The 125,815-nt window shown below is 40.3% G+C and overlaps 2 protein-coding genes across 3 annotated transcripts; both read right to left on the bottom strand.

The window, feature by feature from the left end:
- Window positions 1-11,070: 11,070 nt before the first annotated feature.
- Window positions 11,071-56,313, bottom strand: Exoc1 (exocyst complex component 1). Of its 2 annotated transcripts, none has more exons than XM_027390927.2 (18): window positions 56,158-56,313; window positions 50,708-50,841; window positions 49,625-49,755; window positions 45,877-46,036; window positions 41,103-41,290; window positions 39,918-40,145; window positions 39,595-39,727; window positions 38,554-38,663; window positions 34,195-34,344; window positions 27,677-27,782; window positions 22,265-22,428; window positions 21,596-21,706; window positions 19,856-19,932; window positions 18,472-18,700; window positions 15,985-16,168; window positions 13,667-13,866; window positions 12,417-12,611; window positions 11,071-11,746 (listed from the first exon to the last, which is right to left on the bottom strand). In XM_027390927.2, the coding sequence occupies exons 2-18, from the start codon at window positions 50,829-50,831 to the stop codon at window positions 11,594-11,596; spliced, it is 2,643 nt and encodes an 880-aa protein (XP_027246728.1). In that variant the 5' UTR covers window positions 50,832-50,841; window positions 56,158-56,313; the 3' UTR covers window positions 11,071-11,593. The 2 variants fall into 2 exon arrangements, with proteins under 2 accessions (XP_027246728.1, XP_027246729.1); XM_027390928.2 differs by lacking the exon at window positions 56,158-56,313 and adding an exon at window positions 51,565-51,772.
- Window positions 56,314-63,528: 7,215 nt separating this feature from the next.
- Exoc1l (exocyst complex component 1 like) lies at window positions 63,529-91,542 on the bottom strand. The gene is made up of 3 exons (XM_027390698.2): window positions 91,422-91,542; window positions 77,497-77,627; window positions 63,529-63,795 (listed from the first exon to the last, which is right to left on the bottom strand). Exons 1-3 carry the CDS (start codon window positions 91,540-91,542, stop codon window positions 63,529-63,531), a joined length of 519 nt encoding a protein of 172 aa, XP_027246499.1.
- Window positions 91,543-125,815: the final 34,273 nt, after the last annotated feature.

The raw sequence follows: 125,815 nt of genomic DNA, 5'->3' as shown, positions 1-125,815 counted from the left end.
TTTCTAGTTCCTTCCACAAGAGGGACTTGACTGGTGCTGTGGTCACAAGAAAAACACCTGACAGGCTGGACATACAAGGCAAATTCCAAGAAACATTTCCCCTCTGATAGCTGCCAACTCCGGGTACCCCGAAACCATCCCTCCCCATCCTTCAAGAGGAAAAATCAGAATGAGAATACGAAGTAAAGCCCCTCCCAGGAAAAACAAATATATACGTTAGGTTTCCCCTATACTCCGGATGACAACTTTTTAACATCAAAACAACATAAAAGAGCAGGTTCAGCGTTTAGAACTAAACCCGGGGCCGCGGGTGTCTTAATGAGGTCACCTCTTACTTTTTACACAAACATCCACCAAGTGGATACAGAGGGTGGGCCGGGGCGGCGTCGCCGTCCTTCCGGGACTCAGCCTGGAAGGTGGAGCCACCATCCTCCCCGACAGGGCATTTTCCAGTCAACCCTGCTGCCGCACTGTCGGACGGTGGGGCGATCCCCGCGCCGCCCTCCCCCACTTCCTCCCGGCAGCGCTCGGGCCTCCCTCGGAGGACCGCCCCGGAGGCCCCGCGTCCCCGCTCGCACCCCTGTCTCCCACGGCCTCCCCGGGGCGAGCCTCACCGCCGTTCCCGCCGACGCTCCCCCGCGCATCGCATCGCATCGCATCGCATCGCATCGCATCGCATCGCCCTGGGGACCCGACGTCCTCGCTGGCTCCTCCCGCTGAGCCCAAGGGTTCCGGCACGAGAGTAGTTTGAAAATGGCGCGGAGAGACGGTCGCGGCCCACAAGGAGGAAGCGCCGCGGTTGCCCCGGTAACAGGAGCGGCCCACAGTGGCGGCGCGCGCTGGCCGGTGATGGCGGCTCCCGGCCTTGGTGCCCGGAAACGTAACGTCCTGGCCAAGGCGGGGGCCACGGCGCCCTCTGGCGGAAACCCCGAACCTCTGCGAAGCCGGAGGACTTGTCAACTGGCCGCTGGTGGCAACTATCTGCTGTGCCAGGACAAACCTGCCTCCCAGCTTCGGTCTCTCCTGTCTCAGTCCCGCGGAGAAGGCCCTTTCACGGGTGAATTCTTGCTGACCACCCAGTATTCCTCCTGGACATTACTGTCCTTGCAGCTTCTTCTGGCCACTAGCCGATACGGTCCTTGTCCACAACCATATAAACCCCCCAAGTAGAATCCGACCATCAAAACATAATGTGTCCACCTGCTGCCTCAAGTTGAGTCCAAGATTATTTTATGCAGCTATATTTCCCTAGCTTCTACCTCAGTATTTGTAAATGTTAAGTTCAAATAAATTGTTTATAATAGCCTGCTCACAAGATGGAAAGACCATGTGGTCAAATCCCCAAAGTCCATCCATCACTCTTCTAAAAACTTTCTAGATAGTTAAGAGCTGTTTTTCTTTCTTTTTTTTTTTTCTGCTTATATTCCTTACCAAGCCGGCTGTCCTCTGAACATGTACTTTGTTTTTGCATGGCATGTAAATATGTGGTGGGAAGTGGATTGCTTTGTACCCATTCATTATTTTCACATCTCCAGTTTATGTGCTTCGTCTGTTTTTGAATGGAATTCCTAAAGAACTAATGAATTGAATTCTGTAGAGAATTTTTTAGACCATCTTACAAATATACACATTAGTATTATTTTTATTTTTGTAAAAAGAAAAGGACAAATACCTTTTTTGAAAAGTAGCCATAAATATCAGAAAATGACTATACAATAGCCATCTAGTTAAGAATTGTTGGCTTCTCTTACCCCAAACAAACACCAATTGCAAAATGTAAGAACAAAACTCAATGAGAAATCCAAAAAGGTAAACGGTATTGAAAGCCTCAGTTAAGCTTTGTTGCAAGTGACTTTGATAACCCAGAATGAGGTTCACTGCAGATCTCCAAGGTCTGAGGTCAGGGATCCTGGCTCACAAAAAGTGAAGGAAAAGAAAAGCAAAGCAAAATGCTGCTGCTTCCCACCCAAATCCTAGAGCTTTAAGCAAACTGCATGGCTGTGGAGGGTGGAAGAAAAAGAAATACCCTCACAATAAAAAGGGAGCCTGCTGTCTGGGATTTGTAGACTTCTAATATCACCACAAACAGGAGTCTGGATATTCTCCAATGAGATTTACCCAGAGTTGGAGGATCATGATTGCTGGAGACAGAAAGCCAGATGTTAAGGTGAGAGTTATTTCACTGAAACCTGGTGCTGTATTTAGAGCTGGTCTGGAATGTTGTGTGATTTGAATGAGAATGGCCCCCATAGTCTTCATTTGAATAATGTGGTTCCCAGTTGGTGAAACTGTTTGGGAAAGATTAGAAGGTGTGACCTTGTTGGAGGAGCTTTGTCACTGGGGGTGTGATGGGTAACTGTGTTTAAAGGTTTAAGAGAACAATAAAGCAAAATTGAACTCCCAAATGTTATGTGCTGTTAATGGTTAATTTTTGTAATTGCATAACTGCTGTTTCTGATTCATAAACAAAAGCTTGATTGCAGGAAATCAAGACAAACCCTAGTTTCTGGGTCCAGATCCCCTTCCCACTTGGGAATTGTCTCTTTAAGTGGTTTTTTTTTTTTTTTTTTTTTTTTTTTTTGTGTGTGTGTGTGTGTGTGTGTGTGTGTGTGTGTGTAAAGGAATCCATTCCTACAACCCTGGATGACATTATCACTGCCAACAACTGTGAGCCACTAGGAGAGAGGCACAGAAAAGATTGTTCCTTGCAGTCCTAAGAAGGAAGCAACACTTCAGTGTAGCAAGCTTTCTTGTTAGACTATCTTTGGATCACCAGCCCCCAAATAATGACATGGAGACTTCTTATTATGAAAGCTTGGTCTTTAGCTTAGGTTTGTTTCCAACTAGCTCTTATAACTTAACCTGCTTCTATTAATCTACGTTCTGATGTTCGACTTGGTCTGGTCTCATTGGCATCTAGATTCATCTCTCTCCCTAGAAATCTCACCTATCTTCTCATACCTAACTATTGGTCATTCAGATTTTTATTAAACCAATCAGAAGGTGCCTTGGCAGAGACACATCTTTACTGTGTACAAAAAGATTATCCTGCAACACTTGGGGCTCTCAGAGTTTGAACTTTCAGACTGAGAGGGGATACCTTTCTGTTGGTTAAGCTAGGTAATTTGTGCTACTTTTCAATGCAGTCCTTCCAAATGTGATCAAGTATCAATTGATAGCACAGGATGAATGACATAGGAATTCAGAAACAGAAGAACATTCAGGACTAGAGTAACTTTTTCAAGGTTCCACAGCAGAAGGGATTTGCATTTGGACCTGGAAACAACGAGAACTTGGAGGCAATAATGAAGAGATTTGGGGAAAGGGGAAGAGAAGATGGCGTGATTGGGAAAAGATAGATGAAGAAACATTTCTCTCAGCAATAAACGTACAGTCTGGTAGCACTTGGGCAAGGTGAGGGGCATTCACTACAATTACTGAAGGACTTACCAATGTGAGATTTCAGAATTTGACTTTTATCCACTATATCATTGGATACCATGAAACCTTTAAATTGGATAATCACTTAATGAAATTAATTGGGGAAAATGATCTGGGTTGTGGAAAGATGAATGCTGAATAGTAAATACCGTGCACAAAATGATGTTGCCTAGGACAGGAGTTAAATAATCCTCTTAATGTGATAAAATGTCTGAGGGACACAGATTACAAAAAAAGAATGGAAAGCATGTAGCAAGGGGTCAGCCTCTCTGAGTGAAGGTATGGAAGGAATCTAGACCAATGTCAAGATTCAGAAATGGAAGTCCCCAAATAAAATAACCATGAAGTCACATTAGCATATGTTGGGACAGGAATGGGGTGGGAACAAAGGTACTGATGAAAAGTGGTTTTGCAGAGATGTCTGGGAGACAGCTGGGTATATACAAATGATGTGACTTTGGATGCTGCTGCAGCTAGCAGTCACCTATTTTCCTGTATCTCCCTCATCCCCTTAGACTTTGAGTTCCCTATGAGCTAAAGAGATTAATATGCCTTTCTCTGTAGGCATAACCAAGGGAAGCACTTAGCAGAAGATGGGTAATGTGAATTGAATTGAATGATCCAGGTCTTTTATCTGATATTCCTTCTAGCATCCCAGTTGCTTTTCTTTAGCAACTGGCCCAGAAATCCTGTGTGGTTGTTTGAATGAAAATGGCCCCCTTAGGCCCACAGGGTGTGACACTATTAGGAGGTGTGGTCTGTAGGCAGAGGTGTGGCCTTGCTGGAGTAACTATATCACTGGGGGTGGGCTTTGAGGTTTCAAATGCTCAAGCTAGGCCTGGTATCTCTCTCTCTTCCTGCACATCCACATGTAGAACTCTCAGCTGCTTCTCCAGTACCATGTCTGCCTGTGTGCTGCCATGCTTCCCTCCATGACAATAATGGACTAACCCTCTGAACCTATAACCCAAACCAGTCCCAATTAAGTGCTTTCCTTTATAAGACTTGCCAAGGTCATGTCGTCTCTCCATAGCAAAAGAAACCCTAACCAAGGCATCATGCTAAAACATCAATACTGCCAGCTACTCGAAGTCCTTTTATTTAAGCAGCAGAGACTCAATTTTCCTGTTGCCAAAGGTTTGTATTGTTTGGCTGGCATGAATATCACTATCAGATAAGGAACACAGTCCAGAATGGTAGTTCTGGTCCATCTAGAGAGCTTAGTGACAGAGGATTTGTGGTGACCTAGCCACAGAAAGATGTCTACGCTGTGTAAATGAACAGCTACTGTGAGAAGCTATTCTCTAGGGAAGACACTGGGAAATTGCTCTCAGGAAACGATCATACATACAGGGCTGGAGCATCTTGGTGACACAGCATTTCATTTTGTGTTCACAAAGGCACAGGGGGCATTTTCATTTCAAACTCTAGTGCAAAGAATCAGTCTTTCTACACCTTTTGGATTAAGAAGGAATAGAGGCAAGTGTGGAGGCTCTAAGGGAATTAAAAACATGATAAATATTACTGAAAAAGCCAACAAAACAGCAAGCCATCTACACGTCAAACATTTTATGGCAAATGACAAAGACCAAGCTAGAAAAATATTTACAACTAATACCATAGACCTAAAACACACATTTTTCTGCAAATTGATAATGACTGAAAGCAGAATATATTAGAAAACAATTTTAATATAGACAACAGTCTGAAAATATAATTTGCTAAGTGTCTATTTTATCAAGAGACTCAATCCCTGAAAATGATGGACATGCATTTGTCACTTTTCATCACTGTGACAGACACTTGAGGAAAACAACATCAAGGAGGAAGAATTGATTTTTAACATGAAATTTCCAAAGTGGTAGCCTGTGATGGCAATGTGCACATGTGGCAGAAGAGGCCGCTCACACATGGCAGCCAGAAAGCAAACAGAAACAAAAGAAGGCGCCCAGGATAAGCTGGAGCACTCAAGAACACAGCACAGTAGCCAACGTCCTCCAATAAAGCTGTCTGTTGGAAGGTTTCCACCACATCTCAGTGATGTTGTCATATTATGAATCCATCAAGTGATAAATTTCCAAGTCAGCACCCTCATGAGCTTATCACTTCCTAAAAGCCCATCACCTGGGAATTAAACCTTTAACAACTGAGTCTTTGAAGGGATTTCATATCTCAATCAGAACAGCACGCAAATGAAAACTTAGGTGTGGAAGATGGGTAACCACGTGGAAAAAAGGATGGATGAGACAATACTCTAAGAGGCTGACAAATCAACTGCAGCTATAGTGTTAGTGCTTGTGAGGTTGAGTGTTGGCTTACACAGCTGGATGCTTAACAAGCACTGTTTCATCCCATCACACAGCAAACACAGGCAGTCACTAATGTGGGCATCCACATTTTACACACGGGCTTCATTACTTACCAAAAGACATCAAACAAATGCTAGCACCTTGACTTGAATTCTGAGGATTAAAGTATCTGTGAATTGTGCCTACCATCATGAAAGTGAGCCCCAAAGTATGAGGATACACAGATACTATTCAGAGAAAGATCAATTTAACTTTCCAAGGCCATCATTTCTGTATTAGCCATCTGCAGTAGCCTCAAGTTGCAGTGCCTATCTGTAGTAACCCATTTTTGTGGGGCTTCAGATGATTTGCCTGGTTCATACCTGAGAGGGGGGGTGTGGATTGAGAAATGGCAGGAAAAGATGCTAAAGAAAAGACAGAGACACAGGATAGGATCAGGAGGGCAATCCACTGAATACTGAAAGTGCCAAGTTTATTCTTCAACATTCTCTCTCCTTATCTGGCATCGAGGGTTAAGAGCAACCACACCTCAGACCAAGTCTCTTATTATTTAGAGAAAACACCCATGCCTAAGATCAAACATCCTACAGTAGTCACACCTTAGAACTTTAGGTCTTATAACTAACCTTGGAAGAGTAAGGATAGTTTTGAACTCTCTGGCCTTAAGGCAAGATGAAGTAGAGCCATTTTTATGGATCCAGACACATTTCCAGGGTTCTCAAAGGTCAATTAGATCAACCTTCTCACTAGAGTGCAGATTTCCTCTCCCCTAACATGTCCAAGGTAGTTGCCATAGGGATGTATCCATGACAACCAAACTCCACTTTTCCAAGCAACTCATTGCACTGATGATCATCTTTGGTCAAGAGAGTTTCTTTGTGCAGCTGAAGTCAGCTTCCCCTTAAGTGTGCATAATTTGTTCTGAGCATGCACACAATGGCTCTTTCAGAATAACACTGTAATCTTCAGTTTTTCCTCATGGGCTCCAAAGCTATCATTTATCGGGCTATATCCTCTGGAGTAATGACACTCCAGTTTCTTCGTTTTCCTATTAAAATGTGTCCCTGAAAACGATTTGAGCTGAGGACCAGGATACATTTATGTACTTTGATACATCTGTATAATGTTCTCCATGCATATCAACACAGACTAGTATCAGATTACCCTTTAACAGACATGCTCTAGTCTCCAGTGAAGAGCTATGCATGGTCTTCTTTCTGTGGCACATAGGCTTTTAATATCTAACTACACTTGTTTCTGTGAGAGAGTATGGGAGCCATGTCAAGTCCCCCTGCACTCCTCCCTATAACCTGGTTTTTCCATTCTTTCTGACTTCTCTCCTCATGTTTCCTGACCCTTGGGGGCACAGAGGGAACTGATGCTCTATTTAGGGGTGAACAGTCAGTCTTTCTGTCTCCACATGTTGGCTAGTTATGTATCTCAGCACTGACTCCTACCCATTGCAAAAAGCAGCTTCTCCGACCAAGTCTGAGAGCAGCTCAGGCCTGTGGGTATAAGCCTCAACATTTCAGAAGGTAATTTGACAATATACTTAGTTATATCTTCTTTTCTTTACTTAGCTTTAAATCAGGGCTAATGACATAATGACTTTAAAACTAACCTTTAATGACGGTTCATTTAGTTCAAAACCAACTTGGCAAGGGAGATGGCTCAGTTGGTAAAGTTCTCACCATGCAAGCACAACAACCTGAATTCAGATCCCCAGCACCCATATAACAAGCTGGGAATATCAGTGGGCACCTATAATCCCAGCTTTGGGGACAGAGGCGCACGATCACTGGCTAGCCAGTCTAGATGAACCATTCATTGATCTCTAAGCTCATCCACAGATCCTGCCTCAAAAAATAGAGTGACTGAAAGAAGGCACCTGATGCCATTAACCTATGTTTTTGAATCATAAATGATGCAAAACACAGTTTTCTCACTGTCAGTGTTATCTGCTGCCACATTTCACCTTCTGATCTTCATTGAAAACAGCTGGGCTCAGACTGGTGATGGATGAATATTCTTTTTCATTCCATAAAGTGCTACAGGAAACAAATCATCATGCAGCTCGTATTTTGAATGTTATGTGGCCATTCTCAAGTATGGTATATAAACATTAAGAATTTTAATTAGGATTCCTATGCTTGGGAAAATTCTAAGATAGTATTTAATAACCAAATTTGCCACTGAATATTCAAAGCAGTCATCTTTTCTTGTAAAATCCAGTGTAGTAAGGAAGCTCTTGAGGCAGAGCACCCTCTAATAATAATGGCTAAGGACCACCAGACACTGTGCCAAGTCATTTCAGCTTATTATTTCATTTAGTTCCCACAACAGAATCATGAAGCAGGCATGACTATACAGAAGAAAAAAACAAAACTCAGAGTCATTCAGCTAGCAATAGGTAGGGCTAGCACCCAAGCTTCATATGTTTGATAGCAAAGTACACATTCCTAACCATTATGCAGCCTATTTTGATAAACGGAAGAATAAAGATCACATTGTAAAAAGGATTTACCGCACATTATGGAAAAACTGATGACTTTGGGGGTAAACAGTAAAGAACGTGGGTCATCTCACACTGATTGGCCAGTAGCCAGGTAGGAAGTATAGGCGGGGCTATCAGACCAGGAGAATTCTGGGGAGAGGTGCAGAGAGAAGTGGCAAGGGAGATGCCATGTAGCTGAGGAAGGAGTAACAGGTCTGGACCCTTCTCCGGTAAGATAAGACCACATGGAAATACTTAGATTAATAGAAATGGGTTAATACTTAAGAGAGAGCTAGCCAATAAGAAGCCTGAGCCATCAGCCAACAGTTTCTATTAATAGAAGCCTGTGTATTTATCCAGGACTAAGGGTGGCAGGACCAAGCAGAACAGAAACCCCGACTATGGGATTCTATTGCTGGCTCAGGCTGGCCTGCCCATTAGAACCACCAGGGAGATTTGTGAAACACCCAGTTCCATCTTCAGATGTTATTACATTGACTGGGCTGTCATGTACAAATTGGCATTTTTAAACATTCGACCATGATTTTAATATGTAGCAGGTTGAGAGCCAATGGTTTTGTGACAATTGTGATTGTTGCATTTGGTTCTTTGAGACAAGGTTTCTTTGTGTAGCACTGGCTGTCCTGGAACTCACTCTGTAGACCAGGCTGACCTCGGAACTCAGAGATCCACCTGTCTCTGGGATTAAAGGTGTGTGCCATCCCACTGCCCAGCATTTGTTGTGTTTGTTGGGCTTTTTTCTTCCCCAAGCAAGGTAGAGAGGTCTATTAGTGAGGACTGGGCAGCCCCATGTCCTGTCTCTAGAAAAATCTACAGAGGTATATGTAGACAGTCCTCCTTACAACAAGCACATATCTGAATTTTACAGGAGACATCATTCACTTGGGATCCTCCATGAATTTGATTCATTCCACAGGCTTTTATTATTAAACCTATACTGCATTGACTGCTGTATGGGATAAGCACAATGTGCAGAGCACATTTTCATTTACTTGAGGGCCAGTTTCCTTACAGGGATTTTCAGCATGATCGTGACACTGCCCACAGTGCTCTGTGTGCATACTTAAAACAAGGCAGCACATTAAAGCAGGGAAGCTGGGTCTCCAGCCACCTGGAACCTCAATGTTGACTGTGGGCTTTGTCCAACACTGTAGGCACTACTAAGCACATTCCTGCTTTTTCCCTTCCATGAACTAAGTCTATTTATATTTCACTTTTTAACTCAGTACTTAATAAGCAGTTAAGTGTTATAGACAATGATTCCATGGAGCAGCCTTCACCCTCGCTGCCAAGCTGGTGACAAACAAGAAAACAAGTAAACCAAGCAAAAATCCCAAGTCGGCATGTCTCAAATTGACAAGTATCATGAGGGATGAGAACAGGTGCTTATGAAGGGTGGCAGGGCAATGAAAATGAGAGGGGACCAGAAAAAGCTGCTGGAAATTAAATGGAGACTAGTACAAAATGCAGACTAGAGCACAGCCCTTCGATTCCCCAATTTCTTCCTAATGACTTTTTCCCCTAGTCAATTAGGAAAGAGACCTACCTTCTAGACTCCATGTTGCACAAAGTCCAGATGGGCAGGGATGCCAGCTGAGATGGTCTTGAGCTGCCTTCTCAAACAATTCTACCGCGCACAGATTGGTAGTGCTTCATCTTGCTTGGTAAGTCTGCTGCCTCTCCCTCCTAATTCCATGTATCCCTCCCTCCCTGTGCCACCCACCCTACCACCTTCTGTCTCCTCTCTTAAGAATGAGGATTGCCCCAAATAACCTTTAGAAGTATATCACTCAGAAATTCAGGTGAGCAGCACTCTTAGCACAACTATACTAAAAATAACCAGGGGACCTTGCTTAAACTGCAGGTTCAAAAGACCGCTGTCCCAAGGGAGAAACGGCACGTAAGTCCTGACTTGTTCAGAGGTGGGATGTGACTGCTCTGAGAAGCTCTGCACCTGACTGCTGGTATAACAGCAGTACTGAAGCGGCTTGGAGATGGTTAGAACTGCAGATCTGGACCACGCAAAGCCTATTTCCTAAGGCTCCCCAGTTCAGCATGGTGGCCAGGCATTCCACAAGTACATTCAATTCTGAGAGGCACTGCTACCCAGGACCTAAAGCAAATAACAGACAATCTCACTTCATTCACATCACTCTGATATTACTTTAGAATTCAATAAATAATAATTTCCCCAGTTAGCCATTTTGACTCACTACTTTTTCATCCACATACAAGAATTCGCTCATCATTGTTAGGTATGTGCTTAAAAGTTCTTTTTCCCACATTCTTTCTAGTAAATAATAGTATTGCTCTTTATGGTCTGGAAAAATAATGGACGGGAACTTTATTACTTAAAGAAGAGCCAAACCACCAGTTAAAATTAACCTTTGTCTATTAATATGGTTTGGATATACTGTTTGGTCTTTAGGTGTATTATATAGTGTGTGGCTTAGTTTGTTTTTCAGGTTTTATAGTAATAGAATCCCAGCACATGCAGATGTTCGTGGTGATGCCTTTTGTCATCTGAGAGTATTTCCTGGCATTTATTTACATTTTCATTCTGATCCCATTGTTTCATCTGTTCTACTGCTAATGGACATTTAGGTTTTTCAGTACATAGTACATGTTTCAATAGTTAGTCCTAAATATTAAATATCTCTGAAGCTATTATAAGTGGCTTTTTCTTATTCTATTGACTAAGATATTCTGAGTGTTCTTCGGTATAAGGTCTCACAATTAATTCTGATTTTGTAAGAGTTTGTTTTTATATGCAAGATATATAAAACCTAGGAATGTTACCAAATATCAACTTTAAAAAATGTTCTTTATTTCATATACAGAGCCACATAATCCTCAAAATCGAGGCTGGCAACTGACCACCTCCCCAGCTCCCTTCCCCATATGCACACTTGTTAGACAAGGGGCCAACAATACTGTATAATGCGTTCAGAGTTCCATGATTTGTTAGCAACCAGCGAGTAGTGAGTGCCAACAACCTCCTACTGTTTCACTCAGGACAGCCACTCAAAAACACAAGAAGCCAACAATTAAGGAAAATGTGCTGCCCAGTCACTGAGAAGAGCTGAAGGCATTTCATGATGAGCTAGATGCTTAAGGAAGTACATCACCTGGAGGCCAAATAAAACTGATCCACAGGCTATTGTTCTGTACTTCAGTGTCTGCAGCAGAGTACTACACATTATCTGACATTCCATAACACACAGTCGTTTAAGTCTGGCTTCTCGAAGCACTTGCTTCATTTTTTTATGTAGTGTCGGTATACTGAGAGTGCGTGTTCATTTCTTTTTTTCTCCTTTACAAGGCTTATTTAGTGGGATTGTGCAATGCTGGAGCAATAATCCAGAATGTCCTGAATAGTGAATTCCATTGTAACTCCAGACCCAGGATAGCAGCGAGCTATCAAACCCTCGAAGTGCTTGTACTGGCGTATAAATTCATCTTGCATGGAGTGCCATACCACCTATTGCAAAACAGAAAGTGAAAGCCAGAGAACTGTGAGGGGAAATGATTACATCACAAGAGAACAGATTACAAGAGAGAATCTAAGAATTTGGTATAGCATGGTAGTGAAGCACATGCATCCTGAAGCCAGCACCCTCAGTCCTACTTTTAAAAGATTTCTGACCTCAACTATATGCCACAGGTCCTGTGGGCCTCAAGTTCATATCTGTAACAAGATGTGGACAATAACACTCTTTCCTCCTACTTTAAACAAGGGAATAAAGCAGAGTACTTAAGATAGGCCTGGCATGAGCAAGCACCCACTATGCTTTCACTGTTATTTCATAGACTCTAATATCCACAACAGATGCAGCTGTGCGCAGCTGTGCAATTATATGTGGAATGAAGACCACCATCCAGGAAGTGCAATACTTAACATTTGTCTTTTACTTTTGTTTTACTTTTTTTGTGTGTGGCAGGGTGAACTCAGGTTGTCCTTACACTCACTACGTATCGTAGGATGACCTTGATCTCTTGATCCTTGTGCCTTACTCAACCTCCCAAGTTCTGGGACTTGCAGGCCTGCACCACCACACTTGGCTATGGAGCTTTTCTAGGCACTAAAAACAGAGCACATGTAGCATCCATGTCCAGAAGCCTGAGTCTGCAAAGCCAGCGGACGCACATACCTGCAATAAGTTCTCCTCTTCACATAAATGCTTGTCAACCTTCTTGTAGAGGTTATCCAGACCCTTCTTCACTTCCTTGCCAGGATACTCTTTAATAACTTTGCGAAGCTCTTGCTTGTTGAATGCAAGCTGGTAGCTCACTTCCTCCTCCCGTATGCCCTGAGCTACTCGGGCTTCAACGCCTTCAAAGAAATGCTTCAAGGAAATGAAAAGGAATAATGGCTAAGAACTTCTTATATTATCACCTGAACGTTTTAAAAAGCAGGTTTAAAAGTATGTAAGTGCATGGAAGCTAAAATAACAATCTGTTACTATGCTACTCAGTAGTAACTATTAACACTTTGGATTTCCTTCTATTTCTTTAATGTGAGCATATAAAACCATAATCTCATATGCTACATTTCCATTTAATATGTTTATAGACTCAGGGTTTTTCCTCTCTCTCTCTCTCTCTCTCTTTCAGCTTCCTGCAAGTTGGGATGGGATTACAAACACAAACCATTATACCTGGCAAAAAAACCATTTCTTAATTTTATTATTTATGATTTGCTCAGGAAAATGACTCAAGTCAGGAAAGAAAAGAATGGCAATGTATAAAATAATTGTTTTTGTTTTAATGTGTGTGGAGGCCAGAGGTTGACATCAGGATGTCTTCCTCAATTGCTTTTCTACCTTATTTTTTGAAGCAAGATCTCTCAGTGATTCTGGAACTCACTGTTTAGGCTAAATTTGTTGGCCAGTGAGGACTTGGGAATTGCCTGCCTCCATGTCCCCGAGCTGGGGTTATGGCATAATTTTATGAGGATGTGAGAAACTCAGCAAGCACTTTACCCCCGAACCTTTTCCCCAGTCTCTTCCTTCCTTCCTTTCTTTTTTCGAGGCAGGGTTTCTCTGTGTAGCCCTAATTGTCCTAGAACTTACTCTGTAGACCAGGCTGGCCTCAAATTCACAGAGATCCGCCTGTCTCTGCCTCCCAAGTGCTGGGATTAAAGGTGTGTGCTACCACATCTGACTTAGTCATGGCTCACCATCTCCTTACTTGTAAAATGTGATAACAGTATCTTAGCTCATATCATGTTCAATTTACATACTATTTATTTACTCTGAGATGAGTTCTGAGTTGCCCATGCAGGCACTGAGCATAAATAATTACAACCCTCTTGTTGTAGGAGTGAGTGTCTTCCACACCTTGGTGTGCCACCGTTTATATGGATTCAAAAGCAGAAAAGACCAAATGAAAATCCATTTACATTTAGTTTTTCAAGAGGCTGTCCTAAAGAGGAAATGACGTAAGACTGCAGGTGATCAGTGTACTTCTGCTTGGCTTCTTTTTTCTCAGCTTCTAGACACGAGATTTTCAAACGAGAAAGAGTTGCAAAAATGTGGTGAAAGTTTTCCATCATAACAACATCCCTGGGGGTCTTCTGGCTTTCATTTGCAACTTTCTCAACTAAAATCAAAGCAGAAAAAAGAAAGAAAACTTGTCTGATGTGAGTCAAACAGTTCAGTACTAAATACAATATTCTTCATTGCCAGGTTCTCACAGCCCCCAGAAACAATCAGTTTTTAAACAATACCATGAACTTGTGGAAATTCCAATCAGTGGAGGAATTATGAATTATAGCTAGTATGTTAGGGCAGCTAGATGATTAACATCATGGCTAGATTCTAAAATGCTCATATTACTTAAATATAAAAAGCAGTAACAGGATCAGAAGCATCAAGAAAAATATATCTAGTTAAAAATCTAGTTTTGTGATAGCATGATTTTCTAAAGAATGACTCAAGCACAAGAGATGAAAAAAAAAGTGACACAAAATTTGGAAAACCCCTACAAGTACACCATGAGCAAAATCACGAAGTGCAATGAAATGAGTGAGATCATTTAGAGTCTACTAGTAAGGCAAGGGATACAGACTAACAATAGGAATAATATCCAGCCCTTGTAGAGTATACAGAGCACTGTAGACTTTCACTAAATGCTCAGAGCAGCAAATTGGGATAAGCTCTCTGCACCATAATTTGGCAAAACCTTGATGTATACATAAACTTCACCAATTTTATTTCTAGCTGGAAACAAACTAAAACATACCAAAGGCATATTCAGTAAGTAAATAGTGTTATTTGGAAGATCAAGTGGTCATTAAAATAATTATAGTTACTATAATGATAAGTACAGTCAGCTTGACAGACTCTATATGATGTGAGAGATGGGCCTTGGGCATGGCTGTGGGTGATTATCTTGGTTACATTAACTGGAGTGGGAAGACCTGCCCACTGTCGGTGGTACCATTCCCTAGGCAGGTGATCTTAGACTGTATGCGCATAGAGAAATCAAACACTAACATGCATGCATCCACTGCTACTTTCATCCACTGCTACTTTCTACTGACTGTGGATGTTATGTGACCAGCTGCTTCCAGCTTTGCTGACCTAACTTCCCTGCCATGATGTGATGTGAATTAAATCTTCCTTAAGTTGGTTTTTTGTCAGGGTATTACTTTATCAAAGCAACAGAAAAAAAAGATGATACAAAAATCTATATTAATGGATAAGGAAAGACAACACGTTATGGAGTTAAGCAGCTTTCAGTGTATGGAAAAGTACACTAAAAATGTCGATTACAAAACCATACATAAAATATGCATATATATGAGAAAGGGAGAGGGGTATGGAAAAGCCTGTAAGCAGAAACATTAAATGTTACAAATAATCTGTCCCTTGATTTAAAAGTCTATGTTCTAGTTTTTCTGAGTGCATATGAGTGTATTTTATTTTAGAATCAGATAAAACAAAATTATGTATGTGTGTGTCTGTTGTGTAGCTTTCTACAGGTACCTGTGTGGGCCTGAAGAGGGCGTCAGATTCCAAGTTAGAGTTACAGGCAGTTGGAAGACACCTGATGTGGAATCTGGGAACTGAACTTGCAAGACAGCAAGCACATGCTCTGAACCACCAAGTCATCATGCCTGCCCCCCAACTAAACTTTAAAATTTAAATACTAAGCACTCAATCATGAGGTTCATCTATCCCTTCTCTAGGCTTCCTTTCACAAAACAAACAAAAAAAAAGTTACATGCTGTATGACATAATTCAACTTCCTGTTCAATTTTTCTTTTGAAATCATTGAGTGTAAGCAATCAAGACAATTTCAAATTAAATAACATGTCCAAAAATGTCTTCAACTTACTGGGCGCTTTCACACAGGCCAGCACACAGCTAATCTCCCTGTGTTACAGGGACTTGTAAGCACTACACAGACATCCTTGCCAAGCACCCAGAAGACCCTTATTAAAATGCAAATGAAACAAGGTCATTTTCTGCATTTAAAAAACAACCTTCAATTTTGGGTAGTAATAAGGCCCAGGAGCCTGGAACAAGAGTGGCTCTTGATGGGAATTAGCTTATATGCTGCTTAGTTTTCACATTTAATAGGTGCTCAATTTTAGAAAGCCTAAAGGACTAAAGACTACTAAAAAACAGTGAGCATGTCCCACCCAGCTTCAGAGTTACCCAGAAACAACAAAAGGAGCCATAACATTCTTTAGAACAAACCATAAAAATTCACCATTAACAAACACTCCTCTGATTAGTTTGGTGTATGCTTTGTCCAGATCTCCACGGCGTTCAGCATTTTTGAAGATTGATTCTGCGAGTCCAGCAAATTCTTCAAATTCAGCAACAAATGGAAGAATTCCTACTTTACTTTTTTTCGAGATCTTTACTTCTTCCATTTGCCTTATTTGGTTACTCTAAAGTTAGACAGAAAGCAAGGGGAGAAAACACCAAGCAACTTAGAAACCACAGATGACCAAATGCACAGTTGCCCAGAGCATTACAGATACTTCTTAGAACTGCACTAACAATAGTAATGAAGAAAACCAATTCTCTAGATAGAAACATTCTACACTGCATTGTATTCAGATAATAAAAGCACGAAGATGAATTAGACTTGTTTAAAAGATGAGTCAATCAAGGACTTTGAGCTTTAAGTCTGTATTTCAACTGGAATCAGTACATCATTCTACTATTCATGATGGACAGGGACAAGGCAGGTATCCACTATGGGCAGAGCAGAGCCAAGGTCAGGGCATGCAGGACATCCCTAGTTTATTTCTGGTTGGTGGCCAAATGGCTAAGTTTGAAAAGTATATCCATTTCCAAATGTTACTTACCTAAAACTTTTATTTAGACAAATTCTCTGGGGAGAGGGGTACAAGACCAGAGATCACAAATTTCTAGTATGGACTTGCATTTCATCTAGCCACCAGGGTCCAGAAAGATCTATAGATACAAGTATGATTCTAAGTACTTTTCAGGGGGTCTAGAGCCACTTACAGTCAAATCACTTCAATTTCTACCTAAAATCTCTGTCTTGAGATATGAGGAATATAAGCTAAAAACCTATATGACTATGGACCAGACAGTAATTTCTAGACTATGGGTATTGGGGTAAAAGCTCTGAGAACTCTGCCAACTACTTGGGTTTCCTGTTCCAAATGCTCCACTTCATCAGTATTAACAAGTATGTGGCATTTGGTCAGATAGACAAGGCAGTAGAGGACTACAGTGTTGCCACCAGGCTTGTGGGTCTGAGAAGCAGTTTGGTCACTTTTTAACTGCTGACTCAGGAAAGTAACTCTACCTCTTGAACACCTGCATCACCTCCTGAGGTAGTGGTGATGTGAGGGTCACATGACTCAGGAATGTAATGCTGGCATCCCCTCCCCAAGGTGGTGGTACTGTGAGGGTCAGAAGAGGCTATGTACACTGTGAATCATGCAGACTATTAGGTACGATGCACTTATTCTCCGCCAGACAATGTGCTAAGAAAAGCACCAGGACCACACATTCTGGAAGTGGACAATGCCTCTATAACTTTCCACAGTGTCACTCACTCCATTATCTCAACCTTTGTTAGCTCTTCCTTTTCCTCCAAAGTGTCTTCCTATAGTAAGAAGCTCCCAGTCACCAACACTCCTGGAGAGGGGTATGTTGTCTGTGTGATACTGGGGCTGAGCCTTTAGTCTTACACATGCCAGGCAAGCCATGTACCACTGAAATAACTCCCAATCCAGAGAGTGCTGTTTTCTTTTTCTTTTAAAATATATATACAACATTCTGACTCTGTATGCCAGAAGAGTGTACCAGATGTCATTACAGATGGTTATGAGCCACTATGTGGTTGCTGGGAATTGAACTCAGGACCTTTGGAGGAGCAGCCAGGGCTCTTAAACTCTGAGCCATCTCTCCAGGCCTGAGAGTGCTATTTTCTTAAGTATTAAAAAATGGCATAGGTTTTAACTGCCCTTAATATTTTCACCTGCATTATTCTAAGGGTATTTAAGAAATAGGTATAACTTACAGGCTATAGAATAGAAACATTCAAGTAAAAATCCAACAGTACATTAACAAAATGAAAGTGTCTTAAAGAACCAGGCTTATTCCAATTCATTCCTACAAACTGTGTAGTCTAACAGGTAACAATATTACTTTTTATGAGGAGTGACATGATGCTTGCTAGAATTTATTAGCAACTGGTTTGTCTGTATAGCCCTGGCTCTCCTGGAACTCACTCTGTAGACCAGGCTAGCCTCAAACTCAGAGATCCACCTGCTTCTGATCTTTGAGTGTCACCATGTCCAGCTGCAACTAATCTTAAAAAAAGAAATCAGCATGATTACTGGACTTTGTATACTATTAATTAAAATAAATTATAATGATTTAAACTATCAATTAAAATAAGTTAATTTTACTAGAATATATGAAAATAACAATAAATCCAATGACCTTTCAATTGTTTCATTAAGTCAAAGGTCACAGATCAGTAAACTCAGTCTCAGGAACCCAGGGGGTCACTCAGGCAGAAGTTGCCCCTATGCCATGTGCCACAGAATCTGTCTGTGTCACCAAACCCTCCAACTTACTCTGTCCAAATGGACTGGCACCAACTCCCTATTTCACAGTTTTGGGGGTCATGAACACTAGATCCTGGATTAAATAAATTAGCCAATTTACATAATGACTTATTCTTGAATTAATTCTTACAACTTACAATGCATTTGTCAAAGTTCCTCTTCACAGTCACCAAAACGTTTCCCAGTGTAGTACTTAGGAAAGAGGCTGGGTCCACATTCTGTGCAGTCCACACATGATGACTCATCTTGACTAACATGTAAAGGGAATTAAAGCTATCAATTTTGTCTCCTAATGCAATTAAGTTGTTCAGTTCTGGTTCAATGCAACGAAATATTTTGATCATCATTTGTCGAATCATATCTTTCCTATTCAGAAAACAAGAAAAATATATAATTAGTATAAACTTCAGGTGAATCCACCTTTACTGTAACTGAAACCGTAGTTTATCGTATAAAAATACAGCTAAAAATTGGTACTACAACTAAAAATGCCAAACTATAATGAACTATTCTATAGCAGTTTAGAATATAAAATCAGCCAATTGTTTGCTTCATTTGTAAAGCTGGGCACTAAACTGTACTTTTCTTCCTTCCTTCCTTCCTTCCTTCCTTCCTTCCTTCCTTCCTTCCTTTCTTTCTTTTTTTTGAGGGAGGAGGAATCACAACTTCTGTTCTTCTTTTTTTTTTTAGATGTGTTGCTTTTTAAAAACATCCAGCATATATGCCTACAGGCCAGAAGAGTGCACCAGATCTCCTTATAGATGGCTGTGAGCCACCATGTGGTTGCAGGGAAATGAACTCAGAACCTCTTGGAAGACCAGCCAGTGCTCTTAACCTCTGAGCCATCTCTCCAGCCCCCAAAACAGTGCTTTTCTATGTCTAAGAAATCCACTACTTTCCACCAGCAAACACTAGCTCTGACTATCCATCTGGGATTACTAGACAGAAGAGCTCATGAGGTCTACAATAGGACCAATAACATGCCCCTAACAAGACAGTGAGCACATGTGATGACTAGTGTTGACTGTCAACTGGACAGGATCCAGAGTCACCCAGGGATAAGCCTCCATGTGTATCTGTGAGAGATTATCTATGCTAGATTGCTTCTGGACATGTGAGTGGGGATGACCTTGATTAGATTAGCTGAGGTGGGAAGATCCACCTACTGTGGGTGGCACCATCCCCTGGTCTGGCTTCTGGATTGTATAAAAAGGAGAAAGTGAGCTAAACACAGGCACTCATTGTTCTCTTCCTGACAACTGATGGAATATGACCAGATGCTCCAAGTCCTTGCTGCCTTGACTTTCCCACCTTACCAGTGGGACAAAATAAAACCTTTGCTTTCATCAGGGCTTTTCATCCTCATAGCAACAGACACACAACTAGGATAACACACAGATCTGTGTGGGTCCCAGTAGGTTATTGAGAATCATGTGGATGTTTCCATGAGAAACACTTCATTTTGCCCCAATTCAAGTTAATTTTTCCTAGAACAAACAATAGATGGTGATAAATACATACTCAGATGAAACAGGCAGCAGTGTGCCGGAACTATGCTGTCGTGTTAATGAGCCACCATCCACGTCATCTGCTTCAGTCTGCAAAAATATTCATATACTTTATATAATGAAAAACCAGTGTAGTAACAAATTTATATACCAAAAACCTGCCATGTTTTAAAACACAAGAAAATACTTCATGGAAAATAGCAATATTTTTATTACTATTAAAGTAACAGATAATATTATACACTGTTTAAGAAAGTTTCATGAAATATGTTCTTAGATTTTAAAAAATTTATTTGGTGCTGTGTGTACCTGCACACAAAGCACCACAGCACATGCACGGAAGGCAGAGGACAGTGTGGTGGAAGCTGTACTTTCAGTTCACTCTTACACGGGCCCAGGAATTGAACTCATGTCATGAGTTTTGCTCAGCAAGCACCTTTACCTACGGACCCACCTCACCAGCCTGTGTTTAGACCCCCTTGGCCACCAAGAATTATTATAGGGTAAAATGTTAGTTATCTTTGTCTGTGTGTACATGTGGTATGGTTGTGAAGAGTAGAGAGAGTGTATAAGGCCAGGAATGTACTCAGATGTAAAGGGAGTTTGGCACAAGATAATAATAAAAAAAATTAAAAAAAAAAAAAAGGAAAAGGAAAACATCCAACAACAACGTTAAAATGAAAACTTGAGCATTGAAAAAATGCTGTGGGGCTCAAAGATAGCTGCGAAGTTAAGAGTATTGGCTGCTCTTCCAAAGGACCCAGGTTGGATTCCCAGCACCCCATGACAGCTCACAACCACCCATAACTTCAGTTGCAGAGCATCCTACACCCTCTTCTGGCTTCCCTGGGTAATGCACATGTGTGGGGCATAGACAGACACACAAACAAACTAATAAAAATGTAAATATATAAATGCTGTCATAAATTCTTTCTGAAGCTGAGTAAGCAAATTTTCCAACACTCCTACTATGACGAACAACAGACTCCCACCAGTAATGAATTTCTCACTCTTCAGTATATACTCAGCTTTGTATACGTTGGCTGCCTGCAGCATAACTTTTTGAGATGACTCTTATTTGAACTGTGGTTTTGAGTTCTTCAAAATATTCTAGAAATTCTCTCATTTTGTCCTCTTGTGCTCATGCCCTGAAGGCATGGTGAGGAGGAACTTCCCCATTCACATTACAGAAGAGGAGACTGGGTATCAGGGCACCAGCTACAGTGCCTAGCTGTTTAATTGCAAGGCCACGAGACAAAATCGGACTCAAAGCTGATGTCCCCATCTCCCGCCTGCATAGCATTATCTCTTAAGTTGTATGTTCATTTGGAAACACTAAAATATTAAAATTGGTAGGCTTTCTGGTTTTTTAGATCTTACACTCTGTATCCCAGGCTAGCCTGGAAGTCATGCAATCCTCCCATCTAAGCTTCCCAAGTGCTTAAATTATAGACACGAGCTACCATATCCTATTTAAAATCCCTTTTTGAATGATGTTGTCTACAGAACAAAGGCAGACATTTCCTCTCTTGTTAATTTAGAGGCTGTTGGTTGAAGACATTCTGGAATACTAGAAATCCAAACTCCCAACACTTTGCTGTTTGCAGTAGACTGTGAATAACAAGAATACTTAAAGATGGATTTATTGCAAATTTTTCCTTTGCTGTGTGGATACTAAAATTGTGAACACAATAATAGTAACTAGGTTGATGTTACAGACTATAAATACTGTCCAAATAAATGGAAGCCATACCATTGATGCAGATGACATGTTTTGATGTTGCTGTAGTTTGAAAAATTTACTTATGAAGTCCTGTTCTGCCAAACACAGCGGCTCCAGTTCACTCAGCACCTGCTCAAAGATCTGAAGGATGGACACCAAATGACCAGAGGGTTACAGAACTGCCTGGAAGGCTTGAACACACTCCAGTTTAGTTCACTCTTCAACAAGGACACAGATCAAGATATGAATAATTTTCTATGTCTAGAATCCCCCAATATGCCAAAGACAAACTCTCCCAAGATTGATAAGAGTAATTAATATAATACCAAGGTGAAACAGACAAAGAGAAAACTCAGTTACTCAATTCAAATATGGAAGGAGGAAGACAAAACTTTGAAACTTACTCAAGGCATCAAAGCCGACAGTGAAGCTGTTACTCCTTCTTGATTCTGTCATTCCTCAAACAACTTAGGTGTGATTTGCATGTCATATTTGTAACAAGTAAACGTTAATAAAGCTCTTATGTTACTTAATTGATCAATCATATTTTGGTTGCCCTTTTGAATGGGATTTTTTTTTTTCAAATTCAAATCAGAATTGGAAGGACATGGTAACAACTTCTAAGGTGTCCCAAGAGCCTGCATCTCTGAAAACACTTACGGCAATCACAATGCTAGTACCAAGAATCTGTTATTTTACCTTATCAAATTTGGTTCTGTCGGCAACATCGAGGTCAGAGGCAGACATGTTCCCCATATCCAGCAGGGAGGACGACTGGGACCTGCGATTGCCTGAGCTCTGAACGCTCAGTTTATTCAGACTAGAAGTCGATCCAGTGAGTTTCCCAGAGCTTCCATGAAGACCTAAGAAATAACAGAGCTTTGAAACCTGTGTCTCCAGGATAAAAGACCTATGATCTGCCTCAGGGCTATCTTAGAGTCTTGATCTTCTAGGACTCAGATTCTACTACATGGTTTGCAGAACCCTTGACATTCATTAATGCTGGGTCCCACTGCAGACAATGTTATGAATGGGAGGAGAACTACATCTATCTATGGACTAGGATGGAAGGGGCCTTACTGATCAGATAGTCTATGCCCTGCCCCACCCCATCCTAAAGGTAAAGCTGTCTGATGCTGTCTCTAAACTAAAGTAATGAGGCAGGAACAAAGTTGGGGGTCAATGAGTACTGTGCTAATGATACAGCTGACAGAACACTGTAATATTTCTGAAGAAAACCTATACCTGAGTATTAATCATCTCTAAACACCAATCTGGTAAGTTGAACCACATGAAATTATCAATTCTTGACAATTTTTCCTATAAAGATCAGTCATTTATGATTAAACTTAGTAGGTTCCTGACTCTAGATACCTCACTTTTCTGAGTAGGAGACTTGGCTAATAACAGATGCATGAACAAAAACACCCTATGAATCTGATATCCTTAAAATATAACTGAAATGTGATGTCACTAGCCATATAAATAAGACATTTGTGCTTCGGTAGAATTTAGGAATTCATCCTGGCCATGGAGAAAATGAGCAACAGCTCCCACACACTAAGGAATTAATGGTTCATTCTTAGAAGAACATATAAGGTTTAGATTCAGAATATGGACAATAAAACACTTAAACCACTCTTCTTGAACACTGCTCTGTTAACTTGCACTACTTACTAGTGGGCAGGAAAATGAAAGGGAAAATGAAGTTCTAAAAGGAACAATTCAAGCTTTTGCCTCATTATACAAACCATTACCAGATCTCTAAGACTTTTTTCAAGGATTTATTTTTATTCTTATTTTAAATTGTGTGTGTGTGTGTGTGTGTGTGTGTGTGTGTGTGTGTGCATGCATGCATGTGTGCACACTCGTGCATGTGGGTAAGTGCATGTGAGTGCGGGTGCCAGCAAAGCCAGAGGTATGGGATCCCATTGGAGCTGGAGTGGCTGTGAGCGACCTGAGGTGAGTGCTGGTAACTGCACTCAGACACTCTTGAGGGCATTGCATTATGTGCTCTAACTGCTGAGCCATCCCTCCAGGGCCCCTTTAGTAGTACTAGGTATAGCTCTTCTACACACAGCCTGTAATAGAAGTGCAATGTTAAGGTTTTCCATAAATTTCTGACAACAAAGCTTTCACCCCTTGCTGTGTAACTGTAACCACGTCACTTATTTCTTGGATGTACACACAACCACCATGCTGAGTTTCTTTTTCCAATACCTGGCGCTTTGGTGCAATCAACATCTCTGCTATTAATGTTTTTCAAGACAGGTAACTAACATCTAGACATTAACAAACATGCACTGAGGGTGCCTACTAGCACAGTAAGCATACTCACTCTCTGTTTCCTGTTTGACAGCACTTTCTTTTCGAGGCAGTGTAGCTGTGATGGATTAGGTTGCAAGCATCAAAGACAAAGACAAGTTAATAAACTGCAATTTGCACAAACCATGCACAAGAGGCAGTTAAAGCTCTAGTTTAAAAGACACATGCAAAGAACTGTGAGCACTGACTAACGAGAGGTGCAAACACACGTGTAGTTGCTCAGTGACTATTGAGAAAGTATGAGAGCAGTGTTACTAATCCTTTCATGGAGGGCTTCTACTTATGTATTCAGGAAACATGTCAGTGTTTAACCCTCTCCCCCAACCCTTTAAATGTGTGGGACACTTAGATTTAAAAGAATGAATTCACAAGGCTTTGTTTCCTGAGAAAATAAAGCCCAAGTAATTTAATAGAGTGAGGAATGAAGGGGCCACTTTAGACAGTAACAATCTTTTATCTCTTGCAAGACCCTGAAGGAATCTCCACCACACTAATCTTTTACTTTAACTGTTAAAGATTATATAAGTGGGACTTTTAACATAGCTTTAAACTTAAAATCAAATATTACACTGAATTCCTTGGTAACTAGCCTATGAATACAAGACTGGAAGGTTGGAGAACACCAATCAGGAGCTGTGTGTGGAAGAGTAATGCTGAGGGACAAACTGACTATGGAAGTCTGAACTCTTATCAGTCATTTGTCATTTCTTTTATTCTCAAACTCTGCTGTTACACAGTATCTACAGATCACTGTTAGAGCCAATGCTAGGAAACATTCTGAACTCAAACTCCCAGGTTCAGGTGAAATGCAAGAACCAAATCATACAATGGGACTAAAGAATAAACTATAACCTAAAAGCAACTTAGAAACAGAGAGCAATGTGTCACCTAGCATGGTACCAGGTCACACTTGAGGAAAAGGCCCAAGTAGAGCTCTGAACTGGTCATTTCTGTGCTACCCCTGGAATGATTGCTTCGACCACCTAAGCTCAAGGGGATGTAGAATAACAAGTGTAGATATTAAAGTGGTGAACATGGCAGTACAGCGAACAGTTCACTTTTGTGGACACTACTTGCCCGGGGTCCTAAGGTTATTCTGCAGGCTTACCTTCCCAGAACAAAGTATTTTTCAGAGTTCTTTTTCAGCAGACAATCATGACCAGTACTGGCTATTAAGCTATTAATTACAATTTGGAGCTCAAAACATTCTAATTCTTTCTCAGCAGCAGATCTTCATATAAAGTCATAAATATCTTTAAGTAATCTCCAGTAGATGATAAACATACTAAGAGCAGTGGATAGTTCACTACTGCCCTTCCAGTGCAGAACTGTGTTTACTTCTATAATGGACATCTATAAACATTTACGGAATTACTCTTCCACCAAGCCTTCAATCTAGCCTATATTCAACTATCTTTGGGATGAAAAATCTTACTTAGTTTAATTGAGAAACAATAAGATGATTTCAGACACCACTGTAAAGATTTTATAATATTAAACAGGGGCACTATAATCATGTACCTATATATACAAATGTACTAAAATGTCATGTATATTTTACAAACTTCATATATCTCATATATTATATGCCAGACCCACAGCTAAAGCCCAAGAGTAAGCACTACCTTGCCCCCCAGTGACACATCTGTCTTTAAAGTATGCATCTTATTTGAGGAAGGAAAAGCCAGTAAAAATGACTGCCTCATTAAGTACATTTAAAGAATGGATGAATCCATCAAAGTATCAATCCCAGGAGGAAAATCTTATGCTCCTGAGGATATCAAGGTAAATTATTCATCAAAAGAGGGAATAATTTATACAAAGATCTTATATTGGCATTTTTAGACTATTTTGAACTTCTTGAAATCAGGGGTGTTAAAGATAAAATGAACTTTTCAAGAAGGAAGAGGCAACCCCATTCTGATGATGCCAATTAGGTCATGTTCTTCCTTTTACTTGTAAGTAAACTCTTAGCCACATCTGTGACAAAGGACTGCCAGAGCATGTACAAAACAGAAGCTTGTATTTAAAATGATCAACTCGGTATCATTGAAAAGCTAACTTTCCAAACCCGAGGGTTTCAACTTTAATTATAATTGCTGCTAAATTCATTTAAACATAATCTGGATCATTGAAAAAAAATCTCTTGAGAAAAATTTCCATCCTCCTTGATTCAGAATTTGAGTTGTGTGTGTTTAACTTGAATTTTACTTTTAAAATATTAACAAGTCAAATGTTGAGAGATCAACAAACTGCTGTTATTCTCTGAATTTAGTTTGTCTTTTCTTGAAACTGATACTAATTTTCTGTAATGAATTATCACAAATTACTCCTATCCATCAATATTTAATAAATACAGATTTATCCTTTTGTTATGATATTGTTTTAAAATTATAAAAATGCATTCTACACCAATATTATGTAAATTAAAATATTTTAACAAGATAATTTAAGAATTAGGGTAGGAAAAGGCTTAAGCTTTAGGATAATATGATGATAATATAAAGATACTATTGTATTGTATTTAAGTTGTATTTTTATATCATTTATCTTAATGTATATTCAACTTGTTTTCATATACCAAAAAGATATTTCTCAGCATAAAATGGCACACTAACAAGTAATGACGAATATACTTAATGAAAACATTAAACATGAAACTGCATTAATAATATGCTCTTTGCCCAAAACAGGCATAACACATCCACAGTGAAACATCAACAAGGATATAAACACACTGCTGTTTAAGAACAATTAGCCTTTAGGTTGAGTTAGCATTTCTGTTTTCAAAAGCCTATTGTCCCAAGAGAGTGTTCTACAAAATGTAAGCATATTAACAGACAAATCCAAAGCACTTCAAATTCTAGACCATAGTAATTAATAGAACAACTCAAAATTAGTGACATCTAAGGGCAGTCTTCTCTGTCCCAAAGAACAGATGGCAGCAGGATGCAGCAATATTCAATGCTGCTGTCTGCTTCCTGCCATTGCTTAGGGCACAGGCTCTTTTCAACAGTCAATGCTAAGCTCAGTGTTCTAAAGGGACTCCACAGACACCGAGGAGTGCACCATGTAGCCCCTTAAGGCCAGGTTTGGACTTGAATAGGCACAGAACTCCATCCAAAGAGAACTCCAGAGATGGGTACATGCAAGAGCAGAACGTGGCCTCAGCACATCCTTTCTTAGCTTGATACTTTCATTGGCTATTCTTTCAAATAGTGTTTGTCCCTTTAAACGGTAGGGAATACAAGAGCAATATAAAGCCCCAAATATATTGCTCTAGAAAAATAAGGTACAATCACAAGGGAGATGCTGGTGACATAAACACTTTCGCTAAATTCAAAGCCAGTGAGAAGTAAGAAGCCAGGAATAACTTTCGGTTTTCTCTGTGGAAAGCAATGACTTGCCCCCACCTGTAAATATCTTTGGGGAATCAGAAACCACACTCAGCAGCAGCCTCCTGTCTAATCCCTTCTCTACCAGGGTGCACTTCACCTTTTCACCTGTGCTTTCCTTAGCAACAGTGACCCCTAATCACAGCACACATGTCCAGCTGCTGCTGGACTGATACATTTCATAATTTTAGCTTGTAAAAAACATACTGACAAGTAACATTTCTTTTCAAATACACTTTCTTTGAAACACCTGTAAATCAAATATATTAGCTAGCCCTCTACTTTCTTTAATTCTATTGTGTTTCTCCCACCTTGTTTAAAAGCCTTGGAGTTACTATTCAGTAAGTGAGATTACTTCAAAATGAGACACTGAGCCCACAGCTAGGCTTACCAAACTTCTTGCTTTCTTTAGTGGTACCAGTCATCTTGATCTTTGCAACTTCAAAGAAATCTTTGATTTCTCTTTCATATAGTCGGGATAAGTAATCCATGTAATTCTTAAAATAAATGGAATATGCAATTATTAGTAAACTAACAATTTTCTCCTTAATCTTTCCCTTAAATCCTTCATGCTTATAAAACCTTAGTGTGTTTCAGAGAATATAAAAATTAGGCTATTTTCTCTCTTGAAAATGTAACAAAGCAGAACAAATAGGCAGCGTATCATTATAATTTACGGAAACGTCAAGTCAAACAATCACACTTATATTTCCACTTTTACTATTACCTTGGTACATTTTCACTGTGACTGCAGCCACTCTGGCCAGGATATGTGAGCCAGAGCAGCTGAGCTTCTCCTGGTGCACTGTAATGGTGGCTCCATGTTCTAGTGTGGGCACACCACAATCTAGTAATTGAGTTCCCTAACAAAGGACACTGAGGCCATTTCATGTTATTATGACAGACAGTGTCACAGTGAGATTTCTGGTTCCTTGAAAATTTCCTAGGGGAGGGTTATGGAGTTGAAGAGTACAGGAATCTTCATGAGGCTGATGCCACTTCATTTTGAAGGCCTCTGGGGATCCTTACACCTCTCCCTCCACACTGCCATGTTGCCCAGCAGTGCCAATGCCAATGAAGGAGATCTTCTGATTCACTGACCCATGCCAGCCTTGGATGTAATCTCAAAGGTCAGAATTTGATAAGTATATATGGAACACAATTTTCAAAATAATTTTTCTGAAAACAGATTTGATTAATTGAGCCATAAGTGAAAACATCTATTATTTAGCATAAGGACTAATTTTTTAATCACACCTGTCTATCCTTACATGAAATACTCTATGTCCCTGTAAGCCCTCTTCAGTAGTAGACAGGTCCTAAATTAAATGGTATTAGAAAGTTTAGCTAAATTTAAAGAAACCCACAGTAGAATAATTACTCCCAGTTATTCTTCTAAACTTAGGGCAGAATTTTAGCTTCAAGATTCTTTACCTTAAATTAATCTAACATTTTATATAGAGCAGGCTCTATAACAATAGTTAGATCAAACATACTTTAGGTCTGCCCCCTTTCAATAGATAGACTGTATCTGTAAGAAGAGTCACTCAACTGAGCAGTTATTTCCTATGATCCTTGTATTAATTCAAAAGCACATACAAATTAAATTATACCACAAATTTAGTTCCTTTTAACACCTGACTGGAAATTTATCTTGTGTTTAAATACTGTTGTCCCAGGCAGTCTTTTTAGTTTTGCTTTGTGCTGACTGTAAGTTGTCTTCCAGTGATCTCTTATGTTAGCGTGTTTTTAACACAACCAGGCACATTCCTCAAATGTGAAAAAGATTGATAATACACTGATCATCACAGTGTGGACTCTGCCTATTCATAAGCATGGAAGGACTTTCCATCATAAAAATATGCAATGCTTCATGAATATACAACTATGCATGCATGGGGTCTTGCTAATCTGTGTTATTCCAATTTTAGTATATGTGCTGCTGAACTGGGCACTGGCACTTAGATGGAGATATGTCTGAGAAATCTACAAGACTGCCAGTCTCAGATTGTTATAGCAGAGCAAAGCTCAGATGTTCCTAATCACAAGGGAAGGACCTCCTACATGCTCAACCCAGAAACACAGACAAGATGGTGGAACCCCTGGGAGAGAGGGAGCCCGAGCAAATGATGACATGACCAATGCCCCTGTCTTTCATAGGCACTAACTTCATAAACAAAAACTAAGGTCTAGAGTCAGCCTGAGTACAGCTGGGAGTGATGCCGAAGAATAACTCCTCATCCCTCAAGAATCTGGAATAGGCTTTTCCTATTTATTCTGCCAAGTGTGCCCTGTGTACACCCAACCAAGTGCCAAAAGAAACATGGGCTTGCTTGTTCGTTTATTTGGGTTCTTTTTGCTGTTATTCTTATTTTTTTCTTCCTATTTAAACAAAATTCCTGATTTTTTTTTACAATATTTCAGCAACTCAATTGGCTATATAAGGCGCACCCATGCATGCATGTGTGTGTCTACATCGTTACAAAAGCTCAAACCTATGGACCAAGTAACATTCTTGGGAAATAAGTCAATTTCACTTAAAAACTTCATTAGTACTGTCATTCAAAATTACCATCTTGTAGGGGAAAAAACCCTCTGAGCAGAATAAGCCAAAGTCACCACTAGGTTGGCACTCACCTTATTTCTTCACTTTAAATTACATTCATGAATACTGCATAATATGTAAAGACAAGATAAGAATACTCTGAGAACACAATTAGACAAAAAGCTTATTGATTACTTATTTGAATAGTCACTAGGGAACAAAGTACTTGTTGGCATGGAACTCTTAAGAAGATGTATTCAATTATTTAAAGTATGAATCTCCTAAAACTTCAAAAGGGAAAAAAATTGAGTATTATAAATATTTTCACTTAACACACCTCCAAATCAGAATTCTGTGAGATGAAATCAAACGGAATAACACAACAGAAGAACTGCATAACACTAAAAAAGACTCATTCTGAGAAATAAAAATAAACATACCTATATTTGCAAGCCAGATCAGATGCACATAGACACTTCAGGGCTAAAAATTTGTTTTGGAAGCATTTTAAAATTGTTTTTGTGCACTCACAATGTTTGTGTGTTTATATAGGGGCAGGGTGGGTAGAGGCTGAGAGTGGGAAAGGCAGGTGGAAGTCAGAAGATAACTTGTTTTCTCCTTCCACCATGTGGGTCCTGGGAATTGAATTCAGGCTGTTAAGATGGGGCAGCAGGCAAACCTTACTAGCCGAACTGTCTCACCAGCCCTTGGAAGGCATTTTTAATTATGGTTTGAAAATACAGTTGAGTGGTGGTGGCACACGCCTTTTGTCCCAGCACTCAGGAAGCAGAGGCAGGCAGATATCTGTGAGATTGAGGCCTGCCTGGTCTACAAAATTACACAGAGAAACCTTGTCTCTGAAAAAAAGAAAAGAAAAAGAAAATACATTTTACCAGATTTATCTTCCTTTTTTAAAAATCTCAGTTTATGATGATAAGTCCCCGTTGGTGAAGACCACGCTTACATATCTCATTGAACATGGTTAAGTACAGCTGATACCTAAGTAGAGCCTTCACACCTACTGACTTGTATGCATGGTACTGGAAAATACTCTGCACACTACCAGCTACAAACCCTGCAATCTACTGCCTGCATGATATACTGGTGCAATGATGGCACAAATATTGTGGGAGTAACCAACAACCCCGCTTGGATTTAAGGCCCATTTCAAGAGATGGAACCCATGCTGCACACTGCTTGGGTGGCCAAGAATATGAGACTAGATAGGCCATGAGCTTATGGGAAAACCAAATACTATTGTTCTACTAAAGGAACACAGCAATAAAATGACTCCAATGACATTCTGCCTTGTTTGGCCCCTATCAGAGAAGCGTCCTCTAATAGTAGAGCAGAACTAACACAGAGACCCACAACTGAATAATGTACATAGAATGAGAGGCCATGGAACACTCGATTTTAAATGGGATGTCTTCATCAAACCCCTCCCCTCAGGGCTGAAGAGAGCTATGCAAGGAGAGGAAGACGAAGGAATTTAAGAGCCAGAGACGATGATGACTCCAAGAAAACAAGGCCTTCTATTCCCAACAGGACTAGCACAGAAATAAATTCACAAAGACTGTGGCAGTATGCACAGGGCCCACATAGGTCCAAGCCAGTTGGGGTCCCAGCTGAAAGGGGGAAGTGGACATGAGCCCCCAACCTAACCCAGAAGCTAACACCAAACTGACACATGGTTGCAAAGGAAAATTTAGTTGTCTCCAATTATGTCTCACTGGGTATATTAACCACACTAAGGGTAGGCCCCATGTCCAGGGATAGATAGCTAATATAAAATGAACTCAATGGACCTTTTTTTGTCTCATATTGCTTTGTTTGAGCATTTTTTTTTTTTTGTCCTACTGGTCTTTTGCTTATATACTATGCTTTCCAATTTTGTGTTTTCCTAAGTTGTGTGTGTGTGTGTGTGTGTGTGTGTGTGTGTGTGTATCTGTTCCTTTTTTTTCTTTTCTTAAAAATTCTGGGTTTTTGTTTTGTTTCTTCCTGTATTTTCTTTTCCCCAAAGAGAGAAAGGAAGGATGTGGAGGTAGTTGGGTGAGTGGGTGGGGAGAATTTGGGAAGAGTTGGGGAAGGGGAAATGGCAACCACAATATATTACATGAAAAACATTGTTTTTCATTAACAAAAAAGAAAGTGCTGAGGAACAGACCAAGTTTTAAAGGGTAACCACCAAGTGAAAATACATACATAGATACACACACACACACACACACACACACACACACACACACACACACACACACACACACACACGTCAAAATGGTACTTAGCTCAGATAAGCTGAAAACAAGCAAGTTAAGCAGACTAGATTTAACTATCTGCCCTTTCTCCAGCAAAGCCCAGTCAGCTATACAAACTGTAAAAACAAAACAAAACAAAAAAAACAAAAACAAACAAACAAAAAAAACGAGACAAAACAAAGCCAACCAACCAACCAAACAATAACAACAAACAAAAAACAAAAACCTAAAAACTGTAACAGAAAATCAGAGAAAGAGGAAGGGTCTGATGAGAGCACAATGGGGTGGGTGGGTGGGTGGGGCTCAACAACTCAGTGTTTTTTTTTTCAGTTCCTGAGGGAAGTAAAATAGGAAGAATCTGAACTAATTCAAAACCAGAAAGAAACCTACAAGGAAGAAGATGTGAGAAGTGAATTGGGAGGAGAAAAAAGTGAGCAAAAAAAACATCAAAACAACAACAAAAACCCCACCACCAACAACAAAAACAAAACAAAACGACTCAGTTTAGTTTAGAAACAGAGGGTGTTAGAATTCTAAAAAGTTGTGAGCTTGAGAGAAAGACATCAGCGACAGAGTTCAAGGGGAGGGAGTTTTATTAAGGGAAAAGGATTGTAAAAAGGGAAAGGGGGGGAGAGTGGTCTCTGGGGACAGGAACAGCAGGAGAGAGGAAAGAAAGGCAGAGATGGGGGGGCACGGACAGACAGAGGGAGAGAAAGAAGAGAGAAAGAGATGAGAGGTGGGCAGGGCTCTTTTAAAAGGGTATGTAGTGAATAGGCACAGGTGGTGCTCTTAGTGGCAGCAGCTGAGGGGGTGTATCCTGTCAGAACTCCAAAAGCAGGCCAGTATAAATGCCTGCATACTATCAAAGGGAGTCAGATTTTAATTCAAATGGGCAGAGGTACTTCAAAGAGAAAACATGTGGACTGATAGTAAAGAATGTGCTGCCATAAAGTATTAACCTCAGTGCATGGCTAGGAACATAACCCACCTCTTTCTTGGCTTCTCTACCTATCCCTCTATATCCCCTAAAGCACAAATTGATGGCAGCTGCCAGGAATTGCTTTATTTTTTTTTTAATGAAAGATTTCAATATTCTTATTCCACAAGGACAAAACCCCTCTCTTATTTCAATTCCAGGATATCTTTTAGTGCTCTACTATACACATAATTATTAAATTACTAAAACAACTTAATATATTATTTCAATATTTTATTTTTCAGCTCTCAATTCACAAAATCTTAAAGATAAAACAAATTTAAATGTTTCTCATAATTTAAACTGCTCTCTCAATTGGGCCTATCCAGAATACTATTCGCTATTAATATGTCTGAGGTGGTGACAATTCTGTCTCTTTTTAAATGGATAATGATGTCTAATTTCTAAAGGTGATGCATAAATGCCAGAGACCACTGGCTTTTGCTACACTAGCTTCCTGGTGGTGTTATTAAGCCCAAGGTAGATGGCATCATTCTATTTCATAACACCACTGCTCTTCCCTCTCCAATGATATATATCACACACAGTAAGACCAGCCTGGAGCAATGGTTTAAAATCTCCACACCTGTCAGCCTACAGTCTCCAGTACACAGTGCTGCACTCACTCCTGGCTCATTCTCAAGAACACTGGGCATGCTCTGCTTCATGCTCCTGCTGTGACAGGAGATGCTCACTGCTCACCCCTCACTTATCTCCAATATCACCTTCTCATGACTTGGTCTCTCCATTGTATTTGAAATTAGACCCCTCTGGAAACACTGGTGCCTCCTGAATTTTCTCCAGAGCACCCATGGTAATTTTTCCATATGCACAGCTAACTTGTTAGACTCCAGGTGCCCAGCATAGTAGAACATTTTCTTAATAAACAGATGCTTTGTTGTTTTATTAAAAATAGATGTATTTATTTAGGTGTATTTTTCCTATATTCATTTCTGTGCATCATGTGCATGCCTGGTTCCTTTTTATCTAAGTAAATAATTGAGCACATAGAAATTCAATTATCTTTTGCTTTGTCAAAAACATACTTCAGTGTTTCAAACTTAAGGAACTAAACATACAATCTAAGACTATACTGTAGACCCAGTGAGTGAGTGATATCAAATCCATACCTTTGTTAGTCCCTCATATTTTCCATAATCTGTACTCTTTAGCCACTCCATCAGCTTGGCATATCGGAGCAAGTCTCTATGAAATGGATGATGATTGGGTAGAGTCAGTTCAACAGAGTGCTGAGCAAGAGTTGAACTCTGATCATGACCCTGGATTGAGTAAATAAGTAAGTAAATATGATGGAAAATTCAAGAGAATGTGGTTACAAAAGAAAATTCTACGTAATAATCAAGTATAGCCATGTAATACCAAGCAAATACCAGAAAAATGGAAACCAAGTACTTACTTGTCTATTTTTATCATCCTGTGTACCCATAGAATACTACCACAATTAATATTCACAAGAATGCATAGGTGGCACTGTGACAAAGCGTCGCTCACTTCATCTTTCAAATGAGAGAGTTGTATAAAGCTTTCCTCTCTACATCACTTTACAACATACTAAGCAATTTAACTTCTTGATACAGACTGTCTTAAGAAACATGCCAATGGGAGCCATCCAAAGCAAACTGTCCACTTTAATAAGATTCCCAGGAGGAGCTATATTTTTTTCAACAGATAAAAATATATAAGATATGAAATTTTATAGCTAGTAAGGACAATAGATGGTTATATCTTGGATTTCTCATGATAATCCTTAATAACAATGTTAATTCCAATTTTTCCATTAAAGTGATGTGCTAGACAAACTTTAACACATATGACTATTTTAAACCTTGACAATTTTATGTAAATGCATTAATAATAAACAGTTACATCAAGTGTCTTGACTTTTGCTTTAGAAAAGATATAAACTGCTAGATTATTAGCTTATTAACCCTATTTTCTAGAAGAACCCAAAGCTCAGGGCATAAAGTAACTTGCCCAGGTCACACAGGAGGGAAACCATAACTGGAATCTTGGTAACCAAGTCTAATTCAAACAAAAGCATTTAACCAGAATCCAAACCTGCAACTGCTGTCTAGCTGTTAGTGTGTGGAGATGAGTGTAACACCTTGTTGGACAATTTAGCTCTTTCTCCCTATTTAGTCAACATCTGTGACAAAGCTTAAAGCCAGTGCCCAAGAGATGATGAAGTTGCAAGATCAGACTGCCCTTGAAACTTTCAACCAAGCAAGCAAAGGCCAACACAAGCCACATTTACTTGAAGTCACTTTAATTCATTTGAGAGTTGCCTAGTCAGAGACTGTTTCAGTATTTTATGGAAACCATTAAATTTACAAAAGCTGCTGAATCAGGGAGAAGAGTTGGATAATTCATCTCTTGGTAAAGTCACCTAAATGTATACAGTAATAGTTGAAATACAATAGTTCAATAAGCACCCTGAGTTTAAAGAATTAAAGTTATTTTAATTCGAAAGATTTATCACTTCTACATGCTTTATTATGTATATCACTGTTCTGTCTCGACTTCTATAGTTTTCAAGGTTTATATACCATTACATTACAGAACAGGTATACAGAATTGCACGTGGAAAACAAAGGAGTCAGGCCGGGCGTTGGTGGCACACACCTTTAATCCCAGTACTGGGGAGTCAGAGGCAGGCGGATCTCTGTGAGTTCGAGGCCAGCCTGGTCTCCAGAGCAAGTGCCAGGATAGGCTCCAAAGCTACACAGAGAAACCCTGTCTCAAAAAACCAAAACCAAACCAAACCAAACCAAAACAAAAACAAACAAACAAACAAACAAAAAACTGAAGGAGTCCATAGATGCTACACTTCCAGGTTCAACAATGCCTCCCGGTGCCTCTTATCCATTGTGCTGATAGAGAAGAGCGTCTCCTGCTTCACAAGACACAAAATCATGTTTTCTACAACTATTTACTCAGTCTATTATACAAGTGAAGTTACATTATTTCAGGTTGAGAAAGCTTTTAAATCATTAAAAATCTCTTCTGGAAAGTGGAAGAATTAATTATTAACAGTTGTGTGGAGGCCCTTGAAGTTTACAAACTGAGAAACCAGTATTTCACATATCGGCTATCATTCCTTTAATTATTATTGTCAAGATAGACTCAATGTTACTAAAAGATTTAATTTAGGTAAAATGGTTCCACAATAAGGATAGAAAATTGCAAAAAGTTCCTTAATTCAATCAGTATTATAAAAATTATCACATGCAAAACACTAAGTATAAAGAAATTTGTTGTTCATATGCTTAAAAGCGTTAAGCATTTTTAAAAATTTCTTTTATACATAATAATAGTTTACCAGCAACTACAGACAGTGCTCACTGCTGAGGTACTTCTAATACATAAATCTGAATCCTTACCCTAATCTTGTAATATACTTCTCATCTAAGAAAATGGCAACTCTATGATTAATGTAATTCACGGGGTATTCAAATTAAGGAACATTATAAAAACTTGGTGAGCTACAAAATTTCACCAACACATATATATTATATATTATAACTTTTATTTTGAAACAGGGTCTCCCTATGCAGTAAGGACCTGGACCTCTCTATGTAGATCAGGCTGGCCTCAAACTCATAGAAATCTGCTTGCCTCTGCTTCCCAAGTGCTGGGATTAAAGGTGTGTGCCACCACATCCAGCTAGATACTAGAACTTTCAATAAACAGTAGCAAGGTGTACCTTATGAGAGCCAAACACTAGTTTAAGTGAAGCAGATACTTTTATTATCTGCCATTAAATGAGGCAATAAAAATGGGAAGTGGCAGATGTGTACCATCACATGCTAGTCAAAGCCTCCCAGGCATTTTTTTCCCCCTGTCTGGACTAGAAATCTCCATGTTCTTTAGCCCCTTTGCCAGTGACCTGATGATCAAGTTCAACAAAGAGACAATCTCTTTCTTGCACTTGAGACATTCTTTTCCACCTTTGGCAACACATTACAGGCTGTTGCAACATTCTATTTTTAAACATGCATCACTCACATGTTAACAGTACATGTTAGATTTTCAGAAATGGGAAGCATTCATTTTAAACAAAGCCATTAGTTTACAAGGCAAAGAAGCAAACAAAATGAATAACTGCACATTATAGTCAATAGTTAAGGACTCAAAAAACCCACTGTTTGTTGACTGACATTTTTGATGCCATCCACACATGTGGATAACATCACTGCCAACATCATTAAACACAATAAGCTAAGAAAAATGGGAGTTTCCTATGTGACTTTTCAGTTGACCTCCTTCTTTATACTTTGCAGGTCGGTGAGGGAGTCTGCCCTGATTTCCCCTTCTCATGTTCAGTGAGGTGGTCTTCCTTTATATTTGCACAGCACCATCATCACAGCTGCCATTCCCAAGAGTGTCCATCTGTCTCCCTTCCCTAGTCTTTGAGCTTCTCACGGACAGAGAAGCGTTTATTTCAAAGCAATGTCTAATAGGTACCTCACCACCAACAAGCAATTACTAAAAAATCAAGGAAATGAGAAACAGAGAAAGGCAAGCAGAATGAGGTTAAGTGCCTTTGTGGCAAAATGGGACATTTCAAAACTATTACAAATAAAGTTAATTGGTAGCTTAATCAGTAAGTTAAGCTGTAAGCATAAAAATTCTGCTGCTAACTTTAGCAAATGTCATATAAATATGAAAAAAAAATCAGAGAAGCTTGAGCCAGTTTGATGTACTCACAGGAACCGAAAGAAAGTAGGACCTGCTATAGAGCTGAAGGAGGGCCTGAGTAAACTAGGTGGGAATAAAATACAATAAAGACAACTGTTTTAGAATACTGCAAAGAGAAACCAATGTTTTCATAGAGCACGTATTGATTAATAAGATTTCTCCTTATTTTTTCTGTTCAATATGTCTAAAAAAGTAAAAGACAAAAGAACCTAACAAGAACCTACGTATATTAACTATTAAAATACCTTCTGTTCAAATCCCTGTAAGGGGACCTTGGCATTTTAAAATATTGTTGCCTTGTTGTTAACTATAACATTTACTGCCATAAAAAGAACATAGGACTGAATCAACTGAAATTCACAGTTAAGCTAGTTGCTTCCTTACATGTACACAATGTATTCAACCACATAGAACCTATGAAACATTGAAAATAATGTGTTAAGTCTGATTGTCACCTCCACACACTGAAAATTACAAGTGAAACCACAGTAAACACAGACCTGTCAACTTTATATGTAATTAATGAATGTAGCTATCTATTTGATTCCTAGAATCAGTTTCAGCTAAAAGGAACTTGACATCTGTGTGAAGCGTTACCTGGAGTCCAAAGTATCTCTCTGAGGAACTATACACAGATTTCAAAATCTTAAAACCATAGAAATGTATGAAGGATTTATTCCCAAATGAATTCATTAAAATTTTTGTGGGAATTTAGGTTCAGGGCAACATACAAATGGCCTATGGAAACATGTCAGCTACTAGTAAATTACCTGTTGAACAAAAACATTGTTGAGATGACTGGCCAGTCTCCGGGCAAAGTGCTCCCTCAAGTCACTGAAGCGCTGCTGCTGCTGCTTGACGGCCAGGAGTATGTCGTGGCCTGCATCAGAACAACAGTCCTCACTGACACAGTAAGGGCAAGCAAAGATTCCCTCCATGTTTAACAAGAAATGCCACACCACAGTGTGCACGTGAGGGTCAGAGGACAGTTCTGTGGAGTCCATTCTCAGCTGTCACCTGTACGTGAGCTCCAGTAACCCATCTTGGGTTACCAAGTTGCACAGCAACTTGGGGATATGCCTGGTAATGTTTTAATAGGTCCTCTAGCTGATTTGAACTCACATTCAAGTTTTAGAACCACTGCCTAAAAAAAAAAAAAAAAAAAAAAACGTGTCTTCTCTGACACATCTTAATAGTACTTGTGCTTGTTTCTAATAAAAAAGATCCAAAGATCTTGTAGGGCAGTAAGATGGATCTGCAGGTAAAGGTACTTGCCACACAAACCAGGTGAGCTGAAGTCAAGCCCCAGAACCCCTGTAAAGGTGGAAGAAGAGAAGTGAATCTACAAAGATATCCTCTGACCTGAATGTGTTACACATAGTAGTGTAACACATCCATGTGTGCACATGCATAAACTAATAAATAACATATTTTTAAATAAGATTATGGTGAGAGCATGGCATGGTGGAGCCTGCCTGCATTCTCAGCACTTGGGAAACAGGGGGATTGTGGTTTTGAGGGCAGCCTAGGCTATGTAGTGAGATGTTAACCCTCAAACTAAACAAAATAAAAACTAGACAGATCATAACACTAAACACATGAAGGTAAAGATGCTAGAGTCAAAGAAGGTCAATTAGAAGGAACTGAAATGAAAAGGTTCTTAGTGTTAATAGAAACTTGTTGGGGAATCTGTGAAACTAATTTGTATAGCCAGTAAAGTAACCCTAAATTACTTAGCCCAAGTTATTTCTACTGAGTTGCAGTGTTAGCCTGAGCTCTTGGTCAGATTTCATCACGGCTACTGAACACACCTGGTCGAAGAGCGACATTCATGCACTGCAGAAGGGCGTCGGCAGCATTGGTGCAGGCCTCAATGCCTCTGGAAGAAGCAAGGTCTCCTTCCTGAAGGGCCTTTATGTGACCTTTGGCCAAGTCCATGTGGTTCTGGAATACATTCAAACACACCCCTTGCAAATGTAATTGTGGGAAAAATACAGGCAAGGCGCTATTCAACCCTACCACCCAGTCTGTAATTTCTTTAAATCCTGGTCCCACAAGTATTATAAGTGAGTCTCACACACATCATGACTAGCCTTCCTGTGTTTGCTCTGCTGGTAACTTATGAAATGCTCACCACGAGGAACTCTATCTCGGACAGCAGCTTCACATTATTCGTGTTGCTGAGGTGAATCAGGTGGTTGCTTTCAGAGATCTGATCCATTTGCTCTTTCACACTTTGGAGCATTTCCTCATAACTGCTCAGTTTCAGTTCAATCTGATCCACCTCCTTCAGGGCCTCATCCAGCAACTGCATCAGGATATTCACTTGTTTTTCAGAGGCCATGATTGACTGAATGTTAGCCTGAAATGTGAAAGGAAAATATAACGGTGTGTGCTGCTTAAATGTGGAGAGGTGCAAAGGTGAACTCCTGCCAGATCTCTGCATCCAGTCAATCAGCTTCCCCTTCCTTTTCTCCATAGGGCCTAGTGAAGGCTCAATTGCCTCTGGATTAAGGTTTGAGACCATGCCTCAGAAACTATGCAGGGATGTCAGAGGGCTCTATTCTAAAGCCCTTTCCCCTTCCCACCTTACTGACTCAGCTCCCTTTGGTAAATGATTCGCTTTGCTTATTTCACCTGCATTCCTCTTGTTGTAATTGGTACTTATCGGGTTTTGCTGTTGTTGTTTTATTTTTTACAAACAACGAAAATGCTACTCTTTGGTAATGAACTATTCAGAGGCTAGGGGAATTAACCCCTAAGATGGTTCTTCTACCATTGCATATTAAGAACATTCCAAAATCTAAAACCTTAGCCTTATGTCTTCACTAGAAATGGTTTTTATCATGTGCATGTGTGTGTATATGTGACGTATGGATACACGATTGCATGTGTGTGTACAAGTGATGTGTAATTGCTCTCTCCCTTATTATTGAGACAAGGTCTCTTACTTGAACCTAGAGCTCCCTGGTTTGCCTAGTCTAGTCAGCTTGTCCCAGAAACCCCCATATCTGACTCACAAGCATTGGGACTACAGAAGAATTACTATGCCAACCAAGTCTTTACTTGGGTTCTGGGGATCTGAACTCTGGTCCTTAACCTTTCGAGCCAAGTGTTTTAGCTACTGAGCCATCTCCTTAGCACCTGGTTCTCTCTTCTAAACAAGAAGAGTAGAGCATGGTGACAGGTGACAACAAGCTTACAAATACAGCAGTGATCACACTGTAAAAGCTGAAGCGCTAAGGCAGAAAACACAAACATCGCCAGGCTTTGCAATCTACCACACACCACTCATTCAGAGCTCATGAGGGATTCTTACCCCATCTAGCACCTGCAGCTCTCTGGACAACTTCTCTGCAAAGGCTTCAGCATTAGAGATCGCGCACTCACAGCCTTCCATCATTATTTCAATATCCTGCTCTTCTCTTGCATTTAACTCCTGGTACTCATCTACTGCTTCTTCATCCCCTCCTGTCACACTCTGATTTTCTCCACTTGGAACAGATTCTTAAAGAAGGTAAAAATGTAAGGAAGGAAAGTCATCAAAAAATGAGAAGAACTTTAACATGCTACTTAAAGTGATAGCTAGTTAAGATCGATTATAAAAGCACAGGACACATTTAGTGGTTGAAGGATAGAAAATAATCATTCAGAAAATATGAAAAAAGGTCATACAGTGTTACTGAAGTGAGGACCAACAGAAAGCATGCAGTCTAGTATGCTTACTGACTTACAAGGGTTAAAAGGAGCTTTAGTCAAAATCTCTCAAAACATTCCACTAAAATAGACAGCACGAAGAAGTGAACCTAATTTCTCTTTTCCCCACCAGAGATGGCTGTTGCTCTAACAAAACAGTGATGATGAACTATGAATATGGAAAACAGTTCCTTTCTTACTGGGTAGCATTTCCCCTTGTTTTTACTATGTGCATCTTTCTTCATCATACACATACATCCCTTTCAAATAACTTTTAATTGAAGTGAGAGGCATGTATATTATCCACAAGAAATTGTGAATATTCAAAATATTGACTGTATTTTCTATTTTTTGTTATTGTTTAGAAACTTCACATGCATAGCTAAAACAGCTAAAGATAGACTACAGCAATTTCCTTAGTAACGCTAATGAGAGAACAACAAAGTGATTTGAAATTATAAAACTGCTGGGGGCTGGAGAGATGGCTCAGAGGTTAAGAGCACTGACTGCTCTTCCAGAGGTCCTGAGTTCAATTCCCAGCAACCACATGGTGGCTCACAACCATCCATTATGAGATCTGGTGCCCTCTTCTGGTGTGCAGATATACATGGAAGCAGAATGTTGTATACATAATAAATAAATAAAATCTTAAAAAAAAAAAAAACTGCACATAGTTTCCATGCTTCCAGAAAAATGTCAAGAGGCCAAGTCTGAAGTGCTGTCTAGATCCACACCTCTCATTTTGGGGAAAGGAACACATATAGTGTGTGAGCATTTTATACAGTGTCTGAGTTTGAGAGAGGTAAAATGAAAAAACACTGTTAGCCCTAGCTACAGCTCTAAAGAAAGCTACTGATTTTCTAGCCTGACTGGACAGGAATTAAATCACAAGGTCTGGATGCTCTTAGTGTTTGTTCTTTTACATGAAAATGAAAACTCTCACTCAGCATTGAAATCTATTTATTTGTCTCAGAATAAAATGCTGCTAATTCCAAGTGAGACAGTATTGACTCTGAAAAAGATAGTAAGACAGATTTAGTTATATCCCGCGGATGGAGGAGTGTGTGTGTGTGTGTGGGGGGGTGTTAAAACTTTTGGTACATGCAATTTACAGATTACATTACAGAAATGTTTCTAGAGAGGCACTGCCATGTTCCTTGTCTTTTCGGGGAGGCCATTTCGTTCATTGTGCAAATGCAAAACTATCAGCTGTAACTCCTTGTTAACCACTAGAGGGCAGGGAACACCTAAATCATCCATGTACTGGAGTGCCTTACACTAACATTTCAAATAAACAAGCGTTTTAAGTCATCAAAACTACTTTGGTAGTATTTTCTTCTCCTCAAACATTCCTTTGGGAGCTAATAATGAATAGTACTATTACTTTTATTACTCTATGGATTTTGTAATAAATTTATCCTTGTATACAACTCCATAAAATATGCAACCAATAGTATACAACAGGGGCAAGTAACATATACACATGGAATAGAGTAAGAAGAACAGGGTTACGCACCTTCTGTAACTTTAGGCAGTTCTGGAGAGTAAAAGGTACGAGAAAAGCAGAGGAAAGTAAGCAGAGAATATTAGCTGGGTAGAAAATAGTGTACAGATTTAAAACTTTTAACTACTACCCATATCTCATTTGAACTTCATGCGGAACATGGGTTCTAAGGGCATTGCCAAAACCAGCCACAGTGGACAGATTCCTAAGAAGCTGAACTTCATGCTTGTTTTTCTTCTTCGCTGTGTAAAAGTGTCCTTCTGTATCTCCTCTCAGTCTGTCAGAAACAGTACTGACTAGTCCTTGAAGAAGAAAACTGGGAAACTAAATCATTTCCTGGGGAGTATTTTTAGGTCAGTTGTGACTCATGCATTTAGTGTAGTTATTTTCACTCCAAGTCCAAAGCTTTCCAGGACACTCCTTCACAAAGGATTAGTCACAAAACACTGTTTCAAAGAATACGACTGAGGTAAGAAACAAACAAAGGAGACAGCAATGCAAGCAGGCATTCAAAGGTTCGAGTGGAAGATTATTTAACAATCTAGCTGCAAGTCAAAAGAAAAAAATAGAAAACAGAACTTCCCTCTCCATCTCTAAAACTCCAATGTTCAATTGTCATTTATTAGAAACTATGAAAGTTGCTGCTGCCTCTGCTACATGAACGGTTACAATAGCATCAACTTACTTGGGTGACTATTTAGCTCTTCACATAAGGTGGTAATGAGGTTCCCTCCACCCCAAAATTATCCAAAACCTAGAGACATTTACTAATTATACATGTCAGCATATTAGGAATAAATAACATCTGGAAACACATAATATTTGAAAACAGAATGGCAAGCTTTTCAATGAGTGACTGACTTATGAGAGTATTCTTGCCTCAATTGGTAACACGCAAAACAAAAATCTCCAAAGTCATTCAAAGAAAATGAATCTGTAATTGAAGGTAAGAAAAATTCCTAGGGAGTCCACACACCCTGCAGTCAGACACTAGTGATATGGCAGCGCCTTGATGCTCCTAACCTAGGCCAGTGTCTCAGTGGGAAGAGGTTTAGGTGTGGGGGCTGCTCAGATCTGCCAGATATAAATATCTGCCAGTTCTAAGCATCAAGGCCAGAGAGTAGAACTGCTGGGAAAGAATCATCTACTTGAAAGGAGAAAAGTCTATAGCTAAATAAAACAAAAGAGGCAAGTGGCCAGATAAATGGTTTGCTTCAAACTATATCATAAATTATTGAACACTGGGCCAGAGAATAGCTTGGTGGTTATAGAACCTTGCCTGGTGACCCAAATGCAATCCCTGGAAACCATATAAAGATGAAAGGGAGAACTCCACAACTTTGTCCTCTGACCTCCACACAGGTGCCATGGGATGCACATGTTCTCCTCCCAATAAACACATAAATGAAGTTTTAAGGCGGACATGATGGCTCACTGGGAAAGTTAGGCAGGAGGCCTAGCCTCGAGAGTTCAAAGTCAGCCTGGAATTTACTACACAGTGAATTGTAAACTAGCCTGGGCTTCATAGCGAGATCCTGTCTCAAAACAATAAAAGACCAGTTTTCTTCTTTGGGATAGAGAGTACTATACTAACTGCATCCATGGGCAATTCAGAACCATTTCCATATACTGCTTACACCCTTAGGAAAGAAATCCTTTCAAAGAATGTAATCTTTCTGAACATTCTAATACTTCAGAGAAGAGGTTGTCCTGAGACACAGAACAACAGTCCATAGGAACATTTGCAAAGGCAGATAACTCACAAATACCCTCATTAACCTCTTGTCTAAGGATTCCATGCTGCTAAGAAGAAATGAGATTTACGGAGCATTTACTATAAACCTGGGATATTTATAATAACTGTAGGTAGATACTATCATCATCTCTACTTTAGAAACAATGGGAACTGCCAGAATTTAAACTCGGGCAGTATAAGGCCAGAACTGTACTAGTTATTACTATGTCCATGGTAGGCAAGAAAGTAGTGCTGTGGGGACATTTATCCCACAGCTGTTTAAAATAAGAAAGGGCAGGAACCATAATAAACACATAATGGCATAGCCAGACAATGGAATACTCTGATGCTAAAAAATGTTTGGAGTAAGTATTTAGTAACATAATAAATGTTTGGGCTGAATTCATATATGAAAAAAAAAGAACGCTAGGAAACAAAAGTGTAAATTTCTCTATAAGAAAATTATTTAAGTATTCATAGAAAAAAGCCTAGAAGAATAATACACCAAAATTTTAACAGCAGTTATCTCCTAGGAATATCTTTATAATTGGGCATTTTTTTAAGTATTGAGATTGAATCCAGTGTCTCTGCACATGCCAGGCAAGTGCTCTACCAATAAACTGCATTTCTAGCCATCAGTGTTTATTTTTAGACAGTCTCACTAAGTTGTCCAAAAGCCTCACTCTGGAGCTGAGGCAGGTCTTGAACTTGCAATCCTTCTGCCTTAACCTCCCAAGTAGCTGGGATTATTGGCTTGTGCCACCAAGTCCAGGCTTATGAGTGACTTTATTTTTTAATTTTTTTTTTCCCTTTGGTTTTTCGAGACAGGGTTTCTCTGTGTAGCTTTTGGGCTTATCCTGGCACTTGCTCTGGAGACTAGGCTGGCTTCGAACTCACAGAGAATCCACCTGCCTCTGCCTCCTGAGTGAGTACTGGGATTAAAGGTGTGCGCCACCAACACCCGGCTACTTTTTAAATTTAATATACCAAAATCCTATAATGTACACTCATAACGTCTTCACTAAGAAAAATTACTTTGAAATTTTTTATGACATATTGTGAAGTAAATTCAGTATCCTAATTACTTTAAATAACACCAAATTATATATTCATTAAGGATACACTTGACCACACATATAAACTTTCATTTTCTTTTACCTTCCAAAAGCTGTGAGCTAACATTGACAAAGTCAATCTTTTTGCGGAGATAGCGCTGATTCAGTTTCCAAATGCATGAGATGAATGCATTCTTTTCAGCAGTGCTGCTGGCAACCCACTTATAGATTTTTTCAAAATGTAAATCAAATTCAGGGTTTTCCTAGAACAAAAAAAAATGTAAAAGTTCATTTGATTTTGATCCTATCACTTTTCATTGTTAATATAAAATCTATTTAAAAATTAAAAATGGAAGCTGTTTTGGGGGGACAAAAAAAAAAAGACTATTAAAAAATACCATGTAAATGGTTAGGTATGTAGCTGCGTGGTAGCACTCTTGCCTCACATATCCAAGAGCCAGGCTTCCATTATTACACACAAACATCAACCAAATGAACTGAAATGCTCAGAGAATATAATTTATAGCAAAAACTAGACAAGCAACTACATCCCACAGTGGACACTTTTCTCTGTGTCCTTAAAGTCTATGAGTGGAAAGGAAGGGCAGGCTCTACTCTTGGGGCTGTGTTCAGCTTCCCGTAGTAACATGACAAATGGTGTACAGCTTTAATGTGGCTCTTGTTTTCTCTTTCTAAGTTCCTTATGAATCTTTTGGCTACATAATTTCTTTGGCAATGTATGATTATTCATAGCTGTGGTTTGCTATTAACTCCCTATCAAAGAATATAGCTAATTAAAACATGAGAAAAAATTAATCTAAGCCCTCATGTACTTTCTAAGAACAAGCAAGGTGAGAAACAAGAGCTGCACTGTTTTCTGTGTTTGAAAATGTAGAATTATTATAAGCATCTCAAAAGGCAAAAATGCTGGCGCATCTTACAGTTGTTTTAAGAAACTGAGGCAATCTGAATCCCATCTGGCCTTCTAAAGTCTGTTGCTGAGGGAGGACAATGACCAAGCCAACTCGGGGAGGAAAGGGTTTATGTCATCTTACACTCCAGGTAACTAACCATGGAGGACAGAGTCAGGGCAGGATCTCAAGCATAAGCAGAGGCAGGAACCGTGAAGGAAAGCTGCTTACAGGCCTGCTCCCAGGCTCACATTTAGCTATCTTTATTATGCCTCCAAGAAACCTGCCTAGGGTTGGCACCACTCAAAGGGGGCTAGGCCCTCCCACATCAATCAACAGTCAAGAAAATGCCACACAGATATGCCTACAGGCCAATCTGATGGAGGCATTTCCTCAGCTGAAGTTCCTTCTTTCCAGGTGACTCTAGTTTGTGTCGGGCTAAGAATAACTAGTACAACCATTTTATAGCAATATTTCTTTCTTGACTACAGGACTTCTTGATCTGTATATGGAAATGAAAGCATATGAATGTATACCACTGTTTACTTCCAAAGAATTAAAATGCAGGCTCAAGTGCACTACAGTACAGGACAGTAATATATTCCAACATATTAATAAATTTACTCATTCACAGCTTTATTTAGGGGTAACAAAATGTCAATAGATCTTCAAGGCAAGAAAAGGTAGATGTAACTAGTACTTTGAAGAGTAGGGGTATTTTAAGGAACAGGTCTTGAGTTTTGGCATGATAATCATAGAATAGTAGGATAAAATTAGTAATTAGTTCAACTTACATACAGAGCTTAAGCATAAAAAAAAATAAAATACAAAACTGAAAACCTGAGCTGGTGAGATGGCTCAGCAGGTAAAGGCTGTCAAGCCTAACAACCTGCAATTCATCTCTAGGCTCCACACACGGGAAGAGAGAACAGACTCTCACAAATTGTCCTTTAAGCTCCACATACATGCCATGTATGGCACATGTGCACACCCAACACATACACAAATACATGGAATACACTAATTTTAATTGGAAACTTGTATTTATGATTAAAAGTAACTACTACTTATAAACATATCTAAGGGTATTGGCAACAAACATGAATTTGATGGGAAATGATGACTTCCCTGGGAATACTTCCCATAACGCCAATAATGAGGCTGAGTGCTCCAGTGGCAAGATCTGCACAAATCAATGTATGATACTAAATGGCTACTGCCAGGCTAAGTATAAAAATTTCATGTTTATATCCATATATAGTAAATACACACCAAGGTGCCTACATAAAATGAAACAACGACAAAAACAAATTAAACAAGTCAGCACCGAGGAGTCTGTCTGAGAAAGCATGGGGCAGAGTGAGTGAACTCCACAAGCAACAGGGCCATGGAGGGAAAGCAGCTGAAGGAGGAAGGCTATGCAGGGGCTGTATTTCTGAAATGCTGCCAGTATTTCCTCTTGAAACTTTCCAAAAGGCTTCCACCTCTTGCCCCGCCCCCAATATCAGAAAGCAGTTACTGAAGCTAAAAAACAAAGCTTTTGGTTTTCTTTCTAAATACTCCTCCCTCTCCCCATCTCTTCTCAAACCACTTTCCACATTTTCCTAAAACCTGGTTGCTTCCTAGAAATAAAGAACAAGTCTAGTTTTCTAAAATACTTAAAGAAATGGTCTCTCTCTCCTCTCCCTTTTCCCCTGCTCCTACCTGCTCCTCCCCTCTGTGTGCATGTGTGTCATTAAGGAGAAATCTGACACAGACTGGCAAGGATCTCTTAAAATCACTTTTGCTTTGCTTTCTTTTAGCACATGATTCAATCATCTTTCATTTTATTTATCTTTCTAATGCCTAGGTACAGTAAGAGTAAAACCAGAGTTTCAGCTGGGGATGGTGGTGCATGTCTGTCACCCCAACATTCGGGAGAGGCAATAAAAGCAGGAGTTTAGATGTGGCCTCAGCTACCACAGTACGTGTGAGGCCACATGGGTTGCATGAGACCCTGTCTCAAAGTAACAAAACTCTGGAGTTTTATCAGGTCAATTTACAAATGTCTATGCCATTTTCTCCTTTGTAGCTTTTTAATAAACAGGCATGACTTTGGGAGGTTACAGCAGAGGGCTGACAGTTACACCAGTGCAAGCCTTGGTCTGAGTGGCATCAGCAGCACAGAGGTGTACTGCATACAGACAGGGTCAAAGCTAGCCAGGAGGGGAGATGGAGGAAGTACCCCATTAACTAAGAGGAAGGAGCCCTACTTAATTTCACAGTGCACTACTAACAGCAGTCCTGAACTGCCAAGAATACAGATGGCCTTTAATGTGACTACTGAACTATTACTTTATGTCCTTGAAGTCTGAACACAAACATGGTATCAAATTTATAACTTTAAAATTTTACTTAATCACCTCAAAATAAGGTGTGTAACCCGCCTTCCATCACTTCCTTTAATTGAACCACAAATGTCAACTGTCCAGATTGGCTGTCTTGGGTGGTGAACCTTCATTTCACTCAGGAGGAGTAAAGAAGGATGGCTCCTTTATGTAGATCATACATGCTTTGAACCAAACCTTACCAAAACAATGAGTATTTTTAAGAAAGTTAACTCATACAACATATTACTTTAAAATCCATACTAGTTTATAGAATTTTCTAAGCATATTTAAATAAACACATAGTATTAAGATTATTTTGCTCTAGTTTATGTATCTTGAACATAAATGTAATTGTAATTTTAGCAAAGTAAAAACTGAACCACACATGCGCATGTAGTTATTTTAAGCAGTTTAACATTGGGGGTAAAGAGGTGGAGATTCATGTATTTTAGTCCAACAGATAGCAGGCCTATAGTCACAGAACAAGTTCAGATCATCTCAGGGCACACCATACTACGGATACATGAAAGACATTTTCTGACCCCAAGTCCAAGGACTATGGAAAACATACTTTGATGGCATCTTTGGCATCTACCACAGCCAGGTCTCGAAGGGCCCAAGCAATCTGCCTTTTGTAGAAATCTCCCTTATCAGATTTCTTGACTTTGACCACCTTCACCTGCACGGGGCGTTCAGTTGTCACTGTTGAACAAGATACACATGACTGTTAGCAATTTTAGTCATCTACTCATCTTCATTCACTCACTGTAAATGTCACTTTCAGGTGCCTGGTAGGGTGACACTAAAATAAGTGCAATATTTTGTAATAAGTCAACTGAGGAATTCACAGAATCCTAAAGGAAGCATCTAAATCAGACTAGAAGGTCAAAGGCAGACAGATGCCTTGAGAGGTATAGCTTAGGACCTGTTTTAAAGGGCGTAGGAGGGAAATTTAATGATTGACATGTGTAAGTGCAGAGTCCTGAAAGAGCCTAATGTCATCACAAAGAGCAAGAGGAAATGATCCAATGCAGGCCTCACAGTGTAATAGAAGGTGGATGGAAATGAAATTACCACAAAAGACGGTGCTGAGTTCTTCAAGGGCTCCATCTAAGGCAGTACGAGCTGCTATTACAGAAACAGAATGCTCTAGTTTCTAGTTTCAAAACATGACTCTGGCAACAAATGGAGTTTAGATTTGGAATGGATGCTGATACATTTGAAAAGCAAATGGTTCTCCAAACAATAACAATTATGAACAAAATGCTCATGAAGGTACTGTTGAATGGGAGGGGTCACAAAGAATTATAATTCAATTAATTAAAAGTTTAAAGATAAGCAAAACAAAATAATATATAGTTGGAAATCATACATGGGGAACATGGTAAGATTCAGGAGACCAGACACCTGTTGCTGTAAAGTGGAATGGAGTAAGGAAGACGATGGCAATTCAAAGATACTGGAGCTCTCATCTTACACTATATAAAATTTTTTTTACACACACTAAATATTCAATAGAAACAATTAAAAATTAATTTGTCAGTTCAATAATTTTCTCCAGTTATAGAAACAATGAAAATACTTTTAAAAGAAAGAAATGACCCTAAGGAATGAAGGATTATCAAGTACATATTTTTGCTTAAAAAATGCCCACCTGTAGCACACAGAAAACAGTTCTTTTTCTTTTTGCCTGCTTTGCAGACATTCACAATGCTCAGCAGGCGCTCATCATTCGGAGTGAAGATATCTCTCTGTAACGCGTGCTTGATCGCTGTCATCTTTTCTCAGCTGAAAAAGAATTTAGGATAGAGGTATTGTGCTCATTATCAAAATCTCTGCCTTCCCTCATAAACTGTTCCATTTACAACTCAAATGATTAAGTCTTCATTAGTAAACACATAAATATATTAATATATGTACATCATAAAAGCATGAGGCTACAAGTTTGGAAATGAATCAGAAAAAAACTAGTATTGTCACAGTAAAAAAATCTTTCCAAGTGCTCAACAACACTTAAAGTGGAAACACAGACACAAATAATCATATATATACTCATATCCATACATACACATACATACATATATGCACACACAAACACATACAACACATACAAATAGTCAATAAATATACAAAAAAAGTGTTCAGTATTGGGCTGGGGCAATAGCTCTGTTGGTAAAGCGCTTCCTCACAAGAATGACACAAGCCCCATCTTGTTTGACCTCTAAAGCTCACACAACAAGCAGTGCATGGTGAGCCCTGCTTTTAACCTAGCACTGAGAAGACAGAGTCAAGCAGACCCCTGGGGTTCACTGACCATTGCCTCACTTATTTGTGGAGTGCCAGTCTGGTGAGAGACCATGTCTAAAAAAGGGGGAGGGGATGGATGATGCCTTAAGGAAAACTGTATGGAGCTGCTCTTTGGCTTTTGGCAGACTCATAAAAGAAACCAAAACCATTCCATATCATAGACCACTTGGGAAACACAAATGAAATCCACAGTGAGATACCTACTACTTTCACATGTTCGGAAGCTAAAAAGGATCAAAAGGATCGCAACAGAAGTACTGATGAAGGAGCCTCTTCCATACAGCTGGTGGGATTGCTTCAGAAAACAGTCTGGTGGGGTCTTCAAAGTCATGCATGCAACTACCATTGTTATCTAGCACACAGCTCCCAAAAGAAATTATGAAAAGATATTCACAGAAAAACTCACATGTGAGTGTTCACAGAAACATGACAACCAACCTCAGTATATGTGGGGAGGCACCATCTCCAGGGCCCCCTATAGATACCAAACCCACAGATGTCTAAGGTCCTTAACATAGAATGCTAGAATATAATCTACAGATTTGTATCATCTCTAGACTATTTACAATTCCAAATGCAATGCAAATGCTATATAAGGCTTGTTATTTGTATTGTTTAAAGATAAAAAACAACAACAACAAAAAACAACTCCATACTTGCTCAACACAAAAACCATTTTCCCCCAAATATCTTCATTTGGTGGCTGGTTCAATGAATGGATTTGGAACCTGCAGACACAGAAGGTGAACTACATTTTGCAGTAGCCAAAAAGTAGGAGCAAGTCAAATGTTCATCAATGGACAGATAATGAAATGGGGAAAAAAAAATTCATGAAGACAGAAAGATGAGCAGTTGCTAGGAGATGGCAATGAAAAGTAGAAACAGCTGCTAATGGGGAGAGAAAAACGTTCTTCACTTAGTTTGATGGTGTAAAAACTTGTGAATATACTAAATAATGATAGGACACCAAGTGGGGAAATCTTATAAGTGAATTACACATAAGATCACTGTAAAAGTAGCTTTCCATTTCTTTTCTTCTCATCTAATTCAGTCTTTCTTCAAACATTAAATTAATTTTAAAAAATCTTCCTGACTCCTGTCTGACAAATGGGGAACCTGCATAAGACTGAACTAGACTCCCTTAATACAGGTGACAATGGTGTGACTGGAACAATATATGAGGCCACTGGTAGTGGGTCCAAGATCTATCTCTAATGCACAAACTGAATTAGTGGAGCCTATTCTATATGAAGAGACACCTTGCTAAGGCTAGACACAGGGGTCTGGGGGTGGGGAGGTGCCCTGGTCCTGCCTCAATGAGATGATGGGACAGACTTAGTAGACTTCCTAGGGGAGGCCTTACCCTCTCTGAGGACAGGAGAACTGGGGGAGAGGGATGGGGGAGATCGAGAGGGGAGGAGGGAGAGGGAACTGGGATTGGAATGTAAAAAATAAATTAATAAAAAATGTTAAAAATGTTTAAAACCTAAATATTGAATAAAATACAGAATAGTTTTATATTATTTTTTAAAAAGCTATGGGAAGTGCCCCACAATACAGTGAATGAATGAAGGAAAAGGCAAATGGAGAATATAAGCATATTAGAACATTTTTACACTTACTCTTAATGTTCAGAATTTTTTCTCCTGAAATTTTGATATTGTATATTCCTGCCTAGATTTAAATAATAAAGTAGTTTTACTTAAAAAAACTTCAATTGTTAATGAGAATAATTTAAATGCTTTTCCTTTTATGTATCTACTATTTTCCAATGCAAATGTGCCTTTGAGATTAATTTCTTACAATACCATTTCTTTCGATGGGAAAAGGAAGAAAACATGAGCTTTAATTAAATTTTTATAGGACAATGACTTCTTTGTAGAAATCCTACAAACTGTGCCTCTTCTACACTTTACTCTGTGAAGCTTCTATCCATATTCCAAGTGCAAAACTTTTTCTCATCTAACCTACACCTTCCATCTCCATCCTTCATCCACCTCATCGCGAGCCTTAGGTGTCTAACTTCTTTCCCAAGCCAGCCTGGAGGTGGCACTCATTTCCCTATACCCACAGTAGCTATCCCCTTTGATCATTTTAACCATACTTGCAGGCCAATTTATTCTCCATCATCAATCTCCATAAACAGCGTTTGTTCTTTACTTCTCTAAGGCCACTAGCCAGCAGAAAAAGCTGTGTGTGTCGCATCACTGCCAATATCTAAACCCAGTCCAAGCTGGGGTTTCAAGCCGCCCAACAATTCTTTACCACTACCTCTGATGAATTCCTTTCCCAGTTTAATGACTCTAGTTGCAAATTCTTACTACTCTCCTATCCTCAACTCTAGTCTCCTCTCCTGCCCCACAGAGAACGCACCAGGAAGCATAATTCTTCCTAGTGCTCTCTCTCTTCTCCACATTCTCCTACCCTAACCTCCACTCTATTATGGAGTGTCCATGTTATTAAGTCCTTGTCCTAGTTAGGGTCACTATTGCTGTGATGAACACCATGACCAAAGCAACTTGGGAAGGAAATGGTTATTTGGCTTACACTTCCACATCACAGTTCATCATTAAAAGAAGTCAGTACAGGAACTCAAACAGGACAGGACCCTGGAGGCAGGAGCTGATAGAGAGGCTTTGGAGGGGTGTTGCTTAATGACTTGCTCAGCCTGTTTTCTTATAGTACCCAGGACCACCAGCCCTAGGATGGCACCACCCACAATGAGCTGCACCCTCCCCCATCAATCACTAATTAAGAAAATACCTTACAGTCCAATCTTAATGGAGGCCTTTTCTTAATTGAGGTTCCCTCCTTTCAGGTGACTCTAGTTTAGTTGACATAAACTAGCCAGCTCACCCCTTAATATGTCCTAGGCCCAGGATATGACATTACAGCTCTGTTCCATCTTATCCTCAGACTACCCTGGACACCGTCCAGTTTGCTATTCTGTCTGGGTTTTTGTTCACTTTTTTCCTTTTTCTTTTCACTGTATCAACCTCTAACTCACACCCCCTCCCCAGCTCCAAAGATTCTGATAGGACATTTTCTGTTCTTCAAAGTCTTTTCTCCTAGAAAACTTACTTTTCCTCAGTTTGGCGTTTCACCTCTACTCTGAAAACAGCCCTTCCAAACTGCGTTTTCTAGCTAATGTACTCGTACCCCTAATAAAAGTAGTTATCTGTTGGCAAGGACCTTATCTTATTCAGCTTTATACTCCTAGCAGTTGACAAGAGGTACACAGTAGGTGCTCAGTAGACACGTAAGTGAAGTCACTCTGTAGCACTCAATAACAGATCAGAGACCGTTTCCTCAAAGTTGCAACTTTCCAGCTTTCAAAAGCTAGAAAGCAAATACACAGGCTCAAAATCTGTCATAATTGATCGCTTCCCCAATGGTAACATGAAATCTGTTAGCACACTCTGTGGCCTCTCCTTCTACATATAATTATTCTTCTTCTGCTTTGTTGCCAAACACATTGACCAAGACTTTTTTGTATTACCTTTGTGTAATAGCACCTTTTACCTCTTTTTTGTTTTAGTTTTCTACAACCTTGAAAAACAAGCCAGTAACTTTAAAACAGTGTTCCTTACACCACGCTCCCATCCAACATTACCCTAATGTTCTCAAAGCAAGCCTTTCATTCCAAGCACTCTGTCCATTTCTGGCTTGCAATCTTTGCTTGAGCACTTCCCCTGCAGGACATATTATCTTCTCCCTATTCAATCCTACATTTCTGGGTTTGTTTGAACTTGATTCAATAAAGATCTTAATCCACACCGATCTTTCATCTAAATGGCTACAGCACATACTACATTTACTAGACAAGTGCTTGCTATCTAATTGGGACATGAATGTCATCACCTGGATCTCCACAGCCATCTCTGAAAGAAGAGTGCTCTATCACAGGTTTGTGTTAGGTACTTAACAAAAACCTCTTGATGCAACCAACCTGTTTTACTGCAACAGTAAAAACTGGTCAAAAGAACAATTAATAACGGCCAATGCTCACCAGACTTAAGACTTGGTGCATGATAAATGGTAAAACAGGAGAGGGTTGCTCATAACTCATAAAGGAATTAGACACAATTCAAAAAATACTGTTATTTGCTAAGTGCCAGGCAGAACTCTGGGGTATAGCGGAGAATCTGGCAGACATGAGTGGGATGGCGTAGCTACGTGACAGGGATAGTGATGAACTCTCCGGTGTTTACAGGACCTTTCAGTTTGCCAGCAAGTAAATAGGGGCCTTTACAGCTTTTTTCCCAAGCTTAAAACCCATGCCCACACTCTGGGTTCTCTTTAGACCTTCACTTCATAAAACCCCAAGCCTGAAGGGAACAGAAACAGCTAACCACCGTTCATCTTGGGACTTGTTTCCCTCAGTTCAGTCGGGCCATCATTACACTATGTGTCAGTGCAAATGCCTGAGACATCTCAACACGAGGGCTGTTGTCCAGAAGAGACAGCCGGGTCTCTCCCTCTACGGTTCCGCCCATCCGGGACAGATTTCTTTCTTTTTTCCAAACTGGCGTGGCTTGGGAGAGAAGGACGTGACATGGCTTCCACAGGTTCAAATCAACATATCCTTAGAAATATCTCAAGTGCATTGCCCAGTCTCTGGGCAGTTTTCTCTTCTGGATGACAGCAAGGGGTGAGAACGCAGCCCGAGATCCGCATCCCCGGAGGGGAGCTGGGTGGGCCGGGTCTCCTGGGAGCGGCGGCCCGGGAGCGGACTGAACAGCGCCTCCACTAAGGCCACCTCCAGGACCGCGCGCGGGTCCCCGAAGGGAAGCTTACCGCGAGGCCGGCCCGGAGGAGGCGGGTGCTCCGACGCCGACACTGGAAGGGCAGCGGCAGCGACGCCAACATAAACCACTTCTCATTGAGCAGAGATGAGGAGCGGCCAGAACCCGCCACTTCCCGTATCCTGTCACGTGAACGCTCCGAACAGGAAGATGACCCTGTGGAACCGGAAGTGGAGGTGGCGGGACCAGCCAATGGACGTGGAAGAGGCGGGACATCTCCGGGCAGGCCGTACTGTGGGCGTGCAAGGGCAAGGGCGGGGTCTGCATGCGCATTGGCCAGTAGTTATCAACCTGAGGGTCCCGACCCTTTCACAGGTTTGCATATCAGATACCCTGCACACCAGATATTTACATTATGATTCATAACAGTAGCAAAATTAGTTATGAGATAACAACAAAAATAATTATATGGTTGGAGGTCACCACAACATGAGGAACTGTATTAATGGGTCGCAGTGTTAGGAAGGTTGAGAACCACTGGAACAGGCCAACAGGAGGAGTTGACAGGTGGTATGTCCTTTTCCCTAGAAGTACCCATTCTGGGACTTGTGGCAATCCATTTGAGAGCTCATTAACTGTTTTCTCCTTGGTGTTTATAAAATCCTGTTAACTCTAGAATCTTGGGATCAGAGTTTGGGAGCAAACACTTATGATTTAAGTCAGAGTCTATGAAAATGAAACCTAAACATCATTAGTTCCTTGATTCTGTCTCACTTAATTCCCATAAACAGCTAAGGTCTAGAACCTTGGCACTTAGAAACTTCATATTCTAACTGGATTGCACAGACCTGCTGCATGGGTGCTTTTTAGAAACTATCGGAACCAGAATCTTCCCTTTAAGATGATGTTTGTTTCAATGAGAAACAGTAAGTTAGGAGTGATTCCACTAGGATATAGAGAGAGGAGTTAACTGAACTTGAAACTTTGTATTTCTTATAGAAAAGAACCAGCTTGCAAAGAAAGGAGTTAACTGGTGGGGGTAATCAGTCAACTGTGATTAGCAAAAGAATCTGGGCTCACTGTTACACAACAGCAGAATGGAGGAATCAGGAATGAAAACAACTAATGGGGGTGGGGGTAGCTTGGAGACTCTGAACCCAGGCAGAAGCTATTGAGGCAATTATAACAGCTGTAGCCCAACTAGGACAAGGAAAATAAAGTCTGAGGCTGTATGTTACCTTGCTATAGAAACAACTTAGGTCAGCTGATAAGCTAGTCAAGGAAGAGTAGTGTGGGAGGTAGTTGATGAATACCAGTATGGTCTTAACATAAGTGCACCAGTGAGTACTGAAACTTATTTCACTAACCCCCTTTTTACTAATTTATTGCAGATTTTGTGGCTGGTCATAATTTTGAAGAGACATGGACAAAGCCAGGATTTCGGGCTATAACACAAGTGCTTCATTAGGCCACATTCCTGGCAAGGTTTGAGTGTCTGGAACTTTGATACCGGGTTAAAAAAAAAAGCCATTCAGACATAAATCCTATCCTAAAAGGGGTTTACAGTGAGGTAGGACTAGACAAGGTGATTTCTAAAGAGGATAACATACTCTACCAGGATGAATTTGTTAAGAAAATGACAGATGAACTATGCACAGTGTCTTTCAACATTTGTCCAAAAGGGAATTTTGGAAAAATTAGGAGAAATAATAAACAGGCACCTCTTTGTTCTTGAGATTAACATCTTCTAGTCAAGGCTACTTAGGATGATTTTTACTGGATCTAGTTCTATATTTAAGGCAAATGGTCTGGTATTAGGGCAGCTTACATGACATCCCCTCTAGGCAACATAGGAAAGTGGTGAGGACTCTCTATATTTTTGTATTACGTTCATTCCAACACCCTTCCTTCTGGGAAACAGTCTAGTCACTCTTCTTCATTCTTTATGGAGTAAATTCATTCTAATATTCCTGCTTCCCTGAGCCTTCTAACTCTCAGCACCTATTCAGTACTGTCCTAGCATCTTTACCTCGTTTGTCATAGTTCATCATCAGGTCCAAGAAGCACAAAGGCTGTGTTAGAACCTACTCCACCTGTCCTTGCCAACATTGAGATGCAAATGGTCTGATGTCATCCTCTGCCCAGCCTTACAAAGCTCTCAGTATTTACATTCACATAAGCTCCTCTTGTCCCCATTGGTGCACTTACCCACCCCTCCCCTTTTGCAGTATCTTTTGATTTAGCATAGTTCAGTGGTTCTCAGCATCAGATTTTTTTTGAACTCCCTGGGGGACATTTGATGATATTTTGAGACATTTTTGGCTGTCATTACTGAAAGAGATCTGCTGACATCTAGTGGGTAGAAGGCAGAGGAGGTGTTAAATGACCTATAATACCAAGAATAGTCCTGCTCAACAAAGAGCTATCTATCCCCAAATGCCCCAATTGTCCAAAGTGCGAAACCATTGCTATAGTTTTTTCTAGAGCAAGAATTGCAAGTTCTTACAGAGGCTGTGCTGGGGTAGCTTGGTTTGAAGTCAAGACAATGGGGAGCAGACACAAAGGAAATAAAGTTATGTTATGAAGCAACTTTCTTTGCAACATGTCCAGACATGAGAAGTCTGTTCTTCATTCTCAGGAGAGAAGAGACTGTTGTCATTGAGAGTGAAAACAATCTGAGGGTTTAAGAGTGTGAAGTCTACCCAGGGTCCCCATTCTAGATTTCAAAGACCCATTCCTTTTCCATTAGGGCACATAGATGATATTCCCAGGCTATGCAATTAGGTTTTCTTAAACTTCTGTTTCTTTTATGATTAAATACTGGGGCTGGGTTTCAGCATAGTCTGTAGAGAGCTTCCACTGCCCCAGAGGCCCTCTGGCTTTCATATCCAAAATCATAGTGAACTATGATTTTGTGGTACTTTCTGAGAAGCTTAGAGATGTATCTTACAATTCTACACAAGTGAAAAAAGAGAAGTGTTTATCTTCCCCTGCCACTGGTCACTATTTCACCACATATCACCACATGTGACTGGAGGGCTGAATCATACAGATATTCCAAGCCATGGTGACATTGTCTGTAATATGGCATGTCAAGGAGTGAGAGAGGCAAGCTGTTGTCATATCATCCCCGAGGAGATGACATGACATCGTCTAGCTAGCTGATACCTCTAACTGGTCACTGCAGCAAATACCTAGAATAAAAAGATGGAACTAGAAAGGTGTTGAGTGTTATACAAGGAAACAGAAAATCCAGTCCCTCAGTTGTCTCTTTGAGGTAATGGTTTCTCCATGTTTTCAGCTGTCTGAATCAGGCCTCAACTCCTCCTTAGTGCTCATATTATACATGCGGTGATTCCAGCAATTTTGTTCTACCTCCAGGATGTTTGCCAAATCTAACCACACCTCAGCTTTTCACATCTGTTCCTTCCTGGAGTCCACTGTGACCTGTCCCTCTTGAATTACTACACATCCCTCTTCAGACACAGTTGGGTCAGACACAGGGTACAGCAGAACTAATCTGCACATGGGACAATCGGGAATGATGCCACTGGCAAACCCAGCCCCCACCTCTAGAGATGTAAACAGGCCAACATAAATATAACCGAATCCGTGAATTTGCCAATTAGTTTTTATTGGAAATCAGATTTCATGCTAAGTATGTTAAATGCTTTAAGCTTATATTCCTATGTTATCCCAAGAGGTATTAAATTATGATTTGTTTGTGTATTATTCAGCTGGAGAATGTGTTCTCACATAAACTCAGTGACCCACATTTTAAGAATAGAAAGGACTTTTCTACAGATAGAGTTCCAGGGCAGGCTCCAAAGCAATACAGAGAAACCCTGTCTAGAAACTCCCCCCCCCCCAAAAAAAAAGTACTTTTCTAGAAAGTGACATTTAAATTATACAAAGATAGACCATTCTTAGCTGGTGACAGGTAGTGGACATAAAGTAGCAGAAACCCCGTGGTTGGTGAAATCACACAGATGTGGGTTTAGTTTTGGTTTTAACCTTTACTGAGTCAGTGGCCACCAGGGAATTTACTTGACCCTTCTGATCCTCATTTTCCTGGTCTGGAAATTTAAAACAATAGGCATCATTTGTGTATCTATATCTGCTCAGATGGTGAGTTATGTTATGTTTTTACTGCCTTATTATTCTTTTTTGGTTTGTCGAGACAGGGTTTCTCTGTGTAGCTTTGAGCCTGTCCTGGCACTTGCTCTGTAGACCAGGCTGGTCTCAAACTCACACAGATCCACCTGCCTCTGTCTCCCGAGTGCTGAGATTAAAGACATAAATACAGTATCTAGTCCATAAGTTACCACATGTATAGTATGTAGTTCAGGCACCTAGCCAAAAACCCCTGGAGCAATGGGCCCCAAATGGCCAGGACTTATTAATTAATGGCTTTCCTATATATTGACTCTTCCTTAAAACTTAGGGCCAAACTGAAGAACCCAAATACATATTCTTAAGCAACCACATAAGATCCCCTGCTTTTAATTATCTACCCCAACCTCAGAGTGTCTACCCCCACCCCAATCAGGGTGTGCTGAAGTCTTCCCTATTTCCCCCTTGCACTGTTTCATTTTATACACTCACACACACACACACACACACACACACAATTTGAAAAAGAATCTCAACTTTCTCATGCAGTAATAAACAGAAGGACTTGTTTATTTTCCATGTCAATGAAATACTATCAATATTTTGGGCTTTTCCCTATAAGACAAGCAATGAGCTCATCTCACAGAAACAATGCCAGTTTCTCTTCCAGACAAGGTTCAGTGTTTCTTCAAGCTTTCCAGTGTCATTTGTATTTCCTTTCCTGTGAACTGTCTGCTCATGTATTTTTCAATTGGTTGTTGGCCTTCTCTTAACTTCTCAACTTTAGGAGTACATATATTCAAGCTTTTACACAATTTGCAACTTTTCCCAGCTTGCAATTTGTTTTTGGCTTTGTCTGTAGGATTTTATATGTATTTAATATAGTTAATATTATTTACCATGTTTCTGGATTTTGAGTGGCATCAAGGAATGTTACCCCCACTCTTAGTTTGTCACAAGTTCACATATTTTCCTTCTAGTAGACTCAAGGATATTCTTTTTTTCCCTTTTATATGTCAATTATTGTATAGTTCATTTATCATATAACCTATCCATTTAAAGTATGTAGTATATGCTGTTTATTTCTCACATTATTTTACTTATGTTCAATATATAACATTATATTGACTATTTTAACCATTTTAAATTTACAAGAAGGTAGTATTAGTCACATTCATCATTTTGTACAATGATTTCCACTTCTAAATGTTGTGCATCACAGAAACTGTGTAACTATTAAGAAATGCCTCTGTTCTCTTCTCCAGTCTCTTAGCTTTTCCTCTATTCTGTCTCTGAATTTATCTACTCCAAGTATTTCATAAAGTCAAACTATGCAATAACTGGCCTTTCATTTGTGCATTATTTAACTTAGCATAATGTTTTCAAAGTTTACTTACATTGCAGCATGCATCAAAAATTTTATTTCTTTAAAGGCTGAATAATATTCCATTACTTGGCTATACCATATTTTCTGGGTTTATTAATCTTTTGATGGGCACATGATGTTTTCTTCTTTTGGTATTATGAAGAATGCTGCAAACACAATTATAAGCCAACACAATAGATTATACATTGGTATACAACTATTTATTCAAGTCACTGTTTTGAATTCACTTGGGTCTGCATCTCTGAAGGAAATGCTGAGTCATTTGGTAGCTTTACTTCTTAGGAACTGCTGTACAGAACAAGCCGTGCTGAATCACACATTCTCTGGCTGCCTTTGAACAACACTACTCAGTTTCTCTCCTTGCTTCCCAGAAAGTTAAAATAAGCAAATTATTAGAGTAATGTGTGGTTTACAACTGACCCCAGAATTATGAGGTCATCAATATCAGTACTTTAAGGGACCCTTTAGTGCTAGTGTGACTAAACAAGGTACAGTCCAGCTTAATTGAATTTGCAACTTTGAATTCACTTTTGCCTCACCCAAATTGCAAGGATCCAAATGGTATCCTGTCCTACATTTCTGTTAGTAAATCTCCAGTAGGTTGTACTCTGTGCAATCCTGAATCTGTCAGCACTTTTTCCTTTGGTGCCATGACTCCCTGGGGCCAGTTTGTGTACACTGGGAGTATGTTGCTCCAGTGTATCACCAAACCCATTTCTTACATGGCCATGACATCTTCATCTCCACTAGCAATGGAAGAAGGCTCCAATTGCTCCATACCCTCAATAACTTTCACCATTTTTCATTTCATAAAGACATAATCTTCCTAACAGATGTGAAGGCAGATCTGACTTGATGCTTGGGCTTTGATTTGCATTTCCCCAAAGACAGTGAACATCTATCTTTCTCATGCTTGTTGATTATATGTGTATTTGCAGATATACCTGTCAATGTCCTTTGCTTATTTTTAAACCGGGTTGTTTTGTGTCACTGAGCTCTTTGTATATCTGGATTTTAAGTCTTTTTCAGACAGATGATTTGAAGATATGTTCTTTCCTCCAAGGCTTGTTTTCAATTTCTTGATAATGTCCTTTTGTGCAGAGATCCTTACATGAAGTCTGATCTAGTTAACTTTCTTTTGACATTATAAGAATCTAGTGTCAATCCCAAAGTCCTTAATATTTCCCTTTTATTTCATTTTAATAATTTATGAATTTAGTTACTATGTTTAGGCTAATTCATTTAAATTTTTATAGCTGGTGTGAGGTATGTGTCTAACTCAGTTCTTTTGTGTGGATATCCAGTTATCCCAGCCTCATCAGTTGAAGAGATTATTCCTTTTCCCTTGGATGAACTCGGTAGCTTTGTGTTCTGGGACTATCCTTATGCTAATACCATGCTGTTTTAATTATAATAGTTTTGTAGTGATATTCAAAAGCAGATATCATGAGTCCTCCATCATTGTTCTTATTTTTCAAGGTTTTGTTTGTTTGTTGTTGCTACCAGGAACCTTTTGAGGTTCTGTATGAATTTTGAGGATTGGCTTTTCCATTTCTACTATATAGGCCACTAGAATTTTAGAGGAATTATCTTGGATCTGAAGAATGTGTTGAACAATACTGATATCTTCAAAAGATAAAATCTTATTTGTGAACCTAGGCTCTCTTTTCAAGTTTTTTCTTGATTCTAACTTAGCTCAAACGATGCAACACCTTCCTAAGTTTCTGTGGAACACAATGGACCCAAAGAGTCCAACTATTGAACAATTGCACTAAAACACATTTCACTGCAATTTACAAAGCCTCTTTTATTTTAGTATAAATAATAGCCATCAAGGAAGAGGCATAACAAACTTTTGACTACCAGTATTCAGTTGGAGAGCCATTTTCTTCAGACACTGAAGAAGGACTTCAGGCTACATCTTCAAAGTGGCAGGGGACACAGGGACAAGCACACAAGATTGAAAGCATAAAAGCATATTCTCATGAGGACCAGGCAGTCCTTGTTGTTGGAGGACCAAATGGAGTCATCATTAATGTAAGTCGAATCAAAGTTCACGATGTGTAAGTCCTTCTTAAGATACACATGGTTCAGCCTGTTCACTGTTCGAGCAAAGGAGTACTTAGAGGCACAACTGTAGGCCTCCAAGCTGTACACTTTCTTGAAGTGCAGATCAAAAAACGGATTGTCCTAGAAGAGAAAGAGAGACCCAGTTACTTTTTATTCAAAGTCATTTCCTGGATTCCCATGGTCTGTTGGCTGTGTCTATCGATTGTAAAGTATCAGTACCAGACATATTTCTAAAATCTACAGATCAGCTTTCTAAAGCTAGAGCCAAATGGAAGCACTTCCTGAAAGTCAACAGTACACTCTTAGCTTTATCCCAGCCCCCAACTCAGCAGGCATTCCCTGGGAACTCACAGACCACTCTGGCCAGAGAAGCATGTAGACTAACTGCAGATCTTTCTCTCCAGTCCTCCAAATCTAATCTATCAGGCTCATCCCCAGCTCTTCAGCAGATGACCTACTACAGACTCCCTCTCCTCCCATCTCCAGTGGATCACACAGATCTTCCACTCTATCCACTCCCCTAAATCATTACTTTATCCCAGACCCCAACTCTAGCAGGCATTCCCTGGGAACCTTCAGGCCACTCTGGCCAGGAAAGCAGGTAGCCTAACTGCAGCTCTCCAGAACTCCCTCCTCTCCTCCAAATCCAATCTCCCAGTCTCACATTATCTCAGCAGAAGAACACCTGCTTTGCCCCCCCCACTTCTCTGCCCCCATCTCTAGTGGATCATATAGACCTTCTCCTCTAACCTTCTTCCTCATTCATCTGTTATCCTAGCCCACAAGTCCATCAGGATTTCTCTGGGAACCTGCCAGCCAAGCCTGCCAGAGAAGCAAGGCTAGCAAAGACAGTAGGCAAGCTTTAGATCTTCACTCTCCATCCTCTCCTCCATATCCAATTTCCTAGTTTCATCTCCAGCTGTGTAGCAAGCTAGCTGTTCTGACCTCTCCTTACTCTCTGCCACCATTCTCAGGGGACTAAGAAGACCCTAGTGGAACACTGTGGAGACAATCTCAGAGACATGAAGGTAGTTCAGTTTAACAAGACTCAGTAGCCAGTGTTGTTTCAAACATTGAGAGTCTGACATCAAATAGTTTATTTTAGGTATGTTTTAAACACAGGCATTTTGATAAAAAGTTTCCAGGTGATAATAACTCAATCCCATGTGTACAACAAAGCTGGAGACATGACTACAATTGAAACTATTTGTAAAGTACTGGTGATATCTTTCATAAATACAGGTTCTATAGATTGAGAAACCGAGCTCAAGCTAAGGGTCTGTAGGAAGACCTGTGTAGGGAGAGACCCTGAAACCTGTACCTGCATCCCACTTCTGACACCAGGTGATGGAGAACAAGATTGAACCTGAGATAGGTTATTAACTGGTAATTTATTAAGAAGATATACCCACACGAGGACTCAGTAACCAAATTTGGTACTACAAGAAGTCTGGTCCCAGATGCTTCCAAGACCTGGCCTGAGACGCAAGAGAGTGAGAGCCTCCTGTCCTTTCTCTTTATCCTACCCATCTCCGTACCTGTGACCACACCTGTTTGGTATCCAGGGTCTCTCCCTACAGACCTGGTATGGTCTTGGGCCACACAGACATTGAAAAAATCATCAGGCTATTAACCAGGTAGAAAACAGGTCATACACTTCTCTCTTTGAAGAGACAGCCCTGAATGTTTAGCATTCCTGGTTCCCCTAATGCTTATCTGTGAGTACAAGGACCTACATGCCTCCAATAGAACACCCTGCTTTCCTCCCTCCTGTGGACCCCTCTCAACCCTCCCTAGACCATCTTATTTCCTAAGTGTCAATTCCAAATACTTAGGAACACATTTTACCTGGAAACCTCAATGGTCACACCTATTAGGATCCTGGAAGGGATCACACAGGCAACACACAGCTACCACACTCTACTGAGAACCAGAGAGGACAACAGAAACCCAGGAACAAAACACCCACCTAACAAAGACAAGCCCAGATTTTAGCAACTAGAATTAGTATCTTCCCAAACTCAGATGCCTAGATGCCAGCATAAAAACACAATAGATATAGCCAGGACAATATGTCTCCACTAGAGCAGGCCCTGTGTATTGTCACATAGCTGAAGCGTAAGGAAAAATACCCTAAAATAGCTTTTATGGATATGATAGAAGTCCTTAAAGAGGAAATTAATAAATCCCTTAAAGAAATCTATGAAAACACAAAACAGTGGGAGAAAATGAATAAACAGTTCAAGACCTGAAAGTAGAAATAGAATCAAAAAGAAAACCCAAGCTGAGGAAAATATGGAAATGAAAAATTTAGGAACTTGAACAGGAACATCAGAGGCAAACCTCACTAACAGAATACAAGACATGGAAGAGAGAATCTCAGGCATTGAAGACACGATAGGAGAAGTAAATACCTCAGTCAAGGAAAACGTCAAGTCTAAAAATCTCCTGGCACAGAACCTGGGACCATCTAGGAAACAGCCAAGAAACACAGGTCAAAGGCACAAAAATATTTTTTACAAAATCATAGAGGAAATTTCCCTAACCTAAAGAAGGAGATGTCTATCAAGGTACAATAAGCATACAGAACACCAAATAGACTGGACCCGAAAAAAAATTCCCCTCAGCACAAAATAACCAAAACACTAAATGTATAAAACAAATGAAGACTATTAAAGACTGCAAGGGAGAAAAGACTAAGAAACAAATAAATGCACACCTATTAGAATTATATCTGACTCCTCAGTGGAGACTCTAAAAGCCAGAAGGGCCTAGACAGATGTACTACAGATGCTAAGAAACCACAGATGCCAGCCCAGACTACTATACCCAGTGAATTGGTCAATCAATATGTGGAGAAAATAAGATATTCCATAAGGAAAATTATGAACTAAAGTAGTTAACTATATCCAAGAAAACACAAAGAATGAATAATCCCAGACAAGTAAATCAAAAGAGGGGAAGTACACACACACACACACACACACACACACACACACACACACACACTCAAAACTTAAATAGCAGGAAACAACAAACACTGTTCCTTGATCTCGCTCAATATTAATGGTCTCAATTCCCCAATAAAAGACACAGATTAACAGAATGGATGTAAAAAAAATAAGATGTTATCCTTCTGCTGCATCCAAGAAACACATTTTAACAGCAAGGGTAGACATCATCTTAAGGTAAAAAGAAGGAAAAAAGATATCCCAACCAAATGAACCTAAGAAGCAAGCTGGTATCTGACAAAACAGACTTCAAACCAAAACTAATCAGAAGAAATAGGGAAGACACTACATGCTCATAAAAGGAAAAATCATTAAAAAGGCCCTGGAATTCTTAATGTCTATGCCCAAAATAGATAAAAGAAACACAATGACAGCTTAAATCACACACTGATGGTGCGGGACTTCAATACTCCACTCCTGACAATAAACAGATCATCTAGACAAAAACTAAACAGAGAAATGCTGGAGCTAACTGATATTATAAACCTAATGAACCTAATAGATATTTACAAAAACATTTCACACAAACACAAAAGAACATACCTTCCAGTACTGCTTGAAACTTTCTCCCAAGTTAACCACATATTTGGACACAAACCAAGTCTCAACGGATGCAAGGAAAATTGAAGTAACATCTTACATCCTATCTGACCACCAAAGAATAAAGCTGGATATTAACAACAACAGAAAACTTATAAATGCATGGATACTGAAAAACTCACTAGTGAATGACAAATGGGTCAAGAAAGTCTTTTTTAGATGTTGTCTTTCTAGAATTCAATAAAAATGGATACACAGCATACCTAAACTTATGGCACACAATGGTGGTGCTAAGAGTAAAGTTCATAGCCCTAAGTGCCTACATAAAAAACTGGAGAGATTTCATACTACCAACTTAACAGCACATTTGAAAATTCTAGAACAAAATGAAGAAATCACACCCAAGAGTAGACAGCAAGAAATAATCAAATTCAAGGCTGAAATCAATAAAATAGAAACAAAACAAACACAAAGAATCAGTGAAACAAAGAGCTGTCTTTTTGATAAAAATAAGATTGATGAGTCATTATCCGAATTAAGTAAAAGGTAGAGAGAAAATGTAAATTAACAAAATTAGAAATGAAAAGAACACGGTAATATATTCTTAGGAACACAAGAGAGTCATAAGAACATACTTTAAAAAATTTGCACTCCACCAAATTAGAAAATCTAAAAGAAATGGATAATTTTTCTTGATAAATAATACTTTCAAAAGTTTAATAAAGACCAGATAAACAATTTAGTACGACCAATAACCCCTAGTGTAATGGAAGTAGCCCTTAAAATTGCCACCCCACCCCCACCCCCACATACTCGGAAAAAAACAAAACAAAGCAGGTCTGGATGGTTTTAGTGCAGATTTAACCAGACTTTCAAAGAAGAGTTGATGTTAATATTCCTCAAAAATTTCTACAAAATAGAAAGAGAAGGAACATTACACAATTAGTTTAATAAGGCCATAGTTATCCAGATACCAAACCACATAAAAATCCAACAAAATTACAGACCAACTTCCCTTAATAATATAGATGCAAAACTTTTCAATAAAATACTTGTAAGCTAAATGCAAGCACAATAAAAAAGATTATCCACCACGATCAAGTAGGCTTCATCCCAGAGATGCAGGGATGGTTCACCATATGTAATTAGATCAATGTAATCCACCATATAAATAAACCAAAAGACAAAAAACACCTAATAGCTGACCAGAACATCGGGGAACTCTTGCTCCCCAGACTGATAGGTGGGATACCAGCATGGGACTGATTCAGACCCGAGGAACATGGGTTTCAGTGAGGAAACCTCGGAAATCTACAGGACCTCCTGTAGTGGTTCAGTCCTTATCCCTAGCATAGGTGTGGACTTTGGGAGTCCAGTCCACATAGAGGAATACTCCCTGAGCCAAGACACACAGGGGTGGGCCTAGGCCCTATCCCAAAGGATATGACAGACTCTGATGACACCCTATAGAAAGCCTCACCATCCAGGGAGAGCAGAAAGGATATGTGATAGGTAGGGTTTTAGTTGGGGGTTCTGGTAGGGGAGGATGGGAGAAGGGAACCAGGATTGTCATATAAAATAATCTTGTTTCCAATTCAAATAAAAAATAAAAGTCTGTTACCCATTTTCAGCCAAAAAAAATCTAGGAGACAGAGACAGAGAGACAGAGACAGAGAGATAGAGACAGACATGGATTACCAGGCTCTGATGACACCCTATGGAAGGCCTCACCATCCAGGGGGAGCAGAAAGGATATGTAATAGGTAGGGTTTTAGTTGCAGGGAGGGGTGGTAGGGGAGGATTGGAGGGAGAGGGAACTGGGATTATCATGTAAAACAATCTTGTTTCTAATTCAAATTAAAAAAACACATGATAATCTCATTAAATGCAGAAAAGGCCTTAGACAATATTCAACACTTCTTCATGATGTATGTCCCAGAGAGACTAAGGATTCAAGAAAGTTAACCTCAACATAGTAAAGGCAGTTTATAGGAGGCCCTCAGCTAACATAAACTTAAAGGGAGAGAAACTAAGTAATTGTACTAAATCAGGACCAAGACAAGGCTGTCTACTCTTTCCACAATATAGTAGTTTAAATCTTAGCTAGAACAATAAGACACTGAAGGATATCAGGGGGACATAAATTGGAAAAGAAAAAGTCAAAGTATCTTTATTTGCAGATGATTTGATAGTATACATAACTGATCCTAAAAATTTCACTAGGAAACTTCTATAGTTGATAAACATTTTCAGCAAAGTAGTTTAATATTCAGTTAACTCACAAAAACCAGTAAGCCTGCTATATACAAATGACAGACTGAGAATGAAATCAGGGAAAGAACAACTTTCACAATATCTTCAAAAAAATATAAAATCTTGAGGAAACTCTAACCAAGCAAGTGAAAGACTTGTATGATAAAAACTTCAAGACATTAAGGGAAGAAATTGAAGAAGATATCAGAAGACAGGAATACCTACCCAACTCATGGATAAGTAGGATTAATAAGTAGCAAAAATGGACATCCTACCAAGAGCAATCTACAATCTCAGTGGGATCCCTATCAAAATTCCAACACAATTCTTCATAGATCTTACAAAGACAATTTTCAGCTTCATATGGAAACACACACACACACACACACACACACACACACACACACACACACACACACACAAGCCAAGTATAGCTAAAACAATCCTGAGAAATAAAAGAAATGCTAGAGGTTTCACCATCCCTGACCTCAAGTTGTACTACAGAGCATATTAATAAAAACAGCATTGTATTGGCATAAAAACAGACACATTGATCAATGGATGTGAACTGAAGACTCAGAATATAAATTCACATACCTATGTACCTTATTTTTTAATAAAGAAGTCAGAAATGCATATCAGAAAAAAAGACAACACCTTCAGGAAATGGTGCTGGTCAAACTGGATGGCTACATATAGAAGAATCCAAATAGAGCCATATTTATCACCTTGCACAAAACTCAACACCAAATGGATCAAAGACCTCAACATAAAACCAGATACACTGAACTTGATAGAAAAGAAAGTGGGGAATATCCTTGAACTTAATTGGCATAGGAGACAACTTTCTGAACACAACACTGTTAGCACAGGCACTAAGATCAACAATTAATAAATAGGACCTCATGAAACTGAGAAGCTTCTACGTGGCAAAGGACATTGTCAGATGGACAAAGTGGCAGCCTACAGAATGGGAAAAGATTTTTTTAGCAACTCTTCTATTAGATAGTGGGCTAATATCTAAAATATATAAAGAATTAAAAATACTAGATATCAAGAAAACAAATAATCCAAACCTAAATAATTCAATTTAAAAAACAAGGTACAGATTCTCAAATGAGGAAACTCAGATGGCTGAGAAACACTTCAAGAAATTGTGGCATGAATAATAAAAACCCAGAGACAGATATTGGGGTTAAAGCTGAAGATCAGAGAAGCAAAGAGGCTAGTAAGTTCTCACCTCTACCAATGCTCAGACCTAAGGGGCTGTCTTATCCTCTGATTGCATCTCCAAAACTGCACTGCTCCTCAGACTGTCTAGACTGCAATGATCTTGTCTCCTCCTGCCTTATATTCACCTCTAGTGCTGGTATTAAAAGTATGTAATCCCAAGTACTGAGATCACCTTTGTGTGAGCTGTTTCTCTTTTAGACTGATTCACTCTCATGTAGTCCAGGGTGGTCTTGAAACTCACAGAGATCCATCTGCCTCTGTCTCTTGGGTGCTGAGATTAAAGGTGTGTACTATTACTGTCTGGCCTCTATGGCTGTGGCTAGCTTTGCATTCTGATCTTCAGGCAAGCTTTATTTGTTAGATCATAAACAAAATATCACCACAAGAAATGTTCAATATCCTTACTCATTTGGGAAATACAAATCAAAACTACTTTGGGATTTCATCTTACACCTGTCAGAATGGCTAAGATCAATAAAACAAATAACAGTTCATGCTGGCAATCAAGTGGAGCAATGGGACCACTTATCCATTGTTGGTAGGAGTGTAAACTTGTACAGACACTGTGGAAATCAGTGTCGTGGATCCTCAGAATGATGGGAATGGATCTATCTCAATATCCAGCTATACCACTCTTGGACATGTATCCAAATGATGCTTCTTCCTACCACAGAGACATATGCTCAACCATGTTCACTGCTGCTCTGTTCATAATATCCAGAAGCCAGAAACAAGCTAGGTATCCCACAACAGAAGAATGGATAAAGAAAACGTGGTACATTTGCATAATGGATTATTATTAAACCATTTAAAAATGAAATCGTGAAATTCGCAGGTTAATGAAGGGCATTAAGAAAAAAAATTCCAGGTAACCCAGATCTAGAGAGAGAAATATGCTATATATTCACTTATATGTGATGTTAGCTGTTAAGTCAATGATAACCAAGCTGCAATCTGTAGAACCACAGGGTTGGATGATGAGTAAGAGACTGGGGGTTGAATGGAGACTGATAGATCTCCCAAGGGAAAGGAAATAAAATAGATAGATATATATATATCTGAAGGTGACCTAAATGAAGTCACCAAATAATGGGGAGATGCAGCTGCAACAGGCCATCTCTTGTCACCAAATGAAGCTTCCAGTTCAGTGATTGGATTACATATAATTGAGTTCTTCACCAAAGGGGTTCCATAGAAATCTTCAAACAACCAAGGCTAATGACAAGACTACATAGAGGTTGCCCTCCACAAACTGTCAGCAAGACCCCAATTGCTGAAGACAACACTTACACAACTCATTGAACATGGGGAAGATGAGTGCCTACATAGAGCCTTTGCCCCTATGTTCTAGTGTCTGTTACAAGAAGGTACTCTGCATGCTTCCAAAGGAGAAATGTTAATACAACCAGCCACAAACCCTTTGATCTACAATGGTGTCTTGCCTTCAAGATATGCTAATGCAATGGTGGCACAAAGTCTGTAGGAATGACCATCCAATGTCTGACTTGACTTAAGTCTCTCTCCACAAGATGGAACCCACACCTGTCAGTGCTTTGTGACCAAGAACCTGAGACTAAATAGCCAAGGGTAAAACCAAATACTGCTGTCAATAAATAAAAACCAAAAAAACCCCACCCAAACCTAGCAATAAAATAACCCCTAGTGGCATTCTGCTATACTCTAAATCAGTGCCTTGTTCAGCTCTAAATGGGATATCTCCATTAAATCCTTTTCTATTAAATCCTCCGAGGCAGAGGAGGAGGAAAAAGTGTAAGAGCCAGAGAGGATGGAGGACACTAAGAAAATAGGGCCCTCTAAGTTGACATGATAGAAGCACATATGAACTCACGGAGAGTGAGGCAGCATGCACAGACCCTGTAAGGGTCAGGACCAGTTGGGGTCCTAGGAGATTCTTCAATTGATAACCATTTGCAAATGAAAACTGGCTTCCCCCAAGGGAGTCTCACTGGGGAATCAAACTACTCTTAAGGGTAGGCTGCATGCCCAGCAGTAGATGGACAGCAGAAAATTATCTCAATGGCATCTTTAGAGGTTCCTTGTCTCATACTGTGTCAGGGCTCTTCTTTTAAAAATTATCTTACTATTTTTGTTTTATTTTTATTCATATCTTATCTGTTTTTACCCTACAGGTCCTTTGAGTATGTATTATGGCTTCCAGTCTAGAGTTTTCATGTGATTCATGAGTATGCAAACAAGTGGATCTATTTTTTGTACCTTCTTTGGGGCTCTTTTCCTTCTGTTTGTTTGTTTTGTGAATTCTGATGTGTTAGTTTTTGTTTTGTCTTATTTTATTATCCTATAGAAACCTGTTTGTTTTCTAGTGAGATAAAGAAAGGGGTGAGTCCAGATGGGAGGGGAGGGGAAAGGAGCTGGGAGGAGTAGAGAGAAAGGAAACCATAATCAGGACTTAGTATATGAGAAAAAAATCCATTTTCAATAAAGGAAAAGAAAAAGCAAAAAGTAGCAAAGACTGTCTGGAACATCTATGTTTTTTCAGTTGTATAAACAAAATGTCATATAATGTATAGCTATCAAGTCTTTCCAGTGAATTTTAGAGGTTGGGTAAGGATGGAAGAAAAGAACAAACCCTCTTGTAGACTTCTGGAGGAAGCCATAGTATTCTCCCTATGAGTACTAAGAAATCAGTCCTTCATACTACTTTGGAGGCAAATAGGACACACTGGATGTCTAACTACCCTTTGACATTGTGCAGTTTACCAACTTGATAACTTTGAAGTGAACAATGTGGAATAAGCTTTGGACAGAATAGTGAGAGCCATGAAGTCTTTGTCCAATATGGACAAGTAACCCAATATGACATAGCTCTTGCTGTTTCTAGTAATATTTTTTTTTGGTTATGTGTTAAAATCATGACAATCCCTACTGCTATTAACAGGAAAGGCAATGCTTTGCAGTAGTGTTCAAAATGCATTTCCATTCACAAAACACATTATCTGCCCAGCCCCTAACTAGCCTGGAGGGCAAAGAGTTTAAATTATTTGTTTTTGCATTCTTAGCTTTTATCTATTGCAGCTAATAAGTTCTCACCAAATGTGTGCTGGACTGATGTGAAGTACATCTATGGAAGGAGGGATAGAGTTAACTATTGCCCTAATTAACAAACAGACTGGCAGGGTCCCAACCACACAAGAACACTAATGATCATTTAAGTTCCTGTTATAACCGTTCGAAAATTATTTATCTGATTTGACACACCCCCCCTTAAGACCAGTGGTTTGCAGTCTTCCTAATGCTACAACCCTTTAATACAGTTCCTCATGTTGCGATGACCCCTGGCCACAAAATTATTTTTGTTGCTACTTCAGAACTGTAATTTTGCTACTGTTTTGAATCATAATGTAAATAGCTACATTTTCTCATGGTCTTAGGTGCCTCTTGTTAAAGGGTCGTTTGGACACCTAAAGGATTCACAACACACATGTTGAGAACCACTGCTTTAGACCATCGTTTTAGATGGGGTTCCAATATTATATAACTGTGACTTGTTCCTGAGATAAGGTATATAAGCTGCTAATACATAACTTAATAAACGGAAGGTCTCTTTCTCAGATCTGCCCCACCTTTAATACTTAAAATACTTCCTTGGTTTATCAATCAAAATTAAAAACAAAACAAAAACCAAGATCTAGACTAGAGGCCAGAGAGATGGCTCACTGGGTAAGTGCTTGCAGTACAAGCATGAGTATCTGAGTTCAAATCCTCAACACTCATGTAAGAAGCTAGGCATGCACTCGAAACCCTAGTACTGGGGAAGAGAAAGCAAGCTAAAATAGGTGGATTCCAAAATCTCAATAGCCAGGGATTGTTGGTACTGTACTAGCTGGTCTAGCCAAAAATAGCAAGTCCCAGGTGTGTTGAGAGACTTTGCCTCAAAGAAAAGCAGGGAGTAGCCAGGCAGTGGTGGTGCACACCTTTAATCCCAGCACTTGGGAGGCAGATCTCTGAGTTCAAGGCCAGACTGGTCTACAGAATGAGTTCCAGGACACTGAGAAACCCTGTCTCACAAAAACAAAAATAAAAACAAAAGCACACACAAAAAAGCAAGGAGCAATTGCAGAAGATATCTGAAGGTAACCCCCAGCCTCACAAACACATGAGCAAGCACACTCACACACATTCCTGCATACATGCACCCTTCTACACACACACACACACACACACACACACACCAGTGCTTGAAAAAAGTAATATACAGGTTGACCACAATAGCACATGTCTATTCTCCTAGCACTTGGGAGGCTGATGCAGGGAGATGTACATGATTTTGAGGCTAGTATGAGATGCATAATGAGTTCCAGGATAGCCTGAGCTACATGGTAAGACTCTGCTTACAAAATAAAAACATACAGGGGTGCAATAATTTCAAAGGCAGCACTCTGCTACTCACACAACTATTTTCTAGCTGTCATTATGGCAGTTGAATGACAACTATAGAGGATCTCAAGCCCCCCCCCACAAAAAACCCATACTGATTATTCCTCCAGGTAGTTTTCTCTATGAGCACTTGCCCCTCATCATATGAGGAAAAATCTTTCATGTATTTGAAATACTTAGAAAAGATAGATATTTTCCTTTAGCCTAACAATTGAAGGCCAAGAAAGCATATACATAGAATACAGTCCCTTCATCCTTCTCTCCCTCTTTCCCATTCTCTCTTTCTCTGTAAAATTCTAGAGCTGAGAAGGGAATTCATGGATTTGTAGTAACCCTCTGTATATAATTGGGGTAATAGTTTTCAAAGAGATGACATTTATGCAACCTATGTAGTTACAAGAACCAAGACCCCAGTCAGCCCAGCCTACCTTTGATACAGCAGCCTGGCTCTTGTTATATACCAGTCAGTCTCCAAATCCAAAATTATTTTTGTTTCTGCTTTACAAATTGAATTCAATTTCAGTTCTTTCCACATTAAAGTTGACAACTGGCTTGAAAGTGTTCTATTTACCACTGGGTTGTTACCATTGACAAAAATCACTGTATTGTTGCTATTGATAAAAATAACAAGTACTTACTCCTGAGGATTCAACCCAAAAAGAAAGGTGGAAATTCCCAGAGAAGCCAGGAAGAGAAGTCTTTTAGAGAATGACTATTTTGGGCAATATAGTGTTTCTCCTAGCAGTTTACTATTTATTGCAGATCCTTAAGTAATAAGAGAAGCAGAAAGGTAAGATTTCCTTTTGTATCTAGTTCACTTTCAAATGCCACGATCTTCAATTTGAAAAGGGGAGAATCAAAAAAAATGTAGGGAAGAAATAGAACACTGCTTCAAATGGATCAAAGTTGACAGGCTTCATATATATGTCACCAGACACTGGACAAACTCAGTAGAAATAATTATGGCATAAGTAATATTTGAGAATGAGAAGGAAGACAAATGGGCTAAAAATGAATGAGGATGGCTAATTTCTAAACGATAGATTGGTAAACATGCTGTTTTCCATAGGAATCAATGCAGAAGAAAAATTTTGGCAAGCACCAAAAAGTAGAATAAAGAAAATAACTCAAAATTTGTAGCACTGCCACTCAGGGAATTATTATTAAAGTTTGTTTATGGTGATATACTGTTTATTGTCTAATAAAGCTTGCCTGAAGATCAGAGTTCGAAGCTAGCCATAGAGGCCAGGCAGTGGTGGTACACACCTTTAATCCCAGCAGCCATACTGGTGGTGGTGATACTAGCCTTTAATCCCAGGATTCAGGGGACAGAGGCAGACGGATCTCTGTGAGTTCAAGACCACCCAGGGCTACATCAGAGTGAATCAGTCTAGAAGAAAAACAGAGCTCACCGCCTTTAATCCCAGCACTAGAGAGGCATATAAGACAGCAGCAGGGTCTCAGATCTGGCAATTAGTCTCTAGACATGTTGAAGACTGGAGGGCAATTAGTTTCCAGCCACACTGAGGTCAGGATCACCTCAGCCTTGGTAGAGGTTAGGTGATCTCTAGTGGTTGACTGTTCTGCTTTTCTGATCTTCAGCTTGAGCCCTAATATCTGTCTCTGGGTTTTCATTTGGTTATTATTTGTGTTACACTTATTTTATATATAAATGTGCATACACATATGTATACTTATGTGTAAAATCTAAGGTTTATCATTTTGTATCAGGTGCAAACTAATGTAACTTGTAGACATGCCATAATATGCTTAATCAGTTTCAAAATCTTCAACTTTTAGGTAAAATATATTTTCAGAAAATTTGAGTACTTAGGACACAAAACAATGACATATTTCAATCCTTTGACCAAGAGTCTTGTTTTAAAAGGGGTATTTCTAGGTGACCAAAAAGGTAATCACCAAGTACATAATGATTCAGAAAATGACAAAGTTCAGAAATTTTGACTGGAACAGTCAGTGAGTCGAGGGCAACATAAAATGCTTATGGCCAAGAGAAGGAAGGAATCCCCAAAACTTAATCAAAAGAACTGGGTTTGAGAGGGTGCTCTTGGAAATGTCATCTGTTGGAAAAGTTGCGGGACTGACTGGTAGATTGTGTTTAACCTGTCAAGAAGAGTGTAGGGAAGATGCTTTTAGATTTCATAGACAAAATTCAGATTTCAACTCATAAAAGCAAATCATAAAAGCCAGTATAGATCATCCCAGGAAATTAATCCATACCACTTAAGAACAATCTAATGTCATTTTAACACTTTGTACATGCCAAGAGTCTATAAAGTAGGACATCGAACGTAGCAATCTCCAGTGTATCGATCACTCACTACCTTTATAGAACACTAACACTTACGGTATCGGCTTCTTTTCCGTCAATCATCTGCAGATCATCCAAAGACCACTTCTTTGTTACTTCGTACTTTTCATCTAGACCTACTCTGTAGTGTTTCACCATGATTATTTTTACTTCGTCAGTTTTGGTCACTGTAGGACAGAAAAAGTACTTAGTTTATATAAACTCTTGCTTTATATGTTCTCCAACTCCCATTTCAGTATTTATTTAGCCCCCTGTTATTTAATGACCTTATACCCAAATTATAAGTGCACTCCTAATGTAAGTCCTGCTTTGACTGGACTTTTATCACCATGTCCCCAGATTTGCTCAAGACATTAACTTTATTCTGTGACGGTTGTCCATTAGGACACTGAGCAATGCACTTTGAACTCTGGGCTTTGTGGTGAGGCAGAAAACAAATGGCTGAGCATTAAGCAGACAGTGGAGGACAAAGTGTTTGTCAGAGCAAGTGAGGACCTTACTGGATGACCATGTGACAAAGTAAGGTATGAATAGCAAACAGCCCAGCTTGCATAGTAACTCAGTACTGAAGGGTGACCACACAGAATGATAACACTTCCTTCTAAACTTGCTGTGAGACTTTGAATGCAGACATGCCTGTGACACAGTTTCCACTTACTTGTTTGGTAATGTTTGAGATTGTCACACATGGTCTCTTCAACTTGAGTGTTCAAACTGTGCCACCAGCCCAGATGGTTTTAATATTCTACTTTGAAAGGCCCAGGGGAAATCCTTCTGTATTTAATGTGGACAAAATGAGAATAATAATTTCCTGCTCCTAAAATCATTTGTCTCTGGTCTCACTGGAATATTGACTTGTTCTATTAAAATTATCAATGAGTCAATAATTACTCAGTATTTACTGAGTGTTTGCTATTTGCCGAATAGATTATAAATGCCACAGGCAGACAAGTAAGAAACTTGGTTTCTGCCTTAACCCTCAGGATTTCAGTAAGACACTACCACCAGGAGTCCTATCTATTCGGTTATGGTAAGGAGGTAGCAGGGGGGATAAGATGCCTAAAATTTTCTTTTCAGATGGCTAATGTCACCTGGTGAGTTGTAAACTGATTGCATCTGTTCAGAGTGAGACTAGAATTTGTTTTGAGAAAAGATTCTTTTGGTTCCAGAAGGTTTTGGCATGCTGATGTGATTTGAATGGGTCCTCTAAGTTCTTGTGCTGGAAACTTCATCTGCATTGCAATGATGTTGAGAGGCAAGACCTTTAAGAGATTAGGTCATGAGGGCAGAGCCCTGATGAATGGATCAATGGTGCTATTTCAGGGGCAAGGTAGCTTTTTGTGGGAGTATGTTACTAATGAAAGGATGCTCGACCTAATATCTGCATCTCCTTTTTCTCTCTTGTTCTCACTCTCACATTCTTTCTCTCTACCTTCCACTACAGGTGAAGGCTCTCTTGGTAACAAAGCTCTCACCAGACATGAGCCTCTCTAACTTGGAATTCTCATCCCACCTAGAAATAAATCTATTATTTATAAATTACTAGGTCATAAGTAGTTTGTTATAGTGGCACAAAACACACTAAGACATGTGACATTCTAACTATGTAGAAATAAAGCAATACATTACAATGCACTTGTAGTCACAGATGGGTGATGTGAGCAGCCTGTCCCATATGGAAATAGAGGATTACTATATGGGCACTTCTAGGAGAGGGACAGTATGAGGAATCTGACAATGGAAGCTAAATTTTACCAGTGAAAAGGAAGAGAGTGGACTGTATATATTGGTTGCTATTTAGATATGGTAGACAATAAGACTAGTTATGTTTGAAAGTTGTTAAAATGTTTTGGATGACTTTGAACTTCAAAAGAGGCAGAAACCACTCTGGAGTTGTGATGTTTAATGTTCATCCTCTAGAGAATCCAAAACTGGGGAATCTGGAAGTGACCAGTGATCTCAGACTTGACAGAGTGAGTCCAGGCTCCTAGAGAAGGGAGTCTGAGCCAGTTGACAAATCTAACATGAAGGCATTGTGTCAGGTGTTCTGTGCAAGCTCATAGAGCATCACCTAGTCAATAGTGCCCTTTCCCTTTTTTGAGGGTGGATTTAATAAAATGGTGTCTTGTACAAGAATTTCTCTGGCAGCACAATGCACAGGACTCGTTAGGAAAGAGTGTGGTGCTGGAGGAAGTTGGGGGAGCCAATGCTCTTTGTGGGCTCTGCTGTGCAATGTTCCGGAGTCAAATCCTACACCATTGCTGACACAAGAGATAAGTAATCTCTAGAGAATAATTGTCACTTACTGGTGTCAGAAAGGGGACATGGGAGTAAAACAAACTCATATGGAAAAATTGAAGCACATGAATGACTCAGAATGGTGCCCAGTAGATTTCCATGGTTGAAGACTATTATTTAGTTTGCTAAAGGCTGTTGGTAGCCTCAGAATTGGATATGGGTGATAAACAAATGGACAGTTCGAAGTAAAGTTTAGGTGAGGTTTGGAAGACACTGGATTAGGAGGCTAAACGGTGGAAACCAAAGAATGGTAGTGAATCCAAATGGAAAGAGATGGGATATAGGTCTGATGGTGGGATAAATTTGATGTACAAGTGAAGTGTCTGCAAGTTACCTCAGAAGGGATTGAAATGGAAATTTCAGAGTCTTGGAATGATTGGAGACTTGTGTCTGTGGAAAGGTTTTCAAGGCCAGACTCAAGGGGATATTTTCAGAGGAAAGAAGTGAGAGAGAGAATAGAAAAGATGATAGCTAAGAGGCTGGAGGAGAACGGAGGAGGTAGGGCCAATGGCATAATGCCATGGAAATCAGATAATGAGAATATCTCAGAGTTTTAGGACAATCCTGCGGATTCACAGAAGTGAGACAAAGAGGCATGGGTCTGAATCCCACTTGAGGAAGATCATTGGCTCCTGTCCTGAAGTCTGTTTCTCTGTAGTGACTGGAGAAGGTGGCTTGCAGAGGACCCCTTGCCTTAACACAGATTGTGTGTATACTGTGTGCTGGCCCCTGGGCCAGGTAAAATTTTAAAGGCATGTAGGAAGAGAGCCTAAGGGTATGATGTACACTAGGGATTTTGAAGAGAAGGGATGGCACATTTTGGGACAGAGCAAGTCATTGAGGAGCATGTCTGAGGAAGACATCAATTATAGGGCTTATATTGGAGTCAATGAAGGCTGAGACTCTGGGATCTTCCTGACATTGTGAAAAGCTGGCGTTTCTGCACTTCTACATTTCTCTAGCCCCAAAGGAGATCCATTCATCTACCCAGATGTTAGCCTTGGGAAGATGCAAAACCAAGAGTACAAGGAGTATGCTGGTGGGTGAAGTGGAGGCACTGAATGTTTTGTAGCTTCCCTAGGAAGCAGTTGTGTCTGTCTAGTTAGAAGATCCACCTCAGAATTTGGACTCTGTTATTGCCCCAGCTTGCTGTCTCACTATCAACAGAGGGACCGAGAGACAATAGGGGTAAAGAGATTTGGAGAGATAATTGGACATCGTATGAAAGTATGATTTTCAGGGAATAAATCCCATGGCATAGTCTACAAGTTATGAGAGCCTGCTGATCGACTGTGGAACCACTCATCCATTTCATTAAGTGGATAAATATTTAAATGTCCCTTATGAATCAAGTACAATGCTAGGAATTGAAAAAAAACAATGAATTCCCATAAGGCACCATTCCTACTCTCTGCAGAGAATGGAGGCTTCAGAGAAAATATGCTAAGGGTGCTGCGAACAGTGCTATGAATGAGGCACTGTTGGACAAGGCCATGGAAGAGTGGTGTACCCAGGACAATAGAAGAGGGGCATGGCCATCTACCTGACTATAGGAGGGACAGCTCAGAGAGGGAGGGACCTGAGTTGCCAAAGGCAACAGAACTTACTAGAATGAAGAAAGAGATAAAGGCATTTTTAGCAATGCTTGGGTGAGAAGGCACCAAACACCCGGCTTTTGAGTCGTGGCAAGTATTTGGTATTGTTGGCATGAAGCAAGAAGGTGGACAGGTGATAGGAAGGAGTTTAGGGAGGTGTTAGTTCCTGAGAGGACTGTAATAGGTTCAGACATTATTCTGAAAACTGTGGACACGTGGAGGGTGTCACTGAAAGTTTCTAAATAAATGGAGAGGCCATAATTTACATTTTAGAGCATTCTCTTCTTTTGAATCAAGTGAAGATATTTATTCTTTAGACTTTATCAGAAGATTCTATGTATACAACATTGGGTATCAATCCTGCTCAGCCTCCCTTTTTGAGATAAGGTTTCTAACTGGCCTGGTACTCAGTGGGTGGGTGAGGCTGGCTGACTAGGAGCCCCAGAGTATCTGCCTCTCTCTACCTTCCTAGTGCTGAGATAGCAAATGTAGCATATATATATATATATATATATATATATATGTATATATATACATATATATATATAATGCAGTTAGGTAATTTATTAGACATATTTGCATCACGATATTATCTTATATTCTGCATATTCACTTTATTTTTGTCAATTTCTATACATGTACAATGTATGTGATCATATTCATTCCCATCACTTATCCCCCTTCCACTTCTGCTGACTTCCTTCCTCTCCCTGACTAGCCCTACCTCCTACTTTCTTGAGAGAGAGAGAGAGAGAGAGAGAGAGAGAGAGAGAGAGAGAGAGAGAGAGAGAATGTGTGTGTGTGTGTGTGTGTGTGTGTGTGTGTGCGCGCGTGTGTGTGTCTGTGTGTGTGCTGTGCAGGTAGGCACAACTGTGGCATGCTCATGAATGTTATGTTAAAATTCTGAAGTGTTTCACAGCATGCCTCCCTATCCTCTGGCTCTTATAATCTTTCCTGCTGTCCTGCCTGCTGTTCCCTGGCCCTTGGAAGGGGTGTGCCCATGTCCTGTTTAGGACTGAGCATTCAGCAGTCACTTATTCTTAGCACTTTGATCAGCTATAAAAACATTAAAACATTCTTTTGGGAAGTTCCATAAAGGATAGGTTGGAGGTAGGGAGAGGAGAGAAGATGTTAAGAAGATAATTCCTATCAGTCATCAAACTTCCTTACAATAATGGTCCTTATGGCCTTCATGCTAGACTGGGAAAGCATGATGACGTGTCTGACAGTTAAGCTTGTTCAAAATGTTGTGCTGCAGAGGTAGAACAGCCTCCTTCATTTGACAAAACAGCCTACTTTAGAGCTAAGGACTTTCCAAGAGTTCTCTTTAGCCATGAGCCAAAGGAGTCTGCTGAGGCTGGAGTTGACCCAATCCCTAATTTCCACACTTGAGCTTTGCTGCCAGCTGGAATTAAGTGGCTGTCTCCACATTAATGCAGCTGGAAAATGGAAACTTGTCACATTGTCTTAAGAACCCAAATGTGTTTTATAAAGTGTAAATGTTAGAGAGTTGTTTTCTCTTACTTAGAGCATCGGATTTGAACTATGGTGTAGGGGTGATATCTATGGTTTGGAGTTACATCTATGGTTTAGGAGTAACATCTATGCTTTAGGTGTGATACCTATGGTTTAAGTGTGCCATCTATGGTTCAGGTGTGTTATCTATGGCTTAGGTATGACATCTATGGTCTATGGGTGATATCTATGGTTTAGGAGTGATATCTACAGTTTAGGGGTCATACAGTCCTGGGAACCTTCAGAAGCAGCCTGTGTTTAAGATTTTATTCTATTTTTTCCAGGTTTTATATTTCAGTAGATATTTTCAGAATTCCAATCTTCATAGTCATCACTATTTTAATAGTAAGCTTTGCCATTAAGAAATTCTCCTATCACCTTTTAAAGAGCTACCAGTATTTAGGAGGCTAATGGAAAGAGAACTGGCCAATTGATTTAAAATAATTAGTCAGGATTGAGGAAACTTGAAACTTACAATTAAGTCTCCCAGAAATGCATTATATAAATAGATGTTTCTTTTGTTCTATAATCTGGTGTTATGTAATGGTTTTTATCATTTAAATTAAATAACAGAAGAATTTATCATGAAATACTTTTAAAAGCCTCAGTGAAATGTCACACTATGTTGCTAATGCCTTGTGGTTGAGAAGACTAAGGCTGATTTCACCAAAATCATATTTTCAAATAATATTTTTCTAGAAATATCTTTATAAAATCCATTTTAGGCTACACTGTGAGTCTTTAAAATAGTAAAATGGTTGGCTTTAAGCAAGTTAGGGCTTGTGTTATTGGTGAACTTAGAGAAATACAAGACATGTGGAAAAGAAACTGGTTTTGTAGAAACAGAACTATCAAAGAAACAAAACTAGCCATCCAGTGGGGTTTATTCTAGGTTTGTTTAATCAGCTCCATTCTAGAACATTCTTAGTGTACCCACTGAAAGCAACAAAGCACAGACGGACCTGGCTTTCAAGCCTCCATTTGTCATCTACTTGTTGGTGGTCTTGTCATCTGTAACTTGACTTTATTGTCTATGAGAAATGACAAATGAGCCAACACATATGCAGTTCTTGAAGTGTCTGCACACAGGTGCTAAGAGGTGCAGTTATTCTTATCAGTTAGTAATGTGGTGAAATGAGCTGGCTGGTGGTGGCGCACGCCTTCATTCCCAGCACTCGGGAGGCAGAAGCAGGTGGATCTCTGTGATTTCGAGGCCAGGCTGGTCTACAAGAGCTAGTTCCAGGTCAGCCTCCAAAGCCACAGAGAATCCCTGTCTCAAAAAACCAAAAAAAAAAAAAAAAAAAAAAAAAAAGAAATGTGGTGAAATGAAAAGAAGTTTTGGGTTTGGAATTAGAATGAGTGTCTGTAACCTTAGGTTAATTACTTAACTTCTTGTGACCATCATTCCATCTGTCAAACATCTCATCTGCATGGAGATGAAAAGAAAGAATTCACGGAAATGGCAGTAAGTCAGGCATTAATTTGTGCCAGGCTCTGAGTAGGTATACCTCATAGCTCTCCTGTTTATCTCATCTACAATACTTCATCCTAATAATGAAAATGATTAAGTACTTTTCTTTCTTAAAAATTTTAAAGTTTCTATGCACTCTACACATGGTTTGGCTTGGACTGGTAGATGGTTTTCATTCCTACATTTATATCTTCAAAGTGCTAAATTAGCCATTTGGGAAATCTGACTCAGGTAACTAATTGATGAGAATATATTGTGTATTGTTGATTTTAATTGTTTAGTGGGTTTATGTGTACTTTTGGGTACTGTATGTACACAGTTATGTTTGTGTGTGTGTGTGACAGAGAGGGGGGGAGAATTTACTTTCTTGGTCAAAAGTTCACATATTACAATTTTGATTGTAACCAAGTTATGTGATAACTTTTGTGTTGTATGCAATTTTAGTAAGGTGTACATTTCTTTCATAGATCAACTCTGTATTAATTGCCTATTTTAAACAATAGATAATGAGAGCACATTCCAAGCATAATTTCTTCAAGTGTTCTCTTTGAGGCCACAGATTTCTATACTGTTGCAGAATCAAGTGTGCCCATAGTTATATTATAGAATGAAGACAGACAGACATGCTGGCTGTGTTCTATTCTGTGCTCAGGATGTTTACATGGCAGTTTAGATATATCATGGCCCAAGTCTTGTTACGTTGCCATAATGATAACAGTTCTTATGTATATGAAAACTTTTCAAAATAGTATCCCAGACTTTTATTCTCACAAATAAATCATCAATCAACAGGACTGTTTTCAGGTTGGTGTTGAAAAGTTTAAGCTATTCAGTGAAATTGAAACTTTTAAACATCTTTTAGATTTGTGCTCTCTGTGAATAAGATCCTGGGAAGACACAAACTTACCCAGGGGTTCTGAATGAAGCCAGGGAAAGGGCCTCCAAGCAGCTTCCTTTGCATATTATTTTGTGTAATAATCATAGTATAATTGATGGGAATAAATTGTTCTTTGCTTTGGATCATGGAGGAAAAAGTTCTGGGTGGCATCAAAACCTAATGAGTACAAAAATTAGGCTCACTGTCTTCATAACTCTGACAAGCATCATTTATTTTCAAATTAATACTTATGATTAGTCTATGCTGTAGGTTAGGATCCACATGAGGGAGGGCATGCAGGGTTTTTTTCCTCTTTGAGACTGGGTGACCTCACAATATTATACATTCTAAATCCATCTAAGTAAATGACTGTAAACATGGGCACAGGATGACATTCAGAAAAGGGACCAAGAAAGGATAATATTAGGTCACAATGAAGGACACAATGCAGGCAAAGACACCCGAGACATGAAAGAGGATATGAAGTTAAATGTTTTCCTAGTTTCAACTCAGTCATTTTTTTTCTTTTTTCTTTCTTTGTAGTGGATAAGCACATAAAACTCTAAGTGAAGCTCCATGGCTTCAGAATGGCCATTCCTATGGTACCGAAGTTCACGAATATACTTGGTTTCATAGAGACTGGGGCAGCAGGCACAGGATCTGCACAGGTTTAAGCCAGATGGGTCTCAGCAGTGAGAGGGGAAGTAGACAAGGGTCCCACCCCTAAGCAAGGAGCTATTTGCAATTGCTATCTGCTGGCAATGGAAAATCAGTTTTTCCAGTGGACTCTCATTGGCTATATCAACCACACTCCAGGGCAGGCCCACCAGTAGCTGGCCAACCCCAAATGAACTTAATGGTATTTTTTTATTTTTATTTTTTAGCTTATATATATATATGTATATATTTATATTTATATAAAAAGAGCAATAATGGCAATATATTATGCATCAATAGCAGCAGCAGCTTTTCCAGGTTCTGTAATCCTTTGAACAAAATTGTAGAGACATCCAGCACATTCCATTTTTAAAAAAACAAAAAACAAACAAAAACAAAAAAGCAAACAAACAACAACAACAAAAAAGTAAAAACAAAATCCCAGAAGACAGCACAGTTCTGTTACTCTTGTGATACTTGGCACCATTTTTTTAAAAAATTAGTTTCTCAGTCATCATCTGGGAGGAAACCATTCTGAGCAACATCATTAAAAACAGCTCTGATAAATCACGGTCACTACTGTGTATCATAAAGCAGGCCCACATATGAGTGAGTACATATCATGTTTGTCTTTTTGTGATTGGGTTACCTCACTCAGAATGGTTTCTTCGAGTTCCATCCATTTTCCTGAAAATTTCAAGATTCCATTGTTTTTTTTTTCTGCTGAGTAGTACTCCATTGTGTAAATGTACCACATTTTCTCTATCCATTCTTTGGTTGAGGGGCATCTAGGCTGCTTCCAGTTTCTGGCTATTACAAATAATGCTGCTATGAACATGGTTGAACATATGTCCTTGTGCATATATGAATGTGCTTCTTTTGGGTACATGCCTAGGAGTGGAATTGCTGGATCTTGTGGTAGACTCATTCCCATTTTCTTGAGGAGTCACCATACTGACTTAATGGTATTTCTTTGTGTGTGAACTTTTTGTTTTGTTTTGGCATTTTTGCTTATTGGTCTTTTGCTTATTTGTTTTGATTTCTCTTTTGTTTCTTTTTTTAAGGAGGAAAAGAGGGGAAGGAGAGAAAGGGAGGGAGGGAGGGAGGGAGGGAGGAGAGAGAGGGAGGGAGGGAGGGAGGGAGGGAGGGGGAGGGAGGGAGGGAGGGAGGGAGGGAGGGAGATTGTGTGTGTGAGGAGAGAGAATATAAAGCTGAGTGAGTAGGGGTGGAGAAGATCTGGGAGGAGTTGGGGTAGGGGAAAACATGATCAAAATATATTGCAAGGAAAACCAATTTTAATTAAAAACAACAAAATATAAAGAATGCATAGAGTGGGGACTAGCCAAGTATTTGTTTGAGTGGGTATCTTAATCTAGCTGTGTGCTGTTTTCTTTGTGAGTTTATTATAATAAAGTGATTTTTATTAAAAAATGCCCATTATTGAAAAACATTTTCCTAAAAGTATAAGAACACTTAAAATAATCTACATATGAGTATATGCATAATTTAAAAGGTAACAGAGTCTATCAAGTCTTTATCATATATTTTTACTATACATATGTATTTACAGCATATGCATATATACACAATCCAGTATATATATTGACATTAAATATTTTTCTATGTATTTTAAAACTTCAAGCTACCTCTTTTAAGGCTCTGTTTTTACTTGTTTAGAATATAAACTATCATTAATAAAAATTCAGAAGGGAGAATAGTAGGGGAGCACTTTAAATTTTTTATTAGTTCTTCAAGAATGTCATACAGTATATTTTGATCATATTTACCCCCTCCCAACCCTTCCCAGACTCATCACCCACCTTATCAACCCACTCAACTTTGTGCCCCTCCTTTTTTAAACTATCAAGTTTCAAGTTTAATTTGCTCTGCCTATATGCTCTGGGATATGTGGTCATCTACTGGAACATGGTCAACCAGCCAAGGGCCACACCCTTAAAGAAAACTGGCTCCCTCTCCCAGCAAGCATCAGTTGCCATAGCTCCTCAGCTAGGGAAGGGATTCCTAGCCACCTCCCTACTCCATGATGGACTTTTAGTATTTTGAGATCTTGCAGGTCTTAGATATGCTGTCAGAATCACTGTGAATTTTTATTTCTATGTCAGAGATGTCAACAATAAGGCCATTAAGGATAATCATCTTATCCCCGATTTCACAGCTGATAAGCAACAAATTGGGGCCAGATTTCACAATAAGATCTGATGTCAAGAATTTCCAGGTCCCACCATGTCCTTTTACTTCCCATTCAGTTTTGGCTAATGCTACAACACAGGTTTTCAAACTCTTCTCTTTACACAAGTGACTTATTTTTTCCTCACACCTGCAGGAAACAGAGCCCCTCCCTACACTGGAAGATACAGCTTTTAACTGCCAGGAATAGTGGAGGATTATGGTGGAATGAACTAGTCCCAGGGAGAAATCACCATGCAAAGCCTGAGATGCAAAGGATGTAAGTCTCAGGGGATGCCCAACGTACTTTGGAGCTACTGCCAAGAGGGGCATTGAGTTTATGGTTCCTTGTTTTGATGAGGCATAGACTCATCAAGATTTCATAGAAAACAATTCTTGTTTTGAGACCACTGCAAAAGATGGACCCTACTCAGATAAGAAGGGAGATAGACTACCTTTAAATATATTATGTTTAATTAGGAAAATACATGATGGAATATAACTACTCTGGACCAATGGGTCTCATAAGTAGGGACCACTGGATTAAGGTGGATGAAGAGGCAATCATGTGACTCTACGCCCTGAAGATAGACAGTGCTTGAAGTATGGAGTCACCTGCTTCAACAAGTTTCCAAGGACTTGCTTAATTCATGTCGATAGATGTTTTCCAGATAAGACATGATCACACTTTTAGGACCTTCAAGCATCATTTAAACTGCTGTTTGGTTGAAATATTTTTGTAATTGTCATTAAAAGAAAATGTTACAGGTGGTGGCACAGGCCTTTAATCCCAGCCCTCGGGAGACAGAAACAGGCGGATCTCTGTAAGTTTGAGGCCAGCCTGGTCTCCAGAGCGAGTGCCAGGATAGGCTCCAAAGCTACACAGAGAAACCCTGTCTCGAAAAACCAAACCAAACCAAACCAAAACAAAACAAAAAACAAAAAACAAAACCTTTTTATTTTAAAATGCTGCCAGTGCTACCTAATGAGAAGTTACTTTTTTAAAGCAGGAATTATAAGAGGTAAAAATTATTATATTTTATATTAGAATGGGCGTTCTCTTTAGCATGGTGGGTAAAAATACCCTGTGCTTCAGTGATTGGGTGATGAAGACACAATGTGGTCAATTAAGTAATTAATTTACTTTTTACGTAATTTAATTCATTTTATGAGCCAATTGAGTCACTTACATTTGTTGAAATGCCAAATCCCCATACTTTGGATGTGTACTAAAATAAGATTAGGCATTGGATAAGTACTACTATTCTTATTGTTGGATAAATACTTCTATATTTATAAGGAATTATAACCTTTTAAAGAATTCCTAGCACCTTCTCCAAAGATGCTTGGCTTCCTCTTGGCACATTTAGAATGCTCTAATAAACCATTTATCAGGAGGATAGAGATAATGAGCTGTATGAAATGTGTTTGTTGCCAGAGAAGCTAGTAAACAAGGAGGAACCTCAGAGAGACATACATGGTCCCCTGGAGAAGGGGAAAGGGTCAAGATCCCCTGAGCAAATTGGGAGCATGGGAAGAGGGGGGAGGGAGCTAGGAGAATGAGAAGGGGAGAAGAGGAGGGATGCAGAGGACATGAGGGAGCAGAAAAGTTGAGTCAGGTGAAGAATAGAAGATAACAAGAATGGAGATACCATAATAGAGGGAGACATTTTAGGTTTACAGAGAAATCAGGCCCTAGGAAAATGTCTGGAGATCTACAAAGATGACAACAGATAACAATCTAAGCAACAGAGGAGAGGCTACCTTAAATGCCCTTCCCTGATAATGAGATTGATGACTGACTTATATGCCACCTGATAGCCCTCATCCAGCAGCTGGTGGAAATAGAAGCAGACACCCACAACTAATCACCAAACTGAACTGGAATCCAGATGCAGAGAAGGACGAGTAAAGAGCAAAGGGGTCCAGACCAGGCTGGTGAAACCCACAGAAACAGCTGACCTGAACATTGGGGAACTCTTGTTCCCCAGACTGATAGCTGGGATACCAGCATTGGACTGATCCAGACCCCAGGAACATGGGTTTCAGTGAGGAAACCTTGGAAATCTACGGGACCTCCTGTAGTAGTTCAGTACTTATCCCTAGCATAGGTGTGGACTTTGGGAGCCCATTCCACATAGAGGATTACTCTCTGAGCCAAGACACATAGGGGTGGGCTTAGGCCCTATCCCAAAGGATATGATAAACTCTGATGACCCCTATGGAAGGCCTCACCATCCAGGGGGAGCAGAAAGGATATGTGATAGGTAGGGTTTTAGTTGGGGGTGAGGGTAGGAGAGGAGGAAAGGGAGAGGGAACTGGATTGACATGTAAAACAATCTTTTTTCTAATTCAAATAAAAAAATCTGAGGAAGAAAGGAGAAAAAAGGAAAAAAGAAGATAATTGAATAAAAACTAATTTGTATTATTTTCATAACATTTATCATTACAGTAAGCAATGAAAAAACAGAAATTACAATAAAGTGAAATATAATTTCAGTTATTAAAGAAAAAAAAGAAATGTTTGTTTGCGTTCAGCAGGAACATCTGCAACCTACCCTAGAGTTTCTGATTTCTTTTTCTCCTAAGCCCCTGAAGGTTACATAGAGCTTGGGCCAGGAAAAGGGAGGGCTGCATAGCAAATTCAATAACGACACAGAAGTTTCTATCTAAATTCATAAAAGGTCTGGAAGATCATAATTAATGCAAAAGCTGCAGCATGGACAATTTTCATGTATTTTAAAAGCAGAAAGGAAATATTTTACTAAATACTCTATATATCAGATCTCTACATTGTTCCCTGGTTCGTGAAGTCCTATCTTCATGAACTAATTTTACTCTTGATGTGTAGGTATTGTTTTTCTGTAAGAGAATGTTTTTAAAGAGGATTTCTTTCTCCAAAGTAACCAGCAGGAAGTCTCAGCAGGTCCTCGGAGGAAAAGTCTAAGGTTCTGTTTCTGTTGCAGCACAGAAAGGTGTTGGGAATGGCTGTCTGTATAACTCGATTCTCCCATGCACTGAATCATATTCAGAATGCTACCGACATGAGCCTTTATACAACAAAACTGTGTGCCGTGAAGCAAATTAGATAAAAGACTGGAGGGAAAAAAAAACGATCAAACCAAGAGAAGACAGAGCCAGCTTCACTTCTGAACCATTAATGTCTGACACATTTTTTTTGCTGTTGTTGTTCACCTTAGCACTTTAAAGTTCTGAAGAATACACATTCCTTGTCCTGGCCAGTTAACTCAAGAAGATCCATGCCTGCCTGAGCTGGGTAAGACAGACACGATTCCCCTATATGCCTTATTTACTTTTGATCACTTTGCTTTTTGAAATGATACCAGAAAGTGCGGCTTACCTGACACACAGAGGTAATACCTGTCCTGGACCGAGAACTCGATCTCAATAAACTCGCAGAGATTCTGCGCTAGAGGCTTAAACAGTTTTTTCTCTAAGTCCTCCTTCACCAGCGACGACATCTCGGGTTCCACCTGGCTCTTGTTTTGGTTCAAGCTTACACTTTCCCTTGAGCTGCCGCTGCTTGTTGCAGCTTAGATGTCTCTTTTGGGTGCGCAAGCCTCCGGGTTCCCACTCTCTTTACCTTCTTACTGGGAGCAAAAGGCCAGGCTCCCCACAGTGGGTGCCTGCTCAGTGGCAGCCCCACCTCAGCAGCCCAAACTTGGTATTAACCCCCTTGGCATTTTCAGCATCCGGCCGGCTGCAAGCTGCTCTCTGGGAGCTCTCCGCTGGCTCGCTGATGGAGGAACATATTGATGAATTCTGACAGATGGCCACAGATCTACTTGTGGAGTCCCCGGGTCGGCGGCCTTTCCCCTTTCACAGCAGCACTATGCAGAGAAAAGACCACTACTTCAGCTTGAGGCCATTATATAAATCAGCTGTCTTGTGCTATTGATTGGGATCATCTTCCATTAAGAACTTCGCTTTCACTGCCCAGAAAAAGGCATCCGTGTTTACTCCTGACACTTCCAACAGGTCTTCTTTCACCCTCCTGCAATGCACATAGGCCTTTGCTTCTAATAGTTTGCACCAATTCCTAGGTCTGATTAAAAAAAAAAAAGATGGGTATTTAAATGGGTCCACTTTAATTCTATTTGTGCTTCCACGCAAATGAAAATATATTAGGCACCTGCTAGAGTGAAGCATTCATTACATTTGTTTCTCAGAGGATGAATTTTCTCTTCTCAAGAGCTTATGGTCTGAAAGAGGAGAGTGACACCAAATATGTATTTGAACCATGAAAATGAGAACACTGCATAAAAGAGAAGGGAGAATGTGAGAGGAAGGTGTTTGTGTGAAGCATCTTAGTCGCTGTCATGTTGCTGTGGAGAGACGCCATGACCAAAGTAACTTATACAAGAAGGCATTTAATTGGGGGCTTGTTTACTGTTTCAGGGGATGAGCCCATGACCATCCTGGTAGAACTGTGGCAGCAGGCAAGCAGGTGGGTGGGTTGGCAGGTATGGTGCTGGACCAGTAGCTGAGAGCTTACATCCTGATCCATAGGCAGGAGGCAGACAGGCAGGAAGGGAGGGAGGGTGGGAGGGAGGGAGGGAGAGACAGAGACAGAGACACAGAGACAGAGACAGGTGTGGGCTTTTTGAAACCTCAAAGCCCACCCCCAGTGGCACACCTTCTCCATTAAGGGCACACTTCCTAATCCTTCCCACACAGTTCCATCAACTGGGGGCCAAACATTCAAACATATGAGCCTTTGGGGGCCATTCTCATTCAAACCATCTCAGCAAGAATCTGTGGAAGTGACATGAGAGAGGTCTGGAACAAGACTGGCAGAGAGCACAGAGACGGAGGAGGAGCTGAAGCCTCAGTAAAACCCAAGGGTGTACTGTGTGGAGAGCTCCCTCTTCCAAATTCACAGATAGTTAGGGCTGGGTTAGAGCATTGACTGCTCTTCCACATGACACAGATTCAATTCTCAGCATCTCCCCGGTGGGTTTCATTCTCAGCACCTGTATATTGGCTTGTGACATTTATAACCTTAGTTCCAAGGAGATCTTAAGCCCTCTGGTATCCACAGGCACCAGTCATTCATGTAGTACATATGTATGTGCAGGTGAAACATGGATTCACGTAAAATAAAAATAATCAATCTTTGAAAAACATGTACCAGAAGCCACTCAGACCGAGGAACTTTCTGTTCACCTAAGGCTTGCTGAAGTTCCCTGTCCCTATGTTGAAATTCCAGCCACTTCCCTCCCACTGTCACCACCTAACTCCACCATCCACTATCAACCACATCCTGATAGCCAAGGCAAGGCAGTTTCTAAAGATAAAGAAGTAGAGATTGCAGGCAGCCAAGTAGCACCCTGAAGTTCCATTTAACTTCTCCGTTGCCAAACCCCCAATAGAAACTTCAAGTATTCACTTTCCTCTCGGCAGACACCCTTTTCCACTGGGTCTGTCCTTTGCTGTTTGAAATAAACAGTCCCGTCTGCTGGCATAAGACCAGTCTCTTTCCACATTCCGTTTCTTGATGCTGCCCTGGAAATCTAGCAGATCAGACCTTTAAGAGATGCACTGAGAGCTTGCTTCTCCCATATGAATGATATCAAGGTCTTACAAAAGAGGCAGTGACAAAATCAAAAACACCAATGACAGTTCATGCTGGAGCGGGTGTGGAGAAAGGGGAACACTTCTCCACTGCTGGTGGAAATCAGTATGGCAACTCCTCAGGAAAATGGGAATCAGTCTACCACAAGATCCAGCAATTCCACTCTTAGGCATATACCCCAAAGAAGCACATTCATACAACAAGGACATATGTTCAATGATGTTCATAGCAGCACTATTTGTAATAGCCAGAACCTGGAAGCAGCCTAGATGCTCCTTAACCGAAGAATGGATAGAGAAAATGTGGTACATTTACACAATGAAGTACTACTCAGCGGAAAAAACAATGGAATCTTGAAATTTTCAGGAAAATGGATGGAACTAGAAGAAACCATTCTGAGTGAGGTAACCCAATCACAAAAAGACAAACATGATATGTACTCACTCATATGAGGATTTTAGACATAGAGTAAAGGATTACCAGCCTACAATCCATACTGCCAGAGAAACTAGTAAACAAGATCCCCAGAACAAATTGAGAGCATGGGAAGAGAGGGGAGGGAGCTATGAGAATGAGAAGGGAAGAAGAGGAAGGATGCAGAGGTCATGAGGGAGCAGAAAGGTTGAGTCAGGGGAAGAATAGAAGAAATGATATGTGATAGGTAGGGTTTTAATTGGGAGGTGGTAGGGGAGGATGGGAGGGAGAAGGGAACTGGGATTGTCATGTAAAACAATCTTGTTTCTAATTCAAATAAAAAAATCTAAAAAAAAAAAAAAAGAAAAAAGAAAGAAAGAAAAGAGACAGCGAAAACTGTTCTTCCCTCCCAAGACATGTTTCTCCCCTCCCCTTTGGACCATTCCTCCTTCACCAAACACCTGAACCTCAGGGCACCTTGACCTTTGACTGCCCAGCTTCCAGAACTGTGAGAAATAAATTCTGTTCCTAAAATTCACCCCCAATGTTGTTATTTTGTTAAAGCAACACAACTAATTCAGGGCATCAGAGAGAATAGGAAATAATCATATTCTCCAACGTCACAGGGTTTATGAATGTAGAAGATAAGACTGGAAACAAAGCCAAAGTATAGGCCTCAAATGTTGGGTTGATCCTTCAAATTTTATTTCTTACAAGTAGAGCTACGATGAATATTTTTAGGCTGTTCATTCATCATTCAACTGACAAATGATGGGCCAACCTCTGGTCTAAGAACTAGAGAATGGAGGTGGGAACGAGGCTAGCTTTTGCAATGTGAAGCTCAGTGGGGTAGATGGAAAGTAGGGTGGGGAAGTGATAGCGCATTTAGATGCACTCAGCTGCAGGTAGAAGGAAGAATGATACAGGTCTAGATAATCTCATGGGATGGGAGGCCCTCAGGTAGACAGTCCCAAGATGAGCTCACATGTGAATCCTGCATGTCCCTAGTCTTCTAAGACACTCATAGAAGCTGCTGCGACAGAGTGGAAGGGGGAGAAATGTCTCTCTTTAAAGAGGCAAAATATTTCTCAGCAGATGCTCTTTGCATTATGGTGCGTGTAACTGAGTCACATGGCCATGCCTAATGTGATGGTGAATCTTCATGGTCAGGATGACTGGAGTTTAGAATCACCAGGGAGTCACACTTCTGGGCGTGTCTGTGGAGGGTGTTTCCAGAGAGATTTAATTAAAGAGGGAAGCCTACCCTGACCCTGAATATCGGGAGCAGCATTCTTCTGCCTGCAGTGTCACACTAAACTAAAAAGGAGAAAAGGGCTGAGCACCAGAGTGTATTTCCCTCGCTTCTTGACTGTTGCTGTAATGAGAGCAGTTGCCTCAAGCCCCGGCTGCTGTGTCTTCCCCAACAGGGTTGATGGGACCCTCAAACCTTAAGCCAAAGCGAATCCTTCCTTTCTTCAGTTGCTTTCCTCAGGCACTTGGTAGCAGCAATGAGGGAAGTAATCACTACACCTAGGAGAGCAAGCATCTGTCATTTTGGCTGCTGTTGTAGAAGGGATTTCTAATGAGGAAGATGGGGTGGGAGTGACTACCAGCAGGTAACCGACAGTGTCTCCCCAAGGTTGCTGTAAAGAAAGATTAATGGGCATGTGATTGAGTTGGGGCGGGGGTAGTATCCTGGGTGTCCTCATCTGTAAAGCAACTTCTCAGGTCTTTTCCTACTCAGTAGTTGCCTGGTCTGCCTGTGAGCAGAGGAAATAGAGAAGAGGGGATGGAAAAGATATGTCTGGGCAGCTAACTCTGTTATCCTGTGGCACCCAATTGGATGAAGGGGTCATTAAGATACAACTTCCTTTCAGCTGAGAAATGAGTAAAAGGGTTCACCCCACAACAGGTGGGTTTTGGAGAAGGGATCATCTCCAGCTTTTATACGTCAAAGTTATTTCCTAGAACTCCGACAGTTCTAATGGGAGAAAACCAGCACAGCTTGTTGGGGCAAGTCATCAGCATTGCCATGGAAATCTTAAGCCAGGATTTATTTATTTGAATGGTTCTTTGTGTTGTGCTCTCTCTGTTAGGCTGCAAGTTCCATGAGGGCAGGAGCCATGCCTATGCACACTGTATTTGTGTATGATCTGCAGTGTCCCACATGGGATGGCACATGTCTCCATACACATTAATCTATCTGCATTTACTAAAGAACAAGTGACTGAATTAAAACATCCTGTGGTGGCATTTACTGATTCCTTTGCACAGTGGCTTTTCAGTGGCACATTCACACAGATGGAGTAGACAGCCTTACCAACCAATCACTTTTCTTGTATCTGGATGCAAAAGAAAAATCAGGAAAAAAAATGACTTCCTATGTAAAGATATAACAGGCATCCACTGCAAAGAAACAGACCCTGGAGCAAGAAAGCTGCCAGGCCTGGCTCAGGTCAGGCTCTTACACACACCACCCCACAAACTCCCAAGACTCTTTTCCTTTTTAAAATTGGGAAATCTTCAAAGCTTAATGTCTGTCCCAGTTTCCTTGGACTTGAATGAACGAATGAATGAATAAATGATAATAATAATAATAATAATAATAATAAATTAAATAATGATAATAATTAATAAAATAATGATAATAATAATAATGATGTTGATGATAAGTCTCTGTAAAAGAGAACAGAATCATGAAGGCAGCCTGGGGTCTGGGTCCTATAGTCCCAGAAAAGGACTAGTTTGCCTCTCTCGGAGTTGACTTCCCTTCCTCTTTCTCAGAGGGCTTTTTTTCAAGAGCAAGATGGCTACAGGTACCAGGTAGTGATAAGAATTCCTTCTCCTCTTGATTTGGCCAAACTGAAAATGAGTACATTTTACTCTATTTTTGTTACTCCATTCCTTCAGAATTCAGGAAAACGGAGGCAACTGGTTTATGGATCCAAGCACCCAGAAACATTAGCCCTTGGTGGCAAGTAATCCAGCTCTTGTAGAAGCATAGAGTGTTGGGACCTGTGGCCCTACAAGCATTTAAGCTTTTGTGTAGATTTAGGAAGCTGGGATTACTCAGCCCTTGACAGCACCTGGTGCTATGGCTTCAGGGCCTAGGTGTGGGCATCCTGCTGTCACTAATGCCAGCTGTTCTTTGTCCTTTCTTCACATGAGGCTGTTGCTCTTTTTTTCACATTTGCGTGAGCGTGTGTGTGTGTGTGTGTGTGTGTGTGTGTGTGTGTGTGTGTGTGTGTGTGTGTGTGTGTATACATAAGTGAAGATGACCAGAGGGGCCAGAAAAAGGTATAAAATTCCCTTGAGTTGGAGTTACAGGTAGTTGTGAACTGTCATGTGGATGCTGGCAACAGAACTCAGGTCCTCTGGAAGAGCAGCCAGTATTCTTAACCGATGAGTCATCTCTCCAGCCCTGAGAGAGGCCTTCTGTTGCGTGGTTGTAACACTAGGGAAAACAGCATAGGAAAGGTGTTTTCCAGCCAGCTCACCAAGCAAGCCAGAAAGGGGTTGTTTAAACCAGCACAGCAATTTTTATTCAGATGAAGGTTTGAATTTTCACTAATTATGAAGTTATCCCTTTTGCAGCAGTCACAGCTGTCCTCACTAGGCCACCAGGGAGGTGACCTCTGCCCGACCCACCTGGATGGAAATGGTTGCAAGGAAAGTATGCAAGTCATTTAAAATGGTCATAGCTGGGCCAGCACCCTCAGGAACCCAAACAAGCAGTTGTAATTATTTGTAGCTTCCCCATTGTGCCAGTGCTCACTGTAGCCTTTTATTTAGAGGTCCTTTCTTGTTTAGACATCACAGTTTTGCTTGAGTCCATGAACATGACAGTGGTTTAGGGCTGGCAGGGATCAGCTTAGTAAGCAATGAATGAGTGCATACAGTACTATTGATTGTAAAGAAAGGCTTTAATTTTCTTTAACTAACAACCTCAATAGCTGGGAACCAGCTATTCTGATATTTCTCTAGCATTCTTTGCTGTGAGAAGTCATTCCACTTCTAGAGGTGTCCCACTTAGACACATGTAGTTAACAGCGGCTAGGATCCCAATGTGAGGGAGAACAGGCAGTTTCTGTCTTCTGTTGTTCTAGTACCTGAAGCCTGGAGCTAGGAGCTGCTTGTGTCTGCTTGCCATCTTCCTGCTGCTCTGAGTCTTTTCTTGTGTTTTGAGTGACTTTTCCTTTGCAAAGAAAAAGGGGGAGCACTAATGTTTCAGGTAAACCACCTTCCACACACTTCTAGTTAGAAATACGATACTGTTCAGGCAAGCAGCTGGGTTTCCATGCCTCTCTGATCCTGACTGATATATAGTCAATCTCTGTCCTCTGTCCTCTCTGATTGCTTTTCCCCTCCCCTGATTCTAGAAAAAAAAAAAAAAAAAAAGGCAGCCTTTGCCCTTGTTCTTCCCACTGGATCTGGGAGCTGAAAGGGTAAAGCAAGCAGGAGCTGCCGGAGGCCACTTGCCCTGACAACAGAAAGGCTATTTTCAGTATAAGAGAAAGAGAAGATGAGGTCATGCACAGACAGAAAAATAGATGTGAGAAAGATGAAGATGGAGAGGCTCCTTTTGGCATCATTGGAGCCCTTGGGTGTAGCTATGCCTGAAGACAGCGCTCCATCCCACGAGCTGTGCTGTCTGTCTTCCCCTTCTTAAGTATGAATTAATTATTTCTCTTGAAAACTTAAAAACACCAATTATAAGATAAATTAGCTCTGCTTCAAAGAGAATGAGCACTCACTTTTCATTTTTTTACATGTTGAATTATTTTTTAAATTCTATATATGTGTACTGTATTTACATCTTTTCCCTTCTCTGTAATCCCTCCAATTCCTTTCAAACTCCGTCTCAAATTCATGGCCTCTTAAAAAATTACACATGCTATTTATGTACACCTATATATGAATAAATGAATGACTCTATAAACACAGCCTATTGTATTTATTTAATGATGCTCATATGTATATATTTTTAGGGCCAATCACTGGTATTGATAGCCAGTTAGGGGGCTCATCCCCGGGGAAGACTAATTCCCAATCTCTCAGCAGACCTTAATTGTCTGTAGCTCTTCATTGTGGGGTTCCCCATCTATTTTGGGATGTTGACTGGAGTTGTCATTGTTTAGGCAGCTATAGTATTGAGAATTCATGGTTGGGTATATAAAAGAAACAGAGAGAGACAGAGAGAGAGAGAGAGAGAGAGAGAGAGAGAGAGAGAGAGAGAGAGAAAGAGAGAGAGAGAGGAGCCCCATTGCCCCTGTAGAGCCTCTCTCTTTACAGTGACTCGAACTATGACCCTGCAAACAGGTTCTCTTTACTGTTTTGCTCACTGTGGTGGTGCCTCAGTGTGTCTAATAAACTTTATTTCTGCCTCTGTCTTAGATGAAGTTACTCACAGCCCATGTCTTGTATACATTTATGCACAGCAGACAGCCTTGTCCTCTGGGTCTTACAATCTTCCTCTGCCCGTTAGGTCTCAAAGCCCTGGACAAACTGGTCAACTAAGGTGCTTATTAACATATCAAAGCTGATGCTGGCCCTAGATTTTCCCAGCATCCTCAGTCCCTACCCCACCCCTACCCTAAACTTCTCCAGTCCAGGGACTGACTGGGTTTTCCCTTCCCCCAACTTCTCTGATTCTTATTTACCCAAGCCATTTTGGTTAGTGGTCCTCTTGGCCCTCTTTGTCTCTTGCCCTCTTGGCCACTGCTCCTGTTTCCCCTCTCTCCCTTTCCTCACAAGGCCTGGTCCTGTGTGCTGCTCATGTCCACTCTGGACTCTCCCAGATGTCTCTGTATCTGTTTATTTTCTCCCTTTTACTTATGATAAAACCCTCAGCCTATAGGAGCAGTGTTGTTTTCTCTTTATTTCATTTTTCGTTCAATACTTTTAGTTTTTTTTTTTTTTTAAAGATCACATTTTTTTCTTACAATCGAGTGTGACAGCAGTCACTGTTGGCTGTCTGCTGTCCACCTGTCTTCGTTAAGCAGGGTTCAGGCAGTGTAATGAAGTGAAGTGTTCACAAATGTTTGTCTGAATAATTAGATTAGACTCCCTAAGAAACTGACCATCTGCAGGCCACTGAAGGACATTAAGACTTATCCTGTTCTTCCAGGTGTTTGCTTAGTGAGGGGTGAGTACTCAGTAAGGGATGAGAGCTCAGTGCGGAGTGAGTGCTCACTGAGGGTAATTGCTCAATGAGGGTGAGTGCTTACTGAGGGTAAATACTCACTGATGGTAAGTGCTCAGTGAGGGGTGAGTGCTTAGTGAGGGTGAGTGCTCACTGAGGGGTGAATGCTCACTGAGAAATGAGTGCTCACTGAGGGTAAGTGCTCAGTGAAGGTGAGTGCTCACTGAGGGGTGAATATTCAGTGAGAGGTAAGTGCTCACTGAGGGTAAGTGCTCAGTGAAGGGTAAGTGCTCAGTAAGGGTGAGTGCTCAGTGAGGAGTGAGTGCTCACTGAAGGGTGAGTGCTCACTGAGGGACTACAGCAATTTGATCATCACGCAGACACTGGGGATTCCCACTATTTATTAGGTATACATTACTGTGACAGATATTAGGAATTTAGAGCTGAATACTTACCCTGCTATAAAGAAATATTATTGACCATTTATTTAACTTTCTATAATCTCATGTGTTGACATCTGGAGCCTCAGTAACCCTGGAGGACTAAGTCCTTCCTGTAACTTGCAAGAATTTCTGGGTAGTAACCTCAAGGGTAAGTAAACTCACTGGCAACTCCACCTTTGAAATGGAGGCCAACCAACCATGTAGCCACAGTCTCACACTTCGTGGATGGACACCCCACTATCCCAGGAAAGACTAGTCAACTAGGGGCAGCCCCAATTTCTCAGAGTCTACAGAAATTATTCAGACTAGCCAATCCTCATCTGTTGCTGCCCACAGAAACCACAATGAAAGCTTCTGTCCATAATTTCTCCTATTCCTCTGTGCCTTGTGACCAAGCCCTGTGTCTGCTGTGTGGCCTAGATAGTCCCCGTGTTCTGTAAAGAGCCCCTGCTTGGGGTTCTTAAGTGCAAAGAGCCACCTTCTTCATGACACAGGAGCTTTACTGAACCTTAATATACTTTTAAAAAGACAGCTCTGTGGAAATATAGTTTTTCCAACTCACTACAATTTAACTTGACAATAGACCTGGTGCACCTGCCTGAGGTCCATCCTCACTAGTGACATGAATTTACAGCCAAAGCATGCACAAGAGTTTCCAAGCATCTATCACTAATACACATTCCTCTGATTTTTGAACAACTCCACCCCTCTTCAGGCAGCTATGAGCTACCCAGGTTCATTGGTTATTGTGGGCACCATTCTTACACAGATGGCTGTGTGGAGACAGTATCCCCTCAGGACAAAGTTGTTTTCCCTCAGAGCAGGGAGTCTCAGAGCAAGGCCACTGCTGTCTCCTAGCAGGACTGTTATCCCCTCAGAAAGAGTTAATTTATATCAAACTCGAGCTGCAAAATATGGATGCCACTTTAGGAAGAAGTGGCTATGTGAGTCATTTCTGACTCAGGACATGACAGTCAACATCCCAAGGCCAAGCTGTTGCTAACCAAGATAAACCCCAACTACAAATTACCCCAGAAGAGTGTGATATTGAAACACTGCCTCATTGCCTCGTAAACCTCCAACTTAAGAGCCTCTCTTTAGTGTGCCTCTGCAGATAGCTTTCCTCGGTTTCCCTCACTGTGGTTAGCATTCTAACAAACTTTACTTCTGCCTCTGTCTTACGTGAACTTAGTGACGACTCATGAGTCACCAGCCTTTCAATGACAATCCCTGAAAAGACAGTTATGTCTTGCATTGTTCTGTCTTTAAACTTTTGTTTATCATCAAATGACAAATCCACAAATCTTTCTTGACCTTCTCAATGAGGTCTTTGAGTTCTTCAACTGCCGGGCTGACCCATTTTTTTCCCGTTTGTTCTTTAGTGACAGTGGGGATTTGAACTTAGGGCTTTATGAGTTTGAGGCAAATGCTCTACCATTGAGCTATAACTCCCAACATATTCTTGTTTGTTTTGAGACAGAGTCTTCTTAAATTGCCTAGGTTTATCTTGAACTTGTGATGGTCTTACCTCCTCAGTAGCTGAGATTACAAGCCTGGCTTCATCCTGTTTTTTCACATTCTGCCTGGTAATCCATGTCTGTCTCTATCTCTCTGTCTCTGTCTCTCTGTCTCTGTCTCCTAGATTTTTCTTTTTTTGGCTGAAAATGGATAACAGACTTTTATTTTTTATTTGAATTGGAAACAAGATTATTTTACATGACAATCCTAGTTCCCTTCTCCCATCCTCCCCTACCACCCCCCCCCAACTAAAACCCTACCTATCACATATCCTTTCTGCTCTCCCTGGATGGTGAGGCTTTCCATAGGGTGTCATCAGAGTCTGTCATATCCTTTGGGATAGGGCCTAAGCCCACCCCTATGTGTCTTGGCTCAGAGAGTATCCCTCTATGTGGAATGGGCTCCCAAAATCCACACCTATGCTAGGGATAAGGACTGAACTACTACAGGAGGTTCTGTAGATTCTCGAGGTTTCCTCGCTGAAACCCATGTTCCTGGGGTCTGGATCAGTCCAATGCTGGTATCCCAGCTATCAGTCTGGGGAACAAGAGTTCCCCAATGTTCAGGTCAGCTGTTTCTGTGGGTTTCACCAGCCTGGTCTGGACCCCTTTGCTCTTCACTCGTCCTTCTCTGCATCTGGATTCCAGTTCAGTTCAGTGATTAGTTGTGGGTGTCTGCTTCTACTTCCACCAGCTACTGGATGGGGGCCATCGGGTGGCATATAAGTCAGTCATCAATCTCATTATCAGGGGAGAGCATTTAAGGTAGCCACTCCTCTGTTGCTTAGATTGTTAGCTGTTGCCATCTTTGTAGATCTTTGTAGATCAACTTTTCTGCTCCCTCATGTCCTCTGCATCCCTCCTCTTCTCCCCTTCTCATTCTCCTAGTTCCCTCCCCTCTCTTCCTGTGCTCTCAATTTGCTCAGGAGATCTTGACCCTTTCCCCTTCTCCAGGGGACCATGTATGTCTCTCTTAGGGTCCTCCTTGCTTACTAGCTTCTCTGGCAGTGTGGATTGTAGGCTGGTAATCCTTTACTCTATGTCTAAAATCCACATATGAGTAAGTACATACCATGTTTGTCTTTTTTTGTGATTGGGTTACCTCACTCAGAATGGTTTCTTTGAGTTCCATCCATTTTTCCTGAAAATTTCAAGATTCCATTGGTTTTTTTCTGTTGAGTAGTATTCCATTGTGCAAATGTACCACATTTTCTCTATCCATTCTTCAGTTGAGGGGCATCTAGGCTGCTTCCATTTTCTGGCTATTACAAATACTGCTGCTATGAACATTGTTGAACAGATGTCCTTGTTGTATGAATGTGCTTCTTTTGGGTATATGCCTAAGAGTGGAATTGCTGGATCTTGTGGTAGACTGATTCCCATTTTCCTGAGGAGTTACCATACTGATTTCTAAAGTGGCTGTACAAGTTGGCACTCCCACCAGCAGTAGAGGAGTGTTCCCCTTTCTCCACATCCTCTCCAGCATAAACTGTCTTTGGTGTTATTGATTTTTGTCTCCTAGATTTTTATATCCATGTAGCAACCATGCTGCTTTTTTCAGCTACTAGCTGTGTCTGCTGGATGCTGGTCCATTACCTGCCTATCAGATGCATAGAAAAACACTGGATTGTAAACTCCCTTTGTGCAGGAACTATGTTAGTCTTCTCTTTGAATACTTTGGGATACTTGCTACAAGACCTTGCCAATAGATGATCAGTATTGAGTGAATTGAGTAAGCTTATAGGTTGTCATAATAAGCAGAATTTATAACCCCAGGTGACAAAGAAGTAGGGGTTCAGGCAAGTTAATGTCTTTTTGAAGGGGACTGTGATGGTTCACTGTGGTGTCCACTCAACGCAGTGTAGAGTCACCTGGAATAGTTGGAATTTCTCAATGAGGAATTGTCTAGATTAGGTTGGCCTGTTGGTGATTTTCTTACTTGAGTTAACTGAGCTGGGAAGATTGGCCCTGTATGTGGGCAGCCCTATTTTATGGGCTGTGCCCTGGACTAAACAAAAATAGGAGAGTGAGATAAGCATTGGCATACACGCATCAATCCATCGCCATTTGATCTTGACTATGGATGTGATGTGACCAGTTGCTTCAAGTTGTTACCACCTTGGCTTCCACACAATGATGGATTATAATATGGCATTGTGAGCTAAATAATCCTTTTCTCCCTTAAGTGGCTTTTGTCAGACTATTTCATCACTGCAATGGGAAATGAAATGAAGTCACTCACCAAGTGTGATTGAGTCTAGGAGGAAGGTAAAAGTTTCCCACCTTGCAAAATCTTGCTCTTCATTATGTCTGTTTGAAAGCCTTTCCATTTCCACAATGTTGGAAATGTATCATGGCCTTTACTGACAACAGATACTTGGATGTATCCCTGGTACTGAGGTCATAAAATGTGAACTGGAATTGACAGGTGCCAGGAACTTAGCATCGTTTCCCTGAGAATGACACAAAGGAAGGTGATCTGGATCTCTTTCCTTGCACATAACTTTTACTGACTTTAATGATGTCACACACACCTGTCCCCAACCTCGGTAATATCTTGAATGCTACCAATTAATTACTAAACTCTGATGTAAACCGAAGCGCTGGGATTGGACCTAAAATGTGGTGTTCAGAAAGATCTGTCAAGAGGCAGAAACACACAATGGTAACCTTGAAAAAGATTTATCTGGGCACAAGGGACCTTTCATTGAATGGAGGAAGCAAGGACCATCCTTCTGCCTGGAGATGAAGGTAAAAGGCTAAAGTGACTAAAGTGATTAAAACATGGAGGAGCTCAACTGTTGAGCTGTTTTTTATTTCCTGAAAAGAGACTGGGGTTGGAGCCTGGTGCTGGGCTGTTTTTTATTTTCTGAAAAGAGACTGGGGCTGGAGCCTGGTGCTGGGATGAGGGCTCCTCAGGTTGCCCCTCCAGCTGTCCCTGGTGAGGATGTGGCTGAAGGTAACTCTCCAAGCACTAGGAAAGCTACAAATGGGACTTAGTGCTGCTATGGGAAGATATGGCCCCTGCCCGGGGTGAAGCATCACTGGGGAGTGACTAATTGGGGAAGAGAGTCTCCAAGGAAGAAGCTCACCAAATTCTGCTAGGTTCCTTCTTCCTCTCGTGGGTCCCCAAGGCTCCTCTTGTGAGACCCCTATTGTCAAGGGGAGTAAATTCCACTGCAAAAACGAGGTTCGAACGGTCCTAGAGCCAGCATGGCTATGCCAGGTATCAAAGGATGGGTTAGAAGTAAAGAGGCAGTAGTTTAATAATGAGTGCAGGTGAAGATTTGGTTCTGGTTTTTCTTTGGCCCTGAATTCCTGACAATATCATCAAGTCTTGACGTCAGCCAAGCACAACCTGGAGTCAATTTGACTGGATTTATTTATATATCTGATCTGAAATTATTAGCCTTAAAACATTCGTGAGGGGAGAAAAAAAATCTTCATGTAGGAAGTGAACTGAAATAAAACTTAACAGTTGTCAATTAATGTTGATAATTACAAAACTTGGGGTGTGCTATACTGTTCTTTACTACTTTGGTATATTTAAAATTTTTCCATAATGAAAACTGAAATGGAAGGTTCTAGAAAGACCTGTGCAGACCATGGATTTAGAGTACACAAGAGATAGAGGTCTCTTTTTAGGTGTGAATTGGAATATGGAGAAGACAGCCCGGTTCCTGTCTCAGTTCTAGATCTTCTCTTAGCTGAGGATGGTCTTGAGTCCATCTCATCATCTCACTGAGCCTCTGCTTCGTTATAAAACTAAGAGTCTAACCTGGGTCTTACATCATTTGTCCTTGTACAGCCTGGTGAATCCCTGGAACCTCACCTGCCCATGCCATTCCCAACTTCCAGGCCTAGCTGAGGTTTGTGCTTATCATAGGCTTGCTTAGCCTGGTAAGTGCCCATGACTCTGGCTCACTAGCACCATCCTCAACACTGCAAGGCATGGCTTGCTTGGACAGCACAGTTTGCACACCAGTTATTTTCTCCATTGCATGCTTTCTTGTCTTCCACTGAAATGGAAGCACACATATTCTTCCAGTTCAAAATCATCACTAAGAATATGAAGGATTAACTTACCGACTCCTCATGCCAGATCTGAAATCAACCAAGATTAGACGATGACAATAGAAAATAAAATTTTCACTTTCTCCTTTTGGAAGAAAAGAGACCAGTTTCAGCTTTAACATTCCAAGACTATACACCAATTTGTTACTTTTGTTTTCCAAATGCTTGAAGAGTACTGCTTATGTAAGTAGTCCTTGGGAAACACAGTCTGGCTGAGACAGTGACATCAGATGAGAAGCCACACACAGTAATTGACACTACAGTGATAATGGGTGGCATCTTAAAAGCATAGGTGATTTTATTTAGTGTTCTGAGATTGATGACTTACTGAGCACTATTCTGGGAAAAAGCACTTTGTCGGTGTTGGAGGATATGCTAATAGTAGGTCCTGATAGTTCTTTTAAAAATTATTTTATAGCTTCCCATTAGTATATGTTCAACTGCTAACTAATGGGGTATTGTTGGAAGCACCGTGCTTATGAAGGCTTTATTCTAAAGTCTGAAGCATGGTAAATTATATATTATTGCTCAATCTAACTGCTCTTTATAATGATATAATATTTCTACTGGAAAATATTAACATTAAAATTAATATTTGACTGTCGGCTTGAGTTGAGTTGAAACAGAGAGCCTTTCTCCAGTCAGAAAGGTGGCCATGAGTAGGTTTCTGGACACAGTTAATTCAATAGACTCCACTTAGAAAAAGTGCATGTACTCTTTTAACCACACACTCTAAGCACTGGGGCAGCACACTGAATGTAGGACCTGAAACTTCAGTTAGATTGGATTAAGAAAATAGCAGACACAACCAGGAAAACTATATTATTTCAAAAGCATGATTGAACAAAGAATGTCATTAACCAGTAATGCTAGGCAAAGTGGGAAAATCTGCAGTGTTATTAGGTGTTTAATAAAACATGAGGGAAAGTAATTTAAGAAGGCTTAAGGCAGAACTCCCAGCAATGTTTATTTTAGGATATACAAGAAAGAGGTTATTATGGGCGCCAATGAGAAGGATGCTGAACTCTGACCTTATTGTTTTAGATTATCTTTGTCTTCTTGATGATTTGACCACCTAAAATGATCTCTAGTTTGTTGTTTCTGTTGCTTGTTTATAGTAATATCGAATTCTGTGCGTATAATTTAAAAAGATTGCCGACAAAACTTCTTTGAAAAACAGCAGTCCTTGCCCAGTATGGTGATAGAGACTTGTAATCCCAGTACTTGGCAGGCAGAGGCACGTGATCTCTGAGTTTAAGGCCCGCCTAGTTTGCACAGTAAGGTGTAGACCAGCCAGGGCTACATAGTGAGACCATGTTACAAAAAAGTAAATAAATAAATATAAAAAATGAAAGAAAGAAGGGAAGAAAAGTAACAGTTTACCATCCTTGGAGGAAAACACTCCCAACTATTGAGCTATCTCATTTAACTTTGCTGCTGGTTCTTGTAGATTGCATATTTCACTGTTAGCTTTTCTTGCGGGAAAGCACCTACAAGACTTAGCATCTTAGGTGAACCATTTGGTGTGTAGTGGTCACCACGATCCATGTCAACTTTTCATCCTCTGAAAATTCCACAGCCACTGAACAGCTGCCCCACCCCAAACCCCAGCTATTAGCACTCTTGTTGGCACTATGTATATTTAACCAAATGGGATATCTCATACAGGTGTAATTATGCACCATTTGTTCTTTTTGACTGAGTTGTTTCCTTTAGCACAATGTATTAAAGGCTTGTTCACACTGTAGAATGGACCAGCACCCCCTTTCATTCAAAGGCTGAATGCCATTCCATTATATCCCACATTTTGTCGTTAGTCTGTCAGTAGACAAGGAAGTTATTTCTAGCTTTTGACTATTGTGAATAAAGCTGTTCTGAACATGTTTGTACAAGTACCCATTTAAGCCTTTGCTTTCATTCTTTTGAATAGATGCCCAGAAAAGGAATTACTGCATCATATGGTATACTGAGCTTATTTTTTATTTATTTATTTTTGAGAAACTGTCTTATCGCTTTTTCATTCTGGTTCACTGTTTTACACTTCTAGTCACAGTGAGAAGAATTTTATTTTCCACACCTTCTCACCAACACTGTTATTTTCTGTTTTCTTTAAGTGTAGATGTCATGATTTTGCAGTGTATATACACAGAAATGGATCAAATAAGTCAATCAAAACTGGATTGCCGGGACAAAATATCTCTGGTAATTACTCGGATTATTATTATTTTTTTTAATGCGTGTTAGTGAAGTTTTTTTCACCTCTGTTACTCCTCTCATCCTCTCTGTGATGAAGTACCCAGGAAAGTCAGCTTAGAGGAGGAAGGCTTTCTCTTTGGCTCTGGTTGGCAGAGGTTTTAGCCTATGGTCAGCTGGTTTCATCCCTTTGGACAGGTGAGGTAGGGCATGACAGTGGCAGGAGGGGAAACAGGTGGAGGAAGGGCCCCAAGGACAAGATAGACCCTTCAAAGGACACACCCCAGTGACCCAAATCTTCCAGGATCTCCCTAAACTATGTGCTCATCAGTGGATTGATCCATGGATGAGGTTAGCATCCTTCCTATCTAATCCCCTCGGAACAGTGACACAAGCTGGGGATGAAGCCATCATATGTGAGTGTTTGGGATATTTCAAATTAAAACCATGGCATCATTCTGACAATGGTTTATGCCAAGCCCCTATTGTTCCAATTTAAGGCATAAGTTGCCAAAGTATGCACTCTGGGTGTATTTGCTCTCTACCTTCCAGAAGATTTGCCTCACTTTGTCATTTTTTCTCCTTTCTGTGGAGTTTTTATTTCTGCAATTGCATACATACTTGCCAAGACTTTTTGGTTTCCTGAAAATTTATTTTAAAGACCTCTTTGGGTCTGGAAAGATGGCTCAGTGAGTAAAAGCACTTGCTGCCAAGCTGAGCTGCCTGAATACTGTCCCCCCTGACTCACAAGAGGAAGTTGTCCTCTGACCTCCACAGCTACACGAAGGCATGAGTAGGAGTGAAGACACTCTTGCATGAAGACAGGCAGACAGGCAGACAGACAGACAGACAGACAGACAGACAGACAGACACACACACACACACACACACACACACACACACACACACAGACACACCACGTATGTAACAAATAAAAAAGAGGCCATGAGTTTGAAACAGAGCAAGGGTGTGTGTATGTGCATAGGTTTGTAGGGAGAAAATGGAAGAGGAAATAATCTCAAAAAGAAAGAAAAGAAAAATTATTTAAAAAATAAGATGAAGAGGTGTTGTGGAATATTTGTACACTGTGAAGATGTATTGCTGTGATTGGTGTGATAAAAAGCTAAATGGCCAATACCTAGGCAGGAGGTAATGGTGGGACTTCTAGACAGAGAGGACTCTGGGAAGAAGAAAGGCAGACTTGCCAGCCAGGCGCAGAGGAAGCAGGATGGGCAGTATAGAGTAAAGGTAACTGAGCCTCAGTCTTAATGCATAAAAGAGGGGCCAGGCCTTGCCCCAACCTATTGTACCAGACTGTGTTGACTCCTCATGGGAGCCTTTACTCTTGAGGAGGAGTAGACTTGGGGTGAGCTAGGGGGGAGGTGAGGGACATTGGGAGGAGGTAAGGGGGTAACTGGAGAGGGGGGGAGGGAGAACTGTGGTTTTAATGTAAAATGAAATAAAAAAATAAAAAATGGAAAAAAGGTAATTGAGCCGAGTAAAAGAATGTAAATTTAAAAATATGGGTTAATTTAAGTTATAAGAACTAGTTAGGAATAAGCCTGGGCTAGTGCGTGAAGTCTCTGTGTCATTATTTGTGAGTTGGCAGCCCAAATGAAAATCAGTCTACAGAGAGACATTGAGGAAAACAAACAACATCAATCTTTGACCTCCACATGTAACCCCCCACCCCCGACACAAACACACTGAGAGACCCCTTTTAGTGGATAAAATGCTATTTTCTATCCAAGTACATTAACATCTTTATTAAGATATTATCCTTCCACCATGATTTCTGCTTGTCTGACTGGCTTCCCTGTAGTCCCCTGTTTCAGCCCCTCTTCTAGGCTGTGTTTTTCCCTAGGTATCTGGTGCTGCACAGCCATTAGCTCATGTTTAAGAGCTCTGAGATATCTGGAAGCTGTGAGCTTGTGGGACTCATTGGAGTGTGATTTCCAGGGGGCATTTTGTGGACATCGTCACATACACCAATTTAGGATGCTCTGTTTTCCCTAAGGAAGTATCTTCTAGTTTTCCACTTGAAAGAAACAGCTTTGTGTGCATGTTTAGAAAATGTTCCATCAAGAAAAGGAATTGGAGAGTGTGTTTTTTCAACAAACACACAGTGGGTAATGTTGTGTTCATTCAGGCTACAGCATACAACCCCTCTTCTGTGTCTAACATCCCTCAACAGAAACCCGGTTTTCTATCTCTAGAGGCTCATGCTGGGGGGATGATGTTGCACAGGTGCACAGAATAGGAATGTCCTGAGGAGCTAAGTGCATTTTCCCAGTAAACATTGTCTGATCCTTCAAGTGGCCCCAGTCTTGCTGCTTTCAGAATTATCTGGTGTTGCCCATTCCAGAGACTTCCAGGATTCTCAGTGGACCCGCAATGCTTGTTAGCTGTCTCCTTAATGGTTTAAGATTGACATCTAAGGCAGCCACCTGGTTTAAAAGAATAGGAAATTTTATCACGGCAGGGGAAAGACATTCTGGTGATTAGAGTGAACAATAGTGTGTTGGGTATTTCAAAATAGTGAAAAGAAACCATATAAATTTTCTCACCACAAAATTTATAAATAGCTGTCTGTGTTAATTACCTGACTTGAGAATTCCACAAATGCATGCTTGTATGGAAACATCATACTGCCTTCCATATGTAAAAGTATTTTTCTCAACTAAAAAGAAAACAAAAATCCTATACAGGAATCAGTTATCCCTTGCTCCCTATTTTTAATTTATGACATTTTTTTTTGCTATGGTTTTTTCCCAACTCTTACCTTGTATGCTTTGTGATAACCATTTTATCAATTTTTGTTAAATTACATACACATGCTCAATATTTTTCTCTACAGAATGCTATCTATATATTTTCTAGTTCTAATGATCTAAGCATCCAAAATTTTGGCAGTAGAAATGTGACAAAACCCCCTAACTTCCAATTGTATAAGGCTATAAATGTACAAAATATAATTCTCCCTAATTACCAGCATGTGTTATATATTGTCTTTTTATCTGGTTGGTTTTGCAACTGTCTTAGCCAGGGGGAGGAAGAGTTACCACTAGTGAGATGTATGGACTTATTCCATAGGTTATCTCTTTTGGTAAAAGGATATAGAAAGGAATGTTAAGGTCTTTGGCTGAGTGAGGATTAACTGTGTTAAATTATTTATGATCTCCCAGCCTTCAGTTAGTTTCAAATATTTGCTATTTATTTATTTATTTATTTATTATGTTGTGGCAGTTTGAAAAAAATGTCCCCCCAAAAGAGGGGCACTATTAGGAGGTATGGCCCTTTTGGAGGAAGTGCATCACTTTGGGGGCAGGCTTTGAGGTCTCTTTTCTCAAGCTTCACTCAGGGTGATAGTTAGCCAACTTCCTGTTGCCTGCAAGAAGCAGCACTCTCAGCTCCAGCACCACACCGGCTTGCATACAACCATGCTCCCCTTCGTGATCATAATGGACTGGCCCTCTGAAACTGTAAGAGGGTCACCCTTAATTAAGTGCTTTCTTTATAAGAGTTGCTGTGGTCATGGTGTCTCTTCACAACTATATATACTCTAACTAAGATGTATGTTTATGTATGTGTGATGTGTGTGTCTAAGTGTGGGTGTGTGTGCCATGGGATGCATGTGGAGGTCAGAAGACAAATTTCAGGAGTTGATTCTCTCCTTCCACTGTGGGTTCTGGGAAGAAACTCAGTTCATCAGACTCATGCAGCGAGTGTCTTTATCTCCTGAGTCATCTTGACAGCCCAGCTTCAAATACTTTTAAAATCACATGTCTTTCAATAAACAATCATCAATGATCATGTCACTCCATCCCTATTCTTCAAAGAGAAACATGTGGAAGATTAATTTGTTTGTCTTTAAATCCAGAGAAATTGCCAGATAAAACAAGGATGTGCATTTTGGCAGTATTCTAGATGTGGAATTTTTAGGTTATGGTTAAGTTTAGCGTTGGGGGCCGGGCGTTAGTGGCACACACCTTTAATCCTAGCACTCAGGAGGCACAAGCAGACATTGATATCTTCAATTAATAAATGGGACCTCATGAAACTGAGAAGCTTCTGTAAGGCAAAGGACACAGTCAGCAAGACAAAGCGACAGCCCACAGGATGGGAAAAGATCTTCACCAACCTCACATCTGACAGAGGGCTGATCTCCAAAATATACAATGAACTCAAGAAACTAGCCACCAAAACACCAAACAAAGAAATTAAAAAGTGGGGTGCAGAACTAAATAGAGAATTCTCAACAGAGGAATCTGAAATGGCTGAAAGACACTTAAGAAAGTGCTCAAAATCCTTGGCCATCAGAGAAATGCAACTCAAAACAACTCTGAGATACCATCTTACACCGGCCAGAATGGCTAAAATCAAAAACACCAATGACAATCTATGCTGGAGAGGATGTGGAGAAAAAGGAACAGTCCTCCATTGCTGGTGGGAGTGCAAACTTGTAAGATCACTTTGGAAATCAGTATGGCGGTTGCTCAGAAAAATGGGATTCAGTCTACCTCAAGATTCAGCAATTCCTCTCTTGGGCATATACCCAAATAATGCACTGTCTCGAAAAACCAAAAAAAAAAAAAAAAAGTTTAGCTTTGTGGTGATAACCTCACCAGTGCCCAGCTGTGTAGAACAACTGAATAGTGTTTGCTTAATAACCCAGCTGGTGTGGGCATCTCTCGGAACACCACAGTGGCAACAGATCAAATTTATGTTTGGCAAGCATTCATGCTGTAATTGATTCTAAGTGAATTACATGCACGATTTTATATAAAGTGCTATCCCAAGTGCTTGCATGCATTTGTACTTAGACCCGTGAGTGTGTGAACCAGTTACTCTCATTAGCTCCCTTTACAGATAGGGAAACTGAGACACAGGCTTCCAAATCCTGGAGCCAAATTCAAGCTGATCAGTTTCTCAGCAGTGGGTGTCCAGCCTTCAGCTTCTCTGAGGCCAGGCTTCCAATGGGATTCAGCCCTTGCTAAGGAGTATGTATATCTAGGAGGTTATTACCCAAGACTCCAGTGTGATGCTTAGCTAGAAGATGACGGGAAAGGGAGTCTACGGCGCCAGTCTTACTGCTTAACCAGGGAGCACACTTTAGTGTCATGCTCTGTGGGTCCCTGTGTAGTCACACTGGGACTGGAATGTTACTGGACAGATATCTTTGCTTCTTGCTTCTCCCAGGCCCTGCTCACCCTGCTTCCCCAGAGTCTCAAACCAATTGCATCAGAATGCTTGCCTTGGGCTCTGCATCTGTGAAACCTGACTGAAAATGACCACTCTGCTATACTGGAGTTTTCTTTCTTTCTTTTTTTTTAAAATTTAATTTAAGAACAATCTTATTTTATATATCAATGCCAGTTCCCTCTCCTTCCCATGCCCTCCACCGACCACCCTCATCCCACCCCCATCCACTCCCCAGGGAGGGTTAGGCCTTCCTTGGGGGATCATCAAAGTCTTCCTTGGGGGATCACATCATTTGGGGCAGGGCCTAGGCCCTTCCCTGTTATACTGGAGTTTTCAAAGGTTTATTTATTCACTAGCAACTAGTGATACACCCACTGGTTTCAAACATATGGCAGGAGATGCTGTTTTGGTTAACACAGTGGGATTATATTATGGAAGTGAGACTCCTAAAATAGTCACCAGTTTCTTAATAATAGGAATACATGCCGGGCACTGGTGGCTCATGCCTTTAATCCTAGCACTGGGAGGCAGAGACAGGCAGGTCTCTGTGAGTTCGAGGCCAGCATGGTCTACAGAGAGAGTTCCAGGACAGGCTCCAAAACAATACAGAGAAACTTTGTCTCAAAAAACCAAAAAAAAAAAAAAAACCAAAAAAAAAAAAAGGAATAATACACATTTTCTCGGAAATGTCATTAGGTTGGTACAACATCAGCAGACCGTATAATTTTATGGGCTCATTGTCATATGTTGTCTATCATTGATCAAAACTGCTTTATGGGCCTGGAGAGATGGATGGCTCAGTGTCAAGAACACAGGCTGCTCTTCTAGGGTACAGCCTTATGATGCCAAACACTCATGTTGGGTAGTTCACAGTCACCTGTAATTCTTAATCTGGCTTCTTTGGGCATCTATACACACACATAAACACACACACACCAAAATAAATATTTTTAAAAAATATTCTTTATGTGTGTAAGAAAACAATAGAATGTTTTTCTAAGATACTCTTCAGGCAGAGACCTCTGTTCCTACCAAGGATGTAGACAAGTCTGCATAGATGATGAAAATTGATCACTGATTTGTTTTTTATTGATTGATAGGGAGCTATGCTATTACAACTCAATAAAATTAAAATTGACATTTACAATGTACATTTTTGGAAGTTTCTATACCTTCATGTATCTGTAAATTGTTGCCAAAATCATAAAATATCCATTACTTTGAAAAGTTTCCTCTGCCTCTTTGTCATATCTCTCATTGTGGCACCAGACAGCCATTGACCTGTTGAATGGTTGTTAGGGGAGTATAAGATTGAAAAAGAACAAGTCTGTGTCCATTCAGCTTGCCTAAGTTCAAGGCTTAAAGGGATTTTCATGGAGTAAGACTTGTGATGAAGCTGAAGCACAGGGAATGGTAGCTGTTCTCTGCTCATCAGGGAAGGGATGGGTATGAAGCCATGCATAATGACATTGAGGCATTCAAGGTATTAACTGTGTGGCACATCTAGATGAAAAGGACTAGTTAAGAGATGATGTCACTGCACTTTAGCTGTATAATCAAAACAAAAGTGTTCAATCAAAACCTATCACCCCAAATCACAACTCTAGAATTACCACTGCAAAAGGGATCTTGAAGGATGTCTGTCCTTCAGGTCCATGGCCATGTGATAACTGATCTTTATTGTTCACTTGACACACATGGCAACCCCGATTAAAAATTGCCCCAGTCAGAATGGCCTGTGGGCATGTCTGTGGGGCAATTTCTTGATTGCTAATTGATGTACAAGATCCCAGTCCACTGTAGGTGGTACCATCCCTAGGCAGTGTGGGGCTTGGCTCTATAAGAATAGTAGCTGGATGTAGGTTTAAAAGCAATCCAGCAAGCAGTGTTTCTCAATGTCCTCTGCTTCAGTTCCTGCCTCCAGGTTTCTGGCTTCAGCTCCTGCCCTGGCTTCCCTCAGTGATGTAATGTGACATGTACGATCTAACAATCCTCCTCTTCCCCAAGTTGCTTTGGCTCACGTGTTTATCACAGCAACAGAAAGCCAACTGGGACAGCCCCTTAGTTCTATTGTTCATTCTTGGAAGAGGAGACACCCTTGTCATTTTACCCTAACCTATAACTCAGGATTTTACCTTGCTGCAGCACTCACATGGGGTCAGAGTGCCTGGAGACACTAAGCCAGAGCCTCAGAGTGATGACAGGGAATTACATACTCGGATAACTTGGATGAATACCTTTGGTTTGTGGTTCTCCTCATGTCTACCCACCAGAAGTCCCCCTTAAGTGTCAAGCCCACTTCAATTTTCCCCCCTGGGACCTATTAATACTTCACTTCATTGCTTTTTTCTGGGGGATGCATAGGACACCCCAATAGATGATTCATAATCTAAGGCTGGTCTCCCTGGTCTAGACCATTGCTGTCTCACATAAATATGATGTAAGCCACAAATGTGAGCTTTACATAGAATCTTAACTTTTTGAGTAGGCACATACAAAAGGGGGAAAACAAGTTGGTCACAATGGCATATACCTGTCATCCCAGCAGTCAGGAGGTAGAGGCAGGAGGATGGAGAATTGAGACCAGCCAGGGCTACATAGTGAGTCTGAGGCCAACCTAGGTTATATAGTAAGGCTTTGCCTGAAAAAAATATATGTGGAGAAACCAGTGAAATTACTCTGTGTGTATGTGTGTGAGAGAGAGAGACAGAGAGACAGAGAGGAGAGAGAGAGAGTGAGAGAGAGAGAGAGAGAGAGAGAGAGAGAGAGAGAGAGAGAGGTGTTGAGTGGCATGTGCATTCATTAGAATGGATGTGTGAGCATGTGAATGCAAGTATTCATACATATCCATACATGTATGGAGGCTAGAGGTTTGCATCAGGATCTTTCCTAGATTGCTCTCTCATGGAACCTGAAACTCATTGGTTGAGCTAAGCTGGCTGAGCTTTAGGGATCTCATTTGAATCCATCCCCTCCAGCTCTAGATCTATAGATGTGAACTGCCACACCAGGCTTTTTCTGTGACTTCTGGGGACCAAAAGTCAGGTCCCCATACCCATGCAACAGATACATTACTGACTAAGCAAACTCTTTATCCAGGTGGTGGTCAAACTCATTCCCCTACACCATGACTGATAGGTCCCATGCTGTGTGCCTCAATTGTGTTACGAGCACCTATTTCCTCAAGTTATTTCAACTAAGTTTAAGTACAGAGTTAAAAGTCAATATTAAATGCACACAGCACTTGGTGTTCCTCAGGCTAGAAATCCTTCTGGGTTCGTTAGAGAGATTGTGGCCATGGGGACAAGGAGGGAGCCGTCAATGTAAATATTCTTTGTTTTACAGAGCAGAGATTTTGAAATGCTGAAGAGGTTGCTGTGCATTCAACACAAGCAAAGAAGCCAAGGAAACCTCAGAGAGGCAAAGAAAGAAGAAATGTTTATTTTTCTGTGACACAGAAAGTACAGTTCTGCCTTATTTTGCTGCTCTGCCAGTGTGAGCAAGAACTACCTAACATAAAATACAGTATTACATCCTATTATTTTCCTTATATTTCTATAAATTCTTCTTGATCCTTGACTACATTTTTAATTTATAGGCAAAATGAGGTAACTATTTTCTCTTGATCTGACGAAGCAATTCTTTTCTTTCATTAATTTCAAACATTCATTAAAGAAATATTAATCCTTGCAGTGCATGGTGATGCATACTTTTAATCCCAACATTCAGGAGGCAGAGTCAGGAAGATCTCTGTGAGTTCTAGGCTAGCCTGGTCTACTAAAAAAAATTAAAAGGGAAAGAAAACATGAGCTATTAATCCTTGGGTTCTTATTTCCTATTCCTATTTTCAGTTGTTTGAGGTATGTTTTTGAGAGAAAAGTTTGATTATGGAGCTAAATGGTTGTGATTAGCTAGATAAGATGTCTTCTGTAGTTTTTTTAACCTACTAAGGTTTGAGTGAACTCCAGTAAACCATTCTGTAACATGGATTTCTGTTCCTAAGAGACCATTTGGACCTTTTATGTTTCTGTTAAAAATTTAATGTGCTTAGGCAAACTGAATTTATATTTGTTGTTTTTAGCCGTTAAAAGAGATTATACATTTTATAAGCTGGCAATACAGTAAGAGGCAGTATTGATTTTTGAACATTTTAAGATAAACATTTCAGAGTATTCTGAGGAATAAAGTGTTATATTACAGGTATCCATCATTCTTTTAGCATCAGGCATATCTCAAAGGAAGTTTTTTTTCTTCGTTATCTTGAATCTACTGACATCATTTTAGCCTGGGTGGCAGTCAACCCTTATAATTATCATGGCAAGTAATTTCTTGTTACGAGCTGAAATTCTTGTCTGAGTACAAGCAGTCCTAAATTTACCAATGAACTTACATTTGAACAAAGTAATAGAAGTAACTATGTCCTCTATCAAATTCTCATAGAATCATTACATAACATGCATTTGTCTATACCTTTTAGTTTATTAAGTCCAGCGGATTGGAGTGGTTAGGTCCCATCCAGGGATAGCAAGCTCTACTCCTACAGGGAGTGTGTTTAAGAATTTGTAGATACCAGTTGGAACCACCAAAGCTATTGATCAATGTTAGTGAGATTCTTGGAGTCCAGTGCAGGCCTTCCTCACTGATTTTAATGCTTGCTTGTGACACTGAGCTGTGGTAATCTAGTGGTGGTTTATTTTCTGCATCCCCTTCACTTGCATCTTCCTTTCCTTACTCTGCACACACACTCATGACTATTTGTGTAGGATAAGTATTTCATTGTTTGAGCTATAATTCATGTCTATTCCTATTTACTGTATAGCCCAAATTATTTCATGTCTGGCCATTGAAATGCTCACATTTCTCTAATTTAAAAAATTTCCCCTAACACTAAATTTCACTCATAGTCTCACCTTATATTTTCAATGCCCAGAGCTCCAGAGCCCACCAGTTCTATAATAAACATGGCTTGTTAGAGATTGGTATTTAGAACCCCAGCTCTGACCTGAAGAGGGAGTATTTGCCTTTAGGCCCTCTTACTGCAAAGAGCTAGCAAATGTTTGCACATCAAGGATAGATATGAGTCATGATGTGTGACCCTTTTGATGTTGTGTTGAATCCAGTTTGCTAATATTTTATTCAAACTAAAATCTCTCTACCTACCTTTCTTTCCTATTTGTTGTCTCTACCTGACTTGGCTATGAAAGTGATGTTGGCTCAATAAACTATAATTGGGAGAATCCTCTCTAGAGTTAAGAAGTATTGGTGTTAACACTCTTTTGCATATTTGGTATAGTTTGGCTCTGATGCTTTCAGGAGAGTTTTTGCTTGTTATTGCTGCATTCTATTGATGAATTGGCTCCTTTAATATTGTATAATGATCTTGTTTCTTGCAGCAGGTTTTGACTTGATGTCCATTGTATCAGATACCATAGAACCACTCTGTTATCATTTGTTACCATCTCTCTCACAATCAGCCTGCGAACATCCTTAAGCTTAGCCTTACAAGCAGCATTCAGTTGGTTCTTTCTTCCCTCCAGTTTGTTTTTTCTGGTCTGTGTCTTCTTAATTAGTGAGTTTCACCTGTTTGAATCCAGAGTCACCATCGGGAGGTAAGGAGCTACTGTCGGCGACCTGGTATTTGCTATTTGGGTGCATTGTTGTTACTCTTTTCATTTCTTCCTCACTTGTCTTTGGGATCTGGTAATTTCCTGTAGTTTTAATTTCTTCCTCTTTGTTGCTGATGTATCTATTGTCATTTTTTGTTCTATGGTCACATGAGGATAACATAAACAAATGTATAAGCTACTATCTTCAGCTAATAACTTCTGTCATATGCAGAAACCCTACTTTTACGCTGCCCGCCACAATTTATGTTTTTATTGTGATAGCTTATGTTTACATATATGTATGTAGTCCTGGCAGGTGCAGTAGTCACTATGTAGCTTAAGCTGGCCTTGAACTCATTGTCATTTTCTGCTTCAGATTTCCAAGTGCTGGGATTAACAGATATGGATCTCCATACCTGGCTTCTTTAAATCTTCATTCAAGTCATGAGTTTTCTTCCTAATTTTATTGAATTATTTGTTTATATTCTCTAGATTCTCACAGAGTGTCTTTAAAATTGTGTTTTGAATTTCTTTTCAGGAAAGTCATAAAGTTCTGTTTTAGGATTAGAAACTGGAGAGTGTCTGTGGTCCTTCAGTGTTTCCTTCCCTTTCATGTGCATTTTCCAAATGTCCCTGTGTTGCCCTTTGCAAGCCTGGTATGCAGGCACCTCTTCCAGTTTTTCATTTTTTTAATTATTTATTTTTTAAATTATCCATCCCCCCAACCCCGTGTGTGTGTGTGTGTGTGTGTGTGTGTGTGTGTGTGTGTGTGTGTGTGTAGATCACAGAACAACTTTTGGGAATCAGTTTTTCTTTCCACTGTGGGTTTTGGAGATTAAACTCAGGTCATCAGGTTTGTATGGCAAGTATTTTCATTTCCTGATCTGTCTTGCTGGTCCCAGAGTACCTTGCGTAGAGGCAGACTCTCTCCTGCAGATGGACTTGAGGGTGCTAACTGGGCAGTGACTGTTGTTCAGGGAGTACAGCGACAGTCCCCATGTCTTCAGCATTAGCAACATCTTTGGTCTGGGTTGCAGGGATCTGTGACAGTGATAGTGGTATTGTAGATTCTTAGGAACAGGGCTCTAAGGATCTTCTTATTTCTATCTTCCTCACAGTGGGAAGTCACAGATGAGAGCATCTCTCAATATAGTGTCTTTCAAAGCTCAGAGGCAGCTGCAGCAGTATGGTACCCAGGAAAAAGGTGATCAGAGTATCTTTGGAGCCAGGTTTCTGGGGTATTGGAACACTACTAAGAAATGGAAAAATACCTGAAAATGGACGCATAGTTTCACTTCCCTAAGGATTCCTGAATGCAGTTCTCCCACTGAGCGAAGTCTTCCTTGAGGTACCACCCAGTAACCCAAGCCCAGGAGCCTGGCACATAGCTGTGGTTCTGATCCTAACAGGAGAGGACGACTATGGGTGTGGCTCTGGGAAACAAAGGATGTTTAGGCCCTAGGGAACAGAAGGCAGCTGCAGAACTCAGCAACAAAGGGACACAGTGGCACTTTGGGCTCTAGGGAACAAAGTTCCAGAGTTGAGACTCTGAACTCTGCCATGTGGAAGCTCATGTTCTGTCAGACCAACTGCAGCAATAGCAGGATACTTGGGCTGGCTTGGGAATGTTAAAGCTTGGGCTCCAGGGGCCCAGGAGCAGTTCAGCAATGCTCCAGAGAGGTGGGTGCTTCAACAGTTTGAACTGTAGTCTATTCTCAGGCAGACAAGGCATTGTGGCTACCATGGAGGAGGAGGAGATAGCAAAGCTCTGCCAAGGTTCTGATTCCATGGGATGAAAGGCAGCTCGTCAGTTTAGCCCCAGAAAGAGCATCTCTGTTTGGCTCTCTAAAGCCTTGGGATCCCTTGGACAAAGTAGTACCATGGCAACGGTGGAGTTGTGAGGTAGAACTGCTCTAGTGTGCTAGAGGCTTGGCACTTCCAGAGGGAAGGGTTCACTCACCTGTGTCTGGGTGGTAGGTCTTCTCTGGGTGGGAGAAGATAAAAGGCCTCAGGTCCCCAACAGACAAAGTACCATCTTAGCTGTGGTTTCAGGGTATGGCTACTGCAGTAGTTAAAACTCTGAGTCCCTGGGCACAGTGCACCACAACTGACTGGCCCTAACCAAAGGCTACACTAGGGACTGGAATGGGTTAGGGATGAAGTCACTTTGCATTAATTTGATCCTTAAACATGGGCAATAGCAGAAGCTGTGCTGAGAGGTGATGTGCTACTGGGTGGACTTGGTTCAGTGGTCCCTGAGCCTCAGAGACAGGGTCATGCCAGGGGCACTTGCCCCTGGATCTCTCTGCACTTTAGCTATGGCCCCAATGGCATAGACCAGTAGCAGCATAGCATAGGCAGGGCATAGTATGCTCTCCTTTTCTGGGTTGAGGTCAACATGTAGATCCTGTAGAGCACCCTCAATTGGGCTCAGAGTCCGTGAAGCCTTCAAGAACCTTCCATATCTAAGGCTACATAAGTCTAGTGGTGATGGGGTCTTCCCGGGCCCTCTTGCCTATTCTTCCCTACAAGAAGTTCATCCTGGTCTTAGGCTCATCCCACCTGGAGGGATGTGGTGCCAGAGCACAGCCTTTTGTTCTGTTCTGCCTGTGGCTATCCTGGGCTCCCACGTTCACCAGAATTTCTGCTTTAGTTTTGCTTTTCTGGAATATTCTCTATTTATTTTGGTGGTGGGGGTTTGCCAGTAGTTTCTAACTGACCATCTTGCTGATGCCTGAGGTGGAGTTAATCTTTGTATATGATAAAAGTTAGAGATTCTGGGCTGTCCTTTAAGACTTTTAAAAATGCAAACATTTTAAAGATTTAGTAGCCATATCACAGTTCATTCTCAAAAATAGCAGTCAGATGCAATATTAATGCTCACTGGAACACAGTACTTAAAAAAAAGAAAGAAAAGACATATTTGAACTTTTTATTACTATCTCTCTGGAATGACTCCTGGGCCCTAGCATATTTCATTTTCCTGGCTTTTGTTTTATCCTGTTTGCCGGGTGTGATAGCTAATATTGACTGTCAACTCGACAAGGTCTAGAACCACCTTGAAGAGAAAGCTCTGGGCACATCCAGATAGTTAATTGAAATGAGAGCTCCCATATTAACTGTGGGTGGCACCTTCCTATATAGGCTGGAACTCTGGGATAAATAAAAAGAAAAAAGCTAGCGTAGTGTCACTGTTCATTCCTCTGCTTCCTGAATGGAAATGCATTAAGCTCCGGTCATCTTTACTTCCCCACCAGGATGGATTGTTTCCTCACACTGTGAGCCAAGAAAGACTTCCTTCCTTAAATCACTTTTATCAGGTATTTTGTCCCACCAAAAGTGAAAACATATATACTCAAGTCAAGCTAGGTTTGGAAGGATTGTTTATTAGCTTCTTCATGGATCACTATGGGAGCTCATGGATGCTGGGGAGGACCATCTCCATGTTGTATGTGATATCACCTTTCTTTTTTGGGGGGGAGTTGGTTTGCTTTATTGAGATCATGTCAAATTCTCATGGTTCTGTATATAGACGATTGTACTTCCTGGCATCCACTATGTTAAAGAAAGAAAAAGAGAGAGGAGGAGGAAGAGAGGGAGGAAGGGAGGGAGGGAGGGAGGGAGGGAGGGAGGAAGAACTAGAAGAACACATAAGAGCCATTCTCATTTGGTTATCAGAATTAGTGAAAGACCCAAGCACCATGATGTCCCTCTGCCATTTTCTAAATCTTTCTTTCTTTCTTTCTTTCTTTCTTTCTTTCTTTCTTTCTTTCTTTCTATTCAGCTATGCTACTGCCAGGTGGTAATGGCACATGCCTTTAATCCCAGCACTCGGGAGGCAGAGGCCAATCTGTGAGTTTGAGGCCAAGCTGATCTACAGAGCGAGCTCCAGGACATCCAGGCCTACAGAGAGAAACCCTGTCTCAAAAACAAACAAAAAATGAAAAACCCAAACAAAAGATTTGACTATGCCTAAAAAGAACAGGTCACTTTGCAATTTGCTGGATGAAACACAGCTCCAATTTTGCCAGACTCTGGTATATCAAGAGTAAATGACACAAAAATATTCTCCTGGCCATGGCAGTTCCCTAAGAAGAGAAGCAACAGATGGAGAATAGAGCTACATGGTACTTCAGAGACAAAGACATGTTAGGAACTGGCTATTGTGGTGTATGCATATGACCTCAGCTCATAGGAGGCTGAAGCAGAAGGATTACCACGAGGTCCATCACATAGTATGCTTACGGCAAGCCTGGACTAACTATCCTGTGAGATTCCATCCTCAAAAGAGCAAAATGAATCAACTAAACAAACAAACAAACAAACACCCACAGGAAGACATGTTACAAATTTAATATTGACCAAACAAAACATGTCAGTTTGGAATTTGTGTTGTAAACTCTGTAATTGAATGATGAGTTTTTCAACTCCATTAGAAGGAGAATAGAACTGAAAACAGCATGAAGATCATTTGAACAAAGTAGCAAATCAGCTCTTAAACATTGGGTGAGCGCTGGAACAACCTATGCATTGTCAAAGCAAGAAAAGCATGCAAAATACATTAGACAAAGTACTTCAAACCTCATAGTAACAGGCTGCATTGCCACTTGTAATTCAGCTGGAGCACACACTAACACTTTTGTTCTTCTTCATAGTATAAGACTACTATTTCTATGCAGAATAATACTGCTTTTCTTTTTTGGTGTTTTTGAGACAGGGTTTCTCTGTGTAACAGCCCTAGTTGTCCTGGTGTAGATCAGGCTGGCTTCAAGTTCACAGAGATTCACTGGCCTCTGCCTTCCTAGTGCTGGAATTAAGGCATGTGTCACAACTGCTCAACTTTTTTAAAAAATGATTTATTTATTTTTAATTTTATGTGCACTGATGTTTTGCCTGCATGTATGTCTGTGTGAGTGTATCAGATCTCCTGGAACTGGAGCTACAGATAGTTGTGAGCTGCCATGTGGGTGCTGGGAATTGAACTGGGTCCTCTGGAAGAGCAGCCAGTGCTCTTAAGCGCTGAGCCATCTCTCCAGCTATGTAGAATAGAACTAAAGAGCAAATTTTCTGGTGTTAGACTGTTTTAGATATGGATTTAGACCCTGAAGGTTTGTCATCTTTATGATGTTTTTATTTGAAATTTATTGGGAGATGGGGGCATCAACGTTCCTGGTACAGATATGGGCAATAGCCATGTGACTTTTTGCTCAGATGTGGGGATCCTGCTTCCTAGATAAACTGTCTATTTTCTAGGGTTTGTACGGTGTCTTCTCCAGAGTTGTTAATGGAAGTTTAAAATAGAAAAAGTTCCTAAATCTTTTCAAATCTACCTTTAACCCATAATAAAACCTTCCTTTATTATACTGGCCAGAGTGGATTTTGCTGTGGACACCCAGAATAGTCTAAGATTCCTTTTGTGTGTGATTCATTCTTTGAAAAAGTTTAATAGTATTGCCTCACTTAAAAATTATGGGTGTTTATAAATTTCAGTGGGGAATTGTTTTCTTTAAGCAACATTTCATCCAATGAAGAGTGACATTAATGCTCACTCAAATTTACCCTCTTAAGTTGAGACTCAAAGCCAAAAATAAATCAATATGCTCATAAATAATTAATGATGTTCATAGGCTCTTAGAGTACATTATAAACTTATCTATATAGACATATGTATAATTATGTAGGTATTTAATTTCTGAAATGAAGGTATTAAATTTTTACATATTGAAAAATACTCTAACTTCTTTCTGAGATATGTTGGTATAGCTGTGTGTAGAGGTTCAGTAAGAAAATAATTTATGGAAATTCCATTCATAAGTGATTCAAATGTTCCAGAAGCATATATTAAATGTTTAAATATGAGAAATACATTGAGCATTGGTGTTTCTTCACACTGCTAAGTAGGCTGTTGAAGAATCATTCAGGAGTTGCAATACAAAGCAGAGCACAGGTCCCCTGAATATTTTATGGCTTATTGTATAGATGATGGTATTCTTAAATTTTAATGCTGCAGAAGGCAGGGCAGCTCTGCCATCCTTGTGTCAGTGAGATGTAGCAGAGGCCGGTGGTCCAATTAGCGTTAATGGACATCTGGCTCCCAAATGGTGCACTTCAAAACCTGGCTGCGAGTGACTGGCCCTCTTCCACACTTTGACGATGTGAAGGAGAGATGACAGGATGTGGGATCATCCTCCGGTGCGATGCTTTTAGGCCAACCGAGTCCTGAAGACCAGACTCTTCCAGGGGGAATCTTGTCATCCGTGTAATAGGTCTTCCCTTGATAGTTTGGCCTTCCACACACCCTCTTTCCTCTTTTACCATTCCTCGTTCTTGGCCTTCTTCACAGTGGTCCCATTGACAATTTTCCTATTCTTAGATCACAAAAAACCAACCATTATCTTTAGGGTATTTCTCTTAGGCAGCAGTTACCTCTACAATTTAAACATATTTTTTCTATCCTATGGAGTTTAAATAATGATTTAAAATTTGATGTCTATAGATACTCAGAGGGCTCCCATATCTTACCACAAAACACTTGCACATCCTTGTTTCTTGCTTCTGTATTAACAAC

The sequence above is a fragment of the Cricetulus griseus genome (assembly GCF_003668045.3).
Source record: "Cricetulus griseus strain 17A/GY chromosome 1 unlocalized genomic scaffold, alternate assembly CriGri-PICRH-1.0 chr1_1, whole genome shotgun sequence".
Taxonomy (NCBI): Eukaryota; Metazoa; Chordata; class Mammalia; order Rodentia; family Cricetidae; genus Cricetulus; species Cricetulus griseus.
The sequence above is the reverse complement of the archived record's forward strand: the minus strand, read 5'-3'. Positions and strand labels throughout refer to the sequence as shown.

Excerpts from the sequence above, each read along its gene's own strand:
- Exoc1 (XM_027390927.2), bottom strand. The coding sequence starts at position 50,831 with ATGACAGCGATCAAGCACGCGTTACAGAGAGATATCTTCACTCCGAAT. Across the intron at positions 49,756-50,707 it reads CTGTTTTCTGTGTGCTACAG|TGACAACTGAACGCCCCGTG; the intron begins GTGGGCATTTTT and ends CTTGTTCAACAG. Across the intron at positions 38,664-39,594 it reads GAATGTCGCTCTTCGACCAG|GCCACGACATACTCCTGGCC; the intron begins GTGTGTTCAGTA and ends GTTCTGATGCAG.
- Exoc1l (XM_027390698.2), bottom strand. The coding sequence starts at position 91,542 with ATGTCGTCGCTGGTGAAGGAGGACTTAGAGAAAAAACTGTTTAAGCCT. Across the intron at positions 77,628-91,421 it reads GTATTACCTCTGTGTGTCAG|TGACCAAAACTGACGAAGTA; the intron begins GTAAGCCGCACT and ends TCTGTCCTACAG. Across the intron at positions 63,796-77,496 it reads ACGGAAAAGAAGCCGATACC|GACAATCCGTTTTTTGATCT; the intron begins GTAAGTGTTAGT and ends TTTCTCTTCTAG.